The 123,399-nt window shown below is 25.0% G+C and overlaps 6 protein-coding genes across 8 annotated transcripts in view; 1 reads left to right on the forward strand and 5 right to left on the reverse strand.

Moving 5' to 3' along the window:
* Positions 1-17,519: 17,519 nt before the first annotated feature.
* On the reverse strand, positions 17,520-20,414 carry LOC112602690. The gene is made up of 6 exons (XM_025350899.1): positions 20,356-20,414; positions 20,202-20,284; positions 18,847-18,979; positions 18,373-18,559; positions 17,812-17,998; positions 17,520-17,732 (listed from the first exon to the last, which is right to left on the reverse strand). The coding sequence occupies exons 1-6, from the start codon at positions 20,356-20,358 to the stop codon at positions 17,579-17,581; spliced, it is 747 nt and encodes a 248-aa protein (XP_025206684.1). The 5' UTR covers positions 20,359-20,414; the 3' UTR covers positions 17,520-17,578.
* Positions 20,415-25,155: 4,741 nt separating this feature from the next.
* LOC112602691 lies at positions 25,156-35,457 on the forward strand. Its single transcript, XM_025350900.1, has 6 exons — positions 25,156-25,259; positions 27,254-27,532; positions 28,483-28,620; positions 31,161-31,200; positions 33,018-33,062; positions 35,412-35,457. Exons 1-5 carry the CDS (start codon positions 25,253-25,255, stop codon positions 33,019-33,021), a joined length of 468 nt encoding a protein of 155 aa, XP_025206685.1. The 5' UTR covers positions 25,156-25,252; the 3' UTR covers positions 33,022-33,062; positions 35,412-35,457.
* A 734-nt stretch (positions 35,458-36,191) lies between these two features.
* Positions 36,192-42,628, reverse strand: LOC112602683 (fatty acyl-CoA reductase wat-like). The gene is made up of 8 exons (XM_025350890.1): positions 42,000-42,628; positions 40,035-40,283; positions 38,283-38,431; positions 38,099-38,208; positions 37,818-38,019; positions 37,194-37,436; positions 36,865-37,122; positions 36,192-36,311 (listed from the first exon to the last, which is right to left on the reverse strand). The coding sequence occupies exons 1-8, from the start codon at positions 42,354-42,356 to the stop codon at positions 36,221-36,223; spliced, it is 1,659 nt and encodes a 552-aa protein (XP_025206675.1). The 5' UTR covers positions 42,357-42,628; the 3' UTR covers positions 36,192-36,220.
* Positions 42,629-60,263: 17,635 nt separating this feature from the next.
* LOC112602734 (fatty acyl-CoA reductase wat-like) lies at positions 60,264-72,622 on the reverse strand. The gene is made up of 9 exons (XM_025350976.1): positions 72,521-72,622; positions 70,362-70,737; positions 64,580-64,828; positions 63,731-63,876; positions 63,558-63,667; positions 63,202-63,394; positions 62,553-62,795; positions 61,972-62,229; positions 60,264-60,710 (listed from the first exon to the last, which is right to left on the reverse strand). The coding sequence occupies exons 2-9, from the start codon at positions 70,710-70,712 to the stop codon at positions 60,605-60,607; spliced, it is 1,656 nt and encodes a 551-aa protein (XP_025206761.1). The 5' UTR covers positions 70,713-70,737; positions 72,521-72,622; the 3' UTR covers positions 60,264-60,604.
* Positions 72,623-79,362: 6,740 nt separating this feature from the next.
* LOC112602565 (fatty acyl-CoA reductase wat-like) lies at positions 79,363-100,358 on the reverse strand. The gene is made up of 9 exons (XM_025350712.1): positions 100,263-100,358; positions 93,281-93,656; positions 92,718-92,966; positions 92,077-92,222; positions 91,908-92,017; positions 91,645-91,837; positions 80,787-81,026; positions 79,807-80,064; positions 79,363-79,643 (listed from the first exon to the last, which is right to left on the reverse strand). The coding sequence occupies exons 2-9, from the start codon at positions 93,629-93,631 to the stop codon at positions 79,538-79,540; spliced, it is 1,653 nt and encodes a 550-aa protein (XP_025206497.1). The 5' UTR covers positions 93,632-93,656; positions 100,263-100,358; the 3' UTR covers positions 79,363-79,537.
* Positions 100,359-118,094: 17,736 nt separating this feature from the next.
* The window catches only part of LOC112602505 (RGM domain family member B-like), a 7,197-nt gene continuing 1,892 nt past the window's right edge, over positions 118,095-123,399 (reverse strand). The window contains exons 1-4 of one of the 3 annotated variants that reach the window (XM_025350595.1): positions 120,229-120,541; positions 120,057-120,173; positions 118,962-119,419; positions 118,095-118,897 (exon numbers count right to left, since the gene is read on the reverse strand). In XM_025350595.1, the coding sequence (XP_025206380.1) occupies positions 118,247-118,897; positions 118,962-119,419; positions 120,057-120,114 (1,167 nt within the window). In that variant the 5' untranslated portion in view covers positions 120,115-120,173; positions 120,229-120,541 and the 3' untranslated portion in view covers positions 118,095-118,246. Of the gene's footprint in view, positions 118,898-118,961; positions 119,420-120,056; positions 120,174-120,228; positions 120,542-123,399 lie in introns of those variants that run through there. The other 2 variants (XM_025350592.1, XM_025350594.1) reach the window with 2 other exon arrangements.

Below are 123,399 nucleotides of genomic sequence, written 5' to 3' on the forward strand. Positions count from 1 at the left end.
AACATACAAAGTTAAAAACTAACACAAAACAAAAATTTCGTATTATTAATAATTTATAATAATTAAAACAAATCTAAACATGCAGAATTACCTACAAACACAGATTGAATAAAAAAAAAAAAAAAAAGAATAAGGAATTCAAATTTTGTTGCCTTTTTAAATATCTTATTCAATTGTTAAAAAATTATTTTTACACGGTAAAATTGATTTCTCAGTACTGAATTATTATTATTAATATAACTATAGACAGTAAATTATATATTTATTTATTAATTGACATTCGCAAGGTTAAAAGTATATTACTACAGCCAACGTTGAATATAAACATCATGCATACCTATACAGATAAAACCTATCTACAATCAATAAACATTGCTTATTGTTTAAGTCATATTATATTATGTTGGACACTTAAAAGTTTAATATTCATTAGGCAACCCAGACTACTGGACAATCGGACTGTTATTACTTATATGACTTTTGTTGTTTTGAACAATGCTTACGGATTATCTTTAATTTAAACAAATTTAAATGTAATTTCAATTAAAAAAAAAAATGATATTTTAATATTTTTAAACCGTCGAGTATTAACAAGTTTTTAGTTCAAATTAACCATTGAAAAATATAAAAAGTTATATATGTACATTAACTCAAATAAATTATATTATTTTTATTATTTACAATTTACACAAAATAATACAATAACAACACAAATTTATGATAATAACAAATAACAATTAACAATACACGAATTTTACTTAAGCTATTTAATAATTTTATTTAAATAATCATAAGAACTTATTTACTTATAATTATTATATAATAAAATATGATCTAAAAAAATCTTAGTATACAAATAGGTTAATAAATTTAATTAAAATTAAATGTAATTTAAATAAAATAACTTTGGTAATGGTTATTGCAATTAAAATATAATTTTTAAGAATCAAAACTCAGTATATCAAAAAGTTAAAAACAATTTCGTAGCATGTATAGATCAATTTTCACTATTCCTATCATGAAATTAGCAATATTGTATCGTATTATTCAGTAGTAATTGTCTTAACCAATTTTATCTAAGTCTGTTTCCAAAATAATGTGATTTTTATATTTTAGGATTGTAGTAGATACATTTAAACCATTGTAATATGATTATAGGTTTTTAAACGCAAATTTAATAAATATCACACGTTTTATGTTTTTTTTTTTTTTTTTTTAATCGCACATTTTGTTTAGTAACATCAGATAAAATACAGGCAATACAGCCCTCCTCCCCGATTCTAGGACTTACATTTGAAGGCCTAAATTACAAAATCTAAGGAGGTGCTCAGACATACCCAGCACTTTCCGTGCATGACAATGCTTAACTCTGGAATAGCGGATTGTGAAGTTGGAAATTGTAAAAGTAATGACTTTATATAATGATTTTAAGGTTTCTTTGAACTGTTGTGCAAAAATTGGATCAAGTAAAAATACTGTTTAGGTAGGTATCATTAATAATACGAATAATAAATTAAAATTAAATTGTTTTTTTTTTTTTTTTTGGTAGTCTTTAGTATAGTAACCTGGTTATAAAACCATTTAGAATGACATTTAAAATATATATTTAAAAATATTTTACAAAAATATATTTATGTACAGCAGTACCAATGATTCCATTTGTATTTCCTTATTCATTTTGCATTTTATATTTACAACAAATAGTACATTATAATAGTATTTAATATTCTATTAAAAAGTGCAAAGGTTAATAATCGTGTATGACGCAATGACGTATGTAATCTATTACCTCTGGAATTCACAAAAATAGGACAAAAACGTAGATGGTTAAATACGTAAATTTTTTTTCTAAACTATTATAAATAATAAATACCATTTCTATTATTATATTTAATTATTTAATATCATAATGTAATGACGTTTTAATTATTACATTTACATTTGAAGCGCGTACAATTTATGAATCAAACACTACAAATTATACCAAATTTGATATTTTAATGTGAATACCTATTATGAGGTATCTATTGCTTGTAAAATATGGTATGGTTACCACTATAGAAGTGTTTGAAGTGATAATATATTATGATGTCCGAACATCCTAATATTTAATAGGTACTAACACATTATTATTGATTAACTAAATATTTTAGATTTTTATAAAGTTAATATTCTCTGCCAATTTAAAACATATAACGACATCATTAGGATAACACGATACAGCTATAATGGAAAGTATAATTAATACTAAATGGATTACGGTTCATAGGTCGCCGGAGTACTTATAGCTGAATAGTGACGACATAAATATATGTTTAGGCTATTGTATTATATTAACTAAATTACAATAGAAACTAAAATCTATTATTTAGTTTCTGTTAGGTCAATACCGATAATAAAGGGATTTAGACAAGTGATAACCGTATAAATGTTTGTCGTAATTATTTTTTCCTCTGCGCACAGTATCTCGTATTAACTATTATTAGAACATCTAAATAAATATATGTCATATTTAAAAAATTGGATGTTTTCGTTGCCTTAAATATGTAATCAGATGAATACACAGGTACCGATATTATTGGAAAATATAAACGCTGTATACGTAAATTGCTGTAATTACTTATTTATTGTAGATCTCTATCATGTCATAACAATAATTGCGTAAATAAATGTAATATTTCAATCAAGATAATATTTAAATATGTAGACTGAGTGGTATAATGATTACGGTCTTCCATATTTACCAGTTCTGGCAAATCCAATTAAGTCGGTCTAAATGCAGGAACCAGAACCGTTTGAGCATCGATGCCCGTAACTTCGGATGGTACGCGAAGTGGGGTGAACGAAGATCTGCAGTAGAGCTTGTAGAATAATATTGTTGTCCGTGTCGGTCATTTATGATTAATATAAATGATAGTTTATGGATGTATATTATGCGACAATAAGACGTATTATTAAGACGAGGGGATACGTAAGAAATATTTACGTTCCATTTATACATGCCATTTATATACGTTTCATTCATTTCAAAAGCTCGATCCGTTGACGAAACATTACATACATCCATGCCAAATATGGCGGTAATTCGGTTTGTAGCCGAGGTCGAACCGCCGTCCGCCAATTGAGATATAATATTGAATTTATAATTTAAATCGTATACGTAGGTACATAATATTTTTATTTGTATTATATAGATATGTTTGTACGAATAACATATATATTTTTGATATGTCACATTGTAATAATATGTATATACGCACGTGCATTGTGTCTACTATTAATATTTGATATATGCGAATAAATACGATTTAATATAATTGTGTTTTATCTCACTTTAAAAATTTTAACAATTATTTCAAATATTTTTACATCGATACATTAGCCTCAAAACAATGTCGTATTGTTGTTATAGATTTAACGTGGTAATATACATGTTATAATGCACAAAACTATGTGTGAGATTTATATATACATATATTATTATATTTTATCAATTATAAAATATACATTTAGTATTCACTCTTTTTGACCAAGGAACAAAAAAATATTATCATTAACATACATTAAAAATAAACTATGAACACTGTGTCATATTCAAAGGAACAGGAACTATTTTTCATATGGTGGGAGAAAGGGGAAAACATTAACGAAGTAACTATGACGAGAAACACGTTAGGGGAGGGTTTATTTTTATTTTTTTACAATTCAGCCAGTGCTTGAAATGAAAAAAAATATATGAGTCAGGTAATAGATCATTATTAATTTATTAAATTACAAGTGATTGCTATGTAATCCAATGTGTAATTATAAATGAAAGTTAATATTAGTGAACACATAACAATGCTGGGCGTGGTAGCAGGGTGCAAAGTGTTTAATCTAACCTAAAGTAAAGAACAGAAAATTCTCTGTATTTATACATTTTTGTTTTTTACAATTTAAAATTATAATGTGATATATGAGCGTATTTAAATTATAGTATTTTAAATACTTGGATAAAAATTTAAATATCATAAAGAAGTCAACGTGCTAACGTAGATAATGTTAGAAACTTTAAGTTTAATTATCGTCAATGAAAACAATATTTTAGCTAAAAACCAAAGTTTGTTTTTCTAAATGCGCATATTGTATTGAGCGTGGATCAAAAATAGAAAATAAATAGTTTGCTGACATTCGTTTAAAATTCTATTAATTTTTCAGCTATAACATTGATTTTTAAAATAACGTGTCCAAATACTATATTGCATATACTTTGGTATAATAACGTATACTTAGCACATACATAGTTAAAAAGCTTTAATTTTTTTTTTACGTTTTAGGTTTGTTGCACAGAAATGTTCGTTTTTCAGAAAAATAACGAATAATTTATTTAATTTAAATAATATTGAATCTTTCATTAATTTAACAACTTCCATTCCATCTCAAGAATCTTAAAAAATTTTAAATTTAATACAATTTAAATAATTTAAAATACTTCCAATCATTATGGCTTCAAATGAAAGATTGTTTTACAATGGAAAGAATCAAATTTAGCTTAATAACTATAATAAGGTATGAATATTTTAATGATCTTATGGTTATAGACTAATAGAGGTTTAAAAGGATAAAGTAAGTAAAGTTGATTTAAACAGGGTCGTTGATAAATTTTCTAGAATGAAAAATTCGAAAATTTCGCTAATTTAGATTTTACTTGCTATATTATTTCTTTTTCCCCTTACAAACAATATCAAATTTTAATAAAATTACTTGGAGTGTTGGATCCGTTTTTCGAAAAAAATTAACTGGCTTACATTTTTGTCATAAATGTTCGCACTTTTAATTAAAATTTGAAACGGCTATATATACTATATGTTATATGTACTTTACTTATCTAAATAAATTAATATATTATAATATTCCTAATGGAAGGATAATAAAATTGTTATAATTCTTTTACTTTAAATCTCTATAGTAAAAAATTATTATTAAATACTATGGAATTATTTTGAGATATTATTTATAATTATTCTTTGACCAATTTATAAGAGTTTATTAAACAACACTTATTTCTATAAGTAACGAAATTGTTTTTATGTTATAAATTTATGATATGCGTGATTTTTGTTTAAAATGTTAGCAAAATAAATAAATTTACTTATATATATATATACTCGTATATAAAATATATATATATATAGGTTTTATTAGATGAATCAATAACACCAAGTTGTTTATAAAAAAAAAAAAATACGAAAACCTTGAAATGGAACCTATATGTATTTAATTAAACAACATCTCATAATTTTTATTTTTATACTCACAATGTAATTAGTATGGAATAAACATAATTAATTATATACAATATTTAATTTTAGAGTTATTAATTTAATGATCAAAATAAATTATCTATGGATATTGCATAAAAAACAAAATATATTTAGTTCATACTGTGAAATTAAAATGCAATGATGATTTCATCTTAAAATAATAATTATATTGCATATTTTTTGAAAAAAAAATGAAGTCCGTAATAGATGATTTATTATATATGGTGAGTTTTTAAGTGTCAGAAAATATAAAGATTTAGTTATTTTTAAATTTATTTTCATTTTTAAAATAAATTATGCCTTGAAACAGTTGGTGTTAGAATAACTAAGTATTTTGATTGGCGTGATAATTACTTTCCTAATTGCCTAATTGAATCTCTTGAGCTTGAAGACAAAAAAAATCGTCTGCCGTAAAGGAGGATACACGAGTAAATTGCCTGTCAACTGTTTTTCAGCTCTCCGACGCAATTATATGAATCTCTATTAGTTCTGGCATAGGTAACAATTATTCAGTGACCAATGATCATTATACAACGCATATTTTAATATTGTACATAGTACGTTGGTTTTAACTTAGCCTTCGGTTTATGGAAGTTACAAAACTGAGTAAAAATAATCTAAACTAATTTTCTAATTTCTGTTCAGGTCACGTCGTATCCCCAAACACTACTGCACTTCTCCAATACCTACATGTATAATAATATATATCCGTCACATCGCACGTCGTACGCGCGCGTAATACCTATATGATAAAAAAAATAATACATACGTTCGGTGTACTTATTTTTATTTTTTTCCCCGTTTCACTCTCCCATTACTATCTATATAGATACTTCTTCTGCTCCTCTATTTCGATGTAACGTTGGTACCGTCCCTATCTTCCGTACAACAGCAATGGAGGTTTAGTTTGCACAAAACCCACTACGGCTACAGACAATGGTTTTATTTTTTTTTATTTTTTTTTTTTTTGTGTAAATTATAATGGAATATATTTGGTGGGGCCGACGTCGTGTGCAATCCATCGTCGATATTAATGTTTGTCGTCGTCGGTGAAATTAATGATCATCAGGCCTATTGTCGAGTCAGATGTCTGTGTGCGAACGTTTGTGTGTATAATATGTATAAGTAGTATATTATTTATAAGCACGTGTGAGTATATGCGCATAGTTTGCCGATGTAACGCATTGAATTCGGTGAAAATTTACATTCGCAGCGGCCCTTTTCTCCTCGTCTTCCACTGTCTGTTTTTTTTTCCATACTATCGATTTAGCCTTTCCTAGGAAACCCTACAAATACAACGGTTATATTTTTAATACATTTGGGCGAACGCGCGCGCGTCTGCTTGTATCGTCCGTGTGCGCGCGTGTGTGTATGTTGTTAATGCTAAAAGCGATTCTCGTTCATTCACGCAAAAACGTTTAACCGTGACGGACATCACCGCAGAATGGCGTAGCTATACTTGTAGGGGAACATGAGTGACCCCGGGGGTTAAACGTGATGACGCCGCCGGGTACGCCACCCAAAACTAAAAGTACAGGTAATACATTTTTTAATCTCAATTTTTTCTTTCTTTCATTTTTATACTAAATCGTCTAAATCACTTACAGTATCTGATAGGATAAGTATATTTTTTTTTTTACATTGAAGTTATACTTTATTCTGATCAACCGTGAGCTGTGAAGTATACTTACGATTAATATTTGATAACGTAATAGTAAAAATTATATTTTACTTATATATTACCTGCAAAATGACCAGAATACCGTTAGGATTGGATATTTTTATAACGTTAAGGCTAATTCTATAGAAATAAAAATTGGTAGTGATCGTAGTTTTTAAAACAAATACATTATTGTACAGATTTTAAAACGCCAATGGCTGTACTTTTATTTAATTATTTTTCGAGGGGAGGGGAGTTAAAAATGTATGCAATTTTTGTATAACGTGCTTAATTTAAGTTGATATTTTTAGTTTGGTGTGTTCAAAACTGTACAAATACGAGTATTTATAATAATCAAATGTTTGTCCGCGCAGAATAGAAACCATTAATTTATAACATTAGGCGTGATTATGAGGTTAACTTAGACGGGGAAAAAGTCATGAAACCATTTATTTTTAAGTCTTTTTGATTTGGTTAAATGTTTTGCTAGAATATTAGGGTGATCGAATAGTGGGTTGAGTTAACTTAAGTGTATAGACTATAGAATTTAATAGTAGATTTTAATATTCCATGTTTATGTTTATACTATAATGTTTGATTTAAAATTAATAAATATATTTAACAAATAATTATTTAACACATATTATAAATAGTTATTTAACAAGCAGTTTTTTATTTATATTTTATATGAACAAGAATAAATATTAAAACGTTTTTATTTTTAATATAAAGTATTATCATAGGTTCATATTATAAAGGTGTTAAAGAGCCTTTAGCATCTCTAATATTAAAACTAGCTATAATATACGAAATGCCTGGCAAAATTTTTTAATTTTTTTATATATATATATGTATATTCTATACAATATTTGTTTTTTGAATGTTCAAATTCATTATTTTATTGCTTAAGTTTTGAAATATTTTATTTAAGATTAATAGTATGATTGTACAGCAATACAATCATACTGTAGTATACTACAGTTAATATAATATTTGAGAAATTGCTATCACAATCCTGTAAGTTCTGCAATTTATGAGTGCTGTTTTTCAAGTATGTTGTAAGTTATAATTAGTAGAGAATGACAACAACGGTCCACTCATTTATTTATTTTAAATATAAAATGAGATATTTCAAATGACTTAAAAACAGTTAACTTTACAGTATAAAAAAATAAAATGAAATCATTTTGAAATAATGTATTGGTGTATAATGTATTAGTTTTTAGTTTTTATTGTTATTTAATATACTAATATTACATTATTGCATTAGTTTTAATATATTCGTATGTATGTGTTTGTAATATAGGAAAACATGAACCAAATAAGTAAATTTCTAACTTATTTTTTAATAGTACTTCGAAGTGATTGGTGGAGAAGTGAGGATCTTCAAGCTGATTAGCCATTGTCAAATTTAACACTATCTTAATTGTAGGTTTGGTTATGCTAATGTATATCTAATATCTATGATATTCATTTTGTTTCTAAAGTATAATAATATAATACGTAGGAGGTACTGAATATGATAATATTATGTTGTTAATTAGTGTATTTTATATTTTATATTTTATAAACATATTAAACCCATTTTTGTATGTGTCTTGAGATTTTGTAATAAAAGATCTGAAAAAGTCTTATAAACCCCTTTGTGAAATTATAAGTCTACTGGAATTACTAATTAATTTTTAAATTAAAATGTGCAATGTCATGTGAAAAACCAAGCTCGTGATCCTGCAGGTTATGAATACTAATATTCTATTTATGTAATTATATATTTTGTACACCACACACGCATATTGGTTAGCGTATTTGAGTCTTATTATAGAAAATAAATTACTACATATATATGAATATTTCGCGTGTCGAATCGTTTTGGATATACTAGCCAGTCCCATGGTCGGAACATCCTTATCGCAAATTCACAGATATTATACAACACATAGGAACAATAATAATGGTGCTAGGTTAATCATTGGCATAATTTTCATGTCCACTAAAAATGATTATATGGCATCGCTGTTTTTGTTGTATATATTTTGTCACGCGTTAACTTCCAAGAAACAAACCGAAAAAAAAAAAAATAGCTATGAAACTCGAAGTTCCGCATTAGTTAATTTAGATTTGACTTCATACAAATTTGATATGAATACATATTATATTAGATAAACTAAGGTGTTGAACATGATATATTATATTCAATATGTATAACTAAAAAAACTTAATCTTTAACATAATTATCATGTTAAAATATAATTATTAATATGAAATCATTAATTTTATTTATTATGGTTTTTATGCCCGTATAAAATATTCTATAATGTGCTGTATTGGATATTTAAATTACAATATTCTGCACACTGTGTTTGATAACTTAAATTTATTTAAAGTACCATCGTTTTTTTTTTTATATATACATAGATAAATAATGGTTTTTTTTTTTTAACAACAAATAAAACACATAGTTTATTCCAGTAATATGTATTGACTTATATTTTTAAAAGTATAAAACTATTTAGATAACAATAATGTATTAACTGGATTGTGATATCAGACTATAATATACTGACAACGCATTTAATAAGCTTATATAATATTTTTTTGAACTATTATTCTACAGCCTATAGATATGTAGGATTTGTGAAGACCGTTGTGTCCAATATTGTAAATTTGTAAACTTGTTGCATAGGTGGTTCGTATTTAAATATCATTTATATTTTATAGTGCTTCTTTATCTTGTTAGTTATCTGGTTGTTAGTTGACCCAGTCCAAGGCATTCTCATGAGTATAACGAATAATTAAATTAAAAATGTAAAATCTTAGTAAGTGTAACACAAAGCGTATGTAATAAAATGCTTAATTCCGTAACAACCTACTTAATTACTGTACACTATTCATTTTTTTCGTATCGGCGTTTGTAATTTTTCAAATGAAATATTAACTTAATTTAAATGGATATAAAACCACTCAACATAAAATTCAAAACTAGGTACCAAATTCTGTACTAAACATGCGTATAATAGACTTTATAATAGAGCAGAGTTATCATTTTAAACGTAACACTTATTACATAAAATTTGAAAAATTGTAGACCACAGTCTTCCTCCTTTTGCCATAGAAATTTCATTTTCAAATTCAGAGATGAAAAAAATTTATCGATTATTCAAAGAAAAAAATATTATTGTCATACATTTATTGATTTCAAGAACTATAAATGTAATTTTTAGACCACTCTCTTAATCTAAAAAATTGCCAGGTAGTAAATTAGAGCCGTTAACTATGCTGATTGATTGGACTCTAAATAATAAATCAAAATAATAATCATATTAGTAGTTGCATATGGTGCCAATAACCGTCGTGCGAACTTTATAATTCGTGCGATGTATACATGTTATTTTTTCAAGAAATATATAATTTGCACCTAACAGTTTTATACGTAGGTATAATAGGTATATACATTGATTAAACAAATGAATCATATTTAAAATTTTAACTTTAGTTTATTCGAAATGGTTTTAGTTAAACTTAAATTTATATAATATTTAAAACTTATTGTTTGGTTTTTAAAACCTAATAAAAACATATATCCATAAAATATATGTAATTCAGTATGTCGCTGAAGACATATAATATTAACGAGGATTTAAGTGTTATGTTAATATGTATAATAGTTTTCTTTATATTATATACATGTACTGGATTATAAAAACCTTTATTTGACATTGAACTCGATAGCTATTTATTGACATTTTCTTAACTCAGTATGTAACAAGAAGTTTTTCAAATGTCTAATAAGTACTTGAAAATTTGTTTTTTAAAACTTTAATTTTATGGTAATATCCATCTGGAAATGTGTTTTAAAATAATCATTATAATATTATAAATAATATTATTATTATTATGTTTTTAATATTTTTAAATTATGTTATGATCGTTACAGACAGTGCAGAAAACGAAGACGTAAAAGTAGTAGACATCGAAGATGATTCAGTGTTTGCCATTCGAAAGAATGATGGAAAAAAACACGTACATTTTTCGGAAGAGACCATTACAGTGATGATACCCAATCCTCCCAAAGGGTTTTGTGACTCGGTTAAAAAACTGTTGGACTTTGTTTGCTGTTGTGGATGTTGTTTTCCCAACTACTTATAATAATAAGCTTTGTGATAATTAATAATATATTTTTTTTTTGAATATTAGATATTATAATATATATTGTATTATACGTATACTATATTATTACACTGTCAAACAGTGCTATCGTGTGTTCTTATATTAAATTTGTAAATAAAATAATTAGAAAATATTTAAGAAATTTGTCTAATTTTTTTGAATAAATATAAAAATATGCGTATATATATTGTTTAAATGTATTTAGCTTAATCAGTTTTTTTTATTAATTTTGTAGATTTCCAGTACAAATTATGAATAAAGTAGATATATCGGTACACTGAAAAGTGAATAGAGCAAAGTTTTAATCGGTTTCAAAATATATTTCATTGTTAAATTTGATCGCAAAAACTTTTGAGTGAAAAAAGTGATTTGAAATATTGCCCGTTAGTTTAATGTAAGATACTTCAGGGATGTTGTTTTTGCAAGTATTAGGAAATTTAATTAAGCATGATTGGGAATTAATCAGATTAATAGTATCTAAAATGTTTGCTATTTATTTAAAGTATCTAATATGTGCTGCCGCTTATAAATAATTATTATTAATTTTTTTAATTTAATTAATATTTAAAACATTTATATTACATATCAAATAATATGTGGATTTTACTAAAACGATATCAGCACAAAGAAGAAGATGTTTTTTGTTTATTAATTTTTTTGTAAATGATTAACAACTTCGCAATGCTTATAAAAATAATAAAAGTGCATAGTTATAAACTTATGAATAATAAAAATAAACTTTCAAATATATTAAAAATCGATTAAGAATATTAATTCATCTTTTGTATTGAATCTAGCTAGTTCCAATGGTAAGGTTATGTTGAATCAATGTTCAGAAATCTCAATTAAAAGTTTAAGTTTAATGTTCGTTTTGTCACATTTACGTTCAATACTTATAAAATGAAAACATTCAAGTTTATTTTTTTTATGAAAGGTAATTTTTAACTGTTAAGGTTCCCGTATTAAAAATAACACATATAATTAGATAATATATTTTAATACAATTAACTATAAACTAAAATACTTTTTACTAAATTCAATATTTAGGACACCAAATTAATTATAATTAAAAACAAATTAAAACATTCAAATATGATGTGTAATAAATTTTAAAGAAAAACTATTCTTATGTATAAATTATAGTTTAAAAAGTCAAAATTGTTCACTTTTTATAATTTTAAATTCTTATAACTATTATAAATTATTAAAAATATAAATAATTACAAGTATTAATTATTTACCTATATAAGAAACAGTATTAATAGACAATAATTTGTAGGTACGTTATTATAAATTGTGAGTATATATTTGAGTTTATTAAATATGTATATTTATATTAACATTATATAATAAATAGTATTTACTAAATGCAAAAAAATAGCTATAATTATCAGAAAATAAAAATGCATTTTGATGAATAAGTCGGTTTTTATTGATTTGTAATTAGTATGGTCCTTATTAATTTATTCATTCATTTGTTACTAACATTGGACTGCAAAATCTTATAAATGTTTCAAAAAAAAAATCTAAAACAATGCATATAATTGTATGAAATTATTAAAACCACTACGAAAATAAAATGTTGATAAATTAACATGACAGTAGTATTAAAAAAAGAAATTCATTTGAACAACCTAAAAAATCGTTTAATTTTTCCTTTATAATTTTATCCACATTTATATTTGGTTAATAGGTACCTAGGTTATTGTTATCATAATAAAATGTTAAATTCGTTTACCGACGCGAAAACTTAACTTGATATAGCACGAAATACCGTTTTAAAGTTACCTACAAGCTGATGTACTAAAATTGCCTACACCATACGCCAAATATCGATTGTAACTTGTTGTAAATGAATAAATTCAATATTATTATACACACTAACACTGCAAAAATATGTAATTTAAAATTAATTTACTTTCAAGTTTTTTATTATTCAAAATATTAAATTTTTTTTTTTTCAGATAAAACTTGAATCATCAAAAAACATATTTTAAATAAATAATAAAAATATAACTTTTATTGTTAAATACAAGTACCCAGGGCCGGCGAGAGGGTGGGGCAGGCGGGGCCAGAGCCCCGGGGCCCGAGCCTCCAGGCGGGCCCGTTTTCTGGGGCATATTTAGGCACAGTCGTACAGGCCCTATAGACCCGGGAGGTCAATTTTACTAATTTTTTGAGTAGAAAAATTATTTTTATACAAATTATATGTTATATAATTTAGAATTACAAGTTAAGCCGTAAACATTCGCGTCCGATCGCTCAAAATTAAACAGCTACATGTAGCTACTATATTATCATTTATCACATACGCAACACAGTACGAAACAGTACGCACAAAGATAACAAAACATACGCGCATTCAATGCGAGTTCGATCTGTGTAATCGTCTAATCGGTTAGACTACTGTATTAATGTGTTATGTATATCTTAGTATTCTTAGTCAAATATGAAATTACTATAAGTAAAGACCCCCGGAATTGATCAGCCCCGGGGCCCACAAATGTTCTCGCCGGCCCTGCAAGTACCTAACATAATCAACCATGAAAAAAAACTTATATAGATTTCCAAAATATGTATATATATATAATTCACCTACAATTTATGGGTGCACTGTAGAATAATAAAATCAAGAAAAAGTGATAAAAAGGTTTAAAATTAGTCCATAATATATTTTTAAACTTCATAATAACATACATAAATGCGAAAGAAAAAAATTCAATTTTGTCAACATTTTAACTTAAAAAACGTGTAAAAAAATGTCCCTTTGTATTTTCATGATTTAGAAATTACTATGAAAACAACTATGAGGCGAAGCTTGTATTTTATTATCAAGTTTGTTGATCAAAATAGTCATTTTTTTTAATGACAAAATTATAAAGTTGAAAAATTAAATGTCTATGAATATCTAGCTCAAATATTTTTAAAACAAAATCATGTCTAGAAGATATAAATTTAATTATTTTATTAATATTCCATACTCCTATGATTCCCATATTCCTTTCAGAATAATAACATCCATACATTGATACATGCATTAAAATAAAATAATGTATAAAATTCTCGATCTACATAATTTTGGTGTTCGGTAATTTTACGACAGTATAATGCAATAGAGCGCAGCACTTAGTTTAATTTTAGTGTTTGACTGCAATGTCGTATATTAAGGAACCTTAATAGTCATTAACTTCTCATAATACTTCTTATGCAGTTTTCTACTTTTTAGTTTTTACAACATGCGTGGGTGGAAAAAGAGTGGATTTAGTTTAATATGCGTTGAACACACCACTCTCTCTTTTTTTTCTATTTTTATCTTAAAAAAAAAACAAACTATTATTAAATTGGCTTATTATAAATATGCAATATAATGATACCTATATGATATTACCTAATTATTTTTTCATTTGCTTGAATATGTAGACTGCAAATAAATGTATGATTAACGGATATATTCAGCTATTGTTTACTATGAATAAAGAAATTAACTTATTAAGCTCGAGAATTTGTGTAGTTTAATCATAAGCATAAAAATAAATATATTTGTAAAATAAAAACAGAATAGTTATTTTACGTTAGTGAAATAGGTGTATCTATAATTAATTAGGAATATAAATATATTATGTTTTTTTTTATATTGTTATTTTTCTAATCTTACTATTTTTTATCTCTAGGTCAAATAAAAATGAATGCATTTGTAAAGAATAGATCAAAATGTTGTAATAATGATGTCGTAAACCTGTAATTTAGAGGTCACCGAACCTGTATGTGTTGTCTCCGTCAACAATAATCGTATTACATTGCAAATTTACGTTCAGTAGGACTGTCAAAATTAATTTAGTGTTGTAAGCTTTAATATTAAAATGTAATTAATTGATTTACTATCAAATTTAAAGGTAAGAATATTATTTAATGCGCTTTATAGACTTTTATTGATATTAAAGCAAATGATGAGCATTTCAAAATTTTAATATTTTACATATCAATGAAAATATCTAAAATAATTAGTGAGGTCTTTAAGATACTTAGTTTATATTCTTACCTATAATATTGTACGATTCTACATTTGCAATACAGAGATAACACATGCGGATTCAGCTTCTTCTTAAAAAAAAAAAAAAATAATAAGGTTAGGAATTATTTATTTAAAAAAAATTATAAAATGTTCTAAAACAAAATATTAAAGCTAGTCACATTTCAAAACAAAATTTCGAGATTTAATGGTAATTACATAAAATTAGCTTAGAACTTTAATCACTTTAGTAGTATACCAATTAATGAAATCATAATTCACTTTTTCCATAAGTCTAGATATAATAGCTGCTATAAAAATAGTTTTAATTACTAAAGTTAAATAATTATGTATACTTGTAATAATTAAATATAATTTACATGTTTATAACCTAATAATGCGTTTAAGATCTGTAATCTTTAAATTAAGCAAATTAGATTAGACTTTATTAACAAATACGATGCGCTTTACTATAAAAATTAATTGTAAAATTATGTTTAAACAAAAGGTCGAACAAAGTGCCACAGCATTTAATTTTAAAGAATTTAAGGTACTCCCTGCAATTAAATCTTTGTACATAAAATTTTCCAAATAACATCAAAAAAGAAAAATTCTTCGTAAACAAAAAATAAACGTGATCACTGATCATAAACCAAATCATTTTAAAGTATATTATATACCTAAATATAGTATGTAAAAATATATTGGTAAACATTTTCTGGATTATAAAAAACCAATTTTATTTAATTTGATGTCTTTAAATTTTAAAAATAAAAGTATTTTTAATAATGAAAGTTTAAAACGTAGCTATTTATAGAATGAGAAAGTATTTCTAAAATATTTACTTAACAAATTTAAAAATAAAAAAGAGATAATAGAAGTGAGAAACGTTAATGTTAATATTATGTTAAATTATGTGGATTATGAGAAAAAAACCTATAGATATATGTATATGGAAACGTAATATTCCAGTAAATTCAAAGCTAGTAACGATTGGCTTGAACATTTTAAAAAACGGCACTAAGAATTATTTGAGCCAATACCTCATGTTTTAGTAAAACGAACAAAAGTTACTCTCATAGTGTTTCGGGCATTTACCGAACATTCTAGTGATGTGGGCAATAAAGTTTATTCTAATTTAAATGTTCTAGAAAATACTATTAAAAATATATTATGCAATTACCTAACTCAAAGTAATATCTTAAATTATTTTTTATAAGTATGTAACAAAAATAAAGTACGATGATAAATTTAAAAACTCTTAAAGCCAATTTTTTTTCTTCTAAAACCTTGATAATTCGAAAATCTCTGTATATCGAAAAAATTGCATTTCCCCTGAATTTTGACTTATTGAGGTTTAACTGTATTAATAATTTTAATCTTAAATAAAGTTCCAATTTACAAATTACCCCCCCAAAAAAAAAATCAATCCACGTTCCAATCGATATTAATTAACATGTAATACGTGTTTCGCTAAAATAACTATTATTCTTACGAAATATTAAGAACTTAATTTGCTTTAACTTGATAATTTTTACTCAATTTTATTATTTTAAAAATACGATCAAAAATAACTCGCTCTAAAATTTAAAAACTTAAATGCACAACATTTTTTTTGAATTTTTTAAAAATAAAAATGAAATATGTAATTAAATTAGAACTTTCTTATTTATTAATGTAAAAAACCGCATTTAAATTTATTGATTTTTCTCAGAAATACAAAGGATACTATACAAGTTTTTTGGAATATAATATTCACCTTTATGAATTTTATACTAAATAATATATTTAAATCATTTGAATTATTTTCCTCTGAAGATTTATTATATTATTATATTATTTTAATTTAATCTGTAGTAATCAGTGTCAATATATGATTATTCATTATTATTTGTCGTATTTGTTAAAAATAAACTAATTATATTAGTCTAACGTGAATATGAGTATAATTATAAAAACAATAATTAGTAACAATTTATATATCATACATGTTATACATATTTATTTACTAAAAATATTTTTTAACTATTTTTAAACAATATATAGTTTATAGAATAATATTTGATTATGTATAATAAAAAAGTAAATTAAATAAGTTAAAAGTAAATAAACTATATAAATTAGTAATTATAACTATAAAATACGAAACAAATTATATAAATAAATCATGATAAAAAATATTAATAGGATGGTTTTTGATGGATTTTATTTATAGTAATCGTATAATGTATAATTTATTTGTACACAGTTTGTGTGATTATTTTATTGTAGTCAACAATTTTTAGATATTAGGTATGTAAATATAATAAATAAAGTAAAATATCAATAATATTTCGTAATACACTATAATATATTTTTAAGAATAGTTTAAAAATGTGGATTTAATTTAAATTTTATAGTTACTAATATTTTATGCAAAGAAAAAAAATAAATAACAATTTACTTCTTAGTTGAAATTTGTCTTAAGAACATATAAATACTGTTTTGGTCGAATGGACATTTTCTATAGGCCGTCTTACACTCTCCATTCTTTCCTGCTTCAAGAGCTGCTTTGAATTTCGAACCATCGATCATAAAATTCATTATGGAATTTCTAAGACAGATTTTAGAATAAGTTATTGAAAAAATGCGTTTCTTACTGTGAATTTTAAAATAAACTAAACGTTACATACTTTGTTAGAGTATTTATTGAATTGTCTACAAAATTGTTGATTCCTGATTTTTCTTTAACTTGTTCAGTGGATTGTATATAAGTGCAAAGTGCTTTTTGCATACATTCTGTTGTATTTATATTATATTTGGACATAGATTCTTCAAGTTTTGTGACTATATCATTCAAACCAGACATTAAATCTTCACCTGAGTGAAAAAAAGAATTTTTTACCTTCTATACCATATTTATTTAACAACAAATCGTAAAAGTGAAGTACAATGCATTAAATTATATTATTCTTATTTTATAACTAATTGTTATAAGTTAATAACAACAATTAAGGGTAAGATATAACAATGTATATAAAAAATTAAAAATGTAAAAATAAGCGAATTTAAATTAATTATAAAGGAAGCAGAGGAAAAGTTAATCATAAATAAAATATTAATTGTATGTAAAATTAACTGAAAAAGTAGCTGACATTTTTAAAAAATAACGACGATGCAAAAGGAAGTTATAAAAACTTATAGATACATATTTAATATTTGTAATTATAAAAAATGTGATTGTTTTTACTCACTCCTTCCATATCCAGAATAACCGTTTCCCACTGGTTGAGCGCTAAAAAGATTAGTTGTTGCGAATAGTAAGTAAAGAATTTTCGGGATAAAAATTAGAATACCAAGCCCAACGACAGCACCAACAATCAGACCTCCTATATCAATTTTATGGGATCCATAGCTACTGACTGAATTACCTTGATATCCCTTAAACAAAATAAAATATTTGTGTATAATTCATTTGTATAACATACATGCAATATATTCTTTATTTCTCATTATCTAACCTAAAAACTATACTTTGGTCATACCATTCACTACAATTAATTGATACCTATACAAATATAACTTATATATGTATATATTTAAAAGTTAAAAAGAAATATTGCGTCTGTTCTAAATTTTCTGATAGGAAAATAATTTTAGAGGTTTTGAATTTGATGAATGCATTTTTATACTACAGCCTATGTTGTAATATATTTCTTTGTACTTACGCCTATTCCACTCGATGATCCACCATAAGATGACGGTATGTATCCAAATCTAGCCTCGTGGGAGCGTCCAGCATTTGTTTTGTTTTCGTTTTGTATGCCTTCAAAATATGTTACAGGATTTGGTAGTACTCCACTATATAGTTAGAACACAAACATCACAAATCGTAGAGTTATACAATTGAACGAATTAAATTTAACCGTGAATATTACTAAGGTAATAAAAACGTATAATAAATAATGATTAATCAAAATTTAAAACTTAAGTGTAATAATTATTAAGTGGATACGGTCAGTTAAGATAATATAATTATTTATATCGTATTTACATTGTATGCGTAAAAAAATATAATTCTTATAAAACGTGTAAATTCATTTTTATTTACGTAGACACTCACGTATACAATATTGAGCTTTCAGTTCTTTATTTTGATTATAAATTACTATAGTATTTCATAAAATTAAAATGAAGGATAAGTACCCTTTTTATACTAAAGTGATGCAGTAAAGTTTTTTGAAATATGTTCAGGCACCTTCATGTGTAATTTTTATATTCTTATTTATATTATATAAGTATTGTATTTGTAAATACTTCCATTTACTTTGGCAGTTTGACCTGTAGGTATTGTGAATCATAAAAGATGCTTTTCCACAGTGAGAAGAGCTAAATCATGAGGATACATTTGATTCGTGTTTTATATAACTTTATGAAATTTATGAAATAATGGATTTTTATTTAAGCACTTTATCATCACGATCATTTACTATAAATATTATTTTATTATTTAAATTTTTATAGAACTGTAGCCTCTTCATGCTTCAGGATTTCAACCTTAGTTTATGCCTATGATGAAAGCATATACATTTTTTCAAGTTTTCTTTATGATATAGATTTATAAATTCAATTTATTTCTTCTAAACTAAAATTGTTGATGACTAATTTAAAATTTAATGTGTGTACAGTTCTAATAAATTCGAAAAGTATACATAATAATTTAATTATATGTTGATTATAAAATATAGAATTGAATAAAAAAAAAATAAATAAAAATATTTAAGTACCTAATTATATTTTAACATTATTACATTGTATACGAAAAAAATTAATACTAATATATACCTCCTAATCCTTAAAATAAGATATTATTGTTATTTGTTATTCTATTTCAATCACCTAGGTAATTTAAATTTATAATCAATGTTTTAATGAAGCCTAACCTACATCTATATATTACAATTATTGTAATTAATGAAAATTAAAAATATATTTATTTAACAATGAATATTTAATAAGTATAATTTATAGAGCATTTAAATAAAATAAATTCAAAATTTTTAAATATGTTTTAATTACTTACTTGGATGGCATTTCAAACGTATCGGGCAACGTACATACGGCCAATTGAACAGACGCCAAGACATACACAAGTGATTTGAACACCTGGAAAATCAATGTTCAAATAAACGTGCTCAAATTTTAAAACACAAAAACACGTGTTTATCTGTATTTACCATTGTAAAGCGGTGAATGATAAATTATACAGCAGCGATGTGTGTTGAAAATTATAATATCTGAAAAATAAGTAAGCACAGTATTATATATGGCACATGAGACAATATGCGGATGTCGTACGTAAGAAGGAAAATAAAAGTGAAAATGTATAATAATCTGTCGTAGGAACAGAGTTTTTCCAGAACCATTGTTGGAGGCTGTTGATGAGCAACCATTTGTGACTCATTACTAGTAAGAATTTTTTTTTTTAATAATAGTTATTACTCCACACATTACATCATCGCTTTTTTGTTACGTTATCGCTATGTTTGTTTTGTTTGATGTGCATTCACGTAATAATTTACCTATATTTTTGGATGCATGATGCATTGGTTGTATTGTATTTACCAAAATTAAAATGTTATTTTCAAAAATGTGGGACATATTAAATTCCGACCGTTTTTCCGGTGCTTAAGTTTTGCTCTCTCATTTATTATTTGCCTACCGCATACAATATGACTTGTTAATATTTTAATAAATACATATAGACACAGTGTTTCTCTATCAGGTACTTCGTATTTATATTAATGCTAAAAAACTTTGTGTTTGAACTATCAAGAATAATTTATGTAAAAGTTATTTAGTGACTACTAAATCATTGAATATATACGAAAGAGATATAATTTTTTAAATATTTGATCATGATATTTACTAAAAAAATACTAAGTTTCATGTATTTGAATTCAACATGCAATTTTTTTTTCATATTTTATCTTGAGTTAAAACTGACTAAAATTATGTATATTCGAGAAATTGTTATTTCTATAATTCGTACAAACAACATAATTTAAACCCACTTTAATAACGCTTTCAAAATATTTAAGTTGTACTCAAGGGCGTGACTATTTTTAGAAAAAAAATAAACTTACTGAACAAGTTTGTATAATACATTTTAGAATAATATGAATTTATATTAGGTAATAATAATAATATACTTGTCAATAAGCGGAAGTATTTTCAATTATCAATAAACTTAATAACTTTTATTTATCTAACTAAATACGTATATAATATATACTTATACGATTTAATTTGACTACAGTATATAAATTTTAGTGTTTTTTTTTACATTTAGTATACGCTTTGTAACGAATACTTTAAATATTTATTTATTTTAAAACGACATCGATAATTTGGTTAAGTGAAATTATAATGTGATCAAGAATAAAAAATAAATATTATAACGATGTAATTTATTGGTGTTCAAATAATAAACTAATAAACTACTTTATATAATGCCTACCTAAGTGTATTAAATGCTTATTTTTTTTTTTTTAAATAGGTATATACATTTATAAATAATCTATATTTATTATTCGTAGTGTATATAAACATATATCCTTAAAATAAGAATGTAATTACTAAATTAAATTATCGATTTTTTTTTTGGGTAGTTGAGCTTATATATAACTATTAGGAAATTTTCCAAAACCCAATTATCGTCTCCTGGCTACGTCTATTTATATTTATTTTATAGAGTACTTATGTAGTACGTAGTAATATAAAATATGATATGAATTAAACACATTAATTTTTTTATTAAACAACGGTTGTCATAAACATTTTCTTTATAGTGTAAATTATTTTTTGTATAGTAGTCACAACATATTACAAAATTATGATATGTTGTATTTTCATAAGTCGTAGCTATCTGTTTATTTTTGTCTATAAATTATTGCTATGTGTGGAAACTATTATCACTAAAGATTCAATTTCTCCATTTGTTGTAATTAATAAATATTTTGTTTTAAAGAAATTAAATCTATACTTACTAAAAAAATATGTTTTATAGATTCCAAATAAAGAAGTCAATTATAATAGAAAAATAAATTTTAATGAATACAATAAAATAAAAATCAAATCAAATATAGTTAATTATATATCAAAAAAAAATCCAGTATTGAATTGGCCAGACCAATATATGGAAAATAAGTTAAATTCAACTAAAAAAATTCAAAACGGAATCAAAGTAAAAAAAAGGGAGTTAGAATATTTTAAAAGTAAGAGATAATATAAATTTCAATTTAAAAAAAAAAAATCTTTTATTTATACATGAATACACAATGGTATAGGATTTCATTTTTCTATTAAACTGATATCACGTTTTTAGTTGAAAGTGCTCTAAAAGTTACATAATTATAATGTAAAAGACTTCAAATTTCGACTAAATATTTATTTAAATCATACTCGTGTATAAATTAATTGTTTTATTAAAAAAACTTCATTCAAATGATTATTAATAATACCTAACAAAACGTAATATAATATAACAATGAAACAACCAAGTAATTGTATCCAGTAAAATTTAAAAAATAGTAGGCAAGTGAGTTCCGCTCTGCTGTACATACGATGTAGAATAGGAAACTTTTATGGGTGTGTTAAATTTGAATTCAATAATATAATATTATTGTATACGAAAAAAGATTCTGAGTGGAGACGGTCTGTTAGCTTATATCACTAAGCATGTTTCGTAATGTGTTTTTTGATACGGATATTAGTCATTTACTTTATATTTAGTATTACAGTAAGTTGATAAAATTCTTGTCAAAAATACTGTATTTATCATATTATTATAATAATATATATTTATACCATATTATATCAACTTAAATAACTCAAAATGTAATAATATTTTTCTGTAAAATGTAAGTACCGTAGAACAGTAAAAATAGGTATATAGCATAAGTAGATAATATGTTAAAATAAATCAAAAACGTCCTTGCGTATAGAAAGTTCATTATAAATAATATACATAAAAGTCTTAAATTATCACGGAAAATATTTTTGAATTATAACAAAATAAATAATTAACTTCATTATTAATTATTGTTTAAAATAAATAATTTCGTCAAAATTCTAATTTTAAAAGCGTATAAAAAAATTGTGTCTATGTACTTTTAACATTTTTGTACAAATATAAGAACAATTTAACTGGAAACTTATTTTAAATTTTCAAGAATATTGACCCAGTGAATAATTTTTTATCAACAATTATAGAAAATAACAAAAATAAATTGAAAATGTTATCATAAAATAAAAATAATACCTAATATAAAAATTTGGTACAAATTTCTAGTACCTATTTATTGTTGTTTTTTTATTTTTGAGATACAACAAAATATAAAAAATTGTTTGAAGAGAAATAATTTTATAACGGGTGAATACCGTATGTCGTAAATATTTAAACTTAAAATACTTATAAAAAATTGATTGGACTTCTCGGTAGAATTTTTTTTTTTTGTTTAAAGGTTAAAAAACTTATATAGAATTGTGTATTATATTTTAAAATTTTATAGGCATGAAACAAAATAATTTGTTAATCTTTGTAATTTTTATGAATTTTATCTACATTTTAACTTTAAAGACTTACAAAAAAATATTGTGAGTAAAAATTTTCATATTTTTAATTGATAAATTAACAATTTAAGAGGATCTTTGTATTAAATTTTCAAAAATCTATGTAGTGAATAACTTTTAATTTACATTTTAAGAAAAAAAATACTAAAATTGAAATTTCTCTTAGTTATAAATAGTTTAAAAATAGTCTTTTAAATATTTTTAAAATTTGATCGTAAATTAAAAATAATAATACGAACATTTGATAAATATGTCAAATATGTATAGTTTTTGTTTTTGAATTACACTAAAAAAAATTGTTAAAAATTAAATTTGCGTAAAAATTCCAGTTTTTCTTTAAATTATTTAATTATTGTTTTGTTTTTTGTAATCTAAAATATATTTTTAAAAACTTTTTACTTTTGATCCCCCATAAAGGACAAATTAAACCCTTATTTCGACATACCAAAGTACTAAATGGATCAAATTTTTTACCAGAAACTACTCCTGTGTCTAAAAATCTAAGTATTTTCACTATCCTAAGAAGTGCTTATAAACCACACAAAAAAAAACTAAAACTAATCATTCATTGCTCCGCCTAGAATCTAAAATATATTTTAATTTTAAATTAAATAAAAACAATTAAATAGCTGTAACATTTATTAGTTTATTACGTTCCAAAAATAATATTACTGTTAATTATTTATGTATATTATAATGATTTAACATCATTGGAGATTTAATATAATATATAATTGCTTATATTAGTCGATATATTGATATAAATTTAATGTGTGACTTGATGGACACAGTGGTTGGCCTCACTCACTAACGTGTTCTGAGGTCAAGCATCGACCTGTCACTGCTTCCGGATGGGCAGCCATTTGGGTTTTTATGATAAATCTTCACCACGTAAATACGTATTACAAAACAGTACCTTCCCCACAGTAATAATTGACTACAAGCTAATAATCATTACTGTTGAAGTTTAAAATCAATAATAATAAAAAAAATATACATAAATACGTTCTGTATTATTGTTAATGAATGAAAAATATAATATTCTATGAAATATTTAACTGTTCTTTATTTACTTTATTTATTCGTATTGGTTTTTTAATGAGTTTATTTATGGTTTATACAAAAAAAAAAAAAAATAGTATCGAATAATTAGGTCTATTGATATAATTTATGGTTTAAATTAACTAGTATAAATTACTTACTAACATTATTACTCATATAATTATGAATAACTTATGCCGGGTTACATAATCACTAAACATTTTTAATAGTGAATTAATGGTCTTTTAAACATATCTAGTAGCCTATGATTGGTCAAATAAATTTTATCAAAACATTAATCAATTTTTCGTGGTAGTTAAATGAATATTTAAAATATATATGTTGCATTACGTTTCCTATATTTTAACAAAAATAATACCTCAGTATCCGGGCAAGTCGGTGACAGGTGGTCGACATCACATTTTGGGGCAAAATCCAATATTTAAACGTCTGAAGTAAATGGATGGTAATATTGTTTAAATATACCTATACAAATAAATTTCTCCAATTTTATTTCAATTTAAAGATATGTTTCAGCAGATAATTTATTTTGATAATTTATATATATATATATATATTTAATAAGAGTGATTATTTACAATATGTATACAATTAATAAGTACAATGGGTAATAAAATAAATATAAAATCAAGTATAAGGATAGTGTGGCTTGTGAGTAAGATAAGTCCATTACGGTTACTTTAACATTGATAACAATAAACATTTACTGGAACTATCTTATCATAACACCTAACACATCACAACTGTCATTACACATAACACATCCTATTTATTATTAATGTTACAACCATTAAGTATAATATAAAAAAAAAAACCCATTTGCCTATATTATGATATATTTATGGAGAACATTCATAATTCATGTATTCATAGATACAATATTATTCAGTTTACTAGAAGTATATACACTTAATACTACTACTTTATCTGATAGTAAAATTTTTAATGATATAAGTATATAACGTTAAAAAAAAATGATTTACCCTACAATAGTGTAATTAAATTGAAAAATGTAATTTGAAATTATGGTTAAATGCAAAATAATTCATATTAAATGAACCTTTTTAGTGCATATTTACTCATTATTTTAATTTTTGTGAGATCATTGCTTCATTGATATTATTCAATCTTTTGCCAACGCTAAAATTATTATTTAGATCAATTTTTTGTCTATTAGACATACATATTACTATATCATTATTCAACATATGCAAATATTAATGAAGACTGTCATTATTACAGTTTGATTTTAGTTTATTGTTTAGTTTATTATATTATATAATGGAATTTTAATTTCATTTGATGTTGTGCAATTATTATATTACACGTTCAAAAATACACGTGCATTTCTTTTATGTTAATAATTATATACATTACACACATCTAGGAATATTTTCATTGATACAATTTAATTATTTATTGTTTATAGCCTATTACCAGTAATACCTATAATAAGCATAAATGATGTCGATTTTACTAAGATTTTAAAGAAATTAAAATTAAAATAATTATTATTAACGGCAATTATCCGAAGTCGTGTTAATAATAAATACATCATAAATAAACAACTATAGGATAGACAAAGTTTAGATTTGAGAGAGATGAATCGTGGTACACTACATTTATTCTAGTGTTGTAAAACGGTACAGTTTAAAGCAATAATAATTGTAACATACAAAAATACTCATTTATATATTATGAAAAAAATATATAAACAAACAACTTAATTATTTAACACAATTCAAAGTTGGTAAACAATGATGTACGTACGAATAAATTCACATACTTAAAAATTTTATTTTAATTATTCTTTAAAACCAAATAGATATTTTCAGTATTACGACATTTAATAATTATTCCGACATAATACGAGCGTATTAGTTAACATTAAATAATTATTATATATTGCATAACATAACGTAATCAATAATCATATTATTCTTTAAATTTAGTAGGTTTGCCAAATATCGTGGCAATGGTGAAGTTCTTATAGTGATATATTGTAATATATTATATTCATGGTAGTAATATGAAAATTCTATTATCTCATGATTTTATACATCTACTAAATCGAATTTTGAATTAAAATTCTCTAACACAATATATAAATATACATATATATATATATATTTATTATTTATATATATTTTATTGGTGTAGGCGTAAATTACTTGAAAGTTTAAAAATTAAATGAATTTTCACTTGATCGTTTTACATATTTACACAATTATTAGGTCAGTTCTATAGTCTCTATTTAACTGTAGATATTGCAATAATAAATGATACGTTCATCGCGTACTCATATGAGTTGGGTTTTGGCCAACTCAATTCCATAACTAAAGTACAGGGCGTGTCCGCATTATATCATTTTTATATACATCAACGTTATTAAAAATCAATTTAACGTACGGATTTGGCGTGTGTTATCGATATTCACAGCTGCACAGGTGCCTGCAACGAGTGCAACGTCGGTTTGGGATTTTGGCGGCACGTGGTCGTCGAAATTGGCAGGCGTCCGGTTCGTCGTAGACGCGCGCAGCACGGTGGGCATAGACAATAGCATACCCGTCAGGATATTAGACATGTCGGTTGGCGCGAAATCAAACGGTTTCCTCAGTAAGGATTGGATGGCCAAGGCCACCGCACAGTATGGACATCTTGGACCGGTTTCGTTGTCTGCTATAAACAGGGCGGATAAGAACGTCGCCGTGTTTATCGGTAACTAGCGTTTAGAGGTTTTCTAAACGAACTTTAAATGGTTTTTCATCGTTCGACGATATCAAATTAGTACGTTAATATGATACGGATTTATGTAGTCGGCAGAGTCGTTCAAAATTTAGCAACTAAATTTTTGATTTAGCCCTAATCAATAGACGCAACTAGGGTGGAAAATAGGGAGGTGCACAGCGCTAAACTGTCGTGTTAACGCTCCCAAATAACTCGATTTATTGTATGCTCATGCCGTATAGCGTATTAATAGCAATAATGTGATGAATAATAAATCGACCAAGGACTGTATATTATAATGATTTTTAAATTTAACACTGTTAAATATCGATGAAGATTTAACGAATCAATTAAAACCCGAAAATATTGTTTATGAATGTATAACTGAAAACAAAAGTACTGCTTAAATATATTTATAGATAGCTAGCTGCCTACTATTAATTTTTTTATTTAAATATTAATTAGTAATGATAACAAATATTATGAATAAAAAAATAAAGCCATTTGAGATTTTTTTTTTTTTTAAGCTTTTTATGATGTTAGGACTTTCAAAATGTAAGGCCTAGTCATGGTTTAGTTGCAGATCCCAATCACTTATAACTAAGATACTTTATTATTTTTTTTTTTTGGTTTATAAATTAAAAACGTTTATTTTAAAACACGTATTAAGTACCTACTTGTAGTTTTGCGCTTATTTATAATGTATTAACGGTAATAATATTTTATTATTATTATTATTTTTTTTTTTTTTTTTGGTTAAACTAAATATACGACTGCCAGTATTTTTGTTATTGTTATTAATCACCAAATTTAAAATATAAAATATAGTTTTAAATATATCACTACGTAGTTATACAGAAATATGGTAAAATAGTTTTTTAGGAAATTATCAAATAGGAACAATACATAACAATTTTATTTTATTTTAATTTACTTTTCAGGATTTGTAAACTCTCAAAACAATAAAGACTTTGTTACTGGTATGTGGTCTATGGGAAGAAACTGTAGAAATAATTTGGACACTCATCAGTTAGTGTTTAACATACCGGATGTTCTGTATAAAGATAGCAATGAACAAGGTGATTAAAAATTACAACACTGTGTTATTTTGTTAGTTCCTGTGACATTACTTAATAAGTGTCAGTTTATATGAATACAATCTTGACATCACTTTATTTAAATAATTATACTTTTTCCGGAAATGTAGAAACGTGAAATATTAAATAGTTCTATTTGTATATTATATTATTATGTGATGTAATCGTTATTAATTATAATAAAAACGTATTATTTAATTTAACAAATTTAGATTATTACCAAACACCTTTAACAGCAGTATATTACTAAAATAAAAATTATTTATAAAGATTTACTTATCAGTTTTAATATCTAATACTTATTATGCCGCGAAAAATGACAAAATAAATTATTTTATTTTTATTAAAATAATATTTTTAAATTTTGGTCAATTACTAATTTTTATTATACGAGAACCTATAGTTATATTGTAAAAGAAATATATACTATTATAAAAATAATGGTACTTATCAAATATTTATAGATTAATCATAGCTCTGCAAGTAAATTTATTAAGTTTTTGATGAATATATTACTTTGGTATTTATAAAATTTTAATTATATTTTATGAATTTATACAAATTACAAGATTTTAACTGTTTAAAGATTCAGTGTTTAATTAACATCACGATTTGTTTAAGATGTAATTAAAAAAAAATATATTCGATGGTATAGAAATTGAATTCTTGGTCGTATAAAATGTTTATAACTTTAAATGAATCGATTTATCGTTTTGTTTAGATTAGATTTGAAACTGAATTAATTAAAGTCAATTGCCATTTCAAATTTAATGATAAAAATAATGTATGTTCAGATGAGTTGTTTTTATTTTGATATAAAGGGTGATCTATTTAACATAAGATACTTATTATTATTTATTATCATTGTTGTTATTTTTTAACCTTTTTATTTTTTAGAAATGTTGAAATTTAATGAAATCAACAAATATTTAATGTTCTTAACATTTAATAATTTTTATTCCATAATACCAACATTTAAAATCACCAAATTATAAAATTTATTTTAAGTACTTTTGTGTTAAATTTTTGATTTCCATTCAATAGTTTTCGAGATATAACCAAGTATATAATCCACGGTTATAGTTTTTCTATACTACCTAATCTAACCTAACCTAACTTTTAGTGTGTGTTTTTACACGTTTTACTCTAGGTGTCTCATGGTTAATCAATAACCATTTAAATTTTTGAATCTGAATAATCAAACGTTTATAAGCTCATATTACTCACAACGTGTAAACTGGTTACAAGTGAGTGTGGTCTTGTCACAGAAAAACATTTTTCAGAGATATATCATTATTTATTATATAATTTATATTCAAGGCCGGATTAATGTGGGTTTAGCCGGAGCAGAAGGCCCCAATTAAAGTACCAAATTAAAAGGGGCCCAAACAATTTTAAGCTGTTACTATTTTCCAGTGATTTTAAATAACAGTTTTTATATTTTTTTTAAATAATTTTTTTTTATCGATAAAAAACAACTAAATAGTAATTACTAATTACCTACAAAAGCACGCAATATGGTAGAAAAACGCATTTTATTGTTATTTTATATTTTCGTTGATATCAATAATATCATCAATGGTTAATAATGTAATTTATGTTATTTATATCTGATAATATCAAAAACTATATATTCCTATATTCTGTGGTAATACTGCCAGTATTAGTGGAATACGAGAAATCGCTCGCGCTCTAGTATTGTATATCTTATCTCGATGCATATAAGTTATTCATAGCAATCCATGGTGTTTATGATACATTTACTTAGTATAATTTTATCAATAATTATTATTATTAATAAACAAGAATGAAATAATTGATATGTTATTTTATTTTTAAGCAATAAATTAAAACAACTACTCTTTTATTGACTATTAAAAATTAAATGTTAAACATTTTTATTAAACAAATATTTTATTTGCAAATTTTTTGTATACCAGTTTTTATTACATTTTTTTTTCACAATATCATTATGACAATGAAACTAATGAGTTGAGAGGCAGAGTGACATTGCGCTAAATGAAAATTTGTTGGATATTAGCACAAACTGTGAAATAGTTAAAAAAATGTATCTTGTAGTGAGCGGCTTTGTAAAGTATGTATTATCAAAAGGGCCCATTTAAAATGTCAACCCCGGAACCCAATAGATCCTTAATCCGACCTTCTTGTATATATTCATATATTTATCTTATCACTACCTATAACGTCTTATGTATTTCATTAAAGATTGATTGAATATTAATGAAGTGCGAATAAAAAATAATTATACATTTTATAAATAATTGTATAAATTATATACATAGATTACTATTTAAAAATCGGAAGTTAATTTTTAGTTTATTTATTTCTTTTTTTTCTTTTGTAGTTTCATTCACAAAAGTAAAAGTTAATATAAAAAGGGGTAAAATGAATGTTAAAATGTTATACAATTTTGATATTCTAAAGAAAAAATATTAATTTTTCTTTAAATAATGAATGAAAATTATTTATTATATAATTCAAATTTAATACATCCATTACAGATTTCCAGACTATAGTGACCTTGGTATTCAGTCACGTCAGGTAACAACTCGACATTTAATAAACAGTAGAACGACTACTTTTTCATTATTAATTTATTTTTGTCTTTTTTTTTTTTATTGGTGTAATCTTAAAATTATTATATCAAAAAAAAAAAAATTTCCAACAGTGTCAAAAATTTCTATGTACTTATTTTTTTTTAAGATTGTACTACATATTATACGTATAAAGCCAACTTCGTGTACCTATCCATTTAAATCACGTTTTTTATTGATATATTTAAAACAAACGTTTTCTACATTATTATTATACTTATAATGGAGATAACAAGATAATATGTTACACAATGTATGGCCAATATGGAAAATGTACGTAGCTAATAAGTTATTAATACTATAAAGTAACTAATTATAAATAGATCAAGGAAATACTAGCTGTGATGAAACGAATGTAATAAAACAATGTTTTACATTTTGAGGTCATTGTAAATATTAGTAAAGATTTACTCACTTAAAATATCGATTTAGGCTCAAATTTCCAGAAGTTGGCTACCATTATTACTATAAAATTAAATCTTTTTTTCATCCTTAAACATAATTAATATTGGAATTGTTTTATCAGCTTCACGAAACACAAGGCTTGTTACAATATACCTATACGGCTATATAATTACGTTTTCAAAAACTCAAGGCTAATTTGAAGGTATACGAGGTCTAATCAAAAAGTATCGAGACTGTTAAAAAAAAAAAAAAAAATATATATTAGATAAAGTTATTTACATTCAATCTCCTTCAAAGTATGCTCCTTCTGAGTCCATACATGTTCTCCAACGTTCCTGCCATTTTTGAAAACACCTGTGGAAGTCATTTTTAGAAACTCTTCGTAGCTGCTCCGTCGCATTTTGTTTTATTTCATCTACATCTTGAAAACGTTTACCCTTAAGCGCCATTTTTATTTTTGGGAATAAAAAAAAATCACATGGAGCTAGGTCTGGTGAATAGGGAGGTTGAGAAACAACTGGGATACCATGTTTAGCCAAAAACTGCTGCACAACATGGGTTGAATGGGCTGGTGCATTATCGTGATGCAATTTCCAACTACCAGACTCTTTAAACTCGGGTCTTTTTCTTCGTACAGCGTCTCGTAAACGGCGAAGAACATCAATGTAGTACTCCTTTGTTATAGTCTGTCCTTTAGGAGCATACTATAAACGTGCAAGTTCATACTCAAACCGGTTTACGATTAATCGTATCAGTCTCAATACTTTTTGATTAGACCTCGTATTTATACCTCGAACCTAAACAAGTTAGGTATGATATGGTAAATTTGTATTAACTAACTAACTTATGAGTTCTATACACACAATGTTTTTGGCAACAATCTGTTTAACCTACCAATCATAACAATATAAATATAATACAAGACAAAGTTCATCTACCCATATTTCTCTCGTAAAATTGTTTTTTCATATAGCTTCAATGATTTATAATTAAATTGAAATACCACACATCCATGAGTTTTAACAGTAACCTTCACAAATAACAAAGTATACTGCACAGTGCACACCTATTGAACAGCAGAATGAGTTTTTTTATTTATTAAATTAACGATATATATAATATATAAGTTATCCTAATAAAATTATCTTGTGTAATATCTTTTATTATCTCTGTGTCTAATTAAATTACGGTTATTAGTAATTTTCTATAACAAATTGTCAATACTGTGAAAGTTATATTTACTTAAAAAAGCACATTTTAATATTCATAGGTATCTTTTACAATATAGAACACTTAGAATCAGATTTCTAGAAAGAATTGATTATTTTAACATGTTTTGTTTTTACTTTTTTTCTTCAGTTGACGTTGTTCTTCTCCAAAATCTACAAAACTATACCTAATAAAGTAAAAACTTACGAAATTCTTTAATTTATAAATACCTATATTATTATATCTACTTAAAACTTATGGAATCCATTGAGTTGTGAATTTTTTCTATTCAAAATAGTGTTCTATAAATAAAACCATGATTGACTATATCCATATCTTCATTCATTAAAAATGTTAAGTTCTAAATATAAAATATTCCAAGTTGTGTCATTATACGCACCTATGAAAAATAAGTGACCTCGAAGTAATTATATAGGTTTATTTTAAGGCATTGTAAAGGTACAATAATGGCTATTATTAAAGTTTCTATTGTTTTTTTTATTCTATATCTTGTGAGAAAATACTTTAAATCTTGATATTATATTGGATAAATAATAAATATCACAATGTAATAGGTATGCGCACATTTTTATTATTTTGTTTCAAATAATCCGAAAATTATTAAACTTTATATTTTGAAATTAAAATAATTTATACCCGTTAAATAATTAGACACAAATAATTATTAGAGTATGATTACTCTTCATTTTATTTTTGTAAATGAAAACGTAGCTATGTAAGTAGATAGTATGTTTTACTGGCAATTCCAATATAAAATGGAATTTCTTAAAATATTTCAAATTTTTAAAAAAATTCTTTTTACGACTATTTTAATTTATTTTTTTTTTTTTTAAATTGTGTTTATTGAGAATTTACAATCTGTACACTATATATAATAAGTAAATATGATGTGGTAAAAAATACAACACTTTTGGCTTTGAATAACTTGAAGGATGACTCACAGTCGAGTTACCTTTTACAATGATTTATGGAAACATTTATGAATAATATAAGTATATTTTAAAGTTAAGAAGATCTCTACACTAGTTGAGTTTGAGGCTTATTATGGGATTATCAGGAACTGTCTTCGAGCCTAGAGGCTAGTTGTGAGATAAGGTGGCTGTGGTTCATGAGGAGTTTCCCATTTATACAATAACTGTTATCACTTATTAATTTTTCATAGTTCGGAATTTATTGTTATTTATTAGTTCTTAAAGCAGTTCTTATGTATGAGATGATCTTATAATGATTGCTTAAAATGATTGCCTATTAACTGTTTATAGATTTGTTTATTTTTACTATTTTAAACAGTATTCTAACCGTCGAAACTTCAAAACTGCTAAACCTTTAAAAGATAATTACGTATGAACCTTCTCAGTTCTCGGGCAAACTCCACAAGTTTACAAAACATAGCCACCAAAACAAATGTTTCATTTTTTTTTTTTTTTTACAAATCATTGTAAAACTATTATTTTGACATTTCAAAAATTAGTCTAAAATAAAATTTGCCAATTTTACTAATATAAATAATAATAATAATAAAAATAAAAATAATTAAGGAATTACAATTTAAATACATTTAACTGGTTAAAATGTATTATAGAAATTTAATTTTGCATTTACAATTTATAATAAATAAACCTAAAAAGATAAAAAAAAAAAAATTGTTAAATGAAAATATTAGATAACAATATGGTAAATCATTTAATAGTGTTTACAAATATTTTTATTAAACATAAATTATATTCACGCTAAATATAGAATAGGAATAATAGTTATGTTTAAAACTCATAGATTGATATAATATTTTATTTTAACTTAAAAATATTTGTGAGACATCGAAATTATTCATGAATATGAAGTGTTTAAAACATAAATTAATTCACGTTCTATAACATAGTCACGTTCGCTTTCCTTAAAAATATTAACGCATATGGTTGATTATCACAAATTTCTATATACTTATTTTTGTGATTAATTATTTATGTACATTTTCTAATCAGTATATACTTACCGCATCATAATTTAAATAAATCTTCGAAACATTTTTTCCTCTTTTACAGGTATTTATAATTTTATATGTTATATGTAAAAAGTAAAAATGTATTGATTGTTAAAATCAATTTAAATTTGGTAGTCATAACTAGTATACATATTACATTCGGTGTTTTTTTAAGTTTATTCAATTAAAATATAACCTTAAAAACAATTTTCATTGTTTTATTTGTTTTATTATTCCTTTTAATATGAAACTTAGTGATAAATTAAAATGAATAAATATCACATATTATATAATACCTAGGAAAAGTGAACAGTGTAGGATATAGGTGTAGGGTACACAGCTATCATATTTATTATAGTTGAAATATTTTTTTTTAAATTTTACATGCTATACTAACTAATCTAAAAAAAAAGTGTTTATAAAAATATTAAAAACACCTTTGAAGTTTTGAAAATCGTAAAAAAAAAATATTAAAATCCACCAACAATTTGGTTTTTGTTCAAGTTAATATTATATTTGATAGAAGCTTGTTGTGTTTACAGATTCGTTCAATTAATATTTAGGTGAACTGTTAATCGTGGACTTTCCCTCAGTGCAATCGTTTTACATAGGTATGTACTCGTATTATTTAATACAAGATTATATTTAAAATTGTTTTATATCTAGACATTTTTTTAAATTTTTAATTCTAGGTTTATAGTATAAATACTACATTTAACCGATCCTCGGTCAGAATTGTTTCTGGAATGTTAAGATTAAATAACTGTTTTCAAATTCATAATTACTATAATAAATAATAATACACACTCAATCTCTATATTTGGTCTGAACAATCCAAACAATTGTGTTAAAATGTATTCAGTTTATATTTAACAGAGTTTAAAATGGAATAACCGAGTAAATCCATGAATAACTAATTTTTAGGGGGCAACACTATACAAGATCAGCCAATATTATCTTATAATACAAATTTTTAACTTATTTTTTTTTTTTTTTGAAAACCGAGTGTCCGTGATTTTAATACTCAGCATATTTTTGTGTTTAAAAAAAAGTAGGATTTGTAGACTAACTACTAAAATAAAAACAAGTAAATATATAAGTTTTTAATTTTAATTTTATTCTTCAAATAAACGTAACGCTAACTAACACGAATACAACGTATTAATGTATCATTTGTTCAGTCTTGGATAGTCGCATTCCATCTACTTAAATTAACGTAAAAAAACTTTTATTTACAATATTAATCCCTCTAATTTTACGTTTGATTTATGTAACAATAAATCACAAATCATAAATAGTTTAAAAAAATTAACATAAAAATATAAAATATATAAATAGATTTAATACACATTTAATTAAAACACATGTTGATGATGAACCAGCACACTCGTAAGAATATTATTGCCACAACTGTTTTTAATAGTAAGTGAGCTTTGCGTAATCTAAAAATAAAATATAAACCATTAAATCATTTATAAAATAAAATTAATAAATATTTTTTTAGTATAAATTTATTATTTTTAATGTATTTAATAACATATACATTGTATAATATCAATAAATCCGTGTGTAAGGTTGTACTAAGTTTTTAATTTTTTTTTATGTAAATCCTAATAAATACTTTTATTTTACAAAAATTTAATGCCGTATAAAAATATTTTTGTAATTAAAATATTTTACTAATGATCAACCATTTAGTATAAAAACAGTACTATAATATAAAAATAAGAATAAATAATAAATGATTACCTATTCTAGATAATTTATATTTTTTCATGATTACGGAAATTACCAATTGGTCAAAAGTAATAGCGGTAACTACTTACTAAAATTTAGATTTATTAAAAACGTTATGAATTGATTTAATTTTAAATTAACGCGTTGATTAATTAAAATGTATACAACATTTAACATCAAATTATTTATAAATAGTTATATCTTTTTTATTATTTAACCAACACAATAATTTATTAAAACTATTATGAACCAACTTACTTTTCCCACTTGGTTCTTGCATTTTTTATTGTATGTATGTCATCTTTTACTAAGTATAAACGTAAGCCAATACCGCAAGCTCGTGCATAATAATCCCAAGACATTTCTTTTATGTCGAAGAAGAATATTTTTTTATCAGCTTCTGACATACCATTCCAAAGTGCACTGGTGTTTTTGTCAATGAAATCCCATTGATTATTTGCAAAGAAAACTAATGCAGTGTTGGCTTTTTTCATTTTTTTATAGATGTTAGTAAGCCTGTAGATAAGTAAGTCATTAATCCATAATGTATGAATATTTTTAATAAACACATTTTGTTTTATTCTTACATTTGCTTCTTGCCAGTCATTAGACATAAAAAGTCCAAAAAATAACCGGGTATTGTGTGGAGTAATAAGAACAACAAGGAATATATATATGGATTATTAGTGGGGATAAACGAATAGTACCAAATTGCATTGATGGTAGGCCAGTTAGGTAATCCGTATTTTTTGATGATTTCGAAGAATTTTCCTAAGTTTATTGGATTCTGCTTAGAACTGACATAGTTAAAAATAGGTGGAGTTGATTCACTGAAAAAAAAAAATTAATATATAAATGTATTTAATTTACAAAATAATATAAATATTTATTTAATCTTCAATTTAAATTAACAAAAATCTCAAAACTCAATCAAATAAATCCGATAATTTGTACCTATTGCATTTTATTGCAAGTGTTTACTCTATCTAAAAAGATTCTAATGATACGTAAATTTTGTTTTGTCTATTAAGATAAACATTTTATATAGGTATTTATTGTGGACAATTTCAGTTCTATTTCACAAGTATGATAAATTAAATAGTAAATACTTTAAAAAATATCAAATTTTAAATATTAATATCTGTTTGTCAATGCTAAGTTCTAAATGTTTAAAAGCATCCATCAGAATATGATATTTATTGGTAACTTACCTTGTTGTTATACTTTGGCTGACTTTATAAGCTGAGCATATCAGTGCATTAACAACTAAATCTACGGGAACTAAGTCAACGACCTTATCGACATCACAGTGATGTGTGTGAAGTACTCCGGCACCGACTCCCACGATCATACCAATGGGTCCATAAACGTTATCGATCCAGCCTCGAACAGGTTCATTATATGTCGAAATAACTGCATTAAAGTAATTATGTTTAACATATATAATTGTAAAATATATGTGTACAACAACAAAAAATTGTACAAAACTAACCAACTGATGGTCTGAATATGCCAAACGGCAGTCCAATAGACTCGTGTTTGGCTAAATCTTCGGCTAAAGCTTTTGTAAACGTATATGTGTTTGGCCAACCAGCAGTTAAGCTAAAATTATAAACATGCTTGTTAAATACATTGTATATTATTCTAAATGTGTATAAAAATAATAATTTACGTACCTGGGTGTGATGTTTTCTAATTTTTTATCGTCGTTTGCCGAAGTTACCAATGATATCACTCCATTGTAATCATATGGTGCTCCATAAAATTTTTCTTCGATTTTACTATACACACAATTAGCATACGCAGTTGATACGTACATACATGCCTATAAACATTTATATTTTAATTAAAATTAGCATCTCAATGTAAATATGTTAAAATAAATAAATAGTTTAAAGGTTAAAACATTATTATTGGAATAAATATGTTGGTAAATTACAATATTACTTTATTGTTGAATATAACTAAAATATTATTATGCAATTGTCTTTATTTATTTACTGGTCAATAGATATAAAGAATAACAGTGGTAAGTATCCGATACAAAATGATTTTTTTTATTAATACCTACAGTAAGAATCTAAGAAGATAAAGATACATAATGAATTAAAATAGCTAATAAAATAATGTTTTGAAAGCAAAGATAGAGTACTTAAACAAAACAATAAAAAATAAATAAATTGTATTAAATTACACTCGAATGTATTATTCCAAAATGTGATCACGCATGTTAATTTACACTTTTTAACTTGTTTTTATTAAATTACAACGTAGAACCATACAATTTATTTTTCATCAGTGTTATAGTAATGACTTACTTTTTTCAAAATAAGTACGTAGTATAAAACATGTCGTTATCCAATAACTAGATTCAGTAGCTAGTTTAAATAAAATATAATTTTAAAAAATTTATGAAGCAGGAACTAAAACCAGTACGAATTACGACGCAGAATAATTACTATGAGGAAAAGGCTAACTACGACTTGTTTCGGTTTCAGTGCTACACCGTAACCTTCAAAGCAAATATGAAAAAACTAGATTTTAAAGTCGACTAAGGAACTCATATTTTTAACAAATTTATTTTTATGTCATTACACATTAATTACAATCAAATGTACCTACACTACTTAATCGGGATTGTGCTGATACACATATTAAATTTTGTATTATTTATAAACCGGATTTTCTTCACTTAACTATTTATTCGTTATAATAGTGAACATAGTTAGTATTTAGTTCTAGGTTTTGAGGGTATTTTAAATATTAGACTTGTTTACAAAGTTAAGTATCTTGAAGGTTTGAAATAAATCATAACTATAATAGGTATTATGTCTTAATCCTACTCCTCTCCGAACAAAGGTATTTCATATATTCAACCTCCTACCATCACTAGCATTTTTTTTTAAATGATTAATTATAGAATTCTGACGGATAATTTAGAACACATTTTTACTAATAATTTTTTATGAGCTAAATTGTTTTAAACAATTTATTTATTCATTGTTATTTATTATCGCTAATTACAATCATTTGATCAATGTGCGATTTGCCGCTATTTAATATTTATGAAGTCAAATTGCATGTTATAAATTTAAATTTAATAAACATCCAAAATATTAACATTAGAAAAATACATTAAATAAGGTAATAAATGGTAGTTAAAAAATAATAATCATGGACCCAATTTATCATTACCCAAAATCGTTTTATATAGCTATAAGTAATCATGTTTCAACAACATGTATAATGTGAATATTATAACAACTGCATCATTGTAGAATATTTTTTTGCTTTATTTTTTCTTCTAGCATTACCTTACTTATACTAATAATACCATTGTATTTTAATGATATTGACCCCTTTGAGCGTATAAATAATCGTCTAATACGTTTTTAATTATAATCAACTGTTAGGTAAGCAGTTGTTACCTTAAGGTTAGTCATTTCTTTAGCTAGGCTTATAATTTCCCTTGTTCCAAGGACATTGATGTTGATTGCGGTGCGTATATGTTCATCAAACCTAATTGTAGCCGCTGCATGGAATACAATATTCACATTTTCTGCCAATTTTTTTCTGTCACTGGAAGATATACCTAATCCTGGCAAGGACACGTCACCAGCGATTGCAGATATCTTATGATAGAACTTCGGCCTCTCGTGCTTCAATCTCTTAAACAACTAAAATATCAACACAAATATGATTTAAAATAATTTCATAGATTAATTTTATTTATAAAATTAGTTTCCACATAAAAATATAAATATTAACAATGTTCAATTGCATACCTATTAATTAGATAAATTGCAATATTTTACCAATACACTTAACATTGTTAAGTGTTATTCTTTATGTAACATAATGTGACGACACTTCTTGGAATCATTAAAGTGCAATAATATATTTTATAATATTTAATATAATAATATATTAATGAAACAATAAAGGTCATTCAATGAATTATTTATTATTTATTTGTATTTTCTATATGAAAAAAATAAATGTAAGCATGCAAACCACTACGAAATCGATGTGTGTGTAGAATAATAACGAAGTACTAGTGACCCCATTCAGAAAATAATATATATGCATTGTAAGCACTCACTACTTTAAGTCACGTATTTTATTAAAATTTATATATCCATAAATGATATTATAGTATGGTAATATCATAATATATATCTTTATATTTTAAAACAGTAAATTACAACGTTTTAACTTTTAATTGTTCATAGAGTATAATCAAGAATTGTTTCACAAAAATCCACTCAAAGTTTGTGTTTTCAAAACAGATTGAAATAATTTTAACTAACCATTAAAGACATCATAACGATGTTAAAAAGCCTACAACCTTGAAATAAAACTTATTTTTTCTTTATTTATATAAGTTTTTAATTATTATAATAAGTATAAAAGAAATTAAGTAGTAAAATAAAGCCAACTTATTACTTTATTGATAGAAACAACATTATTTTTTATTATTTACCTTAAAAAATTTCGTTAATATAATAAATACCTAAATGTCTTAAATAGTATGATTTTTTTTTTTTTTAATTGTACCTATATGAAATAAATTAGTACTATTTAAACGCAATATCTTAAATTTAAAATATGTACATGCTTAAAAAATTTAAACATACATTCAGTGAAAAAATTGAATATCAATTTATAATGAACTTTTAATTGAATAAAAGATTTTAAATAAAATTTATTCAGGTCAATCTAACATATTTGAGTATCTAATTCAACTTGAATGGGATAAAATAGAAATAGAAATTAATTTCATAGTGATTATTAATTGTTTTTTTGTCATTAGCAACTTTTCAAATATTTATTATACATTCATAAGATAATTTCTTCTTAAGAATACATATCTATATTAGTTTATGTAAACTAAGTTATTGTTTCTTACTGATAAATATTGTATCATCAAACATATTACCATTGACATTATTATTATTTATTCAAAAAACATTTGCTACAATTATAAACATATATGCATTTGACGATTCTTAGTGTTTAGTTTTAGTATTCCATTGTTAATCATTTAACAATGATTAACCCGTTTTTTTAAGTTTAAAAAGTTAGTTGAACTATTAATTTATCATAAAACTCTTAGATAAATTATTTTTGTTTAAAATGTTTACAAATTGAATAAAATATATTTTTGGTTTTCAGTTTTGAATTAATATTTTTAACTGTAATAAATGTAATATAAGATTTATAATGTCTATATTTTTAAATTATTCAATCATTTTAAGTATAATTAAATTAAAAATATTTATTTAAAATATTTGAATATTTAGAAAAATGAAAAATAAATCTTAGTATATGCTTAATTAAACAGTAAAGATTTTTTCTTAAAATTTAAAACGTAATTAATAAAATGATCTTACCCTATCTTCAAATATTGCATCGATACGTTCATTAACATTCTTGCCTTTTTTATTTCTAATTAGCAAGTAGATGTGCTTATAATGTGGACACGACCTGCTGAGCTTTTCGATCAACATCTTTCCCATAAATCCAGTTCCGCCAGTGATGAAAATACTAGCATCTTTATAAAACTCCTGCACATCTGATCTCGGTAGCTTGTCGGTTTCCTCCAAGATCATAGGATCATCAAAGCTCGTTTCTCCAACCAATTCCAATGGGTTCAATGGAAATTCGTCGGTTATAATTTCCTTCAGAATTTCATCCTGGGATTTTCGGGATATCTTGAACTCGTTTTTTCGATGGAGATCTAACGCCATTTTTTCTGTATAAGTATAAACAACTTTGGGATTTTTTAAATATTACGATAATTAAGTGATTTTACGTTTTCATCCAACTTTAACAAAGAGTCAATTAAACTGTTTAAGACGGTTAACTAAAAAATAACAAGTCAACGAATTTGAGTAAAAAAATATATAATAAAAAAACTCAACTACGATTTACTTGAAATTCAAAATATCACACTGCACAACCGATACGGTTTAAGCACTTGTGTTTACTTATTGGAGTACGAGTAACGTCTGAAGACAATTATCACAAGCTCGTCTACATATTATTTATTTTTGTCCTTGAGTTCCGCGCCAAATGTTCCTATTGGAGATCGTTGGCCGTGGGACGGCTTCCTAATCCACACATTCAGTTCAACTTAACTAATCGGCCAAGGTAATGTTAAATATAAATTTGGTTTTTTTTCGAAATCATAAAAAAAAAAATCAACCATTAATATTAGATGTATATTAAATAATTTAATCAATTGCATTTTTTACAGATAGGTAATAATAATATAACTATACATATTTCTAAAAACGTAGGTAGGCGTATTATTTTAATATATTTAGTTTAAGTGAAATACAGTAGAAGGCAGGTGTGTTGTGACTTATCAGTTTTTTATAGTTATTTTTATATCTAAGTTTACTTTATACATATCTATACGATTTAAAAAATAAAAGTAATTTAATTTTTTTTTAATCAAATTAAAAATAAGTACCTTCCAAGAATAATTAATAGTAATTGAATAACATATTATTATTTATTTTCTCATATATTACACTATAATAGCCAAATAATTTATGTGCTACATTTATATAACTATTATTTATTTATTGAAATAAATAAAAATTATTTTCTGTAGATTTATGGGTATCTACATCAATATAAAACAAAATATACACTCAATGGCCACTTCTTTCGTGGGCTCGTTTAAACAAATAAGTAAATAAATATTACAATAAGGTATTATTTATAATTATAATTTCTTAGTTTATTAAATTCTGACAAATACTATGGATATATTTCAATTTGGTTTTGAATTAACTTTAAAAATTCAACTTTATTTTTAGTTGAAAAATATCTCATACAAAAATTAATTTTAATAAAATAAATTCATAATGACTGGCCGTCAATTTAGTTCGAAATTAGGGGAGAATAGCAACTAAATTTTAAAAATCTTCAAGTTTGAAATGAAAAATTTGGGAAGTCACTCTATTGTTTAATAGCTATCGATTATAGAGTGTATTTTTCCATTGGATAGGTCACTGAAACGGATGATTGAATTTGAATTTAATTATAAGCTCTCGTATACAAAAAACGATTCTAAACGTTGACAGTGTCTGACTCTACTTCTCAGAATATTGTAATCATTTTATGTATAATTATAAAGTACTTAGTTATTTATTTTTCTATTAAAATTACAGAAAGTTGAACTATAATTTTCCAAAAACATATATAATATTATATGAAACAATACTAATAAAACGTATCACAAAATAAACTTACTCTCAGAGGCTAACAAACCATCTCCACATAGAATCGTTTTCGTAAACAATGATTATATTATTTCACTAAGCTCAAACTTAACACCCCATATTATTAGCTCACTCGACACTTAATGTTTGACAAAGCGGTATCCACTTACTTACTTTTTTTAATTGTAATTTATGTTATTCAATTAAAGTATAATAATTACACTATTTGTTCATTTAAAAAACAATAAATAAATTTGATAAAAAAAAAAAGATAGAAAAATAAATAACACGAATCACGGAGTTAAAAACACTCCCATTAAAAGAATTTAAAAAAATATATATATTTCATTATTTATATATATAGGGTGTAAAGTGAAAATTAAATACGAGGCTTTTAAATTACTGAGAGGGTCGCTGAAAAGTTATTAAGTTTTATCTCTAAATAAATTGTGAACAATAAGTACTTCAAAATTCCATTGGTGCTTAAAAAAAAATGATTTTAAGAATTTTCGATAAATCTGTAGAAAAATTTCAAAAACCTACGATAAGTTAAGTTAAAATAAAGTAATATAAAATAAAGTATAATATGATCAAAAAATCAATTTTATTTAAATTTTATTAATTCAATTTTATATTAAAGGGTAAACGCTTTAAGCTATAAGTTTGAATACTCACAATACATTACATAATATATTTTTGAAAACGTTCCCTCAATTTTAAATTATAATATGATTAATATTTTTAAAATTACCAATAAATATTATAATTTATCGAAATTTTCAAGGATATAATATACTAAAGGTTTTCAATTTTTTTAAATCCTTACACCAAAAGAATTTTCTAAATATAGATAATATATTAACTGAAAGTGGTATCCAAAAAAAAAAAGTAAATTATTTAAGTAAAATAAGTAAGATAATTTTCATTTGATTGACAAATTTATGGTTAACACTATTGTTTAGTGATAGTCCATATAATCTGCTGGGACTTTTATTTACGATTATCATCGGGCTTATCTTATTTATATAATTCGTAGACTTGTTGTTTATGCAGTAAAATATATATGCGTAGTTTTAGTAGTGTGCACGTATGAAAATATTGAAGTTTATTTAGTTTATTATACTAAAGTATATAACTTTCAAAAATCATGAAAATTTAAAAAAAATAATAAAAAAAATACTGTTAAATGACTTCACGTATACTAAACTTAAGACGTGTAAATTTTATATTTGATGGAAATGTTAAAATTATAGTTCACTTAAATTTCCTTCTATTTTAACTACTACTTTTGAGTACAATGATCCGAAAATTATAAACAAACAAGTTCATTTATCTGATTTATCCTCAACTAAAGCAGCAAAAATTGTTTACAAAATAAAAGAACAATCAAAAGTATGCAATAATACACCAAACCAAATATTTTCTAAAGCAGTATTCAATTTACCAAAAAATATACTCATGAAATCACCGAAAAAAGATACGATGAAAATATCGATTAGATATCAAAGATGAGAAAATAATCTAAGTGTTTAAAATAACCTCAAAAAGTTAATAATTGAAGGTAGATACATACTATGTATTTGATTTGAATTTACTATTTAATATGAGTGTGGCATAAAAATAATTTAAAAATATACATTTTTGGTACAACAACTTTTATTTTTATTATTTGTTTTATTTAGAATGCGGATTTATATGTATTAAGAATTCAAAAATATTTACAAATATAATATGTATTTGTTTTTATCCAAACATGCAATTAAAAATACAGAATATGTGAAAAAAATTATAAAATAAGTATATAAGTATGTAAATATAAATAATTATAAGACTACATTACATTATTATTTTATTAAAATTATAATTAAGAATACATTTAAATTGATTACTTATTCATTTAAATTAGGATGTTCTTCATCGTCAACAAAACAATTGACAATCACATATTTTTATAGGTTATCGTACGGGTATTTCATATTATATATTAAGTACCTACATCTTGATTCTTCAATGCATTGAATATAATTTTTTATGTATAAAAAGTAATAACTAATAGATTGAGCTATAAATTATAATATTATCTTGTTTTTAAAAAATTAATATAAATATTTAATTTATGAATAGACAATTAAACATGTTTATATACATTAAATTAAAATGAATATATAATGTAAATACCTACCTACTTAATATTATGGTCGATTTAGATACATGTAATAGGAAGAATTCAAGAATATGTAGAATTATTAAGAATATAAAATTAATAGATATATAGAAAGGTTTTATTTATTTATAATTATGGATATAAGAACTAATTTTAAATAAGAAAATCATTTTATATACCTGCCTAGCAAGCACGGCACTAGAATTTTTTTCAGAGGGAGCAGAGCGGAACAAATATTTTTTTTACATGAGCTAAGATTTTTTCAACAAATACTGAGGTTATTTAAATAAAATATAATTTTTTTTTTTTATGTACCTTATATATGAAAATGTTAGATCATAGACTTTCAACAACTATATTAATAATGATGTACAAAAATGATAATTTCTTTATTACATACATTTGTGAATGAATAATTATGTTTCTTTTACTGACAATTCATAAATATAAATTAAAGTAATTGTGTTTAGTTATAAACAGATGAATTTGTTTTACTCAGCTTTTAATGCAATGATTTGGGATATTTTTGTTTGTTTATTTTCATCCAGCGATTGGTACTCAATAAAGGTAGGTAATAATAAACAAATAAAAGATTTTTTTTCTTATTTTACAAATTTCAAAACATATTTTATTAAAACTGTAGTAGATTTTTTCCTTATTAGATAATACTAGTAGGTTAACCCACCGTAAAAAGACTGAAGATGTTATTTGTTCAAACTTCATTAATTAAATTATTATAGTCTATACTAAATTCAATTTATTTAGTAGTGACAAATATATTAAATAAACTAAATATTGATATTTTACACAATATCTGTTTATGCATGAAACACTAAATAATGATTGAAAATTTTAAAACGTTAAAATAGTTGACAAAAATGTATAAAACTACATCAATACCAGTAGGAATAATATTTTTTTGAATAAAAATTTGTGATTACCTAACTTATATTTAATTAGTAAATTTCAAGTTTTTAGTTCAATACATTTTTAAATTGGTATTTGCATAGTATATTATGTATTAAAGAATCTACTTTGTATTTTTTTGTTGAATTTTGGAGATTAAAATAGTTCATGGATGGATATATATTAAAATGTAGATACTTAAAGAAATCCTTTCTTTGTATTAATTATTAAGTAACTTCTTACATAATATAAGTGTATTAATTAAACATATTAAAAATAATAAGTAAACTAAAAATATTTTTACCTTTATACAATAAACATTAAATTAAGTTAATAATATTCTTCGGTTTTTGAGTATAAAATATTAATATTATTAAATCGGTTTTTATAACAGCAAAAACTTAAAACACATATCTTCGAAAATACGAAAGTATTTACATAATATTACTAATTTTTAAAAAGTATATTTCATAAATTTTCTGATGTAACTCTTTTAAAAATAATGTTTTATGACTTTATTATATCGTACATATTTTTTAGTAGGGTGGCTTGCGAAGGGGCTGAATTGTTTTCTGGGGAGGCTAGAGCCTCACCTTTCCCCCCCTTGGCGCCGTCCCTGCTGCCTAGTGCCTATTTAATACATTAATGGTTCATAATTATAATTTAAAAATTTAAGCTACTAAAATTTTTTAAGAATACGTAATACCGAATGGAGAATACCGATAAAGAAAATAACCAATAAATTGATTGTCGCCGCATGTCCGTATTATATTTATAACTACTAGAGTGCGGGTTTATACGTATTAAAAATTCAAAAATATTTACATATATCCAAACATGTAATTAAAAATACAGGATACGTGAAAAAAAATTATTTTTATTCTTAAACAAAAATTATAAAATAAGTATATAGGTACACGTAAATATAAATTATACAAAACTACATTACATTATTATTTTATTAAAGTTATAATTAGGAATATATTTAAATTAAGTACTTATTCATTTGAGTTAGGATAGGTACTCTTCATCGTTAATAAAACAATTGACAATCACATACTTTTTTAAGTTGTCAAAAGTGAATCGACGTCGATTAGGACGCAATATATTTTTATAGTGGCTAAAGGACCTTTCCACGTCGATGGAAGTTATAGGAGCAGATTTAAAAACTCTTAATTCAGTAAGATTAAATTCAAAAAAAGTTTGCGTATCACTGCCGTTGTAAATATTTGAAATAGCTTCAAATGTCTTTAAACCTGGGTTTTTAATAAGTACTTGTTCAACTTTTTTTTTTTATTTCGACCTCAACAAAAATATGTAATATGAGTAAATTATGTAAAAATATGTAATTAACACAAAATTATTTAAAAATATGTTATTAAAATCAAATGTGTGAAAATATATAATATTAACCATAGTTTAAAATAATTAGATAGTCCTGTAACATATATTCCTATAATGGAATCATTCGAATATTATCATTCTCGATAAATATGTAAATACATACAAATCTGCACCCTATACTTAAATTATATATTATATAAGTTATTTGTTTATATTTTATTTTATTTCCGATAAAAATAAAAAACTAGGACAATTTCCGTAAGTCAGTGTGTTTTGCTAAATTTTAATGTACGTTTTATTATTTTAAAACACATATGATAAATAAATTCGCTCCACTTAAAATATAAAATGAAAAACTAATTTAAATTTCAAAGTTAATTGATGAAATCTTGTATATTTTTGTGATTTTAATTCTTCGTATGTTGGACGTATTGTATAGTACCAACGGTATACTATATTTTTAATATTTAATATTCTTATTTTAGGTATTTTGATGTACGATCAAACGTACATCAAAATTTAGCAAAACACGTAGAATTACGAAAATTTTCTTGCTATTTTTTATTATAGATATTTTAAGCCCAACTGAACGTAATTTAAAACAACGACGCCGTATACCACCTCTTTTTCCACCCACTATGTGGAATATTCACGAGACAACTTTAAATAATGAACAAACGACAAACGACGAATGTGAAAGTTGGAACAACCGATTTTCAAATCTTGTTGGTTAAAAACATCCAACGATATGGAAACTTATACACTAAATGAGACAAGAGGTTGAATCTGATAGGGCATAGTTAGCTATAAATGACATTATAGAGCAAGGAAGAAGAAAAAAAGTTTATGAAAAAATGCAACATCGATTGAAAACATTATGCGAATGATTAAACAAAAAAGAAATTGAATAACACGAATTTCTGTTAAATGTCGAACATAACATTTAAAAAAGATCATTTGATTAATTTTTGATAGTAGGTACCTTGTTCAAAACAATATTTTTCAAATTAATTTTTATATTTTATTAATAACTTTTATTATTTTTAATCATATGAATAATTTTTTAGTGCCTAGATTAAAATAATTTTTAACAATTTATATATATATGTGTGTGTGTGTGAATAATAATTATTATTATATTAGTTTATTGAGTACTTTTTTCCTTTATATCCAGTAGTATATTATAATATATTTATTTATATTTTATAAAATATGAATTGAACATATTATCACTAGCTTAATCAAACATAATAGTTTTTTTTTTAAATCAATAACTATTATGTTATTACATTATACTTTTAAACACGCGTGCTATATTATTCATGAAATTAATTTTTTTTAACTTTAAAATTATGTTTAATTGCTTTGTACTTGAAACACGGCACTCTGGTTGGAAATTACTAACATATACATCTTTCCGTGTGTTGCGGGGTCGACCATTTCTTTCGGGTTGCCCCGGAGACACTCAGCCCCTTTGTATAACCGCGAGGTTATCTCTTCCGGGCAGTAGCCCCGGATGACTCCGGGGGTCCCACCCGGGGCGCCGCCTCACCTCGGGCGCCATAATGAGTGACCGCCGTGGCCAGGGCCCGACGGATTATTGCCTGAGTCAAACCCCTTCTACTAAGGCGGTACTTCCACAACCACCACGAGTCCTTCCTCAAGTGTGCCTTTCCCGGTGCGGGCTAGTGCGTGTCCTCGGTGAGTCCACGCGGTCGTGCGCCTCGGGTCCGGCACCCCCGGAGCGTCGAGGCGCTATTAGCAAGCCGACTCGACAGGGCTTACTCCGAGTCCCGTGGTACGAGGTTCGAACCCGGCGTTCAGGCTCTCGCAACTGCCTTGTCCGCAAGCAGGTCGATCGGGGTACCGCTGTGTGTACCGCGACGACTCCCTTTTAGTGCGTACGGTTTTGCTCTTTATCGACAGATTGCCGTTTCTGCCGGTGCCTCTCTCGTATCAAGCCCCGAGCCGGCTAAATACGTGCACGTGCTTCGCCCAAAGAGTGGTCTGGCCCCTCTAGTTCGAGCTTTCGGTCTAGGCAAGAATTTATTCATAGGGAATGAGGGCACCCAATTCGCCCCACGAGATGTCCCGTCCGTCCCGCCTCCGTGGGAAGGCGGGCATTCAGTCCGTCCCGCGAGGAATCCCGTCCCTCACTCCCGGCTAGGCGGGTCTTAGTACGGAGGGCGTTCGACGATCCTGTGGGGGTGCCATCTTAGGGCCCTTGATCCGGCTATCGGGTCCCGCTTCGCCTGCCACTATCCGGTACTTCGCAGGCTTTCGCCCCGCCGCCATCGATGACAGCGACGGTCGTTTTTGGCTAGGCCCACTCGGACGATTTGTGCCCGTGTAGAAAGGGGAGACTGTCCCCATGTCTCTGGCAGTGCGCCGTGCCCTGCACGTACGCCCTCTAGCCACACGCCCGTCCGCTATGGTTTTAAAATTAGGGGTCCGGGTCGTGCCCGCGGGATCACCCTACGTCTTTACGTTCTAGGACTTCCCGGGAGAAGTTTTTGAACGCAAGGAACATGGCCTCCGTGGAGGTCATGGTATCGCAGTCGCACGGCCAGTCCTACTAACATATACAATAGGAGTGTTGTGAGGATTACCTAACTATGGCTGTTTTTCATATAATTATTCCTGAAGTGTAGAAACTTTTTCTAAGGCAAATTTGCTTTTTCTAAAGCAAATTCTCAAAACTATTTAACAACTAGCTTTCTAAAATATATAATACAAAAAAATGTTACTATTATATTTTTTAACCTCTAAAGAGCTAGGAAGCATTTTCCATAAAATAAATTCTAAAACTTTAAACTTTAGATTCGAAGTTTCGCGACCATTAAAAAAATTATAACAATTTTCAACATAATTCTTTATTGTTAACACTAATTGTTGCGTATATAAAATAATCGAAAATAAAAGTTACACATAGGTACGTGTTATCAATCATTAATAATATTCATAACAATTTCTCAATTTGTCTTTTTTGCTAATCAATATTTTTTTAGGAGGATATTTTGATTTGAATAAAAATCATACATGAATTAAGCACTCTTAACCAATAATAAAAGACCTGAGGCCGAAATTCTAATTTCAACCAAAATCGGTTTGCAATTGCTACTCAACACAATAGTATTTTATTATTATAATACAATAGATACATTTAATATATCTGTTCGCAAATTTCATCATCACTTTTTAAACTGAGTTCACATGATGATAATAAAATATCATTATTTTACTCGTAATACCTAATTTAATGAAAAATAATCAAAAGATGATGACCGTGAGAACAACGCAATAGTTGCTGCCACAATGCCAACTTATCGCACTATTAAACACGCAAATTAATTGGTAGTAGATTTGAAGGACTTGAAATTCAACTAAAATTATTTTTACGTACATTTTTTTTTTAAACAAATTTTAATTACAAAATTATATAAATCAATAACTTCATATTTTTGAAAACATGTTTTTATATTATGATTAATAAATGTATGTAGAATTTTTATACCAACGCAGACAATATTATAATCATTATTTTTGTTTCAAAATTCATGGCGACGTAAAGTTTTGTATTCTTTTCCAGAACTCCAACATTTTAATACCTTAAATTGATTATTTAACACGCAAAACATTAAACAGTATCAATATTTTCGATGTTTTAAGTTAGTCAAACGTTTTAATTATAAATTCTTTAAAAGAATGTACTATATTTTAGATTTTGAGTGGAGATATGAATTTATTTATATTATTGATATTACTATGATGTGTTATATCTAAAGACACTCTCTAATACAAAAAATGTTCCAGTCATCAACTTCGAGAAGATTACTGATAGCAGATTAGATCTAGTTTATACTTAGGTGGGACAAAAGTAAAAATATCTTGATACCTAATAAAATAATTGAGAAAAAGAAATAAAAAGTACGAACATTTGTTAAAATTATATTATTTTTAATAAAATAATTGTTACTTATTCACTGAACAATTTAGATTATGTTTCTGTTTAGACTCGTTTTTAATTATATGCAATAATTTATCATTGAATTCAAACTTCCACATCAATTATACTAATAGTGGGACACTCTCAATGACGACGTAAATAATTCAACATTTACTGTACATCTGTACAACAAACCGGTTACATAGGCACTTGAAGAATTTTTATGAATTATGTTTAACTGTAATAAGGTAGCTGGTAGGATGTACATTTTTTCTATAAACAACATGAATTCGTTAAACTTTAAAAGTTCAAGAACGTTTGATATCACGTCTTTTTGTTTCATTTTTTCATTACTTTACACTAATTAATAACCATGTGCTGTGAGCATAATGTATGTTATACATATATAATTTAAATACCATTCAATGATTAAATATAGATTTTCGATATTTTTTGATTGAAAAATTAAAAAACTAATGAGGAATTTTTAATTACATTTTTAATCATTTCTACTCTATGAATAATTTTTATCGAAATTTATAAAAAAAAAAACAAATCGAAAATATTAAAAATAAATGGCTTAAACTATGCAACTTAATAATATTATACTAAATAGTTAGAAGTTATCACAACTTATAGTTATTAAGTCATAACTTAATTTATACAATTTAGATGATTATATAATATTTATTAATATATATCGTTAATTATCAAAGTTTAATAAAATTGTAGTAGTTTATATAATATAGGGAAAAATGCACAATATTGATTAATATCTAACGTTAGTTTTCAATCCGTGTGTTCCTCGGTCTACTATAAGACATGCATTTATGTGGCCTACGATAAACAATTAATCGTAAAATTATATTAAATAGTATTAAAATAATAAAACTTAAACGAAATCTTATTTTAAATTTTTTTAAATTTTGTGCATAAAATTGTATGAATAACATTATTTTTATTTTTATTTACTTATATTTATTGGAGAAAAAAAATGAAAATACCTATAAATAGCTTAAAATATGTTTAAATATTTTGAACATTTCATTGTGTAAACAAAATGATGAAATAAATAATAGTATAATCTTTCAAATTCATACCATCATTATTTTTTGAGTAATAACAAAATGACAAAAATCGTTTGATGTTAATTCATTGTTATACAATTAAATATTTTATGTCATCTTAATGTAATTTAAATCGAAACTTCAAAATAAATACAATACCTAAAACATATTGATATATTATAATATTATAATATTGATATTATTTATTTTTATTTTTTTATTAATTATTGTGAAAAAAACTGTAAATTTTATTTTTGACACCATTAAAAGTATTAACTAAATCTAATTTACTAGAAACTACCCTCAAAGTGAATACTGGAGCATTTTTACAGCTTAAAAAAGTGATGACTGACACACAAAAAAAAACATTATTATAAAATTAATTAATTTATTGCTACGATCAGAATTTAGAATATGCATTACAGCTTGCTACAACCACAAAATTTTTATGAGATTAAAAATGGTTTTCTGTAAAAAAATATTGATAGTTTTTAGTGAAATATCCAACCGGAAATTAGTTAGTAAGCATAGATTTAAATATTTTAATTTATTATAAAATATCTTAAACATTTATTTACATTTAAATAACGTATTTGTGCAGTGTATTGAAAACTTAATATAGTTTTATTGTTCAATAACTTCTCCAAAGCATTAAGAATTCTTAGTTAAATTAATTACCACATACTCGTAAATGTGTATAGAAAATGTAATAGTAATAGCTAACTGACATAAAATTGTATGATGTTTAATAACATGGGATAAACCTGCAGTTTAGACTAGCGTCTTTTTTATTTGATGTCTAGTACATGATATTTAATTTTCACTTAAAATAAAAAGTTATAATTTTTAACTGATTTGATATATTGTGTTTTATGTCTCTTCAAATATAAATATGTATATTCCATTTGTATACATTATACATAATAATTGCCAGTTATATTGAATGTATTGATGGTAAGAATGTTAATTTAAATGAACTGTGATTTATACCTATTTTTGATACAGTAGATTTTCTTATTTCATCATACTTTTTCGTTTTAAAATAATTATAAATTAAAGTTGAGAACACCAAACAATACCTTATATCCCAATTTTGTCCGTCTGTTAGTACCCGTACATAGTTTTGATTACTCTATTATTAAGATATATTTTTATTGTCGATGGTTACTGTACAAATTTAAGATTGTTTGTAATTTTTTAATGGATATAATCAAAGTAAATTCATACTATAATATATTATTATAGCTAATATTAAAAAGTTGATACCAAAGTAAAAAAGTTACCAGATTTTTTTTTTTAGATTATAAAGTTTATTGCGTTGTATTAAAATACGTTTAGAAGTCAAAAATTTGACATGTGCATAAAGATAATATTCGTAAATTGTTTAACATAACTACTAAAATAATATGATGCTAACTGCTAACAACTTTTTTTATTTAATACTTAAAAAAACACAACAACAAAAATTTCACACAGCTATGTAGCATTAAACTGTGTTAAAAATTAATCATTTAAGTCATTTTTTTTTTTAAATTATCTAATAAACCTTAAATTGAAATTGAAAATTAGCAATTTAAGATTTGAGAGGAGAGAGTTTTTTGATAATTTTAAACCATATCTCAAGTATCTATCTATTTATCAATTTACTAAATCAAAATGATGGCATAATTATATTTATAAGAGAAAATTTAAGCATAGAAATGCATAAATATAACTGTTCAGTGCCAACATTTATAGTATAAAAATTAACAGTTAATGATATTCAATTTAATATTTTGTATGTAAATAGATCTCCGTCTAGCAATGTAGCGGAATTTTTAATCTTGATTAATAATATACCAAAAACTAATAGTAATCTAAATAGTTATTATAGATTATATATTAGTGATTTGAATATTAATATTGTAGGCATAAATGTAATTTATAATGATTATTTCGATATATTAGCAGAATATGATTTTAGGCTTTTTATTAATGTATACACAATAACTAGAGGGTTGTACACATTCTTATAATAATTGTAATTAGACCATATTATATTTTAAAAGTATTATATAATAGTTATGTCGATAATGAGGAAGGAGTTATCCAAACGAATATTTTCGATCATTAGACTATAATAAAATGTTTTTCATATAATAAAAATGTATACAAAACAATCAATTGTAATAAATTAATGATCTGTTAAAAATAAAAAACCAGATCAGAAATGTATAAAACAGATGTTCTGACAGTTTTATTGATGAAATTGTTTGTGTGATAAATTCTGTTCCATAAATTAATAACTCTATTGTAAAAAATAAATACGCAAACGAATAGATGACTCTAAATCTGTTACTTACAATACGTAGAAAAAAGCTTTATCTTTAAAAGTTAAAAAAAAAACACCCCCTAATAATGGTAAATTACTATTACATTATATAATATATAAAAGAATTTTTACAAAAATCTTAGGAATTACTAAAAATAACTTTTAAAGAATAAAATTTATTGATGTTTGTTTCAGATAAAAACTAATTTGGAAATTAATCAATGAGTTCACAATGTCTAAAAATATAAAAATGTATTATAAAATTAAATCATTAATGCATAATATGGAACATATAATTTCCATCAGAAGATCCAGTGAAAGCTTCAAACATGTTTAACTAATAAGTAATACTAATAATCATAAGATTCTGTCTATGTAAAAATACCTTATTAGATTCAACTGAAGAAAATTTTAAGCTATTGAACGTAACAGCAATCGAGAGCGCATATAAGAAGGTGACTATTTTATATATAATATAAAATTATAAACACAATAAACATGATTATAAACATTTTTGAATGCAAAAAATATAAAACAAATAAAGGAAATAAAAGAATTTGATGCTAAAATAAATTTTAACAAAAAAACATTTGTTCAAAAATACATGGTATATTTAGATCAAAAATATTGCAATTCAATTCCATTACATATATAAAAAAACAAATTAACCTATGATTATTTTCACTAGCAATTTTATTTAAGTGTAAAAAAATAATTATAAAAATAAAGGATGGAACAGTGTAAAAGAGATTTCAAATAAAACATAATTATTTTTCTTGAATTAATTTATTTTGTTGTTTTGTGCTATTCCGTTTAAATTAAGTTGTATTACATTTTTATTTTTTAATATGTATTTTTATCTTCAATTATATTTTCTTTACCACCATCACAATCATTGGACATAAAAAAAGTAGATATTTTATTGTAAACATTTAATATTTTGTAAATTTTTTTATTTATGTTTTTACAGTCTTAGAAGTATAAATACAATATAAAATAACAGTTTGTTTTTGATCAAAATAATTTTTCAGATGCAATCATTTATAGAATTTAAATTTTACAAATAAACTACAATGACTTACTCCTTAAAAACATGGTCCACTCGATGTCTACTGTACAGACTGAGTGATTACCTACTTTCTACTTTTTTTATATTTAATACATACATGATTATAAAACGTATATTTACGATTCGATAACAAGAAAATATAGTATATTGAATTCACGCCATTTTGTTTATCAGGAATACATATTATTTTGTTTTGATTTTGTTAGTAAATAAATTAAATAAATAGAAAAGAATAAAACAACTGTAGATCGTCGAGGTCTATTTCTGACATATTTCTTAACTTATAACAAAACCATGTACACTTAAGTTAACATAGTTTGTAAATATTTAACACGTTTAATAGTATATGAAGAAATTGTTATTGGAAAAAAAGAAAAACATTATAATAATTTTTATGCATTTTTAATAAAAATATGAATTGACTTGAGACACTTAATTAATTTCTAAGCATTTTCTCATTATTAAATGTTTCGTTGAAATAATAAATAAAATAAACAAAAATAAGATAAATTCTCCATTATACAAAAATAATTATTCTTCAATATATTTTATTATAAAATATTTTTATCATATTATAAATGTGTATTCAATAATTTTGACTTTGTTATTTTAAATAATAAAACATTTTAATAACTTATTTGATTTTCTTACAGCTCGTCAATAAAAATATCATACAATTTTATAACACCATCATATAAAACTGTGAAAAAAAATTTAATGGCACATATGTATTTAGTTGAATTTTAGTAAGCTTCTTTTGATATATATATATACCTATATAAATTAGGCTTTATACTCAGAAACCTATATTATACTAACAATATTGAAATATTTTTATACAATTTTATTAATATTTATGGAAATTTAAATGAGAGCTATTATTATTGACTAGGAAGTCAATGTTAAATGCATTTTTTGTAATATCTCTCTTTCTCTCTCTCACTCTCTCTGCATAATCATTTATTTTTGATAAGTAAAATGTACTTAATACATAATAAAATTTTCTATTTTATTTGTTTATATTACATAAAATATAAAACTACACAAATTCGTCTGTTTTTTTTTCAAAATTAATTGACTACATTTTATTATTTTAAATCTTAAATATTTTATGTCATATTTAGTGTTACAATTGCAATACAATTTCTTATAACTTCGTTATCATTGCCTGTAATATTTGCTTAAACTTTTAAATAGTTACTAATAAATTATTTTCATGATCATTAATGCCCTAAAAAGTTATTAAAACTTTTTAGTTATCCGTTATTTTTACTGTCTTTAAAGTAATATTACGATTATAGCATACACCTAGATTTAAAAAAAATATAACTACCCGAAATTCCATTTTTTAGTCTTTTTAGAATCTTTTATACTATTCAAAATATTCTACCAGCGTTATAGAATATTTTTGACATAAAATATGTATGTCATTAAAGGCCATATAACCGTAAAAATTTTTAAATTACGTTTAACTTTAATTACAAAGTTTGCGTAAAAATATTGTACTGCAAAATCAAATAAAATATTTGTATAAATATTAAATTGATCAAAAATAGATGTTCTAGGTAAATACTTATTTCACTTATAATTATCAATTACTTGGATGGTGCAATTAGTTTTGGTAGGTACCAAGAAGAAGATGATTACGGTTATTTTATATTTTAGAATGTTCAAACTTAATTACAGCGTATAATGTTGTATAATACAGCTTTATGGCATTGTGGAGATAGCACTCCTATAGTTCACATTTGATTGATATTATGGTAGAACTCATATCATTCCAAGGCTTATAAGTTATCCACGTTTCTATAAATGGTCATTTATAAGTATATTAATTTCATTGGGACGAATATTTCCTTGATCCATGTGTAATTTGTTATTTTATTAGGTTCCTATTGATAATAATAACTACAAATTACCTACATTTTATAATTTAACCATGTATTATTATATAACGTATTTTCTTGTTATTTCTATAATAACTATAATAATAATAATAGAAAATTTATACTCCAATTGTATCACGAAAATTCATATTATTAAGTTCATCAATATCGATTTTTAATCATCAAATATAAATATTTGCACTTTTACAAAAATTAGTGGTGATTAAAACGATTCGTGGTGAGAAGTATCTTCATTACTAATCACATCTACGTATGATATCTCCATTATACGTTAAAGCATATAACAAATATGATCAGCAGAACAAATTTTATGTAGTCAATATAAGAATAATATAAATAAAAATAATATAAAAATATTATCTACGGTACTTCATATGTTTGATTATAAAATATAAAATAAAAATATCAATAAGATTCTATGAGATTTTCTAAATAATATTTTTACAGACTTAAATTGTAGAAATATAATAGATCAATTCTTTTAATATTAAAATCTAAAACATAGAACTGACCTGAATTAAAAATCTTGATCTAATTTAACATGATAGTGGCTTGTTTATATCTAGAAACGAATGATACAACTAGAATTTTTTTACTATTATCCCCTCCTTTTAAAAATGTGTATTAACAAAATCCATTTCTCTACCAAAAGAAATATTGAAGAGGAAAACCAAAACATTAAACTGTTGTTTTATAAATACTAAATATTTCCATTTTCATGAAGTTATTATATTAATCTGTTTCGAAAATTAAAATTATTAAATAAAGTACTGGAAATTTCTTATTTTTACCCCTAAATTACCCAATTGATTAAATCGGCTGCATCCTCGAGAAACCCTTTAATAGTTGGCATGCAATTCAAATGCACCGATTAAATCTGATACCAAAAACAACTTTCAATGTTTAATAACGAAACATTTTTTGCACTCTTAAATGAATTATTAGATACAAATTTAGATACAAGACGTATATTCGTATACAATGTACATAATTAACAATATATTGATATAGAGTATACAATAAACAATATAAAGTTTAAAAAATAAAATATAAACATATAATTTTCACAAAGTTAAACATGTATAAAACAAAATACGTAATAACCTGGCAAAAATACAAAATCTTTCTAAAAATTACATTGTTACAATGTATAATATATATTTCAATCTACGAAATTATGATCATACATATAACTTAATATACGTGTAGTATTCATATTATTCATAGATCCATAGGGTTATAAGTATATAATTATTTATGTGTGTATGTATTGCAAAATTAACTATTAATAAATTAAGATCATAAATTCATAACTCAATTAATGGTTAATTATATACATTTTATGAGATACTTAACAATATTTTATTACTAAAAATTATTTTTCAAAACGATGTTATAATTTATAAGTTTCTTTAACACAGCTTACCTAAGGTAAGATTTAAACATAGTAGATATCATATTATGAATTATGATGTTAATATAATGATTATACTTTGACATAGTATAACTAAAAAATAAAATATATAACATAATATAACGCAATGATTAAAAAATATTTACGCGTTTAAAAGGAATTAGGTATAAATAAAATTTACCTAATATTTTAAAATTATTATTTAAATATTTTAAAATATTTCAAAATTAAAAATAAACAAACTCAAAGTAGATTATATCATAAATGTATACAATTAAAGAATATGACTAACAATATTTAAGTGAATCAGCGACTTTTTAAAAAACAGATTTTGTATGTTAATTATTCTAATAATATTTTATTGTCACAACTAATAGGTCAAATCAGACCATAAGCGTGATAAACGACCTAATATTAGTAATAACTAATATACAAGTATATAGAACTCAATCTTGTTGAAATATCTAACAATAAAAGTAAACAAATTAGACTTTGCATTCGGAGAAATACCTTCTTCTAAAACAACATAAAACACTTTTAGGTACATATCCTTATAATTACAAATACTTTCAATAGGTAAATGTTGGTTACAAATCCAATAATAATCAGTCATGTTGTAATCTGCTAGATTTTCTTTACACGAAACCAGTCAATTTGAGAAAGAAGTAAATAATAATCCATGCACAGTACAGCAAGAATGCGTATATAAATACTAATAAAGATATATGCGCAATGTATAATCTGAAAACAATAAAACAATTTAATAATATGATAATAATCTTTGGTCAATGGATGGTATTGTAACTAATTATTCAGAAATCTTGAATAAAATCAAAAACAAAATAATTTATCAAGAAATGTTTTAAAAGAATTGGATTGCAACCGTTCTTTTTTTAAATATTGTGTCACATATACAAATTGCATATGTCGTTAGTTATGACTATAATTCATAAACCGTAATATTCCTAATAAGTAGTCAATATGCGATGATATTAAAAATAAAGTTTTAGTTTGAAAAATGTACAATGTACCTATAATATAGTTATCTCAAGTTGTTTTTTTTTTAGAGAAAATAAAAAATAAAACTATAATATTCAAAAAAAAAAAAAAAAATGTTACCAAGACATCTGTTATCTTATTATAGTGTTATTTAATAATTAAAAAGCAGGTAAACAAGTAATCACTCGATTATTATACAATAGGTGCAGACTGTACTGCGACATTGAATAGATGAATTTAATAGATTAGAAAAAATCGAATAAAAAACAATATTTAACAAGAAACTATGCGTTTTAACTCTTGTAAGGATCAACTAGAAATTATATTTAAGTTAAAGTTTGGAATATTTTTTTTTTTCTGTAAAAAGTATCTTTATGTCGGACATAAAAACAAAAAATAAATAAAAATTTAAGAAAAAATTAATATAATTATAAAATTAATAAATTAATGGTTTCACTCAGTACCTAAATCAAAACATACAATTAGTATTAGGTATTTGAAAAAAATAAAATAAATTGCTACAAAAAAGAATCAACGTTATTTCAAAATTATATAATCAATACAATTTTTCAAATTTTCATTTATAGAACATAAATAATTCTATTATTTTATTTATCATACTTTTTTTCCTTATAAATAACTTAACTTGTGATTTTTAAATAATAATATTTATAATATATACTATAAATATTAAATAAAAATAAGATAGGAGTGTCAAATAATTCCTCACAAAATTCTTGATGCATCACTCCTGCTTATTACACCTTTAATGGCCATTACATTTATTTATTATTATGAAATAAAAAAAAAAAAAACCATTGGGTTTATATTGCATGTTTATGTAGGTATAAAACTATTTAGAAATGTATTATTTTTCTTTTCATTTTCAAATTCAAAATATAGACTTATTTTAAAAATAGAAGGTCAAAAATGTATTTACGCGCAATTTATTAACACATTTTTTATTATCATAAAGTGACACATTCTCAATTGAATAACTTACTTTTCCCATTTTTTTCTCGCCGCTGGCAATGTGTGGATATCATCTTTAACCAAGTACACTCTTAAGCCAAGACAATGTGCCTGACTAAAGTATTCCCAGGATAATTGTTTGATGTCAAAATTGAATATATCTTGATCTTGACTATCAAGATTATTCCATAATGCCATTACTCGATCATTAGTGAAGGTCCATTCTTTGTCAGAGAAATAGGCTAATATATCACGTACTTTATCAATCTTTTTATAAATTTTCATCAGTCTATATGGAAAAAAAAAACAATTGTAAGTTATTATGACATTATATTTATATAAAAGATCTTATTAGACATTTCAAATTTATTATAATAGAAATACAGTAAAACATCTCTATAACAGACCCTCTATTAGACGGAATCCTCATAACGGAAAATGTCAATAGTCCCGATTCAAAAGTAATATGAAATTAATCCTCCTATGACGAAAAATTCTTTATAACGGAAAAATTATTGGTCCCAAGCGATTCCATTATAGAAAGGTTTTACTGTATACCTACGTTTATACTAAATAATATAACAAATTTTACTTGTTTAATACATTACTTACATTGGTTTTTGTCCAGCAATGACAGCTAATGTATCCAGTATATATCCAGGTACTATATGGCATAAAAAGTTTAATAACGCATAAAAGTATGGATTGCTAGTGGGCACGAATGAATAGTACCAGATTGCCCGAATCGTGGGCCAGTAAATTCCATGACGTCTGTTCATCTCAATAAAATCATTCCACTTAATTGGTTTTTGTCCTGCACTTGAACACGTGTAAATCGGTATTTCGTTTACTTTTCTGTAAACGAAATGCAAATTAATATATTGAAAGATTATCTCAACGCCAAAATTAGAATATCTTATTTAAAATTATGTTTATACTCTTATATTGATTTATTATAAAATTACTAAAATTAATTTAGTTATAAATAGATAATTGTTGAATTTTATTAGTTTTCCCATAAGCTTATAGAACGGTAAAAAAATAACTAGAAAATATTACCTAATAAAGGTAAAAATATTAGACACAATTTAAAATCGATAACTGCAACTTTTAAAACACTCCTAAACAGAGTCAAATATATGAAATAAAATCAAAACTTTTTTAAAACAGTAACATTAGTAAAACAGTAATATATTCCTTACTCTAGAGTTAAAATATAAATACGTGTATGTTATGAAAATTATATTTTAAATTAATTTACTTCTTTGTTGCGGTTTCTTTGGTTGCACATATAAGTGTATTAACAACCATGTCAACTGGAATCATATCAGTAACCATATTAGAATTGCCCAAGTAGGTATGAAGAACTCCTGTACCAGCTCCAACTATGAGTCCTGTAGGTCCGTAAACATTATCTATCCAACCTCTTACTGGTTCTCGGTAAGTAGCAATAACTAAAAAATAATATAATAATACATCATCTACATTCTACAATATTTTATACTAAAAGCGTCTATGAATTTCATTTTATGAATCATATATCAATTTCAAACTCTAAATTCTAATATATTGTAATATGGGCACACTATTATAAATTTTTTAATCAAGTTTACATACCAACAGTGGGACGAAACACTAATATTGGAAGATCTTGTGCTTCTCTTCGAATGGCGTCTTCTGCCAAAGATTTGGTAAATGCATAAGTATTTGGTAAATCACCAATGATTCTTAAAATTGTTGTTATTATTAAATATGTACCCATAAAAAAAAAAAAAAACTAATAACCTTACTCTTTAGTCATATTTTGAAGCGTTTGATCGTCGTTAGAAGAAATCAATTTTAAAATATCTTCATAATCAGCAATAGGATCGTAAAATTTTTCTTCGACATGCAATCGATTACAGTTTGAATATGCTGTGGAAACGTGCGCCAAAACCTAATGAAATAAGAATCATAATAAAAACTATATTCAATTTTAACAAGGGAAATTCAAAAACTTTAATTTTATTAGTTAACTATCAATTTTTCATAACACAATAGTGTTTCTAAGAGAACATTTATTTTTTACTAAAGACAGTATAGGGGTATAGTCACGTATCAAAGTCATAATTCTACGATGTTTTCCAACTTTTCGACCTATTACATTTGAATTGCATACATTTTTAAGACATGTCAATACAAACAATAATTATATTTTTAATTAAAAGACTTTAAATTATAAAAACTGTATTTTTAGACAAGAACAAAATTATTAAATAAAAATGGCTTTAAATTATGATTAAATTTTTTAAATCAATCTTAAAGATAGTTTTATACCAAATTATTTGTAATATTTGTTAATGTAGAAAGGTTTAATTTTTAAAAAATATATAATTATTTCGTAAACCACAATATAACTGTGGTGGCTCTTATAATTTTAAGGAATACTATTTTATAGAAAAATATTTCAATACACAACAGATAATTATTTATCAAAACTTAAATGTTTAATACTATAAAAATCTGTAAAATATAGGTACAGAAATACAGCACACAAGTATAACTTTCAAATAATATTTAAGTTCGTGTTTTAATGGATATAAAATAAAAACTAACAAATATTTAATTTAAAAGTCATATAAGTTTAAAAATACTATTACCTTTAAGTTGGTTATTTTTCTGGCTAAATTTAGTAATTCTCTTGTTCCAGAAACATTTATGTTCATAGCTATACGAATATGTTCATCAAAACGTACAGTAGCTGCTCCATGGAAAATTATGTTCACTTCGTTAATCAATGTATTTCGACTACTCACACTTAATCCTAGACCCGGTAAACTGCAATCACCGGCTACTCCAGAAACCTTATGATAATACTTAGGTACTTCATGTTTTAATCTTTTAAAAAGCTGAAATATAATAATTTTTATAAATTAAATAGATAATCATTATCATACTAATTTATTGTGAAAATAAATTTTTAAATAATGTCTTGTTAAAACATTTTAAATATACAAAGGTACCAAATTTCGCTTTAAATTTTTTTCCTATAATTATTATAACTCTATTATTATTTTGAATATTATAAGATATTTTTTCATTATCATTATTTACGAAGATATTATGCTTTTAACAAGCGTGTGTAGTCCAATGATTTCACCTAAGCATTGTATATATAATTAGAAAGTAACCTAAGACAATAAGTAACTATAAACCTAAGCCCATTGTTTTTTATTGTTAAAAAAAAAATCATGAAAACTAAGGAGTAAAATGGTTCTAAAATTGTTTTTATTAAGCAATATCATACCAAATATTATAAAAACGTCTATTATGTTTAAAATAAGAAAAAAAAATGTTAAAATTCAATGTTTTTTTTTCAGTTTATTTAGAATACAGTTTAAAAAATGTGTTACCTACTGAGTTATCTTCAAAATTTAATTTAAGTTAAATCATATTATATCGTCCAAGCTATAACAAAAATATTAAAACTTATTCATATTTGTCTAAGTGTTTAATTATTAAAAATATTTATACTATTGGATATTTTTATTAAATAATAAGGTTTTTTTTCTCATTTCTATACTCATTAAAGACTTATCTGATTCAACCAATTTTCACTATATAAATAAAGTTATTAAAATATATTAAGTAGGCTCTAATGATCATGTTACTAGAATCATAGTTGTGAAATAATTAGTCTACCATGTGAATCAGTATTATGCAAATGTTTCAATGAAAATAAATGATTTTGATTTTTAATTTTATTCGATTTGGTTCCATTCTCATTTTTAGATAATTTAGTCTGCCCTTGAAGAAAGCTAGTAATTTAAATAATCTCAATAATATATTACTTAATATAAGATTATTCATTGTTATCATTATTTCATAATTTATTTACTTTCTGTCATGTAGAATATTATGATAAAATAGTAGAAAACTTCCAATCATTCTACCGATGTTTTTACTATATTAACTTATGAATTTGATCTTCAGATATAAAATAAAATACAATCAATGACTTTACATTTTTAATTAAATTCTTACCAACTCAAATGATAATACAATAATTTATTATATTATTTTTAATATAGTATGCAAATGCAGTTTTTCAACAAACCCAATTAAATTAATTCTTTATCATTACATCTGGTTATATTATTTCAAAATTGTAATTAATCTTCCATATATATATATATATAAGTAAATTATAATAAAAATAATACCAAATTAAATTTTTCGTACCTCAGTTTTATCTCATATTTTTATAGAATTAACAATGTTATTTAGGCCGCAAAATATGCGATTGTCGAATTTGGAATATGAAGTGTAATTAATACATCTATTAATTGTTAATACCGTAGAGCCACTGTATAAATGTCCACTTCCATTAAAGTAATTAAAAGAACATCGATAAAAACATTAATTTCATGTAAATTTTATAGGTGTATTTATATTATTTATACATTTATATAAAATCTATTTTGTAAGAGTGAAAATTAAATGGATTTTTGATCTAATTATGCTGTTAATAGTGTAGTACCTATACAATCCGTGACTTTAAATGAATTACAGATATTTTTGTGTTTTTAGCTATACAAATTTTCAATAATTTAAAATTAAATAATTACTGATAATTTCACAAAAAAATTATACTCTATTTAAAACAGGGCTCGCCCTATTTAAAATCTTTCGTTATAATATTATGTATTATGTTATATTTTTATAATATCATATACACCGGAAAGGTAGCAACTAGTGGCCATCAGTTTCTAATTAAAAATATATACAATCTTTAAATATTAATTATGTTACCTAATTCGTAATTAACATTTTACATTTTAATTATTATTTCAAAATTCTTTGAATAATTACCCACTCATGACTCAACAATACTCGTTATACAATAATAACAATGAAAATTAATATTTAGTATTTTGAAAGCTTATTATCTCATAATTTTACTAATTTAAATGATTTTCTGGTTTATATTTAACAGGTACCTACTAATATATTATATGAAAATATGTATACCAAATATCCGAATTTTTTATCATGAAGATTATTCAATATTTTATTTGGCCTAATAAAAATAAATAAAAGTATTTTATAAAATCATTTTAATTTTTCTGTTTTAACGTAATATTTATATGGACAAATATTTTAATTTATAATTTTGTTTGACTACACCTTTATTTTTTATTTTTAGTTTATCTTATATCAAGTTTATAATTAATTATCTACTGTCTAAGCACAACACAATTTAATCTATGACGTATATTATGTACAAAAGATAAAAAATAATACTAAAATAAGTTTCCATGTTTTATCCTAAATTATTATAATTTATTTTTGATTACTCACTCAAAAATAAAAATATCTTGAATTTTTCAAAATACGCACTACAACTAAATATTTTTTTTCCTATGTGATAAATTATCTATTTAAAAAAAATAAAAATACATTGAATTTGTAGAAACATTCAAAAATTAAGTATAAATAAAAATATATTTTTACAAAACTAATTGACTCGGCAAACGCTTTTCAAATATAAAGAATTTTTATAATATACAGCTAACCCTGAAAACATTTTATCACTATGATCATAAATACTAACGATGTTTTATCGAAAAAAGCACTTTTCCGAATTTTTCTATTTTTCTATTTTTTTTCTTTAAAAAACTAAAACCTTATTCATAAACTAAAAAAAAGCTCAGTCGGTCCATCTGTTTTCAAGTTGTGTACTAGCGAACAGCGTTTCATTGAAACTTCCTTAAAACTATGTAGATAATTTTTATGCGTCTATATTAATGATATACCTACTGAGAAAATTGAAAAATGATTTCTCTAAAATAGGTACTAAATAGGCCTAATTTTTGATTAATAGATTAATTATTACTTGAAACTTTCAGACCCCATTCTATAATATGAAGTCATCAATAAAATAATAAATTAATGTACATAGTTAGAGTTCGCTTAACTTAGAAACTAAAATCTACGTGAAGGCGGATGCGTCATTTTTTTTTAAATTTAACGTGACTTAAATTTCAAAAAAATGTAAAAATAAGTGCTTGTTATTATGCATTTTAATCAATATTCCCTTTTTTAATTAAAAATTTAAAAAATTACCCACTTGAATTATAAATGAATAGTACTAATACATTATACGAAACTGTTTAAGAATTACTATTATATCTTCAATAAACACTATTAACAGGAAAAAAACGTCATGTTATTCCCATAAAACTTAGCTTATCATAGATTTTGGTTTTTTTTTTAAGCATTATCGATACATTTATAAATATTTATATAGATATTTAAAATGTAATTTAAAGTTCTAAGACTGGCAGACATCATTAACTAGGTAATCACGATTTCAAAATTAATCTTTAGGGGAAAACATAATTGTGTGTAAATTTGTCAAATAACAAAAAATTCCATTAATAGGACATAGTATTTAATATTGAACAATTTATAGTTGCACAATTTTCTAAAAACTACAATAAAAATTAAATATTTTTGTTAGCTTAAAAAAAATTAATCTATTAATGTTTTATGAACTAAAATTAGCTTATTTTAATTAACTCAATAATCAGTCCCATAGTATTATAATAAAACATAACTATTGGAATAATTTCAAAAAATGAATTTAATTAAAATATATAAAATAGTTGGATAAGTATATTATATGTAATATGCCTAAATTTTGATTATTTGAATGATTCCTTGAAATTTATAGTCAATTAAAAGTATCAAAAGCAATTATTCTGTATTCGTTTACCTACTGTTTGCAGATACATCACTAAATATTATTCATTAGAGACTCCAATTTATTTCAAGACCTTCTGTTAATATTGTCTTGTTATTAACTATAAATTAATATAATATATAATAAAGAACTATTATAAATACATTATACAAAGAATTTCATATAGATTATAATATTATGGTAATACGTATAACCTATTAGCCAATATTACTAAAATATTTCACATAAATAATCAAACAATGATCGACGTACGTTGTTTCAGATAATATTTTTATTTTTATTTTTTTTTGATACTAAAATTATTAAAAGTATCATGTAGCACAGTTATACGTAAAGCTTGTACACTTTGTACAGGTACAACTATACTTGTACATTAAACACAAATTTAGTATGTACATTAGACCGACAATTTTAAGATTCTCCCATTCAAAATATATCTTATATAATCAATAATTCAAAATTAGACATTACTAAATACTTAAAAAAATTATTTCGTACCATCCTGTTTAAAAGTCTACTGACGACTGACCTAAAATTAGTTTTTATTAAATAGAAAGTGTATTTACATGTAAACACTTCCACTAAACACTAAAGAAATTCAAGGACGTCAAGCGAGCGTCTCTCGCAAATATCATGATGTAATCTAATAAACTCGATCAGACGACTTATAGTATGCACACAAATGCACACGTTGTGTTATGAAATGTTGATTAATCTCAATGTAAAATATACCGGTTATAACAGATATTTAAAATTTCCTATAAAATGTTAAACAAATTTCAAATAGATACTTGTTTAATGAAAAAAAGAGGATGTACATCATTTTCGAATTACATATTGTACACGTACTATAAATATACCTATAATATGTATATGCTAGATATACGTTTGTAAATTTATACAAATATTAACTATTCTATAGACTTTATTAAAAACATATCATAGTATGAAATCAAAAATCAAGATCCATGAAAGATCGTTGTACCACAAAAGGTATATAAATTTCAAAACAACTAATCAATAGTGAGATACTAGGATAATATATGAAACAACTTAAACCATAGTTATTAAAATAGATTAAAAAGATATTAAATGATGCACACATTTACTATTAATTCATTTAGTTCAGATTAATACAAGAAGAAAAATGTACAATTATATTCAAAAAATAGTGCTCTAAGTATAATTTTGAGAATCAAATATTTTTTTAACCCCAATAAATTAGATGCTATAAATAACCAACGCAATGCAGTTAACATTAACCGTATATTTGATTAATAATGATTTATAAATTCCAAAAAACTTCTTATAAATATAACATTTAAATTTATATTAAATATAGGCACTATTGGAATACTTTTAAATTTTATTTATACATTAAATATGCATATTTTTATTATTATGTTTAAGTTATAAGAGTTAAATCAATTTTATTTGTTCCACCCCTTTCCAACGAATAGCATAGGCCCGAATTACAACTATGATAATACACATACTCCACCTATATATAATAAAAACATTTATTTTCTCAATCTAAGAAACAATAAATCAAATTGTTTGAATTATAAGTTTAAAAACTTAGTTGAAGAAGAGCTTAATATTTCATTACGATATAAATCAAATTAAATTAAATTTATGAAAAATAAAAGTTAATAAAAATAAATATTTATATTTACTCGGTCCTCGAATATATCTTCCAGTCGTTGATCGACGTTTTTGCCCTTCTTAGATCGGATCAGTAAATAAATATGTTTAATATGAGGACATGTTCTAAGTAGTTTCTCCAATAGAACTTTGCCCATAAAACCAGTACCACCGGTTAAAAATACAACTGCATCCCGAAAAAATTCTTGTATTGGACTTCCGATTTCAGACTCATCAACTTCTCGAGGTTCGTTAAAGTTCCGCTCACCCAAAAGCTCCAGAGGATCCATGTAGTATTTGGAATTTATTATATCTTTGATAGGCACTAACGGTGCACTGTCTTGCCTTTTCTCGATATACTTACGATGTAAATCGAGAGCCATATTGTTGGAATTTTAGACTCAATAACTGCAAAAAAAAAAAAATATATGAATAGTATTTAATTAAGAATTATAAATTTATAAGTTTGAAATTCTGGCATATCTAAAAATTAAAGTCTATATCTATACAATTATTACAATTTAATAGAGCATAAGTAACCTATCTATAACTTAAATTATATATTTTATTTTAATATATTATTAACGATATATTCTTGTGAGAATTTTTATAGTGAATATTAATGTATATATAACGTAATATTTATATTTTTGATAAATATTTGCATGCATAAAAATATTGGTTTAATTTTTGAAAGTTATATATTACTTTATAATTATAGTGATCTAAATAATTATATTAAACGTAAGTTGAATGAAATAAAATATACGTAATATATAAATACATTGATTATAATGTTTCATAAAATTATGAAAACTGCATTGGGTTTAGTTCTAATATGATAACTAATATGATTGGAATTTTGGAATCTAACTCATTGCGTTTTCTCACATGGTTACCTTGACCTGAAGACGCCTAAAATGTCCATTCAACAATTAATATACCTGGGTACTATACCTATATTATATTACAAAGTCAATATCAAGTCCCAAATATAACTTGTTTTTTATTGGATATCTATCCTAACCTATATAATATATTAAACATTACACGTTTCCCAACACATTTGATTAGAAATACAAAATACATTACGTTTTTAACTATTAATTATTTTTCTACCTTAATAATCATATTTTTGTTTTAACATTAAAATATTAAAGCGAAACTTTATTATAGACACTAATTTAATGTATAAATTATTGTGTTTTAACATTACACTGTTACATGTGTAATTGTTCATCTAATATTTTAAGATATACTCATAAAATAATTTACACGAATAATAACGACATACCATTTTAAAATTACGAAATGTTCTAGCAACTCCAACTATTGCTTTCACGTGTCATAACTATGGCATTGTCTTAATATTAAGTATAGTTTTTTAAATTCTTAAAATATTCTATTTTATTTAAATTTAAATTTAATAAGCTACCAAAATAATTACTTATATGCCCGTATTTAAATAAAACATAAAGTGTATTTTTACTGATTATTTCATGATAACGAAACAAGAGTAAATTAATAAATAATAAATAATAATATTAACAACCCATAAAATACAAATGTTGACCAATTCAAGAAAAATAATAACACAAGAGAAACGGCCTATAAATCTAATTTGTATCTAAGTTACCATAATATTTGTTATTTTAATATATAAAATAAAACCGGATGAATATACAGCAAATAATAATAATCACGGTAAATGTCAGTTGTTTGGAATTTCAAACAAAGTTGTATTACGAAATAAATGAATAAATAAAAAAATCAATAATATTATGTATAGTTATCAGATTAAAATTATTAAGTAGTGTCTAATATATATTAGCGCAGAGATGTGTTTTTCTCTAAAAGATTGGCCTTCCTATGTATAATATATTATTTATACAATTTTATTATTGTAAATATTTACATTAATATTGAATGTTTTATTAATTTAATGAATTCATTATAATTGATTTATTCTAATATATTTTTAATAATTAAAAAAAAAAACATGTCTCACCGCGATTTAAAATATTAAGCTTTTATAATATTATTGATATAATTTTCTGCTTAAAATAGTTTCTATATTAATAAAAATTGTAGTTTTTATCAAAAACTAGTACTAATTATTTTCCGGTTAAATAAATATAATAAATAAGAATAATTAACAAAGAGTTTTAATAAAAATTAATTAAGTGCTTACCTCTTTCAAAAAAACGATTGATGATGAATACTGGCACTCTGTAAATAGAAACTACTTGAACGAAGTACAGCGACGGAATGACCGTGAGTGCAAACTCAAATCTCTGACACAGTAACTGGATTGAGGAATTACTGATGTCATAACTATACACGTCAAGGCCTTGTACTATAGGTACACACACTGTACGTACACAAGACACATATTATCTATCCTTCTCTCGGTCACATGGAAGAATTTGCGTCTTGCGCCAAATAAAATCAAATGAGTTCATTATTACATGGTTATTAGTAACATTTAATTGAATGTCACTTTTAAATAATTTAATTTCTACAACAATATAAAATAGTTAAAATATAATCAATTATAAATTATTAATCATATATATCTTAAACTTTTAATTTATATGGAATAATATATATCATATATGTACATATGTATATTATGTTATAACAAATAGAATGATATAGTAATGCGGAAAGCTATCTAGTTGATGTCTCCTGAAATAATATATATATATATTTATATTAAATATCATTATTATAAAAGCAATTATAGCAAAATAAATAACTATCATCAGACCATCTGTTCCTAAATTTGATATTTATTCTAAAATGAAGTATTGTTATAAGGTTGAAGAATACTAATTTTTTTTTTTTTTATATATATATTGAAAAGAGGCTTCAACGACTAAGGTTATTAGCCTTGTAAGTATTACATAGTGAGTGTTACATTAATTTTGAATTATAGAATACAAGTTATAACATATAAATATATTTGAGTCATATAAAATTTTTCATAGTATAAATGTTGATAATAATGATTTATAAGTTATTTATAATATTAATTATTGTGAGGAAATTTAATGTTTTTGTGCTGTAGTCTTCATTTAGTGCTTCTTCTAGGTTGCCTGGTATCGATAGTGTGTTTCGTATGTTTTGGAATGATGGGCAGTCTTGGATGATATGCTGTATGGATAGGTTTTCATGGCATTCTTTGCAAATAGGTGGTGGGTCTTTGCTTATTAGAAAAGCATGTGTCAGAAAACAATGTCCAATTCTTAATCTGGTTAGAGCAACTTCGTGTCGTCTGCTTAGGTTTTGCGGAATGTGCCACTTTTTTGTGCATTTTTTAATCTTTTTAAGTTTGTTGGAAAGTGGAACGGAATCCCAGTGGCTTTGTCATACCATGTTTGTTTTTTGTCTAATTGATAGTATTATATCATTAACTGGGATGTCAGTGATTGTAGGGAGGGCGATTTTAATGTCTTGTCCGCTGCAATAAATATGGCAGTCATCGGTAAATAATAGATGTTTTGTAGGTTTAGGTATTTCTTTGAATATATTATTGATGGCTAGTAGAAACATTGTTACACTGATTACTGAGCCTTGGGGGAGGCCGTTTTCAGTTAGGTAACTGTTTGATAGTTTATTGTGGGCTTTGACTAGTATTGTACGATTATTTAGAAAATTTTGGAGGAACTGGAACATTTTACCATTTATTCCACATTCTTGGATGATTTTAAGGACTCTATTTCGCCATACCATATCATAAGCTTTTTCCAGGTTTAAGGCTATTAATATTAGGTGTTGATTCTGGTTTTTGGCGTTAGTTATGTCCGTATGTAAAGAAGAAAGAGTGTCAAGGGTTGAATGGTTACGGTGAAATCCACATTGTTCGTTTGTTATTATGTTAGATGTCTCCAAGTACCAAACGAAGCGTTTGTTTACCATTTTTTCTATTGTTTTACTTAGCGTATTGATGAGGGATATGGGCCTATAGTTAGCGGTGTCAAATTTGTTCTTATTCGGTTTAGGTTTAGGTCTATTAGAGTAGGTATGTTTGTATTTGCATTTTCGTGTGTTATTCACACGTTGGTATAAAATTTGAATTGTGAGAAAATATTTTTTTAATTTTATTAATTTATGTATTATATTTATATATTTAATTTACGTTCATTCCACATGTACTCATTATATTCAATAATCAGTATACGCTTACATAATATTCTATAACATGAATACATAAATTTTAAATTCTTTGTTCGTCTTGATCGTTGTTTCTAAAACCTAACATAATTTAAATGTAGTGTGAAAACATAAAACTAAAACAGCATTATTAACTTCTAGAGTTAAATTTAAAAAACATCAAATCTCTCAAATTATATTAAAATATCATTAGAATATTATAAAATTCAATTAACTATAGAAGGCCCTAATTTTTTTCTTTTAATAATTAAAGCAAACATTTGTTTGAAAATAATCTAAAACATATAAAATTGATTTTAATAAAATTACAAATCCTAAGCTCACCTAAATATTTTTATTCTTTATCTAAATCTTAAAAATATTATTCATATTTAAATGTTAAAATACCTGATTTAATTTGACTTTATACATAAGAAATTGACTATTAAGTGTTCACTAATCGGAACAAATAAATTTTACTTTTATTGATAAAGATAACTTAATGAACAACCTAATATAATATTTATTATGATTTCAGCAGATTTTGGACGTCTTAATATATTCCCCAAATAACTACTTCTAAATGTAATTTACTAACTGGTAAAATTTTAATAACCTTCGAGAAATCAGAAGTAACTAATAAAAAATAACTATTAAGCTTAAAGTGTGACTGGCACATCTCAAATGGTATAGCGGAATGATGATGATCTATTTATTTACATTGTATTTATCGTAGAAAAAAAAACAAACTTTATTTTAATACATCAATACTCTATTATCATTATTTTTTTTTAACTCGATACTTAAAAATGTAATATTATAAATTATAATACACTAATAACTTGCTAGTAATATTGTAACGATGAAGTAACAATATCAATATAGAAATATCCATTTTATCTTTGTATTCTATATTTGAGGCAACAGAATTTTGTCTATTATAATTTCTTTGTAAAAGAACAACCTGACTTCAACTCTATTGTTTCTAAAACTGCATATACAATTTAGAGGGATTGTTTTTGATTTTCTTAGTACCTAGTATTAATTTGATTCAATGTTAAGCAATGATGTAAGAAAGTAAGAATAGTTAATACTTAAAATATTGAAGCATATATTAGTAAAATTGTTTAATTAAGATAAATTTTAGCTATTATAAAGTGGCTTAACAAGTAATAATCTTATAGGTATCCTTTATATTTTCGAATAACCAATTCATCCCCTACTTCGATCAATATTATAGTTTTTATGATTGTTATTTTGTGTCACTCGTTTAAATCTTACTAAATAATAAAATTCGTATTTTTTAAAACATTTAATAATTTAGGTCTTAAATATTATTTTATATCGAATTTACTTTTTTCCTGGAAAAAGTATATATAACTATCATGAACTACCTTTATAATCATCGTTCTGTTGAATGAAATAATTATTTTACTGTGTTCTCTACGGTTATCATTAGATATATTACATGATACAATACTATAATTAAATAAAATTAAAAATAATTCATGAATAGTAAATGATAATTATTTTAGTATTTTATATTATTAACTTCAAAAACTTAAAATTTTAATTCAAATTAATTCAAATATTAGATATTCTAAATAATTATTTTAAATTTAAAAATTCGAAATTATAAAAACATTTTTTGAAAAAATGTAGACTCTATTTTAATTAGATATAGGTATGCGACATTAGTACTATATAATTAAAAATTTATATTACCCTTTCCTTGAAAAATTTTTGCAGACGTCCTTGTATTAGTATACCAATTACTACATGCGATGACTTTGCGTGTGCGGTTTGTAAGTAACTATTCTCTATAAAACCTTATTTTTAACGTTTTATATATTGATGTAATGTATGATTGTAAGTAGTTACTCATTTATGGTTGACCATTCATTAAACTATATTAATGCACACAAAGTATATTTTGACAATAAAATTTATTTAAACCATTTAATGGTTTTTATATCTTTTCAGCTAATGTTTTATATATATATTTTATTACACGTTTTTTAATAAAACAGTAAATATAATTAATTTTTTCCTGAACATTATATTTGTTGTTTAAAATTAATTTTTACAACATTTTAAATATAACTTCAGTTAAAATATAAATAATGCAAACGAATTATAGTATAATTAGTATACCAAAATTTGTATTACATAAATACGTAAACACACATCATAACTTCAAGATACATTCCACACTTGAAATTTGATATAAGTTATCAGTTATTATTCTCATATAACATTTAATAAAGTACTATTTTTTAAGAGCGTAAAATAATTTAATAATAAATATTGTATTGTTATGATGAATTTAATTAGATTTTTCAAAGGTATAACTCACGATTTAAACTTGTTAATAAAAAAATGTTTTTTTTAACTTTAAATATGTACTTTTTAATTTTTTTCACATTAATAATACACTGATGTAGTGATGATCAAAATTGGTCTTGGTCTTGCGGTCTCGCAAGACTCTTGCGGCAAGACCAAGACCAAGACCAAAACAAGACTATCACTGCAAGACTCTTGCAGTCTCGCAAATTTTTTTTTTCCCCGAAAACACATTAGTTTATCTAGATTTCATTAACTAATAATTTATAACTAGAATAATAAGAAAATATTTTTATTGTTATTAAATTTGAGGAAATGGCGAATTATTAAAAAAAAGATTAGAAATAATTGGAATTAATATTACAAAATAAAATTTTTCATACTAATCAGCAATTACTAAAAAAATTTATTTATTTTCCCAAAATCGATAAAGACGTCAAATTTTCGAAAGTTGCCTTGCTAATAGAACTCTACTTTGAATCGAATATACTAATAATAATTGTATTATAAATGCACTATTCTTAATTTATAAATGATTTAGTTGTTTATTTTTTTCTTTAGTAAAATTTTAAAACTAAATAATAAAACAAAACTTATATTTAAAAGATGTTGTCTACCAAAAATAATAAATGCTGAGAATTAAACGGTTGTCACAATTTTAAAATTATTAAAATTTTAATTTAACATCATTATTAATATTATAATTTACCTCATTTAGTAACACATTTTAATTATTGTGGGTTGTACATAACAGTTTTATTTATTGATGTGGGTATGCACTTTATCTTAAATACAATGTTACTACTTAACTTAGTTGACATTAAGATAATTCAAAACTTTTTGTAAAAATAAAATGTACCTAATAAGATATACACAAATGGTCTATAGCCAATATATTATATTAAAAGAAACTTAAACATTTAGTACAACTGTACTGGACACTAGTGAATAAAAGAACAATAAAAGTTTAATAATAAATATTATCATTATAACAAATATAAATATATAATCATTAAACAATTTTATATTTGGAACAAACCATACAGTTTTTTTTAATATTATTATTTGTTAAAGTGAACATTAAAAAAACAACAATTTAATTTTTATAAACATTATATTGGTCAATAATTAGTAATTAGTAATAACCTATTTATATTTATTATAAATGTAATAAGAACTTATAAAGTTAATTATGCTGGTTAATTGATTCGTCAAACACAAATATGAGTAATATAATATACCTAAGCATAATTTAAAATGCAAAGTTTTAAACGAGTATAATAAAAATTAAATTGTTTGACTTGTTTTATGTAATGTTTGATTTATGAATAAACCATATAATATATTGAACTTAAGTTTCACCTTAGAGATCATAGCAAAAAACCTACACACAGCTATAACAAATATTTTTTTTTCTTATATATTTTGTGAAAATAGCAAGAGTCTTGCGCAAGACCAAGACTGAGTCTGCAAGACCAAGACCAATATTAAGGTGTATGCCCAAGACCAAAACCAAGACTGAGTCTGCAAGACCAAGACCAAGACCAAGATTTTGAAAGTCTTGGTCTTGGTCTTGTTTTGATCATCACTACACTGATGGACTGATGCATATGCACATACATCATATGTCATAAACAAATGTTATTATATGTATAATAACGTTATGAATATAACGTTATATTTGATAACAACGTTTAAAATTTGTAAACGTAATTATAATGGAAAACGAAAAACATAAATAATTAAATAACATAAAACAAAATATATTACATATCATCAAACAATACATAACGCGAAATGTTATATATAGTATATCATTAAAAAAAAAAAAAATTAAATTTCAATTACTATAAATAAAAAAAAATTATAAAAAATAAATTTTTATATGTAGATTTTATAAATATAAAAAATTAAATTATAAAATAAAATAAAAATTTTAATTCTGAATGACGATAAACGCAAAAATTGAATAACGTTAAATTTTGAATAACGATAAACTCAAAATGTATATAACGTTATGATTGTAAATAACGTATAACATTTTTTTTTTTCAAATGCAAGCCTTGATAAAAATAAAACAATAACTATTTACTGAGTCATCATCATCGTGTAATCAACGACATTTTATAATACATTATCATAATTTTAATACAAAGTAAAATTTCTTAAAAAAAATGTCATACACCAAAATAATACTATTAAATAATAATGACATGTAGTCACTTACAATTTAGTTAATAACAGTATTATTGTAAGATAATAGATTAGTATAATCTAATATAATATACAAAGTTTATTACAGAAACAAAAATTATAGAAAAATGAGTTCTTACACTAGATAATAATTTTTTTTTTTTCAATAATTTAAATTTAATAGAAAAATGTCTATTAATATCAATAAGCTATGTTTAAATAATGCTAATTTAAACGTTCAAAATTGGTTTTAAAGCGGAAAACAATTTCGTCAACTTCTATTACTATTTATTTACATTTTTTTTTTTAAATTTCAAAAATAATCACATATAGTGTATTATACATACATAGTTTAAGCTATTTCAATTATTTACCAATAATAATGAATCAATTTAAAGAAAAAAATATTATAGTACTCTGACTTGAATTTAATAGTCATCACGTACATTAATACCTTTATTTAACTACTTTATTATACATTAAATAAAGTTTATGGTTTAAATTTCCTTAAATTGTTTCACATTAGCCCAATCAATTTTAGTGGCATAGACATCATTAACCAAATACAATACAACATGATTCCGTACACAAATAGTAACAGAATATTGTGTAATATATACAATCTGAAAATAATAATACAATTAATTCAATTTAATACAATAAGACTAATCAAATTTGGAAAAATATAAATCAGTTTAATATTAAACTATCTGTAAAAAATATAAATAATATTTATTTTTAATTTAAAATAAAAAAATTAATATTTTTCTGAGCTGTATAGCTTACTTTTGCCATCTTTTCCTGGCTGCAGGCAATGTATGTATATCATCTTTTATAAGGTAAACTCTTAAACCAAGACAGTGTGCCTGACAAAAATAATCCCACGATAATTGATGAATGTCGAAATTGAATAATTCTTTATCGCGACTATCGAGAGTATCCCATAAGGCCACAAGTCGATCGTTTATGAACGTCCATTCTGTGTTAGCAAAATAGGCTAAGATATCACTTACTTTATCAATCTTCTTATAAATATTCATCAATCTATTTGAAATATAAATACAATAATATATTTATATTATTTTCTTTAAATAAAACTATAACAGTTTAACTATTTACCACTAATTGTCAAGCCATAAAATAGTAATTAAATAATCATAAAAAATAATATTGTATATACCTCTTCATTGTTTAAGTACAAGGTAATTGTCTACACTGATTATTTCGAAAAGTTAAACTTTAAAGTTTTAAAGTTAACTTTTAAAAAAATACCTTTATTTTTTTACATAATTGCACGTCATTCCAAAAAATATTTTTATTTATTTATCTTTTTGAATGACAACACACATTTTTAATTTAATATTTCATTCAAATACAGAATATTTCTTGGACTAATTTGATACATAAAAATCAAAATTCCTAATCAATTACCTAATTATAATTATTTATAGGTATTTTGAGTAGTCGAGCAAATTTACACACTGAACAATAAAAATATAATGATCCACTACTCCACTCATCTAAACTTAAAATACTTTTAACTAATTAACTATTTGTTTGAAATTTAATTTTTATGATACATAATACTCCAAAAAATATGCTACTTCGGGATATGAAATTAAAAATATATATTGATATAAAAAAAAAAAGTAAAAACATAGTCATAAAAATTATAATTTAAAATAAATTGAGACTTTTCAAAATGATAAGTGTATATACTTTAATAAATTGCCTTGTGTTAATTGTTTATTTAAACCATTACTAACATTGGTTTTTGTCCAGCAAAACCAGCTAATTTGTCGAGTGTATACCCAGGCACAATGTGACAAAAAAAATGTAATATTGCGTACATAAATGGATATTTAGTAATCCATAACGAATAATACCAAATCGCTCGAATCGTAGGCCAGTGAATACCATGACGTTTATTTAAATCTATAAATTGTTTCCACGTAATTGGTTTTTGCCTTGAACTTGAACATATATATATTGGTATTTCATCATACCTGTAAACCAAACGTAAGACAAAAATTGAAAATGTGTTCAATGTACAATATATTTAATCCAGCAACACCAATAATATTAATATTATCATTAATGTGAATATTCAGTTAAAATTTATAATACGAGCATCAACATAATTACTTAAATTACTAATAATGCATATTGTTGAACGCACTAACTAATTTGGTACATTCAAAATAAAATAAAATATTAACATTAACAATATTTTTAAAAAGCCAGTATCATATTCGTACATAGTATAGGTCAATGAAGTAAATGAGCTGAACCAGCATATATTTATAAATAATATTTAAGAATATGAGCATCGCGATAACGGCAATGCTAGTTTTCGATCGAGTCACGAACAATATATATATTGCGTTTTCGAAAGATCCACATTTTTGTATGTTTGTTTTTTTTAGTAAAGTAGTTTCAGTACCTAGTGCAAATTAACATTTTGTTTTGAGTAGCTAAGATTCCGGGTCTGTTTTGTAACCGATTAATTTATAGTCGTTTGAGTTCTCAAGTTGGGTAGAGGTGTATCACCGAAAAATAGTTATATGACAGTATATTATTATATATTATATTATACAATTTAAGAAAATTTTTATGTAGTTCAATAAATGTTTTACAATATTTTTTCTTTTTTTAAACCAGATAATAGATACAGAAACTAGTTTTTGCATCGAATCTTGATTTAGCATTATTATATTATAGGAATATATTATTATTTTTAATAGGTAAGAAAGCAATGATTACAGATTTGAATACGAAAACTTGAACAATTGAAATATAATCAAATAATTTTTTATATAATATTATGATGACATTTTATAATAATTTTATAATACCATATACCTTCCTAATATTTTTACGTATAGAGGTAGTAAACATAAAACCTAAACATAAAAAAATTCTTAATCCATTAAAAAAAAAAGTAATTTATTTTATTATATTTAAAATTTTAAAGCCTAATCTAATAATAATTTTCGCTAAATGGCAGAACTCATTTGTTTTCAATAGTTTAATAACTAAAATAAAAAAAAAAAATCTTATTCATAAAAAAAAAAATACAACATTTAAATCATATTATAATCATACTTAATAATGGAAAAAAAAAATAGTAATCATTACAAAATAGAAAAATTACTGTGCCTGAATATAATAAAAAACTTTTAAAATATTTATCTATTTTCAAATTATTGTTTTAATTTTATATATAATAAATTTATATTTGACACTGGTTTTCTTTACTTATAAGCTTTTTTTTTATTTTAAGTTTTAATATAATAAATTAAGTTATGTATATTGTGTACATATTATAAATTATGATTTGACTTTACTCTAAACTTTAAAGTCTAGAGCATACAAGTATAATGGCAACGTTGCATAAAAAATCATGCAGAATCATGTAATAGCAATTAAAATGTTCACGATTCCATAAATTTGCGTAGTGTGAAGTTCTCTCTCCCTTTTCACAAGTTTTATTCGAATATAAAATTAAAACAACCAAAAAAAAAAAAAAAATTGGCACGGCGCCTTAATTATTATCATTATGTTCTTAAACTAAGATGACTTCACAAATGGAAATTCAGTACCTAGGTATTCGTTAACGAATTGCAACGATCAACAACCACGTCTGAACAGGTTCATTTTTGAAATACAGAGTTTACTAATATTATCAGACTATTTAGATCGCGTTTGACTGAGAATTAAACACGCATGAATCAAAGAGATTGGCTACGCGTTTTGATTTTCCCGTTCGCACATGCCGTTTTAATAATCCATGTTTAGTTGTAAACGATTATCCACCGTGGATAAAAACCATGACCGTGTACAATTAAACTTCTCCGTGTTTACTTATTATTTTCTGAATTAACTTTAAAAAAAATGAATTTTACTAATTTTCATAGCTTTTTTTTAGTTTTTACAAAAATGATCAAAAAAATACTAATACGCAATACATATATATTCAACTTCCATTTTGTAGGTATAAAAAATAATTATCTTTATAATATATTTCTATTAAACTTTTGAATTGTGGCTTTGTAACTATATTTATTATGATTACATATTATAATATATAGTATCACTATTACACTATTAATTTATTAAAAATATATACATCACTTAGAATCTAAAAAATTTTTTCCTTAATAAATGAAAATATTTTTTTTAGATGAGTGATTTTCTTTTAGTATATTAATAAATAGTAAATATTATACGCACGAAAATTTTACTCATTATAAATATATAACTGACTACTATGGAGTGTTTTCAATTAATAAATGATTAATTTAAAAATTGTAATATGGCTAACCGTTTACAATAATTTAGTATTATTTTAGAGAACTTGCTTCACTCCATAATTTTAATTTAATTTATTATCAGTTCTAGCTATCAATTATCGTATATGTTAGGTTTACTCGATTTTAAGTTTCCATGAAATAAAACCAGGCATTAACATATAATACTACCCATTGTATTACAACTTTTAAAATTTTTAACATTGAATTGCATTGTCAGTAAACAAAATTTATATTTTCAATTTATTTTTCTCTCGCATTATCGTTGTTTAAATTAAAAGAACAAGGTATAACCATTGCAATCTATCGACATTGTACATTACTCCTTAGGTAAGACTGAGTATGATAAGCGTTGAGCGTAAAAAATGGTGAGTAGGGCCGACTGCTGACTTAAGGTTTTCCGGAACTTATCGTGGTATATAATAATCACCATTAAGTGCTTGGTGAGTGTACGGTACAAATAGAAACATGATAGCGGAGAAGACTCCACGACGATCCATACAGCCATCAGAGAACACCGACATACACGGCACGTCCGACACACCATACCCGGTAACCCTCACATTCTTTTTACATTATCTATTATATAATATTATTATGTGTATTATTGTATCAATATACGAAATATTTATGAACTTGTATTATGTACTTAAATAAGGTAACCCTGATCTCTAGTGTTATTATTATACTCCAAGGTCTAGTCCCCGATACCTCGTTGATATAAACTTAACTTTGCCTCAAAGAACATGTCAAACGGAAAACCGTCCGGTAAAGAGGAGACGTTATAATTGGTAGAGGCGCTCATTTCTGTGATCCTGATTTTTAAGAAATAATTTTTCTCACGATCCAGGTAATAAATATGCTATAGAATTTTTTGAGTACTATAATATCGTAGCTATTGCTAATGATTGGACTTCACAAATAAAATTTACTTATTTACCATTATACTTAAAAAAAAAATGCAGCCAATAAATAATTGTATGAAACATTAAAAATGGATAGCTTAACTTTAACTTTTGATGAAATAGAACGAATTTTTAAAGACAAATTTGTTTCACCGACTAAAAACCGTATGTTAAGAAATAAATTGAGAAATAAGAAACTAAACAATTTAATTTATTAAAATATAAATTTAGGTACACAGAGTTAAAAATTTCAGGAAATATTTTTATTATTTGACAGTAAAGGTATTCGTCCTATAGACGAATAGCTTAGATCAATTACATAAGTAACTTCTTCAACTTATAAATCAATTGCGTAATTTTTGGGATAGGCAAATTATTATTATTTTCGCCCGTAAATTCCAAACTTAAGTAAAATCACTTTTCCTTTAACCGAGTTACCATGAAAACGCATTCAATGAATTAAAAAATAAATTAATAATGCCACCAGTACACAGTGTCGTAATTACGGGGAAGAGATATGGGGGATAGATCCCCACCATGAGCTGTATTTATATATTGTCTTATGTATATCTGAAAATCAGAAGTTCAAAGTTCAAATACAAATTTATAAATTATTATGAAATGTAAAAAAATTGAAAATACTTAATAGTTAGTTTATTATACTTAAGTACTCGGTAAGTAATAGCCATTAAGTGCGGTTTCAATATAAATGGTCAATTATATTATCATTTTTAATATTTATAAGCACGGAGTGCACTACCACACACTGTACCTACATACTACACACATAAAGATATTAGACAGCGAATAATCCGATAATGGATATAACCGCAGTCTACAGTTCACAATTCTAAAAACATAATCTAATAATAAAAACATAAATTAGAGATTTACAATATTGTAATTTTCGAATAATGAATACTCAAACTACGAACCTGTGCAGTCCCACTGTATAATATTAATGTTTCTCGTGATTTTGTGTATTATACACTGTTTTACACCTACAGTAAATAATTGTTAGTAATATTTTGAAACCCAAAACTCAAAATGGAATCAAAAAAAAAGAAAATCAGCTACAAATAATACTAAGTATACTGAAAAGTTTTAAAAAGAAGTCCAGACCTGATGTAAGTATTACAATTTTAAATTATTAAAATTTCTACATAATATTATAATTAGAGTTATAGTTATAGTTATAATATTATAACTTTAAAAACGTACAAAATATGCATATATTTGTGCACTTATTTGTTATTAACATTACAAACTCCTTTAAAATTATTCAAATCAAAACTGATCAAAAAATATATTCAAAAATTCAAATTTAATTTTTGAATTAATACCTAATAAATTACAAAATTCATTTATGATTTAGTAGTAGAATATGGGTATTTTATTATTGCACATAGTACATTTATTGCAGTTTATTCAGTACCTATTATGGTTTATTCAATATCATTATAATCAAAAATTCAAACAAGTCTATTTAAAAAAAAAAATGATTTTATTAATTTATAACAATAATAATTTAATAAAAATGTAATTTGTTTCTACTCATAAATGTTCTTATTTATTATTCAAAGAAATCATAGAGAAATAAAATCATATAAATAAAGTAGATGTATCACCTCATATTTAAAATGAAAATTTGATTTAAACTACCCAAGAAACAAATAAGGTTAGTGAATAGTTTTTTTTCTTAAATACTTATGCATGAATCACTGTTTAGTTTCAAATATTATTATACTCCAATACTAATAATACCTTTACTTAATAATAATAGTAGACAACAGTTTACTTATGGCATAACTGCTATCACAGCATTAGCATTAATTAAACTATTATGCGTTTTGTAGTTTTTTAGATTAAACATTTTGATACTCGAAAAATGACATTGATCAAACGTTCTAAAACGAAGAAAAAATTACCACAAGTTTTTTAAATTCTTATGCCTTAAATCTCATTTAGTTTGAAACTCTAAATTATAATTAATACCGAGTACCGAGGTATCAATAATATAACTTACATTTGATAAGATGTATTGTTTTCATAATATTTTGTTTATGATCTACCAATTTATGAGTACCAAATCACACTTATGCATTTACATTAAATAAAAAAAAAAAGAAAAGGAAGTTTAAAATGCTAGTATAAGTGGTTAAACGAATTTAAATTGCTTACTTATTTGAAAGTTTAATGTAAAGTTTTTTGTAAGGATTGTATAGTCTTACAAAAACCGGTGGAATAAATAACCAATGTGTGAAATACTTGGTTACTAAAGTATTTTATGGTTGGAAAAAAGCTAAAGAGGTATTATAGAGCTTTAACAATAATTTTATTAAAGTTTACAATTTACTATTTAGATGTTTCTAGTTCATACTACAATAATGTATCACGCATTTTCTGTTCGAAAATCTGAAGAATCATTAAAAACGTATTTAAAAAAAGAACCAATATAGTAGAACGATTGGATACAGATAGGTATTTAATTATTTAGTAGTTTAAGTCAGAAAGTACTTTTATAACTTTTTTTTTTTTGTTTAAGAATTAAATAAATTAAAGCTAATTGAGAGCAATTTATTCCAGTCATTGAGTACGTTATTTTTTGTGGTCATCGAGAGATTGCTCTATGTGGGCATAGATATTATGGAAAAAATGATATTATGTCTTAAAACTAGATAGTAATTTAGCATTATTTATTAATTATTATTATATTAAACAATAATGCTACTATATAAATTACAATTCAATATTTTTGTTTCATCTTACAGTGGAATATTCATTAAATCAAAGAAATATTTTAGAGCCATAAAGAATAGAAAGTATATAGCATATAGTGGTGAATATCAAAAGACTAAAGCATCTCATTACAAATGAAGGACGAAACATAACATTTCCTTTCAAATTCGAAATTAAATCGTTATCGCATTTGGGTACATTATTGTGCCATGAAAAATAATTAAGGAAGTAAATGTTTTTTAGTTTGACGAGTAATATATGAAATTACTGATATTTCTACTACTGAACAATTGTCTTTGTGTATTCGATATATTAATGAAAATAATTATATCTATGAGAGATTCCTGAAATGTATGACTATTAATACTGGTTGTGATTTAGCTGAATCAATACTCAACGGTAAATTAAAATAATTTTATGTTTTTTAGATAATTAATACATTTTGGTTAATATATTTCGTAGATAGATCTAAATATTTTTGAAATTAATTTAGATTACTTTTATAGCCTCATATAATGTAATGGTGTGAGTAATGTATCTGAACAACATTAAGGTGTTCAGTCAATTAAAAAGAACAAAATTTATTCAAAATTTATATAGGTGCACTATGCAGTACATTCGCTGAATTTAGCATTATTAACTTCAAATGGAATTCAACCAATTAGAAACTGCTTAGAAATAATCGGGAAATACTATGTTTTCTTTAATACTCCAAAATGTCAAAATTTTCTTTTACCTACATTAATAATAGGTATTAATTAATAATTAGGATCCTAAGGTTCAACCTTTAAAAAGATTATGTTCTACACAGTGAGTACAACGTTATGATGCAATATTAAAAAATATGAATATTAAAATATCATGATAATATTTAAGAAAGTTTTAATGTATTAACAAAGTTTCGTCGGTTCTAAAAAAATTTGTAATTTTTACTATAGTTAATACTATAACAGTGTTAAGTATTAAAAACGTAATTTTTCATAACTATACATTTTAGTAAATATTATGTATGTATATGGGTCAATTAGTAAATAAACGGTTAGGTTTAAATACCTAACCTAACCTAAATATGATTTTTTTTCCAAAATTTAAATTTTAAATTTTTGGCAGACAGGAACTGGCGTAGCATCATTGTGACGGTTATCTTTTTGTTTTAGAAGTATAATGAGCTACCCAGGTTACATTTTTTATTACAATCATTCAAAAAAATCCTTATCGAAATTTCAGTAAGTATTTTTTTCGTCTGCTATAAGTACCCGGATTACAATACGTGAATAGTAACGATTATTAAATTTAGTTTTTAAGAATAAATTGTAAAAATTAAATATATATTTGTGAATATAATAGATTTGAGAGCTAATAAAAGAGGTAAGTAAGAATAGTGATGGGTGTCGGTAAGAAGAAAGAAAATAATTGACTACCTACAATCCACGTCATTAACTTAAGTCTTGAAAGTTTTTTTATGAAAAAAAAGAGAAACATTCCCTAATGCTAAATTAGCTAGTTGAAGTTGAAGGTGGTAGGAGTACCGTTATTCTTTGCGATTGGACTAATATAATATTTACACTATTAGCTTCAACTCAGTTACTGTTGCTTAAACTTCTTAAATCTGGAGTCTAAATTTAAATATGTTAGAGTACATGTAACGATTGCCGTTTATCGATGTCGTACATAACAGGTAGGACTGTGTGATGAATGGAAGAATGGCGATTGGGGCCGACTGCTGACTAAGGTTTTTCGTCACTCATGGTGGTATATCATAATGATCGATGCGTGCTTGGCGAGTGTGTGATACGCAAGACTTAAAGTGGGAAAAAATTCGAGGGGGGACTTATGCCTCCATATAGTTTTAAGCATTCTATTTATCATTTTATGTATATAATGCCTAATCGGGCTAATGCATATAGCAAGAGTCACCAATTAATATTTTTAAAAGGCCACATTAGAAATCTGAAAAATTTCACGGGCCATCAAAATTTTAAGTACATATTTTTAACATATAACAGGTATTATTTTAAAATTGAATGTAAAAAGAACATCATTTATTTTTATTTAATATTTTTTATGCTTAATATTACAAAATATTTGAAAAAGTTAATTACAAATATAATAAAAATAGAAAGTTTTATTTGCAGGCCGCTATTTGGTGACACCTAGCATTAGTGTATGCATGCAATGTATAAGCAATGATTGTGTAATATACTCATCCCACTTTTAACCCTGAATAATGTTCAAATTCGTAATTTATTTCATAAAAAGTTTAAATCATAAATAATATTTTTTAAGAATAACTAATATTGTATATACAAATTTAATATTTTGAAAGAAAATATTTTTTCTGATAATATTAAGTTGTAAGTAGTGGTTATCTCATAAGGAAACTAAAGAAATTAGCCACACAAAAAATATAGGTTTTGTGCTTTAAATTATACAAGGAAAAATGCAAATTCTAAACATGGTGGTCTGAGTATGTTTAAAAAAATCATATATCCACACTTTACCTTTATAAATATAAATGAATACATAAAACTCAATTTTACATAATATTATCATTATATTATCGGCTAATCGAATACCTATTAATCACAGTATAGCCATTTATGTATAACTAATAAAATTAATTATTTTTACACATATTATATTAGATAGTCCATAATTTTTATTAAATACATTTGATAAAAGTAAAATAACAATTGATAAAAAAAAAAAAATAATAAGAACCAAGATTTATCAACTGAATTCTGAATTATATTGACTAATGTTTGGTTATAATTGGAGCGTTCCGACGTACCTCACGAATAATTTGTTAAAAAGGACGTTTTTTAACCACAATTAGAGGTAGGGGGATCGAGCCCCCCTGCATTCTTCCCACTCTTGCCCATTGGTAATACAAATTGAAACACAACTGCGGATAAAACTCCGCAAAGATCCGCATGACCATCAGCGAATTTTCACAACTCATAACACGTCGACACACCATACCCAGTATAAGTGGTAACCTCATAATATTCTTTACATATTATTTATTATATATTATTATCTGTACTGTATCAATATACGATATATCTATAATATAAACGTATATTATATACTTTACGTTAGATTAATAAAGTAACCCTGATCTCCAGCGTTAATATTACCTACCGAGGTCAAGTCCCTGATATTACGAAGGCCTGCTAATTTGTAAATCGTAATGTTTATCTTACGAACACATCTAGTCTTACAAATTATTAACTGTGGCTATTATTTTTGCTATTTAAGATGTGATTATAAATTGTATAAATATAAATTTCTTCTGCATTATGGACAGATCTACTACATAATGACAATAATTTTCTTTTCTATATTTATTATTTTTCACAAATAATTAGAACTCGTAAGATATAACAAATAAATCTTACCACAATTCATGATAAAGATTGACATAATTTGTTATCAACATATGATAGTAACATGCATAAAATTACTATCAAGTTTGTGCTGTGCAATAGAGATAATAACACATCATTCCACACATAAAGTGCATAAAGCGTTGCATTTGAAAATTAAATGTTTCTAAATTTAATGTCATTCAAATAAACATTAATAATTGTCATGGTTCAAACCAAAATACCAACACTTTCACACCTACCTCTTATAATTCACACGTCGTTAATTGCATAAGCCTTGTCTGGCACTTTCCTACTTAATAATGATACGTTTACAAAAAAAAAAATAATAATAATAATAATAAATAAATTGGGAAAACTGCAAATTATTACGCAAAACTAGTTATTGACATAATCGATTTTCTTATTTCGTTATAATTTAAAAAAAACGGTTGACTTTTTTGATATATTTATAGTCACGATATTTTTTCTATGAATTTCGATAAAATATTTAATGCGAAATTTTTATAAGTTTTTGTAATAGTAGAAATAAAAAAAAAAATAAGCGTCAATCTACAATAACTTTTTATGAGTGTTTGAAGTTAGAAGTTTGACTAGTTTCGTAAAAATTGCGAAAATTTGCAAGTTATTTTGTAGTTAAAAATTCTTAAGATGTTGAAAATTTATAGGTATTTGACATTTTCAATTTAATTATCTAATAAATATTGATGAAAAAAAAAATGTTTGCTCTATTTAGCTTGGCCTAATTTATTTATAAAATATACATTATAAATAGAGACTAAAACACCATCTCCACTAAAAATGGTTATTCGTAATCAATGATTTATCATAGAACTCAAATTTAATACTTCCATTACTCAATAACAAAGTTCGCTAAAAATTTACTACCTATACAGCAGAACAGATTCCTTAAGTTTTTATTTTAGTACAACCTTTCCGTAAATATATTACGTAATACAGTAATAAACATTTTTAATACTCATTGTTTATCAAAATATACTTTCTCTCTTCATATCTATCTATATGATATAAGAATATTATTTAGATAAACATACTATAAATTATTCGCTGTAATAGTTATTGAAGATGAAAACTCTAAATATAAATGTAATATATATATCTATATACATTTATGTAATTTAGTACTTAGTTAATATATAACTTAACTCATTTAAATGACTTTTTTTAAGTTATGAAATCCATTAAATTAACAAATATTGTAAAATGTTTACACAATAAACAAAAAAAAATTATAACTATTGGAATTGCAATATAACTCACTTGTTGGTTGCTGTTTTATGAGTAGCACTTATGAGAGCGTTTACAACAATGTCAACGGGAATCACATCAGTAACAATACTAGAATTAAGATAATATGTATGAAGTACTCCTGAACCAGCTCCAACTACGAGTCCTGTTGGACCATATACATTATCTATCCAACCTCTAACTGGTTCTCGATAAGTAGCTAACACTAAACAAATAATAATTTTATAAACTTAAACCAATAATATAAAAGCAAATGGTTATATTTCTTTACATACCCACAGTGGGTCGGAAAACTAATACGGGAAGATCTTGTGCTTCTCTTCGGACAACATCTTCTGCCAAAGATTTTGTAAAAGAATAAGTATTTGGTAAATCGCCAATGATTCTTAAAATTGTTATTATTATTAAATATATATACATAAAAAAAAAAACTGATAACCTTACTCTTTAGTCATATTTTGAAGCGTTTGATCGTCGTTAGAAGAAATTAATTTCAATATATCAATGTAATCAACATTAGGTTCGTAAAACTTTTCATCGATATACAATCGATTGCAATTTGAAAATGCAGTGGAAATATGTGCCAAAACCTAATCGATTTAAATATCATGGTAAAAGTTAATTGTTAATGCAGTATTTAGATGCATTTAAAAATAAATAAAACCTATTTAAAAACAAAATCGTACCTAGTACCTAATTATTTTTGTTAATTTACTCTACATTCATAGTAATACACTTAAAACTCAAATACACCATTCATTTTTTATTACACAATATCGTACACGAAAGAACATTTTTTCTTTTTCTTTTGAGAACAATAATATTAATCACAAATTAATCATTATTATAAAAATAATAATAATTTTTACTTTAGTGATACCAAACTTTCAATGCATATAGTATAAAATTCAATTATTAATAATTGGGTATGTAGGTTATTTAAATTTTAAATTAGTTAAAATAAATTTTCAAAAAAATGCTTAGAAACGTAAACTATTTGTAATATAAAATAATAAATAACCTATAAAAAATATAATTGGGTCATACATTACCAATATTATATGTACATTATATTTTAGTTTTACCTTTAATTTGGTTATATTCCTGGCCAAGCTTATTAATTCTCTTATTCCAGAAACATTAATGTTCATTGCTATACGAATATGTTCATCAAAACGTACAGTAGCTGCTCCATGGAAAATTATGTTCACTTCGTTAATCAGTTTATTTCGACTGCTTACACTTAATCCTAAACCAGGCAAAGCACAGTCACCGGCTACTCCAGAAACTTTATGATAATACTTAGGCACTTCATGTTTTAATCTTTTGAACAGCTATAACGTTAAAAATATTGATATAACTAATAAAAAAATATTACTATTTTACGTAATTTTTTTTTATACAGTAATGAACCTTAATTTAATTTTCAAGAGATTTTATATAATAAATTATTATACAAGTATTATTAATTTAACTATTTTTTCTCTGATCTACAAAGTAATTAATCACGAATTCATTTAGAAATTAAAAATTAAATGAAAAAGAAGTTAATATTATATGATATTTTTATTTATAAAACGAATTCCAAAATAAATTAAATGTTTATTCATGAAAATAAATGTGTATAAAAATAAATATTTATATTTACTCTGTCTTCAAATATATCTTCCAAACGTTGATCGACGTTTTTGCCCTTCTTAGATCGGATCAGCAAATAAATATGTTTGATATGAGGACATGTTCTAAGTAGTTTTTCCATTAGAACCTTGCCCATAAAACCAGTACCACCGGTTAAAAATACAACTGCATCCCGAAAAAATTCTTGTATTGGACTTCCGATTTCAGACTCATCAACTTCTCGAGGTTCGTTAAAGCTCCGCTCACCCAAAAGCTCCAGAGGATCCATGTAGTATTTGGAACTTATTATATCTTTAATAGGCACTAACGGTGCACTGTCTTGTCTTTTCTCGATATACATACGATGTAAATCGAGAGCCATATTGTTGGAATTTTAGACTCAATAACTGCAAAAATAAAAAAATATATGAATGGTACTTAATTTAAAATAAACATTTTTTCATTATTAATTAGCAATCACTCGTAATAAACACAATTTTATTATTTTAAATAGATGCCAAAAAAAAATCATTTTTTTAATCTTAATAAATTGTTTAATGACTTTCTAATTGCCTGTATTATTATTCAATTAGGGTAATAATGTTTAACCATTAAATTATATTTTTCTAAGACTTTTTTCATTTAATGTTAAAAATAAAAATCATAATATGAATATACGCATTCATAGTACCAACTTATTTCAAAAAGATATTAAATGTAATTTACCAGTGTACCTACTAATAAGTAAAAAAAAAAAAAGTATGATATAATTTTTTTCCGTAATTATATACATTAATGTTTGTACGAAGGACGTAGAATGTATAAGATAGGCAAGTGTACAGTTTAATCATGTAATTTTTTAACTAAATAAATAACTATCCAAAATTGACATACCCAAAATACATTATATATTATGTTTGCTGAATAATAATTTTTTTTGAATTTTCTGTTTATATTCCACAAGTCGAACACTTATGAAAATAACTAATTATTAAAGATAATTAATAGCACTTAATCATATTATTATAAAACGCATTAATTCACAAAAGTATAAAAATATAAAAAAAATAATGTATTGGATTTTTTAGAAACTAGGTAAAATTTATTAAGGGTAATATTAGTAAAATAATTTTTTTTAAATTATCAATTTGTTACAGTACGTATATGGATTTTCTTTTAAAGTTACATTGGTAATAACTAATAAATTATGACAGTAATCTATATTTAACTATGTAAAATAACATAAATGAAGCTTAATTCGTAAGTAATATCAATAAACAAAGTATTAAAATACCTAATAGGTGTTCACGATTTATAATAGTGAATAACATGTTGTTGTATATTTATTATTTAATAAGCTATGGAAAGTCATACTTATGTTTTATATATTAATAAACTATAACTCTAGAGAAATACTTCTATTTTTAACATCATGAAGTATAGTTTAAGAATCCGAACAAGATTTTTTTGCTGTCTAATAGGAATTTTTATCCCGTAATCGCTCTCATTGTCACAAATATTCCCATAGTCTATGATAATATTACAAAACCAATACATTCTTTACTTCGCCCAAAACCTTAAGTATGAGTTTCTTTAACTAATATATTTATAATTTACCTGTCTACGTGACTTGTTCAATGTATTTATTTAGATTAGTTAATAACTAAAAGTCTAATCATAGGTGCTATCTGTTGACGTTGGAAGAAGGTAATTTTTAATTTATTTTAAATTACTTTATATTTTTTTTTAATTTTAAAAGTGTTATTTATTATTTCTTGTATACGTTTTATGTAATCAGTATAATTTAATAATTTTACACGTACACTTTATAAACAATTTAGTATAAGAATAAAAATACAGTAAATACTAATTTAATATGTCTTCACTAATTTAGCGGCAGTACTTTGAAACTTCAAAAACTGCAATTTACCTGTAATGTTCACAAGTTTAGTATTATAGGTAAATAGTTAAGGGATCACCGCCTCTTCTACTATATTTTTATACACAAAAAATAAAAACATTTATTTAATTATCTCCTCCCTCAAAAATAAATTATGCATTTAGGTATAATAATATAATAACATTCTCAATAATTTTTGCATTGAATGATTTTATTCTAAAGTTACTGAAAAATATAAAATAAAAATGACTTTTCATGAATGCGTTTTATGTATTTTGCATGTAAGCCAGAAAGAAAAAGCAAATATTACTCTCATATTATATTAAATATTCTAATACTTTATATTAATACATCATGAACAATAAAGTATGATCTTCATTAAATACTATTAATTTTCATTATTTAGATAATTTATTACGTAAGCATACTCTAATAATCAATTATATTATTATACATTAAAAATTAAGATAATAAGGATTAGAGTTGTTTATATAAAAGGTAAAAAGCTCAATACAAGATAAGAATCAAGTAATCAAATATTCATCTCGAAATTATCAAATCTATCAGACCAAAGTAATGCTAATATACTACTATAATATTACTATAAACAGTGGAGGCTCTTGAACCGTATGAGGGGAGAGGCAGATTTTCAAATGTATTGGGAAAAAATACTGTTAAAATTTAAAAATGAGTTTTAAGTTAACTTTCAAAATAATTCAATTAATATTTAATTCTAACCTTTAACAACATATAAATAATTAACCATGAATAAACCATATATTATTTATATTAAATGTTAAAATAAAGTCAACTATAAAAAAGATAAAATACTTATTACATAAATCTCATTTACTAAAATAAAATAAATATATTTTTTTATACTATATTTTATAAATTAGATCTATCCTCCTGTCTTTGAGTAATGCAAACTACACGGCGTTATGACAACCTCTCTTTTCCTATTTCTATTAGTGGAAGTTGTGTCGCTTCGACAAATGACTAATGGTGAATGTTGTCAAACTCTGAGGCCCGTATCGTTCAGCCTCATTTCATAATGAAATTCCGACTTCCCTTCTACCATGATATATTTTATAACCGTAGAGCCGTCCAGCTCGTCTGAGGCTTAATATTACTAGCCTCTCGGTATTCTTCGGCTTTCGTCGAGATTACTTCATCTTCCACGAAAACTTCGAAATGATTTTTGATAATAGTGACGAAGTATGTATTATCATTATCTACCTACTATGATAATTAATATTATATACGACAAAATACATTTGTTTTGTCATTAAAATAATATATTATAATGGCAAAAAAACTTTTGTATTTTAAAATGTTTATTATATTATTTAATATAATATTCTTAAAATTAACTATAATTATAGTATATACCTCCTTTTCCTTTACAATAGTTAGATAAGGCTTCACTTGCCTCCCCTGACGAGCCACCACTGACTAACAATTTGAATAAAATGATAAATCATGGAAATCCAAAAACTTATCTATAACAGAGCTATTTCTACTATTCAATTTATGAGATATTTTAAATGTCTATCATTTCTCATTTATTCACCTAGAATCTAAATATTTGGTATCGAAAAATTGAATTATTGTTCTTGATTATTTGCACATGTGGTAAATTGTAATATTAATACTATAGTAATATTACTATTATAATTATTTTTCTAAAAAGTTACTAAAAACAGGTTACCCCAGTTTTTGGTTCCATAATTTTAGATTCTGAGTGGAGTAAATAATATATTGATAATACTATTTCTAATATTTTTCTTAGTAATTGGAGAAATATTAATGCAACACTAAATTTTAACGACATCGATTTATTTTATTATATTTAAACAAGCATTTTCAATAACGCCATGATATCATTTTTAAAATATGTAGGTTCTTTTTAAACATTTTATAGACATTAAAAATTTTCTTTTTTTAAGTTTTTCAATAAATGTTTAAATTAAATATAAGATTCCTTATATATTTTCTCTCCATCAGTTGAACATTTTAAAAATACATTAGTAAAGGTATTTTTAATTGTTTTTTTAAATGTTAAAAATTCAAATTTGATGAAATTGGATACTCAAATAAAAAATAACGATTATTTGTCCAGCGATTTTAATTATTTAACAATAATTCATTAATGTTGATTAATCATTAAATTTAAAATCAAAATTTTCTTTACAGTTCAATTATGTACTCAAAGGTTTCAAAGATAAGATACATTTGAAATCTAATAAACAAGTAACAACAGAATAGAGTTCCCAAATATTTTCTTTTTTAACGCCTTCCATACTATTTTTTTATTACTCAAAAAGTTATACTATTTCATTACACTTATATTTTAACATATTATATTATATATTTTATAAGTCGTTAATTAGGTTCAAACCTGAACGTAACAATGAAGTGTTGATTTTATAAAGATATGTTCTTTTTAAAATTTGTGTCTGCCATCATCTCAGTAGTAAAAATACCTTGGTTTTCAACTTTAAAAGTGGTTTCAGGCAGCAAATAAAATCTAGTTGGTACTTTTAAAAAGAAGTGATCTAAAGTAAAAAAGTTTGAATACTTTATAATATAATAAGAAAAAAAAACCAAAAATATAAAGGAAATTATTTTATAATTTATAACTATGACTTATGCCTTCTAGCATTTTTGCATTAATTTGTATATAATTTGCGCATCGTCCATTTTATCTGTACCAAATTATCACACATCAATTGTGCATCAACATGCCGAACAATAATATTGTATAAAAAATAATTTTCATAAATCATGTGTTATGAACAGAGCTCATGAGTTCATGCTCTAAAAAATGCTTAAATAAGTATGCACTTATGCACTAAAAGCTGGAAAAATATACATTGAAATATGCCTTTAAAAGTTCAGAAATATGCATTTATATGCACTAAAACTCTAAAAATATGTATCAACAATATGTAGATTAAAAAATAAAAATACTATAAGTACTCGTACATTTTAGAATAACAAAAAAATGTTCATTCATATTGTTAAAAGTTATATTTTATTATATTAATGTACCCAATTTCAAAAAATAAATTAAAAATATCTACAATAATCAGTTAAAAAAATATCCAGTCAGTTTACTCGCTTTATCTGCTCTATACGTTTTATTTTTAATAATTTGATGTTGCGAAAACTCCCATATATTTTAAACTGTGTAAAAATATAAATTATTGCATTTTGATCGAATTTCGGTAAAAATATGCACAATAAACGCGAAAAACGCATAAATATACCAAATAGTTAAAAATCCTCTAAATATGCAAAAATATGCAACATAAAATTTCACATACTTATCCACAGTTCCTTGAAATGTATTTATATGTCACCTAGCATTAAATATGACTTAGCAAGATTGATATGCAAATGCATGAACTCACGAGCCCTGGTTATGTATAAATAATTAAAAATAAATTGAATTGTAATCATAATCATGTAAATAATGCACATATTAAAATGAATATTTTTTGTAGACATATCACAATTTTAGTTAAAATACAAAATATATATTAGTTTCAATAAAAATTAATTGAAAATAATAAAATTTCGAACATATAAATATGATCTCATAAATTTTCAGTGTTTTTCTTTTCATATAAAAATACTTTTGGAAAATTATTCCAACCTATCCACGATTTTAATTAACTAATTTTTAAATGTACTCAAAACTCAAATGTTAAAATTACAATATAATAATATAATGTTCGCGTCTAGTATGTCTCGTAAAGCCGTACGTCTCGACAGTGTCTCACACGTTTTACTATCCAGTAATCTACTATCTCGTTTGATATACTATGCGATAAAAATCGATTAGTCAACCGTACATCTTAAATAGTTGTGTTATTGCAAACTGATTGCCTATACAATATTATTACAATATTATTTATCATAATTTACTTATTATATATTTTAAAACAGAAATACCTTTAGAATACTTAAAAATTGAATGTTACGAAAGTAAATTTGGAGATGTACGAATTTTAAGATAAAAGTTAGAAAACAGCTAACATTTTTGGGTGTATTTATTTATATGTAGTTCTATTTTATGCGCAAATGATGCTAGACATTTTAAACGACTGATGCGCAAATAATATATAACCCAAAAATCGAACGATGCGAAACTGTCTTTAAAAAAAGATCAAAATTAACAATAGTGATGTACAAACGACAACCGGCGATTTCGAAGTTTTGATGCTATTTTACTATTTTTATATTTTTAGCACTATTTTGTGCATAAACTGTTTTTAAAAGTAAAAAAAAATAGATATATATTTTTTGTCAGTATTAATCAGTTTCATTAGTTTATAATTATATAATAATTTATCAAGTAAATATGAGACTGTTGCCGTTTAAGTAATTTTATCGATAAGACTATCATATTTTGTGGAATTCAAACCGGTTATACCTACCTATTTTTTATATTTTCAGTCGTTCTAGATTTTTGACATTGTTTTTTGTTACTAGTCAACTAGTGCTATACTCAGTTTATATAATTTGTATCGTTTACATTTTTTCATGATGACAAAAAAAAATGTATAACAATTTTAATATTTATAACTGAAAATTTAATATGAAGATTTAATATAAGTTTTCATTACAAAAAAAATAAAAAAATTTTTGGGTAAATCCACGAATATTTATACCTACGTAAATCTGAATAATTTTAGCTTTTTTTGTTGGAATTCAAAAAATATTGATCATATGACCTTAAAACCCTCCACTGTTACCTGTACTATAATTGTTTAAATACTATTAAATTTATTGAAATATTTAAAAAAAATTTAAACTACCTATTTATAGAAATTTTATAGAGATTATTTTTTAGTTTTTCATTTAAAAGTGTTAATAAAAAGTCTTAAAAACGGTCAAAAAATTTTAAAATTTAATATAAGATCCCACAGTTTCCATATAAATTTTCCTTATCACTTAGTAATTAAACAAAGTATTTACATAAGACAACAACTTATCTTATATTAATTTAACAAATATAATTAGTGTTTAATTTAAATGATGATAATACTATGAGAAACATTATTTTTACTTTAAAAAAATTAATGAAAAATAACTTAGTTCTTACCTTATTTATATAAAATAATAAGTAGATAATACTTAAGCGTTTAAAACTAAACTCCTTTAACGAACTACTGTAACAGAATGATCACGAGTTCAAAGACTAAACATTCAATATAGAATGATAGCAAAATTAATAAAATCAGAAGCGTGCGTTTTAGTGGGAATTCCAGGATCGTTTTACCCCCTCCGCCAATCAAAAACCTTCATACTTGAACTTGTTTTCATTTAAATTATAATTTTTTTTTTTTTTTAATAACCAATCGCACGTTATAATTCCCCTTCGCTCATATCATATTCGATAAACTATTTCATATTTTACTATACTTTTAAAACTTAATGGAAATAAACTTAACCAAAATGGTTTTAACAAGTTAATTGCTATTTACTTTTTTCCACTATTTTCTCAAAAACTACTAAAATAATTTCAAAATATTATAAGAGTATAGAACATTTGTGTTAATTTAGTATATATTTTATAAGATAACTACAATATGTGACTTTTAACATGTTGAAACAAAAATAATTACTAATAAAAAAAAACACACATTTATTTAAAACTAATACGTCTAAATTTTTTCTGTTGTTTTAGAATCTCAAGATAATAGTATGTATAATAAGTGTTATAGGTAATCGTTATATTTATCTATGTAAATACCCCGTTCATTTAATAAAAACTTTCTTTCCATACAATGTGATCCTCAATTATTACACTTACACAACAAAAAATTCAAATGAGGGAATCACCATAATCCTCCGCCCTCTGATATCTACGTGGTTAAGCACATTAAAAAATTATGGTTTTATTTATATATCGTGTATATAATCTTTTGTATCAACTTCGTAAAATGCATGTTCAACGATCGTATTATAATTTACATTATATTTCAGCTTATTAAATATTTATGTGCATAAATTTTATAGTTTATAGAATTAAAAATCATACGTATTTATTAAAATAAATTTAAAAATAATCGAAATGTATTACTTATTTTTACGAACACAAGAATAATATTATGATTGTGACTGTTACACACAATTTTAAATATATTTAGCACTATAATAATTATATTGTGTTTTTTTTTTTTTTATTACTATTTAATATTTACAATAGGTCGTCGTTATAGTTTCATAACTAAATTTCGCTCCACTCAAAATAAAGAATTTAATACGTCATTGCGTCATTAAATTCATTTACGATACAAACATAAATGCACGTATATACTGACATCCATCTTACTTCTAGTAGCTACGTGTATAAGTATTTATAATCTACATAAAAGAAATTCAACAATACAATAATATTGTCATGGTCACTATTCTATCTTACATTATATTACGTGCTATGCAGCATAAGTTACTTGTAAATTACAGCAAGTTACTCAGCGCCGACGGTGTATGTATGTACTATGCACCTAATTATTAGTCCATTTTTAAAAATTACGTTTGTAGTCATATTGTTTTGGATATTAACAAATATAAACGTGATGGTGTAGTCCTTGATAGATTTATTTTCAGCTATAGAATAAAATATAAATTGACCCTTACCTAGAATTATCTAAATTATACAGTCGAGTAGAATAGTGAATCAAACTTAGATTTTATAATAATATGAATCCGTGCGCCTACTCGATAGCCACCATGTTGCTTATTTACATTCTCCTTGATTGGACATAACCCATTTACCGTGGGCCGTTTTTTCAATGAATATTTTTCATCATGAGTCTTGTGATTTTTAATTTCATAAAAAATTATTTATACCAATAATTTTAGCTTTCCGTTGACGTTAGGAAAAAGGTACATATAATGTAACAGATATAAAGGACATGCAAATTCATACTATTCTCTTTTTACTTAAAAAGCATATAATACAATTCACAGTTCTATATGATTCATCGAGAATTTTTTTTTACAAAAGTACACCATAGAAAAATTCCACACAATCTATTGGTAAATTCTCCATAGTTATTTTTTCGCAGTTTTAAGACATGTGCCATTCAATATTACTATCTATATGAATAATTGTATCAATAATTATTACTGTTGAGCAAAAGAAATATTATAGGACAATGATAATTATAATATATTATTATTCTAATTACTATGAAAACAGTACACACAGTTATTATTCTTTCTTAATCCATATTACATTTATATAATAGATAAATATATATTTTTTAATAAGATGATAAGTTGCAGTATGCCCATTGACTTTCTCAACACCAACTTTTAAGTAATTATTATTATTGTTTTGAACCGCCTTTCTATTTTAAGTCGGTTTTCAATATTTTGCTCAACGCTTTTTTTTTATTTCTTACATTATATTTAATAAATATTGTATTAAATATTATATAATATCAATTTAAATATACAATAATTGCCACTTATCAGATTCATAGTTTAAACGTATACAAAAACATAGGAAAAATGGACTCACTGCACTAATAAATGGGCTGCATACGAATTGCATTCCTGATATGATAATTGCGATTTGTAACATATTAATAGCATCCCGGGTTTTCTATACTACTTTACTAATTGCATCCCGATAATATTTAAAAACTACTTGGTTCAATTACACGTAAACAAATAGCTGTAAAGCTTTCCATTCAAAATTTAACGGTATGTTTTATTCTGCTCATTCAAATATCAACAATTTTATTGATATACTTCAAAACGTACTGAAATATAGATACTTGCATAAAAATTTGCAATTGTAGTCTAATAAAAAAAAATAAGACATGAAATATACTCGTATTAAAAACAATAATTGTTAAGAAAAGAAATTATTAAATACAACGTGAACAAAATAACACGTTTTGTCCGTTTTGATTTTGTCAAAACTGTATCGTTCAAATTTTTTCCGAGCCATAAATATACTCGTAAAATATATATAACTTGCACACTATGTCTAATATTTTTTACTATTTTTTTTTTTTAATTCTTTTATTTTTATATTTAACGATGAAAACAATATTTTTGATGTACATAATTATGATACGATAAAAAACAATATTTTTAACCCTACAACGCATAATTTTTTTTTTTTTTTTTAATTTTTTTGAGTTGTTATATTACTCCTTATTAAGGGAAAAATACTTAATAAATTGTTTTGGTATTTTAAGTCCCTAAAAAACCAATTTTTTAGTTTGTTGCCTGTGAGCAACACTATGCATTTACGGGTACAACATAATTAATTATTAATAAATTTAAAAATGTATATCTTGAAAAGTTTTATTGTTTATTGATTAACTATAAATTTAACTTAACTTAGCAATATGATATTTATAATATTTATTCAATGTTGTAATTGAATCTTAAGTCTGTATCAAATGGGAAAGAAAATAATGTATTTACTTCGGATGCAATTAGTATAATTCTTAAATATTATCAGGACGCAATTAGTGTAATTGTTTAATATTATCGGGACGCAATGCGTATGAAAAAGGAATCTTGGAACGCAATTCGTTTGCACCGGATAAATGGGGTCAATAAATATTTCTTAGGGCATATTTCCACATATTTTAAGAATCATACTATTTGTCTATTTCTTCGACTTATCACATTAAAATGTATTTAAAATTTTGAAAATATTTTTTTCACATAATTTGATGACATATTACAATACAATATTTTTGAAAAAAAAATATTTTTTTTTTTGTCGTTATCAATTTTAAAGTTTTATACTTTATAAATAACAACATATAAATTTTAAATTAATACATAAGTATATGTAAATATAAATATTTACAAATGTTTCTAATTTGTAGTTTTATTTTCACTTTCTTTATTTTGTTCAGCTTTTACAGAACATTAAATTTATTATTGTAAACGAATTGTTATCTTCTGTTTTAATATCCGAATCCATCTGTAAAACATTGATACCTATACTTTATACTAGTGGTTTTTAAAAGGTAGTCCTTGAACTGTACTTGACCGAATGACTAAACCACGGACATTCGTTCATGGCGACGATTTCCCGTATAGGAGAGTTTATAAAAACACGTTTAGGCACAATTTTAATATTGTAAAGCGCATTTACTCAAAATAGAACATGTTAGGGCGTAAATCTATACAACGTTTAGGCGTAATATATTTTTTAAATATATTAGTATATTATATTAAATCTGAGCCTATTAGCTTTACCCGTAAGATACTGCGAGGAGATTGGCTCAATAGTCTTTCTTTTCCAAAAATATTTAAATTTATATATATATTTTTTTTAATATTCCAATTTAACATTTGTATTTATATTTATTAATGTTATTAGATATTATTCTATTAATTAATTATTTTAGATCGCTAGTTACAATATTCAATATTGTGCCCAAACACGTTTTCATAAATGCGCTCAAACGTGTTAACAAATTTCAGGTCATTTTTTTAAACTGCGCTCAAACGGTAAACGCAGCCCTGTATAAAACCAGATCATATACCTAATTATATGTTACAAAAATGAAATAACAACCGAGAGTTAAATACTAACCTACTCACTTAACGTAATATTTGTATGAAATGTAATTTATCATTATAGTTAATTGATGTGTTATTGTTTTGATTTTAGGATAGAAAAAACGTGTTCATGACATTGGTACGTAGTTAGTACACCAAGTAAAACATAAGAATTCTAATTAACGTAAAAATATCTAATGACCTTATAATCTTATAAATACTAATTCCATTTAGATTTACACGTTTATATTTTGAGATTTTCTAACCTCGGTAGTTTTTCTATGGAAATTGTTAAAGTTTGCAGACTTACTTTTTAAACCAGATTTATTCTCTGTAGGGTCTGAGATAATAAAAACAATGTTATCTTTGTGATCATTACCTATTACAATATTCAATTAATTAATTATTAAGCCGTGTAATATATCATTAAAATGTGTTCTCATATATTATCTATCTATTAGAGTAGTATTATAATAGTTTAAATGAACCGTTTACATAATAAAATACGGTGAGCATATCAAAAGTTAACAATATGAAAAAGTTATAAATGCAATACAGATAATATAGATACTTGAATATATTAAGATTTAGGATGGTCAAATGTCTCGTACTCTTGCAACCAGAACTATTAATTGAAATAAAATACAACTCATGATGAAAATAGTAGAAGTACAATTAATTATAGGGTGACCATACATTCCGTTTCAAATGAAATTGTCTCTTTTTTGATAATCATGTCCCGTTGTCCCAACAAACTCCGAACGAGACGCTTTTTATCCCGTTTTTTTAAACATGATATCGTTTTAATCTCGTTATTTCCTTATTATTGAATAACGTTTGTAAAAAAATTATCAATGTATTAAAAAAATGTAAAACAATTTTAAAAAGAAAACATATTATAATTATTATTTTATTATTTTAATAAATTCTAACTTGAATGTAATTGAAAAAAATAAAAACTTATCATATTAATAAAAGTTGTTTGTCCCGTTTTTTATTTTCATAAAAATGGTCACCTTTTATTAATACAAACAAGTATACATAGATAATGCATATTACCTATGCAGAATTATAATAAGTAATAACGGGCATTAGATTCCGAGCGGACTTTGATTGGGAAATTAGATAATACGGGTTTACAATGATATGTGAGTTTTTCACGACTTATTACCTTTTAATGCTGTTTTTTTTTTAAATAATATTCCGGTAAAATTTACTAAGATATTGAAGTCACACATTGAATCAAATGACTTCGATAAGTAAATCAAAAAGCAATCGTTAGTATAATATAACATAGTATATTTTAACATAATATTAGTATAAACAATAATGTGAAGCTATTGAAATAAATAATATAAATAAAATAAATACCAACATTTGTTTTAATTACTGTATATTCACAAGACATTATGTAACAACTTTAAAAAATTCTATGGCTAAATTGTAATTTATAATTCATCATGAGAAGAATATGAAAACAATAATAAAGATAAAACTTATTAATTTTTAAATATTTTTCGTCTTATACAACAGACAAATCAAAATAAATTGTAATGAATGACTAATAAATACTTTAAAAATATATTATTCCATATTATACACAATCACTGTTTTTAATAAATTAAAAACAAAATTTTCCATACTATTGTGATTTGAAAAATTATTATTTTACCTGTCGGTTCTTTTATGCTTTTTTTACCATGTTTAAATTCAAGAGCATAGCTTTGGAAAATTTGTATGTGGGAACGCTAACTTTACTTTATGTAGATAAAACCACGTGTTATATTTATTTTTAGTAGATATTGCATAAAATCTAAGCTAAATAATTATTATGTATAAAACTTAATTAAGTAATAACATGAAAGGGTAACCTAACCTTTGCATAAAAATCCCAGCCCTAAAAATAAGCTTTATTATATGATTTTTAAAAATTTTAAAACCTTTCCCAAGAAATTATTGAAAATACGCTTCTGATTACAATTATATATCTAATATAAGTATTAGATGTGTCTCGATTTCTCGAATCGTATTATTAGGTACTGCACTAATTGGATCACATAAATATTTTTCGATAAACACATACACAATGCCATTTCATTTGAACACAAATCATAATTCTGATCTCGAGTATTACACAAACGACATTTCTATGAGTGTAAATTAACGCTGAACGCAAACACACAACTGCATTACAATGTATTTATAAAATGTTCAGTTTTTATAGTTCAGGCTAGAAATTATTTGAAACTTTAACATGTTATAATATTTAATATATAATACAAAAATTAACATTTAACAAATAAAAACATTATTCAACGGTCATAGATGCTATTAAATAAATACATAGGTAATAAATAATGTCAAATTTTATAAATGACTATAAGTCTATAAAAATTAGAAATTATTATAAAATAAATATGTAGTATAATATAGATAAAAGATATACATAATACAGTGGATTCCGCTTAATGTGGACATGTTGGGACCAGCCCTGTTTGCCCACATTAAGCGGTTGCCCATAAAAACCGAAATTAGTAAAAAAAAAAAAAAATTATAATAAAAAAATATATTTGTATTATCATATAATTGAAAACAATTTTAAATAATAATTACTATGTATATAAATAAAACTAAATACATATAATATATTAAATAAAATTAATCTTTGGATGTAGAAGGTATACAAAACGTTGTAATTTTTCGTTGTCTAAGCTGTTTAATATGGATCTGGTTGACAAAATGGGCACACGCTTCAAGTTTATCAGGCGGACTATTTTCGTTTCGCTCTTGCATGAAGAACTTCCGCAAGAAATCAATGCACTTTTTCGCCTCTCTTTGGCGAAATTTGTTTGTTTGAATGGTAATGATTTTTATTACTTTCGATAAACACAATCTCATAGATACGGCGAAACCCAATTAAATTAGTCGTTTTTAAATACTTATGTGTATATTCTAACGCTACGATAAAAAAAAATTGCCCACATAAACCGAATCGAGTGTCCATATTACGCGGTTTTATTTAACATTGTTAATATACATTTGTATTGGGACCAGACATGTTTGCCCACAATAAGTGGATGCCCATATTAACCGGTAACCACATTAAGCGGAATCTACTGTATATATTATTGGTGTGCAAATTACTACTAACATAGATAGGGCCCGAGAAGCGAATTACCAACGTTATATTAAATGATGTTATTTAACGCCACCGTTATTGTTTTTTATATGTAACAAGTTGACCCGGCAAACGTTGTTTTGCCATATAAATTATATCTAATGAATATTTTGGTATTCAAATAAAAAATAATTAAATTATTGTAAGTGAGAGGGAATGTCGTATACTGGTATATGGCTGAGATGAATGGAGCACTGTGAATGATGACGGTCCATAAAAATAACAAAACACCAAATATCCTCACCGCCCATAAAGTAAATTTGTAAAAATGTATGTGGTTCGTTTGGCATTGGTAGCAATGAGCCCACTCTATGATAAACTTGGCCTTTGATTTTGAATGTTGAATTAAATTATTGACCATTTGCAGCATTATTTTTAACTATTTCTGTTGCTCCGAACGATGTCATTTGGAAACATGAATCGAATGTTCGAATTGACTTCAGGAACAGGTTAGAATCTGGATCCGTACCGATAAGTAAACCGTTACTTCGGTAAACCGTTCAATGGTTCAGGTGGTGTTTCAATTTCCGGTAGTTGCACTTTTTCTGACGCGCAACACATACCGGTTGGCTCATTTTTGAACTTAAGCGCATTACAATGCGGACATTCCTTGTCCATAGCGCCAATCTCTACATTCGAATGAGCGTATAATATTTAATATCGGACCCATACTCGAATGCTAGACGAAGGAATGAATTGGATGTAAATGCTCTATGTACTTGTTGGCGTTGTCTGTCATTTGCTCTGCGTGTGTCAACTACGAATTGACACGCTTCTAATCGTCTTTTTTGATTTTGTTCAGTTTGTGCCTCACGCAATCGCACCATGTTCACACGTACATTTTCATTATTCAGTTGTGCTCTTCTATCTCGCATGATTGTACTTTTGGTCGTTCAACGGGCCAAATCAGACCCCTTGCGTCTTACTGGCATTGTATAAAATACACAAATCGATACAATTAAAATTCATATATGTGATTATTAACCTTTCTTATAAATGAGAGAAAAAGCTTATTGTGTTAGACCGACTCATTCAACGGTCGAGCCGTTTCTGATGAATTCTTTACAGTTGTTGCCATAAATTATTTATTTACGTAGATTACGTTTCCATCTTTTTTCATAATATTAAACGACCGCGTATTTATCGCATATAGTTCTCTGTCAACAACTGTTGTATCTTATTTTATTTATTATTTTTATATTTTATTTTTTATTTTTTTTATTTTCCATCGCCGATATCCAACAGTTGTTATAAATATTTGTGGTGAGCCACCCTTTACACCTAGGGGTATGAAAAATAGTTTACATCACTCTCTAAGACCTACTTAATATACACAAAAGATTTCATGAAAATCGGTCCAGCCGTTTCGGAGGAGTTTGGTAACAAACTTTGTGACACGAGATTTTTATATATTAAAAAATATGTTTCTAACCAAAAACTGTATTTGAGCTTTATTATAATCGTTTGACTCTCTAAAGTGTACAAAATGAGACGATTGTAGTAAGTTTAGCACGTATAATTCAAGTACGGGTGATACGATACTAATAGTTACAAATAGTATAAACTAGATATTTACGCCATATCTGAAATGTGTCCCCCCTCCATGACCAATCTGTTCAAATGTCATGTTATACTGCTGAATTGAACACACAATTTTCAAGAACTCTACTGGTGAAAATCGATTTCAAATAAGTTGGGAAATATTCGAGTTCCAATAATGTCCAATAAATGGGAGCACTATCTAAGAATAATTAAGTTGTAGATACTTGAATATAAGTACATCAAATTTCTCCCTATTTTAGTATTTCGAGTACACTGATTACTATAGAAACACCTATCAAAAATTTAATTTTTATAAAATACTATTTGACATTTGAGCTTGACATCAACTAACATTGGTGTCCCTGTTTTTCAATCAGTATAATGTTACTATAGAGAGTCACACATGAATTCCGTTTTAGCTCACAAGTATTGAATAATGTTTTTGTTTATACATACGATTTCTATTGGTCGGAGAAATAAAATTTAAAAATAAATTTGGTACACTATAAAGTAATCAAACAGCAATACGTTGCTTTAGTTATTTTTTAAATAAATGAAAATAATATATAATGACGTATTGTTTGTCAAACAAATTTTTATCTAAAATCAATATCTTGCTAGTTTATATATATACACAGACGGATTGCCCATCTTCATCGAATAAGTCCACAAAGCGAAATACACCGATGCCAATTTGCACATAAATTGAGGTATACACTAAAACCGAGATACACCGATATAGCGCCGTATTTTATATTTGTTTATTTTTTTTTCCTATCTAAATCGATTAAAAATTAACAACTATGGTATTTATCTATACTCTAAAGTAACAATATTGTAATATAACAATTAGAAAGTTAAAAAAAAAAATGCAATTATCTGCTTGTTTTTATATCAACAGTCTTTTGTTCGCCGTAATTAACTTAGAATTAATTTTTTCTGATACACATCTATTAAAATAAACATAGCATGGATAAGATAATTTTCCAATACTTCAGAAGCGTCATATAGTATAATAAACAATAGCGTTCATAATTAGATGTCATAATATTAACATTTACTGTCTTATCTAATAAAGTAATAAATTAGTTTTAATAAAAGATATTTATCATATTTTATTCAAATATATTTCATGGAAAATCCTTTTTTTTTTCATTGAAAATCACTACATGAGGGCCGAACTGTTTTCACATTGCTTAACCCTAAATTCATGGAAAATCCTGAAGTTTATCAAAACAACAAATAATTATAAGTTTTTTATAAACATTTTTTATATCATTTTAATGTATTGCTACACGCAATTATCTGTATATTTATAATTTTTTTAGTTTATTTGATTATACGCTAATCATTTTGAAACTTATATTTATATATCCAATATATTGTTGAGAACCCTCACACTCACTTTAGTTTAGTAAATATAATAAACAATAATATAGTAGTGTAAGCAATATGTTAATTTTTTTTTTTTTTTTTTTAATGACTGCGTCGCCAAGACGAGTAAACATAAAAAAAGCAGCAGTCGTGCATAAGAAATCGATTCATACAATACTGTATTTTAAAATATTTTTTATAATTAATTAAGAAATAAAAATTTTTAAAAAGAAATACAAATTTTCGTGTAGTGTTTGAATTTACAACCCGAAAGATAACGAACTTTTTTTATAAAAAAACATACTCTTCGACCTTAACTGAAGAAGTATATAACAATATATATATAAGGAACATATTATATATATTTATATATTGGAGCGCAATCGTGTTGCATTTTGTGCAGGTAAAAAAGTAAAACGAGCTCGATTGTGCTAATTGATTGGACGCAATCGTGTTACAGCCCTGCAAATTATATGCCCTTATTTTGGTACAAATTACAAACACTATTATCGGTTACCTGCAGTGATGCAAATTACATATCTTTATTTAGATGCTAATTACGAACTCCCAAAGTAATTAATATTTATTAAAGGACAAATTATTAAAAATGTTAAGTGTTTGCAAATTTTATCAAACAGAGGGGCACATGGGCGTACCGCGTACATCAATTGCGCAGAGATGACCTTTTTACCAGTAAGAAGTCTATCGATTGCGCCGCATATCAACTCGGCTAAATTTTTTTACATATTAATTATCTACTTGTATTATCTTTCCACTTTCGTATAGTGGACGACAATAACTAGTTTTTTGAAATGTTTTTATTTAAAAAAAAAATATATATATACGGTAAACTGGGTGTCCCTATACTGTTATTTAAAAATATACTTTTTATAACCAACATTAACAATCAATATTTGGTGGAATAAATTTTTATACTAATATGTCAGGCAGAATCGATAGCCGGCAGAATTAACATTGAAACGGCGGAATCGATAAAACCCTCATTCTATAAGTATACTATAATTATAATAATTTTATATTGATACCACAAAAATATATAAAAACCTTGAGTATGCACCTAAATAATAATGGACTAGGTAGATATTTACAACATTAAATTCTTAAATTGTATTATAGTAATAATGCGAAAAAATCAAATCATATTAATAAGATAAAATAAATTTAGAATTTTTATACTTCAATTCAATTTCATAATCTAATATATCGAATTCGTATAGATACAATTGCAATAAAAAAAATTTAAAACAAGTAATAACTTTGATTATTTAATAACACTTTATCATATAATATTATAATGTATATTACAATGTTAATCATTTTATTAACGAAATCATTACAGTAGTTTTTACATTGATGTTCGCATTGAAAGGAAAGTCTTCTATAATAAAATAGAACTCAATCGAAGACTTTATGTAGTCTATCTTGTATCTATAGCTTAAAAATATAATAAAAGGTTAATTTAAAAGTGATTATTTTGTTTATGCGTTTAAAAACTACGAAGAAAGTAAAACTAAATATGTAAGTTTATGAAGCCTATACCAATTCTAATAAAACCTTGACTTCTTTTTCATAAGCCAAATGATTGATCATTGCTTTCAAGTAAATGAAATAATAATAAAAATGATAAATTTCGCCGAAATTGTCTAATATAACGATTAGGACTGCTTACTTCAATTTCTCTGGTATATTTGTGCCTCGTGAATATAGAGACCGGAATTTTATGCATTTAGATGTTCATACTAAGTGTACACACTTATATGAGGGTTTGAAATGTGAGCGATTCAGAGCCAACTGATTTCATAATTTTGCATATTATAATGGCATATTTGGAAGGTTGGGGCATTTTTTCATAAGCGCACATAATGTGCATATTTTTTACAATCTTAGCAAATAATCAAATTATTTCATGTTTTTATTTTGGAAATTGTAATTTTTAAATACTGCTTTACCTACTGGCGAAAAAAAATTACCGTCAACACAGTATAGAATTTTGTCTTTCTCTAATTCGATACCGTGTAACTATTATCTGATAAATTAAATTACTTTTAAAATTACTTCTTAAAGTTGTGTAAAAATTTAGCACTCATTTATTGATAACACCACAAATGTTGTTATATTTTATTTGTTTAAACTGTTTTAAAAACATAAAATTATGTTTTTTTTATATTTAAATATTTCGTTGATATACTTAAATATTGAAAGGTCTAACACTTCTAATTTTGTTATGTTTATTTGTTTTATTTGTTCTAATGTTTGTAGTTGTAAAAAATAATATGAATTTATGATGCATATTTTTCTATAATTTGTGCAAATTAATGCATATTTTGACCATTTTGCTTTACATATTTGCATCATATTAGCCACATTATTAGTGCATATAATTCCAGTCTCTAGTAATGAAGCAAATATACTTTTTTAAAGCAATGAAAAATTATTGTAATTGCTTGATACGTGAATTTCGTTGTTTAATAATATTATTATTACTGCAGTAAATTAGGTATTCTATAAATTAAACAAAAACTAATTATTTTAATTTAACGTTACGCGAAGAAACTTTTTTTTTCAATGCAGTCAGTTGAAGATTGTTAAGTAATGAACTTCGTTTGTAAATAACAACACATTAATTAATCAAACACTAATTTACTAATATGTATATTGTATACACACATGTGCTCCTATTGCGTAAATACGTTAATGTTTTATAAACAAACTTCAAAAAAGTCTACACAACGTATCATAACATTTCGAAACAAAATTAATTTTATTACCATTATATTTATTTTTATATGACATATTCTTTTCGTACTATTATTATTGTGTAAAAATTAAATTCGCAGTACAACAATTAGGTATGTAGGTACATTATTATTCATTAAAAGTGCCATCGTGTACTCGCTTATGTGACATTTTAGACATAATAATTTTAGTAGTCAATATTTACTTTTTTAATTATGTCATGTTAACGAATCAAAAACTATAATGTGACTGTACACATTTGATTTCTAAATAATTCACTCTCACATTAACTCCCGACAAATTTCAACTGTCTATGTTAATAACTTGTACCTACATATTATAATTTGACACTAGCGTTACCCAAGTACTGACCAATGACCATCATACCGAATAAAAACATAATAATAATATAATACTCTGTAGGTAAACAGAATGTACGTACCCAGCGGCACCTACTCGCAGTTATATCAATAATTACGAATATAAAAGATGATGACCATGACACGCCGATCTTCATCCATAGGATTGAACTAATTATGTTACTAAATCTCTAATAGTCATATTGACACACAAAACGATTAAAAAAAAAAAAAATATATCGATTTATAAAATATTTTTTTTTATTTTTACTATTCAATTTTCATTAAATCAGAGACACAAATCAAAACACTATTAGAATTAAACGAAAAAATCAATATTTAATCAATACTCAATATTACATACTATTTTATAGGTTACTAAATCGAAATTATAACAATTCATGAGATACAGAAATGTCCGTGTTATAAATTATAAGATATTGGTTAGTCCAAACATCTAGTAACTCAATGTATTTTAAACACGTTTTGTTGTAAACATTAACATGTATTCTAAACCTAAAAGAATTGTGTATGCCGCCGTGACTTCTTACTATACAACATACATTCGAATAGTTTTATCGCAGACCAACCGAATTTAAGGACCTAAGTGATAATATATTATAATAAATAATAATAAAATGAAATATGATAATAATATTAATTAATAATGACTATAAAACTATTAATATAAAGATAATATAATTATTGGACGCCGGCCTTAAATATTAATATTATAATTAGTTATTGCTAGGTATTTATAATCGCCCACACGCGTTGTATTAAAATTGCGTACATACTAAGTATTGCGTGCCATATTTTTTTTGTTTATTGAAATCACGTTCCTTCCTTTATGAAAATAACTATCACGTCAAAAACGTTATAACAACAGTTTTAATATGTTTCGTATTACTGTAATATTATTAACATTGTTTCTCAAAGAATCGTTTAAAACCGCTCTCGGTCCTCGTAGCCAGGGTACTTTCATTTCAACACGATATAGCCTATTATTGTATTCGAGTTCGTTCTATCGATTTATTTCCGTAAAAATCGTCAATATACCATTATAGTTAAGTATTACAATAAAATTATTCATTCGTGTATTATATATATATCCAATAACTGAAATAAAAATCGACTAAGTACTTTGTTATTGCCTTTTGGTACTTTGATTAACACCATACGTGGGTGGGTATTGTCGTATTGAATGAAAATTATGATCCAAACTTCGTATTTATTCTAGAGCGATTAAAACCGTCTTAGCGACTGATTAATAAAATGTACTAGTACCACTAATAACTAGGTACATCGTTTTCCAATATACATTACGGTCACTAACATAAATAACTCAATGACCGTGACATAATGCCAATAATGAGCGGCCAAACTTTATCGCACCCAGAGTCCTAGACCTACAGGACTTCAATGACGTTACAAAATTTAGCTTAGAACCCTCAAGCTCAGGAAAGTACTACACGTAAAAGTACTTAAGTTATTATTGACCACCCCTACCTACTGTAAACCTTTGGAAATTTGGCGTCTCGAAAAAATTACCGTCTACCCCTTTGTCCCCCCCCCCCCCCCACCTATCTATCAACCAATGATATTTAGACTACGTGCCTTTATTATAACACGCAGATTAAAAATAAACAAATGTTGCCATTTTAATCTTCTAGCAGTGTTATGACTTATGAATATACAACTAATATCATATTAATTATACTTCAAATTTTCGAAGCCCGTCTTTATTTTTATGTCTAAACTTATAATAGATTAGGTAATAGATAGATACCTCCGTGTTGTAGATACATTGATTGTGAACGTGAACAGTTGAAAATTAAAAAAATCTTAAATGTTTCATGTTTTATTCGTTTAATCCACAATCCACGAATGAAAAACAATTTAAATCTACATGTTTTGTTTTGCTCTTAAGCCACATAGGTATTCTTACTTCTCAGTGTATAACTGCATAGCGCGATTAATATATTGCCCGGTCAATGAAGTCTGTAATTATGAGTAAGTTTTAGCCGCCTATATTGTACATTAAAGTCATCAACCCAGTGCATATTATAGTATTATATTACAATTTACAATAATTTTTAGTGCAGGATGACCGGATGACATACGGACTATACGGAGAACTACCATCGTTGTGACGGTTTCCGTGACTTAACCACTCTAAACCGGAACGCGTAAAGATACGATGCATTAATTTAGTTGTATAAATGTTTAATACATATATATATATATTTATAAATAATAAATTATTTCATAATACCACAATCCACACTCAGAAATCCGTCTTCAACCTAATTGAATCCGATCAACCGGTTTAGAATCTGAGAGTTCAATAATCACTTTCGTCGACAGATGACGCTAGTGTATACGATTTTTATTTATATTTCAGAATTTTGTCCGTAATTTAGTTTCTTTTTAAATTCCGAGCCGACCAGTATATTCGATTTTTAACTTTGTTCTCTTTTATTTTTTCCACTTTAATTGATGAATTTAATGTACGAGAGTAACTCGAAAACAATCTAACAATCACTCAGTATCTCTTCCCAAAATGTTTAAAACAAAAAAATTATTTTCATAATCATCAATTACAATAAACTCTTCGCTTGCTAAATTGATTAGAAAACTAGATTTTTCTTGCTTCCAAGTAACTATTTTCATTGATTATGAATTCTAATTATAACTATAAATTTATTATTAAATTCATTAATCGTGATAATAAGACAAATAATTATATTTTCCATTGTAGATACTGTCAAGTTTTTAATTATATATGTACTTTTTGTAAAAACAAAATTAAAAAAATGTTTAAGCAACTGATAACTTAATTTTTTTTTTATTAATACTTCAATGCTATACATATTGTATTTTTTTTTATTAAGTAATTTTTTCAAAGTTTATTTATTAATTAATTACTAATTACAAATGTAATATATTACAAATGTAATCTTAATGATAACTTATAAAATAATAAATAATTACCTAAACATATTTGGCAGTGTTTGTATATTGTTCATGTATTAATGGTTAAAAGTTCATAATAGTAATAATAATACTGTATGCATAATACATAATAATTCTATTGGAAACATTCATAAACACAATGTATTTGTAAAATTAATAATATTTTATTTGGTTAAATACTAAGTGTAAAATGTATAAGTATATATATTTACACTTATTTTTTTTATTATAAAAGTAAAGAATAATATATTCAGCATAAATGTACATTACTACATTATTTTATAAGTAAATAAAAAATTAATTGACACTATTGGCATAATCAAATTGCCAACTAACAATTCAAAATATGAATTGACACACAAAAATGTGTTTATATAAAAAAATTATCAATATATAATTAATTTTAACATATAAAAAATCCTTAAAATTACATACATAAATAAAATCACAAAATTCGGACTAGGATCAGACATATTGTACTAAATAAATTCTACTTAATGATAACTATATAATTAGCTTTTTTTACACTGATTTATACAATAAGATGGTAACGTTTTTCAAATACATAATTGGCAAACACAGCCTACCAATATATTAGCAAAAACAACAATGATGTTACATATTTACTCCAGTTAATTGCAAAATATTAAATTCTCAAGTTTCAAAATTAACTACTGTATATACATTCTTGAGATAATATTTTAATTGCAATAAACTTATATTATTAAGTTATTATATTCAATAACTTATTAAATCAAAAATAGAAAAAATCTAAACTACATTGTTTAGTGAGTTAAAATAATTTAAGTAAAAAAAAAAAAAAAATTAGGCACATATTTTATGTTTGTTCATTATTACTTTTGTTCCCTATTTTTTATTGAAATAAAATCATTCAATTAAAAAATATTCATAAAATATTAAAAAATATATGAATGTACATTCGCAGAGCAATATAAATTCAGTTATTAGGTTTTTTAATCTATAGACTTGAGATTAACAAGTTAATCAATTTATTAAATAAATATTGGCAGGAAAAAAAAATATTGTCTATCACAATTAAAAATATGCTAAATACTTAAAAGGCTGTGTCTCAGCTTTTATTGTCTGTGTTAAACACATATGATTTAAAATATACTATAGCGACATTTGTAGAGGAGAATATTATGTAAGTTTCCATTTATAAGTAAAATTGTAAATCAACAAAAAAATAAAATAAATATATAAATAATTTTAATAACTTATGACTTAAATAAAAATAAAATGAAAAACTTAGTTTTATGATGTTGGACGTGTGTAAGGTAGAGACAGTAAATTATGGTACAGTATTTTCTTAAACTACAATACTAGGAACACTCAAAGAAAGTTGTACAATGCAATAATAATGAGAATAAATAAGTTTAATCTATGTATATAATTGGCCCCAGCTGTTGAATTGGGGTTAAACTCAAATACACTAACCGTCCTATTAAACAATGAACGTGGTTCAAAAAATAGTACATCAGAATATGCTGCATGTGAAGCATTGATGAACTGTTCATCGTGAGAGGTCATCATATCAAACACACACCAATCTAAATACTGATCAGTTAGTTTATGACCAGTGGGTCCAACACTGTTATGACATGAAGTCAACGCGCTATCTAATTCACTTATTGTTACTTGTTTAATATCTATTTGTTCAGAAAGAGGACAACCAGTAGAACATAATACATTCTTATCTTGATTAAATAATTGTGTTAATTGGTCTGGCAATTTAGCAGAAATGGATAAATATTTGCCAACACGGGTCACAGTTATAATTGTAGAAATATACGATAATCTTATGATTACTGTCTCACTGTTGGGATCATTGGAACGCCATGAAAGAGAAACAGTTGGCGATGAAGCTGGTCCAGATGAAGTAGTGCCATCTTCAAATACACTCAATAACTGATTATCTCCTTGTGCTTCATACAATTTTTGTAGTGTACACTCAGGTTTATGTGATTTTAATATAACTGTCAACTAAAAAATTAAAAAATTATGATTAAAAAATTTTTTCTGAGTATAAAAAATATTAATTAAATACCTTAGTTGGAGCTGTGGCTGTTGTGCTATTTACAACAGCATCATTGGTTACCATGATTCCAAAAAATGGATTCTCAATCACTTGCCAAGCTCCATGAATTCGACAAGTTTGATACCTTCCATCGAATGTCCTCAAGTGAGGATCGCCAAATAAGCCACAAAAACGGTGTTCTTTTTTATCATCAAATAGTACTGGACAAGAAGGTCCATTGTGAGTTGATTGAGCTATTTGGGAATGTTCACTATCATTTCTGGAAAAATCGTCATGACTAGTGCATGATTTTTTGAACTCTGAGTTTGATACTGTAACAGCTGAATGATATCCAATGTCGCCACGGCATTTTTTTGATAATGATTTCATACACTTAATGTATACATCTAAATCTCTACAATGATTTTCCTTACTATTAGGCAAAATGCACGTATCTTGAGGACATGGTACTGGAACACAGGTGCACACTAAAAAAAAAATGTATATTATTCATTTGATTTGACATAACAAATAAAAATATGAAAACTGATAGTTAAATTAAAATAAACAATATAAGATAAACATTATACATGCTAATCTGTTCAATTTAAATATTTATAAACCAGTATTTAGCATATTAACATTTAGGAATCATTTATCAAGTTCATTTCATTAGATGACTTTAAGTAGGAAGTAAATACCTATATGTTTTAAATGGTTATGTGCAAGAGTTAAATGGAATAGTACTAATATTGTTTTCTTATTATTATCAACGTAGTATAATTTATAGGTACTATGAAAACGCCAGAAAACACAATAAATAAATCACTGATAAACATTTACATTCAACAGCACTGTGCTGATGTAAACTAAACCAGCACCTAACGTAAACAAATACTAATTTATATAGTCACTGTTATATTAGCATGTATACATTTACATTTTTATTGGGTTAATTTAATAAATAAATATCTGGGATTTGAATGGATCGAGTAAAAACATAAATTTAACCGGTCATACTCAGAGACAACTACCGAGTGTTGGTGTTTAATAAATACTAAGTAAAAGGTAATACACTTAATAAGATTAATTAAAATAACAAATCAACATTTTCAAAACTCTTACCTGCAATAACAGTGGCCCATATCGTCCAAACGCGGTGAATGAGATTTGAGACGAGCATTTTTCAGGATTGTATAATACACAAACGACCAACTACGTCACCATGTCTTCATGCCAAAACTGTAAAAATACATAGGGTTGAGAAAACATACTTAACTATTGTGAACAATAATACAGGAAGGAAGTCTCTGACGGATTAATGGACGACAGAGGCCGTCAACTACTGCGTTGTATCGTGGCACCGGTAGGCACGTCAGAGCAACGACACAGTCAGACGATCGTGCTGACGAGACGTCAGAGTGGACAATACTGTTTATTGTACAACCATCGTAACAGTACTGTCCGAGAACAGCGGATGAAAATCGTCGGGTTCCGAGGTAGAACCACGCACGGAGACGATGGATTAAAAGTAAAAGATAAATAATGGGTGACACAATAACATCATTATATTAACAGGCGCGTACACCTGCACACGCGTATAACATATCATTTTATTCAATATTATACGCATAAACATTCACACTTATAATAATAATAATAATAATAATGGGTAATGGTTTGATATCGTAATGAATCAATTACTAACAGTTATGCACGTTATGCAGATTAATAAATTAAATATGTCAAGACAATACTAGTGATCAAACATTATAAATTGAACTATCTGTCATATGAACCATTTTTAAATATCATCACGACATTTTTCCATGGCATTTTTAATATATGAAAATATCGAACCAGTTTGTCACCAATGTCTATAGGTTTTGTCCTTCAGGCTACTGCTGGTTAAATGTGATCTAATTTTAATCTATAGTTGGTACTTATCTAAAAGAAGCTTATATTGCTCAAGATTATAACGATGGAAAATATAAAATTCACCGGTCTTATGAATGGGGTACAGCAACAATAAGTCAATTCTGGTAAATCAGTAAACAGAATGACGAATGCTTTGATGAAGATCGTGTTACATATTATTGTCAGAGCTAATATGTTGTGTTGCACAGGTTATTATACTATAATAGAGCTCGTGTCAGGTTCAGCCAATAGGTTCACATTTACAATACCAGATGGATAGTTTAAAACATTTTCAGCTGTAATAATAAATTGAATTTCGATATTTGGTATGTTGTAGTTGTTCGACAGTTTTGCAGTTCAGATGTACCCATGCAGACGGTTTATTCTTGCATGAGGATGCGGAAAGATGTACTGAGTTCAATCAGGAAAAGTGTACCACGGCAATTATGAATTGAGCCGTATGGAAAGTAAAAGACATAGCGTCAATAGGTGGTAGGTCCACCGATATTGAATTTATCAGTTTCAAAACTATTCAATTATAGGTTGTGAACAATAGCATAATGAGTTACCACAACTGTTGTTTACTGCAGGTTCAGATATAAGGAGCGAGCTGGGGCTATTGGCGGGCAAATCCAATGAATATTGTTTACATATACAATTATGTACTTAATAAAGTGCAGCTTCAGTTTCTGCATCATATTTATGTACAGTTTCGCGCAGATGATACCGTCAGGTACGAACATCAGAGGCTTATTGAAGTCAAATGGCGAGTGGCAATTCGTACTTCAGTGATGATCGTCAGGAAAACACTTGTAATTAATTATATAAAAGACACTATATATCATATTAGAAGGCGTTAATATTTCAACATGAAGGGAGAGCCCAGCAGTCAGTCACCACATGCTAGGTATGTAATATTTTCAAAGGAATGACTTTTCCAATATTTTTAAGTAGTATAAACAGGTGCTGTTTGTTTAGTATTGAGCTGTTGCTTGGTATGCATTAACGGCTATAATGATGGTTTCAGGTAATCAACAAACAAATAAAATGTACGTAATTAACATATTAGTCATGTTCTATGCCACGGTTATTATTAACGTATTTTGTTTAACAAACTGACGTCTGCCTTGTATGATGAACGCAGATTGTTACAAGATGTTGATGTCAACGAATTAATTGGTCATCAGGTCACGACAGGCACACGCAAGTCATGAAGTCGCACATGCATAATATAGTACATAATAGATGCATGTTTGTTGTGTTGTGCAGGTTATCAATAAGGTGCCAAAATTACCAGTTAAAGCAACAATAAAATCATAATTATTACAGCGGTTGTTGCTGTTAGCATATTAACCTCGTACCTTATAATGTTATATTATTATTGATAAGCCCGTGGCGCACATTGCTTAACATAACAATGCATGGGCTTGTCTCGGCGTGGGCATTTCATTTATCGCGTATGATGAACAGATGCGAGCCATCGGCAAATAAGTTGCCAGGTAATATCAGCCATGTTATTACATATTGATATAGTGCAGCTTTTGACACGAATGCGCGTGATTAAAATAAAAATAAATAAAATAGCCGTTCATGTTACGCAACATAATATCAAGGCTAAGTACGTTTATCGGAAAAATATTGAAGATATTATATTCATAATAATCAGTTAGCCGTCGAGGACCCCAATATTTTGGTTTTTCGATGAATGTCTTACATGCCTGCATAACACTATTATGAAGGTAACGTCGCAGGACAAACATGGTAGCCACGGTAACGGCCGTCCATTTCCGTCATTAGCTGAGTTATCAGTATTATTATTATTATTATTATTGTATTACGTAGTCTCCGCATTTTATTATTATTGTTTTTCGTCTTCCGGTCGAGCCGAAATTTATTGTGACATGACACGGTTTTCGTCATAACGATATCACATAATATATCGCAAGACATGGTCATCACGACAGGCTGGTAGTGACTTTCTCGTCCATAAACCGGTCATTGTTCAGGGTTTTTAAATACCTGGTTATTATGAAAGTCATGGCGGCTTGGCACGCTTGAGCAGGTGCTCAGGGGCATATCAGTTTCGTTGCGAACATGGCGACGGCGCCGAAACGGAATGCAGCTGGAGAGCTCGTACCAATAAAGGTGTCGACACGAACGGGTCGTCGAACATTGTGTGCCGATCTGCTCGGGACGAGTATTGCAATCGGTGCGATTACGAACGCATGGCTAACATTTGTCCGGCGATAGTGCCGACGCCCAGCGCACATGATAATGAAATAGTTAATATTGCATGCTAATGGTTGTTATGGATGTTTATCGTGATAGTCATGCAGAGACAAATAGAAAAATCGTTGTTCATCTATCGTGTTGATAGTACGAATTGGCGAGTATTAATATTATTGTAAAGAGGAATATATAACATATATATATAGGAGAGCAGACGCATGCAGCACGCGCGCGTTCGGTCCCAGCACGTGCCGTCGTGATCTTCCGCGCGCGGCTGCCAACCCCCTGGCCCCTCACCCCGGCCCCGCGCCGCAACGCGTAT

This window comes from Melanaphis sacchari, unplaced genomic scaffold (genome assembly GCF_002803265.2).
Source record: "Melanaphis sacchari strain LSU unplaced genomic scaffold, SCAv2.0 Contig8_pilon_pilon, whole genome shotgun sequence".
Classification (NCBI taxonomy): domain Eukaryota; kingdom Metazoa; phylum Arthropoda; class Insecta; order Hemiptera; family Aphididae; genus Melanaphis; species Melanaphis sacchari.

Bases quoted from the DNA above. Each gene is read 5' to 3' on its own strand.
- LOC112602690 (XM_025350899.1), bottom strand. The intron at 18,560-18,846 runs GTAAGTACAAAG...ATTTTGTTTAAG, and splicing joins GATCATCGAGTGGAATAGGC to GGATATCAAGGTAATTCAGT. The intron at 17,999-18,372 runs GTGAGTAAAAAC...TTTTTCACTCAG, and splicing joins TTATTCTGGATATGGAAGGA to GTGAAGATTTAATGTCTGGT.
- LOC112602691 (XM_025350900.1), top strand. The intron at 27,533-28,482 runs GTAACTAGCGTT...TTTACTTTTCAG, and splicing joins GAACGTCGCCGTGTTTATCG to GATTTGTAAACTCTCAAAAC. The intron at 28,621-31,160 runs GTGATTAAAAAT...CATCCATTACAG, and splicing joins TAAAGATAGCAATGAACAAG to ATTTCCAGACTATAGTGACC.
- LOC112602683 (XM_025350890.1), bottom strand. From the start codon at position 42,356: ATGGCGTTAGATCTCCATCGAAAAAACGAGTTCAAGATATCCCGAAAA. The intron at 38,209-38,282 runs GTACGTAAATTA...TTATAATTTTAG, and splicing joins TTAGAAAACATCACACCCAG to CTTAACTGCTGGTTGGCCAA. The intron at 38,020-38,098 runs GTTAGTTTTGTA...ACTTTAATGCAG, and splicing joins CATATTCAGACCATCAGTTG to TTATTTCGACATATAATGAA.
- LOC112602734 (XM_025350976.1), bottom strand. From the start codon at position 70,712: ATGGCTCTCGATTTACATCGTAAGTATATCGAGAAAAGGCAAGACAGT. The intron at 62,796-63,201 runs GTAAATTAATTT...TTTCGTTTACAG, and splicing joins AAAGAAACCGCAACAAAGAA to AAAAGTAAACGAAATACCGA. The intron at 62,230-62,552 runs GTAAGTAATGTA...TTTTCCATATAG, and splicing joins ATTGCTGGACAAAAACCAAT to ACTGATGAAAATTTATAAAA.
- LOC112602565 (XM_025350712.1), bottom strand. From the start codon at position 93,631: ATGGCTCTCGATTTACATCGTATGTATATCGAGAAAAGACAAGACAGT. The intron at 91,838-91,907 runs GTATGTAAAGAA...TTATTTGTTTAG, and splicing joins AGTTTTCCGACCCACTGTGG to TGTTAGCTACTTATCGAGAA. The intron at 81,027-91,644 runs GTGAGTTATATT...TTTGGTTTACAG, and splicing joins CATAAAACAGCAACCAACAA to GTATGATGAAATACCAATAT.